Source organism: Silene latifolia, chromosome 6 (assembly GCF_048544455.1).
Source record: "Silene latifolia isolate original U9 population chromosome 6, ASM4854445v1, whole genome shotgun sequence".
NCBI classification, from domain to species: domain Eukaryota; kingdom Viridiplantae; phylum Streptophyta; class Magnoliopsida; order Caryophyllales; family Caryophyllaceae; genus Silene; species Silene latifolia.
Window position 1 is genome coordinate 75,142,927 of NC_133531.1, and position 144,179 is coordinate 75,287,105.

Below are 144,179 nucleotides of genomic sequence, written 5' to 3' on the forward strand. Positions count from 1 at the left end.
AATAGCAAATTCAACTTCCCTTTCAGGAGGAATTCCCGGTAGCTCATCAGGAAAAACATCGGGAAATTCACATACTACTGGAATGTTCTCTTTAAGAGGTAGAGAAGAAGAATCAGAAGTAGTCACCATACACAAAAAGGCTTGATGACCCTTTTTCATTGCATTGATAAACTTCATAGCAGAAATTAATTTAGTACCAGTTTGTCTTTTAACCATTTGATAAGACACACGGTGACCTGAAGGGCTTGTAAGAATTATTTTCTGGTCTCGACATTCAAATCGAGCATGATAAGTATGTAACCAATCCATGCCCAAAATGACATCAAATTCTTCCAGTGGAAATTGGAAAAGATTTGCTGGAAATATAGATCCCATAATAGAAATAGGGACTTCAGGGATAGACTTCTTTGAACAGGGAAAAGACATCACCCGAGGGTAAGGATATAGATGTGCTTTCTTCTTGTGATGATTCAAGTGATAATTTATTGGAAAGTTTTATTGAAATGAAAGATAAAGAGGCACCCGTATCAAATAGTACCAAACAAGGAGCATCAAAAATAGAAAATGTACCGGTAATGATATCAGGATGTGCCTCAGCTTCAGCTCGGCTCATAACAAAGATCCGACCCTTCGGCGTCACTGGCCTCACTGGCCTCACTGGGGTGATAGGAGCAGTAGGAGCTGTCACCTTCCTCTCCGGGCAAACATTGGCCTTGTGGCCCGGTTTGTTACAAGAAAAGCATATAATAGGATCAATGAAGCATTTACCAGGGTGTGCTGGTTTCTTGCAGTTATAGCACAGTCGGTCTCTAGTACCTTTATTATCATTAACAGCTGAAGATTGACCACCCCGGTTAGCTTGAACATTAGAAACAAATCTTCTCTTGTTTGGGTCAGAGGGAGATGAAATGAACCTGGGTGAAGGAGTAAAGGGCCTAGAAGAGGGATATAAAGGCCTCTTGCTAAGATTAGAACTAGTTGCACGAGCTTCATTTTCAATGTCTTTTAGGGAATTTTCAGCCCACAAAGCATCGTTGTAGTTTGAAACAAAGCTAGTGGAATCCCGACGGACCATGCTTTTGATCTTAGGGGAGAGCTTTTCAAGATAAAAGAAGGCTTTTTCGTTGTCATCCTTCACCAATCGAGCTGCATAATGAGCCAACTCGTTGAATTTATCGGTGAAGGCCTGAACTGGAAGGCTTCCTTGCTTCAACTCCATGAATCCCTTCAACTTTTGCTGTTTCAGCTCTTGAGGATAGAAACGGGCCTCCACTAACTCCTTGAAACGTACCTAGTCAAATCCCGGTTCAGCTGAAACGGTAGGCCCAGTCATGGACCACCACCGGTCTGCTTCTCGAACTAGAAAATGAGAAGCTAGCTTCACCTTATGTTCCTCCTTAACATCATACAACGTGAAGCTTTTCTCCAACTCCCGAAACCACCCTGTAAGAGCAGCTGGATCAATCTCTCCACCATAAGTGGGAGTGTTGATTCGGGTCAATTGGTTAGCCACCCAAGTATAGGTGCCAGGTGTACCCTCAGCAGGCGGAGGAGGAAGAGGAGCTTGTTGATTTTGTTGATTTTGGAGAATTTGAGTAAGAACTAGTAAGATAGCATCATCAATGTCTCTCCTTGGCGGAGCCATCTTACAAAAGGGAAAAATTTAATTAGTACCTAACAATTAGCAATCACAAACAGACTACCACATAAAATCCTAATTCTACCCATCCTACCCATCTCTCAAGTTTATTATTTAAAGGTCAAGTGATTCTAAATGGGGTGCACAAACGTGCATCGGGAGCAATAGGCTCTAATACCAACTGTGACACCCTTAAAATTTAGCGTTATCTAATAACTTAAAGGCGTAAATTCTACGGAAAAACTGGTAGGATATGTTTGTAAATGGTTCAACTAGATAAAACCTGCAATTTCAAAAAATTTTCTAACTAAACCATTCACAACCAATCCAACTCAAGAAATCCAATATTCCCAGAAGCGGGTGCCAAGACCCTGCAAAAGCTGATGAACTACTTTACATGCCATAGCTAAATAAGAAAGTAGAATGATACAAACCCAAAATAGAAAAAGGGAGACATATGTCCCTTCAAATAATATACAAACCAAAAGATAAAAGGGTTACTATAAGAATAGCCAAAAACTAGGTCCAAGGTTCCTTGCTCACTAGCTCGTCTGTGACCCCCAACAAAGCATCAACAACCTGTCAATCGCATTTTATACAAACACGAAAGCCACAATTCAGTGGGGAGTAACTTCGAGTCCTCCCAGCCACGAATCGTCAAAATTAATGTAACATGTAATGTAACATGTAAACAATTTGATAAACCATTTACTTATCATGTATTCTAACAAATGACCCCTAAACTGACCAAACTAAACTATCATGTGAATCATATAACAAATAGTAATCCAAACTTTATCAATCAGAACCGGCTTACATCTCACCTATTACAGTTCATAAAATCACCATACAAGAAAGGGCAATATATCAAAGACAGGCATAAGTTCTTAGCACGGTCAATAGTCACTTTGTAACTCGAGTCTATACCACGAGGTAGGGAAGGTAATCGAACCGGTATCTTGGCTCAGCGGTTAATATTAATAAAACATGGCCAAGAGACAACACAAACCTAGCCTAAAATCTGCGCAGACCTAGACATGCGGATACACACCACCGCACCCAAGACCCACAACTTTTTTTTAAAACAAAGTGAAGTGAGTACCCTAAAGAGTCCACCAAAGGGTTGGCTAGTACTTAAGCTGACCACTTACTATCAAAATAAGTAACTGAGGTCATGCCCCAACTTGGATATAAATCCACTAGTCAGGAACACAAAGGCTATCAAGCAGTGAACATATACTCGTCAAAGACTATAAAGACTAATCTATGATGAAGGCCGAAATACTCACCTAGGACCTAGTCCCAGCTAGTCCCAGCTTGAATACTTTAGCCCACACCACACAAGACTCACCACACCAGTCAAGTAAGACACCCACTTAACCATAAGAGGGCAATAAGTCCTACTTACCAACATAAATTCTAATATTCTATCATGTGAAAGGCTATATAAATGTCTAATCAGCAGATAAACCAACAGAATCCTCAATACAAATTTCCAATTCTAACAATATTAACCAAATTAAAGGTTTTGGGGAATCTAGGTCCGTTTTTACAATATAAAAAGCTACTTAAATCAACTAATTACACATGTGAGATAAAAATGTAATGAATGGCCTAAAATAAGAAAAAGGCCGACTATCTAATTCATTCAAAATTTCATCCAACCGAATTTTTACCCGCAACCCCAGCCCTGCGACAGGTACGGGTTAAATTGCGGCTGACCAATCACTCAATTGACTGACATCGAATCAGTCAAAGGGACTAAGGCTCAGTTTCCGGCACAATCAACAAAGCATTACAATTATCGCTATACAATTCATTCTGAGCCTATTATTTACAATTTCATTTTGTAAACTATCCTAACATGTGATAACTATTAATATAAGCATAGTTTTACCCTTAACATAATTTTTATTACTAATATGATTCAATTCCTAAAGTGTACTCATACTAACTATGTCATTAATAAACCCGAAATGACGAATTTTACATGGAAATCAAAACAAGCAACGGACCGACCCAAGCCGTGGCTAGCCGTGGGCTCGCCACGGGCTCGCTACCACGCCCCACCCTTACTCCTCTTATTTTTTTCCATTTTTGCTCAGTATAAGACCGTCTGAAACATAATTAACTGTCCCCAATACTAATTTGTTAACTAAAACTAATAAAAATACATGGATTAAACATGCATGCAATCAATTTAACATGTGAAATTACCTAACTAATTAAAAATCACAAAACATACAAAAACAACACAGCATGTGACGATCTTTCGTCGAGTAACTCGAAATATGTTACCTTAAGCTAGAAAAAAGAGCAATTAGCACCTCAAACCCAAATCCTAACTAGCAACTATCCGCTATCTTCGATAATATACGAGTCCCCAAACTCGTCTTCCAATTCTTCACCTAAATAAACCATAAAAACACAAAGATAAGTATATAAATACCGAAAATACCGAATTTTACCCAAAATTCGTCTTAAACAACTTCAAGAAAACTGAAATTAAATTATACCCAGCTGTAGATCGTGACGAGAGGATTCCGGAAAGGTAAATTTCGTGAAAAACCGATAAGAAATGAAGGAGTTGTGTCGATTTTAGCTTGGAATTTGTGAAAATGGTGATTTGTGTCTTATTTGATGAAGATAGAAGAAGAAGATAGAGGAAAATCAGAAAAAAAAAAAGAAAGGAAGGGGGCTGGTCCGCGGGAAAGGGAAGAGGAAAGGAGAAGAGAGGGATTTTTAGTCGGGATTTTTACGAGTCGGGTTTGACCCGTTTCGATAATAATTAAAACCGTAGGTCAAACGCAAATTCCGTCAAGACCAAAGTTCTTAAACACGAGATTACAATTAAATTGAGTATTCATACGACCCATTTCCAAATTCGTTTACCCAACGTTCAAAAGAATTGTCATTTTCCCCCGATACGCCCTTATTTCGAAATAAAAGATTTTACACGGTTTAAACTATTTTTAAACATCTCGAAACTATCAAAATAAATACTTTTCTTCAAAATATAATAAAATTATATTTCTTTGAATTATTTTTACTTTAAATACTTAAATATCACTTTTATTTGATTAATAAATTATTTCCGAAATATATTAACGGTCCAAAACTACGGGGCGTTACATTTTATGTTGCATAAATTATTTTAAAAAATGTCCTATCAGTTTAATTATAATGTGCATTATGTTTTGTCATAATGTGCATGTAATTATTACGTTATGCATATAATCTTAAATATGATGTCATTATAGATTTTTAACGGTTACTTTTACCTGTTTTTGTGTTGAAAAGATACAATTATTCACAATAACTAAAATATACATTGCATTATATATAAAAGAACATGTTTTACTAAGTTGCATAGGTAAAAAGAAATAATTCAAATAAATACGTAAATTAGATTCAAAATACAACTTATATTATTTCAAAATGTACATTGTATTATATATAAAAGAACATGTTCCATCAATTAAATTATAGTACCCGTAATAATTAATCTCAAAGGCAGTAATTTTAATTTAATTAAATAAAAAAGTGAAACATACTACTGTTCATTGAAGTGAAATGTCCTATCGGTTTAATTGTAATGCCCATTATGTATATTCATATGCATGTAATCTTGACCTTAGCATGTACTGATACCAATATACTCCCTCCTATTCACCATTTTCTTCCCTATTTCCTTAAACGGATTATTCACGTTTTCTTCCCTATTTCCTTTTTTGGTTTGATTTGTGTGGTCCAAATTCAATAACATGTGGGGTAGTGTGTTTTGTGTGGTCCAAATTCAATTTCTTATTTCTTGTGCAAAAAGGAAAGGGGAAGAAAATGGTGAATAGGAGGGAGTAGCATTAGTCAATAGGTTGAAATGATAGTTAAATAATGCACGTTTTCTTAAAAAAAATTAACTTACATAAGCCAAAAAAAATTCAATTAAATATATAAATGAGATTTAAAATGGACATTATATTATTTGAAAATGTACATTATATTATTTACTAAAAAAAGATGTAACATCAATTAAATTTTAGTACATCTAATTAATTCAGTAACATAGGGAACTAAAAACGTTGATTAATTACTTATTAAGATTATGATGTGACTGTTGATCTTTGATAGTTTTTAGAATTTCTTTTTGTGGTGAAACGACACAACTGTTCCAATAATTATTTAATTCTACACATCTAATCCATTGTATAGATACAGGAGTAGAACACCGATTTTACATACAATCCTTGTTTCTTACTCATTTTCAATAACCAACATCTTTAAACACTGCAATAAAATACTTTGATCTTCAATAATAAAAACACCTCTTTCTGTTTGCAAAACACCATACTACAAAAATGAAGATGACAAAAGTAAGTTCATCAATGAATATATTAGTTGGAAAAAAGGCCGGTTTACTTGTAACCGGATTAATAATTCTGGTCATCATCCCATTGAGATGAATGTACCGTCACCAACAGTCACTCCCATTTCTCCAAAATGTAAACTCGCTTTCTGTTATCTTTGATAAATTGGAGAAGCTGGAGAAAACAAATATGGCCGAGTTTGTAAAGCCTGGTCTTCTTGGTTCCTTATAGGAACCAACAAAACAAAAGTTGAAATAGATTATGAGCGACAATTGGTTGCAGAATATAATAACAGAGTACTTATGTTCACAAAAAATGGCGGATTGTTGGAAAAATACTGTCTTTGCAAACGTTATTCATCTAAAAAGGAAAAAATTGTGCATCATAAATGACAAGAAGAAGAAGAAGAAGAAGAAGAAGAAGAAGAAGAAGAAGAAGAAAAAGATTATAGTTTGTATGAGGATAAAAAAAGGGAAAAAGAAAAAAAGAACCTAGAGAGCGATAGTGTGACACCCCCATACTCCAAGTGCCTTGATACGTGCATTTTATATAGTCTTTTTAGCCTATTTCATGCACGTATTTCTATGCTTTTATCGTGGTTTTATGCTACGAAATGCCCCGTATATGCTACTTTGGTGTATTTTGTCCTAATTGCAGGAATGAACCCAAAAGGAGTGAAATCAAGCCATTTGCCGTCCGTTTTGCATGCATTTGGAGGAAGAGTAGATTTGGAGCGGGAATTATAGCTGTCTTGGGATGCGTGAAGCTATTTCGGGAGCTAAAAGGACAAGTCAAAGTCAAACTAACGTGAATTATGAGCTGCTGAAGTCAAGATCCACTCGATCGAGTGCTTTTCTAGTCGATCGAGTGGTTTAGGATTCAATAACCAGTCGATCGAGTAGTTTATTCATTCGATCGACCAGTTCTTTTTATGCCTACGGGCTGGGCTTTTTAGGTTTAATTCCGTCATTAGGTTTAGCTAATCCTATTTTCTTATAAATAGGAAGTCAGTATGTCATTATAAACTCTCTCTCTGATTCTCTTCTCTTCTCCCTTTACTCGGCTACTGTACACTGCTACTTTGTTCTTAATTTCCGGATCAATAATTCAGTATTAATTCTTTCTCTTTCTTTTCTTCTTAATTATTGTTTATGTTTATTGTTCTTCCTTTATTTCTCGTCTTCCCTTTATTTATGTCTAGCTAATCCCGTAGTATGTTAGGATTAGGGAAGCCGTGGTAGCATGTTTTAATTGACTTGAGTAGATTAGCCTTGCGATAAGAATTGTATTAGGCAATTTAATTGTTATCCGGTCGAATGAATGCATGCAGGAGACCAATAAATTTAGTTAACCCCGACCTGGATCGAAAGATTGGAAGGGAAGGCTTGCTTAATTACAATAGGGTATTGTAGTGAGGACGAAAGTTAAGCTATTTACGCTCTAGGGCGGTTTAAGGACCGAAAGGTGACGACCATAGCTCTTCTTATCAGTAGTCTAATCACCTCAGTATTCCCGATAATATAGTTGCCACGATGAACCGACTCCTAGCATACTCTCTTCTCCTCTGTTAACTTCTTGCGTTTATTCCTCTCTTACCTTTTTGTTAGTTTAGTTCAATTTAAAGAATCAAAACCCCATTTCTGTGACACCCTGACAGACCGAATTAACCAGATAGATAGCAACTTAGCCTCCCCGTGGAGATCGACCCTACTTACCGCTGACTTCTGTTAGTAGTAACTTAGGTATTTTATTTTTGGTACGAAACGACAGTATCATGCCTTACCAGGACCACTTAAGGTATAAGAACGTCACCATCTCGGCTACCCGAGGCAATGATAATCAAATGACAATGAAGAAACATAATTTAAATAACAATATCGTTTAAATTGATTACATGATTAAAACAAAAACTGTTAAACTGAAATACAAGATTCTCAGACGGTCTACTACTAAAACTATCAAAGCTATAAAACATCGTCTGACACAGCGGAAAACTTCTAACTGCCATGTGATGACTCATCCCAGCTATCCCATACGCGCGTCATATCATACCGCCAATAATCGCCACCACCCCGAATGGATCACCACCGTTTTTTTAAAACATTTAAACGGGTCGACTAATTACACGATACAAACCAACATGAAGCAAATACCAAGCACTCAATCAACACATCAATCACCGCCTCCATCATCAATCTCCACACAATCGACTACACACTAAAGTGTGTAGCCCCGCCAGTACCCATCGCAACAGTACTCCACACCGCCGATGGGGGACCGCAGCCGTTCCCACCTAAGCCCCGCTCATTTCATCGAGTGATAAACCCATGTTCCTTAATGTGCACATCCCTCCCGTGGCGGGTTCCACATGAGGCGAATCAAAGGCGTGAAGCCACTCCCGCAAGTGACTCCACTCAGCCAGGGACGCACCCCGAAGAACACAGACAGATAAACAGTAACCATAACACAAAATCAACAACCGTCTGAAACAATCAACAATGTGAAATCACAACCGTCTGAATCAATCAACGATATGAAATTACAACCGTCTGAATCAATCAACAATCACTAACTACAACACAATCACCACACACATCATCTAACTAATACTGAGTAGGGAAACCCTACCTGGAATGCAATCACTATTCAGACGATCTAGCAGCTGTCTCAAAATCTTTCTTCGATGAACCCTTCTCCTATACACATATTCATACAATCACTATCACAACAATATAATCATAAAACCCCCAATTCCCAAATTAGGGTTTAACCAAAACTACCAAATGCTGTAAAAACTGATACGTAAGACTTACCCCTGACGCAAGGATCACAATGATATCAAGAACGAATAAAACCGACTCCTCTAGCTCCGGGATTTGTCAATAAAGCGGAAGAACAAGGCAACGTAGGATGAATTCTCTCTTTATCAGAAGATTAGGTTTGCAAAAGTGTTTAGGAAGATGATGAAAAGTTATTAAATATTAATCCGCCTTATTAACAAAACCCGTCAAATATCACCCAAAGACCGACCAACTAGATCGAGTAAGTCTCGTACTCGATCGAGTGCCACTTACTCGATCGAGTGCCAAGGCTACTCGATCGATCACCCTACAGGCAGACTACTGTTTCGTTACTCAAACATACTTACTCGACAGAGGAAGCCCGCTCGATAGAGTACCCAAAGACTCGTAAAACCGTAGTATTACAGTCTTCCCTCCTTAAAAAAAAACTTCGCCCCCGAAGTTCAACCCATACATAAAAACAAACCTACAACTTGATTAAGACACAACAACGCAACTAAGAACTCAAAACAAAACCCCACCCTATAACACATGAACTCTTAACACTAACTCCACCAACTATACTTACCTCCACAACATGTCTCACGATATCGTATCAACTATATTATATCTCTCTCAACACTAACTCCATACACTACTGCTAGCTCCGTAACATATCATCCACTAGAAAATCCAATATCAAACTACTCATAACATCAAACAGAATGTTACATTCTACCACCCTTAAAAGGAACTTCGTCCTCGAAGTTTACTCACACTCATAACATCATCATCCAACTGTCAACACTATTGAAATATTCTCTCATTCCTAAACATCGAACTACTACAAGCACGGTCATGACCTTTAATAAAATCAAAACAAATATCCGTCCTTTATGCTACACCAACACTCTACTTCCAATTATACTACCATATGCACAACCATCAAAATCTCTTTTATCGCATCCTACTCCTCTTAAGATAAATGTTACGTCCTCGTAACTCACTAATACCAAATCCTAGCTATATCTTCTCATTATCCCCATCACCACCGCATGTCAAAGATAACCACCTATAATCTAAACACTCGCCATGCATAAATCTAAGGCTCTCTTACTTAAACAATTCTCATACTTCAATTCACTCGTCACACCACCTAACCTATACCTCAAAATCTTTAGCTTAACCAAAACTTCAATTGTTCCCTATTACCGCCAAAACGACATAATCCTCTATACATGCACCTATTTCCATACTCATAACTCACGATCCACAATTACTACATACACTCACACTAGATCCTCAAGTTCTTTTCTTTCATTACCGCAAAACTCATACATAACTTAACTTGACACTAATTCCCAACACCCTACACTCACTGTCTCAACGAAAGATTATGAACCACATGCAGCTTTCAGATCATTACCACACTTGCCATGACTATGTGCACCTATGCCTCATCTACAACAAGATCAAATGTACTGTAACAACTTCTGACAACTGTGTCCCATCAACAGAATATCACTATACCATGACAACAACGGAAACATATACAACTCTCTTTCATATCATACGCTACCCTCATTCCCAAACTGGTAAGAAACATCAACAAACAAAACAACAGTGTACATGTTCAACCAAAACTCACAAGGAACAGCATCAAACAAAACAACAATCTATGTTTAACTGGTATGTACTTTCGAAAACTCGTATCATAATCATCTCGCCTTCTCCACCACAACCGGTGACGGCATCGCAACACCGCCACCAACAAAATGAGCACCGCAATGAGAAAACACCCGTATCACAACACGAAGTACCGTGCCCGGATTACCACCCGAGGCACAATAACCACATCGATAGCCATCACAACTTACACAATCCCATAAACACTGACTCGGAAATAACTTTTCGGACAAGAAAACTTACTCAAATCCACTTTACTAAATCACAACGCAACAAATTATATGAATAAATGGATAAGCACCTCATGAACATCATCCCTACCATTTCACGGAATACACATGTATTATAAATACACATACAATTATAACTAACCATGCCAGATCAATCGAACTATTACCTTTTTTTAAACATTATTCCATTAGGTTACCGTATCCAACATATATTACAGAACATTCAGATAACAACTTTATGTCTATCACACCATACCACTTATCGTGAGGTCGGAACCTCACACAAACGTTTAGACACATCATAGACCCATAATCACATCCAACTAGTCAATCCTGATCACGTAAGTTACCATCTGATAAAGGTTACCTCTCGCCTGAGCTTAACTCGTATGCCCCTCATAACACATCTTTTCATTCGCATAACCAGCACCTTCTGCCATACATAACTATACAGCTAACACTCATTACGAGAAACCGCCTCCTAAGACTACGTCTTATACTTCCTCACAACCATACATAACAATTCGGTCTCTATAAAATTAACCTCTTTAGAATTGCCATCTTTCCTATTTATCATCACCCTTAACCACTAGTGACAACACCTCCACACTACCACCGTTCGTACATCAAACTTCTTACACTCATCTCTAAACATCACAGTTTCTTTCCTATCTTTGGTTATCATCCCAAATAACGAACATCAAATACATCAACAAAAACATCTCAACACTATTTCCAATTCCATCCTTAATTGTATCGTCACCCGACTCACTACCAAGATCTCATATCGTGCAAATTCTTTACCCAACTTTTACTTTACTTAATTCCTCGAAACTCATGATTATCATGTCGTCCTGGAACTCCTATATAACTGTTAACTCAAATCCTTATGATAGTATCATACATCTCGACGATTCCTTACTTTTATATCACATAACTCCGGTGAACATTTCTTAGTTTTACTCCCCTCATTCTTTTCTTTTTAAACTCGACAAAAGCAATTAACCATTCAACTCCTTATTACCTCTTACCTAACTCCTCAATGCTCCGGTTACCTTCTCATTACTCCAAAACTCATATCTCATTATTTAATATCGATATCATCTAACTCTTTCTTACCATAAATATTCTCTTATTATGCTATCACTCACCCTTGCCACCAATCCATCCATAGAATCAACGTTTACTTGTTCAAACAATTGCATCTCCCTTTTTACATCTCTAGAAATCAAAATTCATTTTATACCGTTAATTGCCCAAGGAAATCACACATTGGTTTCACCTCTTGATAACACAGATTCCCAAACTCACTCACTATCTGCAAATCCACGTCGCGACATGTCTCCATTAAGTTCACTATATACCACTCTTCTCGATTCCTCTAAAACGACCTTTCACTACATATATTCTTAACCCACACGATTCCTAACCATCTCCCTCCATAATTTCTTACACATCTCAAGTTGCCACCATCCACATCCTTCATTTCAATCTTTTCATTCTCACGTTCCATAAACTTACATTATCCCTTGCCCACATTCAGTTACTTTTACATTACTCAACACACAATCATATCACTCATCTCATTTCAAAAAACATGCTTCATGCCTTAATAAACCTTACCAATCTTTCTCTTCTTTTTCCACTACCTACTACAATTACATATAACTCATGTCCTCCCACCGAACTCATACTCACCATAGATGTCACTCCTTACGTCATAAGATTGTGTAACTTACGCATCAGGACCAATACATACGTAAAACAATGCATAACGAAGTAAAATAACACATTTGAATCAAACATAATTTGCAACGAAGTGAAAAGATAGGCATATGACCCAAAACAGGGGTCACTAGATCGAGTACAGGCCACTCGATCGAGTAAGTGACTTACTCGATCGAGTAAGTGAAAGTCAGAAGCACGTAAAACAAATTACCAGGGCTACTCGATCGAGTAAGGGATACTCGATCGAGTACCAAGGTGCACTCGATCGAGTGAGGGCCACTCGCTCGAGTACCCTACGCATTTCTCAGCACTGTCCAGTTTTCGTAAAACGGTCATAACTCACTCGTTTCTTGGTCGTTTTGGGCGTGTGACTTATCGTTAGAATCGTAAAAGAATAAGCTATAACCTGCAATTGGAATCACATTAAAATAATTTATGCATCTCAAGTTATAACAGTTTAAAGCAACCTCTCTATAATCGAAAACACAACTACTTGATTTTACTTCCAAACAACTTAAACGACAACAAGGTAAACAAAAACAACTCGATGCTCATAAAACCAGTATCCCTAACCACATGTTACTATCTTCAAAAACCAAGCAACAACATCCATTATGCACATGCATCATTCAATTTACCAAGCATGTATTACCTACATGTTTTTATTCTATAACTTTACGTAAACAAAGTCACAAATATATAACATCAAGTCTCCTATTCACATGTTACTAGCATAACAACATTATAAAATCTCTTTCATCATACAACATGCTTTATCAAAAATCATATTATCATGCAACAATTATCATCTTTTTCCACCAATTATTCATGCTCTTACTCAAACTTTCAGCTATATAAACTCGTACAACACTACTAACAACATATATGTATACATAACTCTATGTAAAACTCAAATCAAACAAATTTTGTTTCTGTATTTCTATAATTCCATATCGTAAAACAACTATCATACTTTCAATCAACAATATATAACATCACCTCATTATCATCTTTCTCTACACATTCTCCATTCTCCACATACATACATCAACCAATTTATACCACACTTTGCTACAAAGATACACAATTCACAAGATAAACACATAGTGATCCCGACTCATATCCCATGGTGACCGGTTCAAAATTGTAGGGCGAGTTCGCGACTTTAGGACGTCTCCCAAGTCTTTGCATTAGCTCCTACAACTTTTACCCCGGGTTCATTTTAATTAGACTCCCTAGGTTCATTAAATTCATTGGTTACAGGTTTCAGGATCGTCGCTCTGATACCACTTTGTGACACCCCCATACTCCAAGTGCCTTACCAGGACCACTTAATGTATCAGAATGTCACCATCTCGGTTACCCGAGGCAATGATAATCAAATGACAATGAAGAAACATAATTTAAACAATAATATAGTTTAAAGTGATTACATGATCAAAACCAAAACTGTTAAACTGAAATACAAGATTCTCGGATTTGCCTCATCGCTAAAACTATCAAAGCTATAAAACATCGTCGACACAAATGGAAGACTTCTAATCGCCACGTGATGACTTATCCCAGCTATCCCATACACGCCATATCATACCTGCTCAATAACTGCTCACCACCCCCGAATGGATCACCACAATTTTTTTAAAACATTTAAACGGGGTCAGTACTAAGTACACGATACAAACCAACATGAAGCAAATACCAAGCAGCTCAATCAACACATCAATCCCCAGTCTTCATCATCAATCTCCACACAACTGACTACAAACTAAAGTGTGTAGCCCTGCCAGAGTACCCATCGCAACAAGTACTCCACACCGCCAGTGGAGGACCGCAGCCGTTCCCACCTAAGTCCCGCTCATCTCATCGAGCGATAAACCCATGTTCCTTAATGTGCACATCCCTCCTGTGGCGGGTTCCACAGGAGGCGAATCAAGGGCGTGAAGCCACTCCCGCAAGTGACTCCACTCAGCTAGGGACGCACCCCCGAAGAACACAGACAGATAAACAGTAACCACAACACAAAATCAATAACCGTATGAAACAATCAACAATGTGAAATCACAACCGTCTGAATCAATCAACAATATGAAATTACAACAGTATGAATCAATCAACAATCACTAACTACAACACAATCACCACACACATCATCTAACTAATACTGAGTAGGGAAACCCTACCTGGAATGCAATCATTATTCAGACGATCTAGCAGCTGTCTCAAAATCTTTCTTCTATGAACCCTCCGCCTATACACATATTCATACAATCACTATCACAATAATATAATCATAAAACCCCCAATTCCCAAATTAGGGTTTAACCAAAACTACTTAAATGCTGTAAAAAATGATACGTAAGACTTACCCCTGACGCAAGGATCACAATGATATCAAGAACGAATAAAACCGACTCCTCTTGCTCCGGGATTTTTCAATAAAGCCGAAGAACAAGGCAACGTAGGATGAATTCTCTCTTTATCAGAAGATTAGGTTTGCAAAAGTGTTTAGGAAGATGACGAAACGTTATTAAATATTAATCCGCCTTATTAACAAAACCCGTCAAATATCACCCAAAGACCGACCTACTCGATCGAGTAAGTCTCGTACTCGATCGAGTGCCACTTACTCGATCGAGTGCCAAGGCTACTCAATCGAGTACCCTACAGGCAGACTACTGTTTCGTTACTCAAACATACTTACTCGACAGAGTAAGCCCCACTCGATAGAGTACCCAAAGACTCGTAAAACCGTAGTATTACAGATAGCCATGCACGCATAGAATAGTACGTGCCGCCATTGATTTCTGTGTCTATGGCCAGAAAATCAATTCAGCAGAGACAACGTAAGATGACATTGAGAGGGAGGAGTATCCCTGCCACGACTAATGTGGAGAGTTTGGAAGAAAATGGTGAGGAAAGCTCGGGATCAATAAACCCTAGTAATGTAAGAACTGGTCCTGATGTTGAAGATGAAGGAAAGACAAGGAGTATTCATGATGTTATAGGTATACTAGAATTGGCAGTGGAGACGGATAATGAGTCAGAAGAAGAGGACATAAGTGAAAGTGAGAATGAGGATGAGACTGCAGAACAGGGCAATGCTAGCCAGGAGGAAGTTCCTGAAACAGAGTCTGTAGAGATGTTGCAAATTGAACAGGATGATGTTGAAGAGGAGATTGAATATTGGAAGCAGGCCGTAATATGCTTTATCTTAGGGGTCAATCCACCATGGGAGGTAGTTGAGGACTTCATAAGATGAATATGGACAAAGTTTAACATCGACAAAATCTCATCCATGCCTAATGGAGTGTTCCTGGTTCGGTTTAAGACGATGGAAATGAAGGAAAAGGTCCTTGCTTCTGGATATTATCTCTTTCATAATAAGCCTATGATTGTTAAGTCATGGGAAAGGGATTTGGAGATGAAAAATAAGGATGTGAAATGTGTGCCTGCGTGGATTAGACTGCACAATTTGCCTCTGAAGTTTTGGGGAAAGGGTTTACCAAAAATCACTGGCATTATGGGCAAGTATGTCAAGAGTGATACAACAACTGAGGAGAGAACAAGATTATGGTTTTGAAAAGTGATGGTGGAGTTGGCAGTGGATCAGGAGTTGCCCTCCAAAATTGCTTTTAAAGATGAAAGAAGGGTAGTGATACAAGTTGAGGTTGAATACGAATGGAAGCCAGTTAAATGCAAGAAGTGTCAAGGGATGGGGAATGAACAAGAGCAATGTAGGAGAGGCAAAATTATGATGGAGAAGGTTGCTGTCAAACAAGTTGGGAGGCCAGTTGTGCACCCTGATAAGACTAAGAACACAATTCCAGCAGAACAAATGGTCCAAATCAAATCTGTGCCTTCACCTACAAGGGTGTTACATACACCAGTCAAGAGGCTAGTCCTAATGAGTAGGGGTGGTAGGTCACAGGAAGCAGGAAAGGATGATGGATATATCAGGGAGTCATTCAGAGCACATTCTTATAAGGAGATTCTCAAGTCCTCTGGGAAGGCAGATGCTGTAGAAAATGGTATTGATAACCCTTCTAAATTATCTTATAGATTGTTTAGGATTTTGGAATATGAGAGGTATAAATAGAGTAGGAAAACAAAAAGCTATTAATTTTTTCTTACAAAATAAAGGTGTTGGGTTATTTGGTTTATTAGAAACAATACTATGGTAGCCTAAGTCTTTTAGGATTTATTTCATGGAATACAATGCTCAATTTATTCACATGAAGGTTGAATCTTTGGTGAGTAGGGATACCTTATTTCTGACTATGGTGTATGCTTTCAATGGTGTTACTGATATAGCTCCCCTATGGGGGCACTTGAGAAGAATAGCAGGGAATATTGCAAGACCATGAGCTATAACAGAAGATTTTAATTGTGTCTTGCCTGCTACTGAAAGAATTGGGGGAAATGTCCCATCCTCTGAGATGGAACCTTTTAGAAATTGTGTGGCAGATTGTGGTGTACTGGATATTGCCGCAACTGGCTCCTTGTTCACTTAGAACATAAAACAGAAGCCTGAGGAGAGGATATATAACAGGCTGGATAGAGTTCTGGTCAACAAAGACTGGTGTGATCATCTATCTGATTTGTATGCTCATTTCCTTCCTGAGGGGATGTATGACCATACTCCTTGCATAGCGAGCAGCACTAAGCAGATGCAGGGGAAACGCTGCTTCAAGTATTTTAACATGTGGGGTGGATCTAAAGATTTTGTTCCCATTGTGAGAAGTAACTGGCAAGTTAGTGTGATTGGGACCCCTATGTTCAAGCTAGTGAAAAAGTTAAAACTTCTGAAACCTGCCTTGAGATAATTGAATAGGGAGAAGTATAGTGACATTAAAAATACAACTAATGTCAAGCAGAAACAGATGGAAGAAATCGAAGCTTAGCTAGGGAGGAATCCTTATGATTTGCAGTTAAGAAATGCAGAGTATGAAGCAGCATTACAGTTGAAAGATCTTAGTACAGCTAGGGACAGCTTCCTTTCCTAGAAAGCTAAGCACAAATGGGTAAAGGATGGGGATTCCAACAGTGCTATCTTTCATGGCCTGCTTAAGCAAAGGAAACATGGGAATAAGATCCTTAGGGTGGAAGATATATATGGGAGAGTATGTGACATGTAACACCCTCTCATACCAAGGTACCTTACCAAGGACTACCCTAGCATGAAAGGCTGCTACCATCTCGGTTGCCCGAGGTTAGTATATCAAAAGCAATAATCCAAAACAACTTTATTAAAGTATAAAGAGTTTTAACGATTACATTATCTCAGACCAACTCAAAATAAAAGTGTTAGGACCCCAATACAACTGAAATCAAAGACAGCTATACTCGTAACAGCGGAAGCTAAACTCGGAGTGATGACTCCCCATGACTGTCCCATATCTAAACATCTGCATTACCTGTCATAATCTGCTCACCATCCCCGAATGGATCACCGCATACAAAACAACAACACGGGGTCAGTTAATGCATAATTAAAAAAAGACAAGTGCATAAAGCAACCAGCTGATCATCCTCCATCCCCTGTTTCCCGATCTCACACAGTAACCGACTACACACCAAAGTGTGTAGCCCTGCCAGATTACCCATCGCAACAGGTAACCATCGCCGCCAGTGGGGGACCGCAGCCAATCCCCACCTAAATCCCGCTCATCAATGAGCGATAACCCTGTCCCTTAATGTGCACATCCCCTCCCGTGACGGGTTCCACGTAGGGAGAACTAGGGCGTGAAGCCACTCCCGCAAGTGACTCCACCACAACCATCACAACATCATCACAACCACCACACCACCACCACACCAACACTTCGATGATTAGCAGACAACAATCATACACAGTACAATCACAACATCTCAAATTAATTAAACAAAACTGAGTAGGGAAACCCTACCTTTTCGCAATCTGCTATGCTGCAATTAATCATACAATATGCATAACAAATACCACATCGTCACCTAAAACAATGATAATCAACAATCAACACACATATGATGACCAAACCCTAAACCCCCAAATTAACCCAAACTAGGATTTGTTAACTTATAAGAACGACAATAGATCAATAAGGATAAGACACTTACTATGACGTTTGACACGGAATAAGATGCTAGAACCCACAATCGACGACCTTTGCCTTGGAATTGATGAAGATGATTAGAGGAGAATGAAACCTAGTTTATGTTTTGGAAGAAATGGCTTTAGAAACTGACGAATGATTATATATAATCTCTAATCATTTTAATCAAAACCGCGGAAATAATACCCGTCAGGCCGGATACTCGGTCGAGTATAGAGTATACTCGGTCGAGTACCCTCTACTCAGTCGAGTATTCAGCTTACTCGGCCGAGTGTTCCTGGGCAGTAGCCAAACAGGCTACACGACACACTCTACTCGACCGAGTAGGCCATACTCGGTCGAGTACCAGCCTATAAAATCCGTAGTATTACAGTCTTCCCTCCTTAAAAATAACTTTGTCCCCGAAATTCAACCCAACCTATAAAACCTGGACACCTAACACTAAGTCTACCAACCACACTTACTTCCACAACACGACTCACGATATCATCCCAACTACAGCATAGTCTCTCAATACTAACTCCATAATATAATCAAATAACCATATCATAAGTGGTGCCACCTCTGTCTTACTTTCATAACGCTCACAAGCAAACTCAATACCAAGACTATCCACCGGACAAGATCAACCATCAAGACGGAATGTTACATTCTACCACTCTTAAAACGAACTACATCCTCGAAGTTTACTCACACACATAAACATCCTCACACAATCCGTTAATACTATCGAATTTTACTCACACTTCTAAACATCATACTACTACGAGCATTGCCATTACCTGTAATAAAATCAACCACAACATGAATCCATCCTTTATTCTACACCAGCACTCAAACTTCCAAATGTTCTATAACATGTACAACAATCAAACTCTCTTTTCCCTTTCTACTCCTCTTAATATAAATGTTACGTCCTCGTAACTCACTAATACTAGGTCCTTTGCTATACCTCCCATAAACCTCATTACCACCACATGTCAACGATAACCCACTATAACCTTAAGACCTACAACCATTCCTATATCCAAGGCTCTCTTTCTCTAACAGTTCTCGTGCCTCCAATTATTCTGTACTCATATAACATATTTCATAAAATCCTCAGTATAATCACCACTCCATCTCTTCCACATTACCGCAAAACAACATACTTTTATATACTTATACACTCATCTCCACTATCTTAGCTCACAATCCACAATTATTACACATACTCACATTAACTTCTCAAGTTTATCTCTTTTATTACCACAAAGCTCACCCTTAACTGAACATGATACTAACTCCCAAAACTCCGTACTCACTGTCCCAAGAAAAGGAGTTAAACCACTTGTAGTTCCAGTTCCATACCACACATGCTCCACAATTCTCTTGCCACAACTACGTTCACCAATGCCTCATCTAAAACAAGATCAAAAATACTCCACAACCTCTCACAACTGTGTCCCATTAACAGATTATTACTATACCATGACAATAACAGAACCATACCCAACTCTCTTTCATATCATACTCTATAAAAACAAACAAAACCATACCCATACCGACACTGGTAAGAAACATCGGGAAACAAAACAATGGTTTATATGCCCCGACCGACACTGGCAGGAAATAGCAGTAAACAAACAACAATCTATGACACCACGAAAATACTCGTATCACCACACGGATTACCATGCCCAGATTGCCACTCGAGGCACAACAACCATATCGATAGCCATCACCACTTTTACAATCTCATAACACTGACTGAGCACAACTTCCTTGACCACATGACTTTCTTAAAACTGCTCTACTAGATCACGGCGCAGCATATTATACGGAATCACAGACACCAACCTTATGAATATTATCCATACTATGACTCGTGAGGTCAGAACCTCACACAAACATCTACACATATCAAGGACCCATAATCAAATGTAACTAGCCAATCCTGATTACGTAAGTTACCACTTGATAATAGGTATCTCCCATCCGGACTTAACTCAGGTGCCCTTCATAACATATCCTCCCATACACACAATTATCACCACCCAACGAACGTAACATGTCATCAGTACCCAACTACGAGCGAACACCTAATATATCCACATCTTATACTCCGTCACCCCCATACATACTAATCCGTCTCCACAAAAACAACCTTTTTGGAACGACTAACTTCCCTATTTAACCTCATTCTTAACCACTAGACAACATTATGACACCACCATCTCCCATGCAACTACTCTCTTACTCTCACTACTTAATATAACAATCTGTTTCCTCTCTTTGGTTATCGTCCCAAATAACGAACATCAAATCCATCAACAAAATTTTACCTCAACATTATTTCCTATTCTACCTTTTATTGCGTCATCACCTAACTCTCCAACAAAATCTCACATCGTGTAAGCACTCTGCCAGCTTCTTACTCCCTTAATACCTCGAAATTGACGGCTGACATGTCGTCCTGAACTCCTATATAACTATTAAATCACATCCTATAATAGTGCTATCTAGCATTTCCATGATTCCTTACTTTCATGTCCCATAAATTTGGTCAACGTTCTCTCACTTACTTCCGTCCAATAATACCGATTAATAATACCGATTAATATCTTCTCATTCTTTCTTATCACTTATCCCCTCTCATCTCGCTTCTCATACACCCTTGTCACCATCAAGTCCACACACTAACAGTTACTCTTCAATTAGTTGTATCTCCCTTTCGTATCTCTAGAAACCAAAATTCACCTCATACCGTTAATTGTCCAAAGAATTACACACTAGGCTCACCTCTAGATATTCCAAATTCCCAAACTCGACCACTATCTACCCATCGCGGCATAACTCGATCTCATTATGCACCATTCGTTTCCATCCCTCTATAACGACCTTTCATCACATATATCCCTAACCAACAAAATCCTAATCGTCTCCTTCCATAAATCCTTACACATCCCAATATGACACTATTCGTATGCCTCATCTCAATCTTTAATTCTCACATTTCTCTACACTTACATCACCCTGCCCATATACCCTTACTTTTATATTACTCAACACACGACTATAACACTCACCATATTTCACAAAACATGTTCCTAGCCTCATTTAGCTCATCAATCTACTAACTTCTTGTTCCACTATCCCTCACAACCGCATATAACTCATGTCCTTTATATCCAACACCTATCCCTCATAAGCCGACATTCTTCCTATCATAACATTTGGTAACTTACGTACGAAGAGCGTCACATATATAAAAGAATGCTTTAAGACCCAAAACATACATATGTACCAACCCTATGACTCAAAACAAATGCAAGAACATAGCCATCAACTCAAAATGACCGCCCAAAGTGGTACTCGGTCGAGTACATGGCGTACTCGGTCGATTATAGGATACTCGGTCAAGTAATGAGACTACTCGGTCGAGTCACGACTCCAGAAGCTAAACAGACTTATCACAGAGAGATTACTCGGCAAGCTAAACAGACTTTGTAACACCCCCTCATACCAAGGTAGCTTACCAAGGACTACCCTAGCATGAAAGGCTAATACCATCTTGGTTGCCCGAGGTTAGTATATCAAAAACAATAATCCAAAACAACTTTATTAAAGTATAAAGAGTTTAACGATTACATTGTCTTAGACCAACTCAAAATAAAAGTGTAAGGACCCCAATACAAGTGAAATCAAAGACAGCTAAGCTAGTAACAGTGGAAGCTAGACTCAGAGTGATGACTCCCCATGACCGTCCCATAGCTAAACATCTGCATTACCTGTTATAATCTGCTCACCATCCCCGAATGGATCACCGCAGGTTTTACAAAACAACAACAAGGGTTCGGTGGAGTCCCCATGGTCAAAGGTTGAAGCCATACTATGAAGGAGCGTTTGTTGGAGAGGTCGAGGTCACCTACCTCGGGCCTCCTCACCCTTGAAAGGACCATCTAAGGGAGAGTTTGGTGGAGTCCTCCCTAAACCACCACTTGTAAATATACTAACCCTCTAACTTGTATTTATTGTTTTATTGCATTTGTTTTAATAAATAGCATGAACTCTTTTCATGAGCGTAAGTGAGGGAGGGTTACTAATGAATTTTGAATGAAGGAAGGAACGAATTCTCGAGTGTGGGGACGCATCTAAGAGAGGAGAAAAAGTCAAGGGAAGAGTTTCACAGCCGAATCCGTCCGGATTCCCCGGAACCGCAGATTGCTGAAATCCGGGCGTTCGAGAGAAAAACCATCCGTCAGCTACGCCGAGAATTTGAAGATTTTTGGGTGAGGTCGAATCCGAGCGTCCTAGGAAGAAAAACGCCCGTCTTGCAGAATCCGGCCGGATTTGAAGAAAGACGCCCGTCTTTCTACCTGTGCATTTCAAGGAAAATCTCTGTAGAAGAATCCGTCCGTCTTCAAAAGGAGACGCCCGTCTCGGTGAGAAAGAATCCGAGCGTCTTAAGCTCGGGACGCCCGTCTTTGAGGCGTCAAAATTTTGGGAATTTTTCGCTGTAACAGAATCCGGGCGTATTGCCCAGAATCCGCCTGTCCCGAAGAGCACGAATCCGAGCGTTTTCAGCTCGAATCCGCTCGTCCTCCCAAGCTGTTTTGACCCGACTTTTCCATAATTAAATTGCACCTCACCACACATATAGTGACACATCACTACTCCTTCCACCTGCACTATAAAACCCACCTCCTTATGACTCCCATACATACCCAAATCATTCTCTTAACCCATAAGATCAAAAAGCCCCAATTTTCTAGGGTTTCCAAAAGAGCAACACTCAATCAACAAGGAACATCCTTACCCTTCCACAAATCAAAAGAATCCAACAAAAGAATCAAGAATGGCACCAAGGAGATCCTCTTTTAGGAGTGCAAGAAGACCAAGGATGATGGGAAGTTCTTCTACCTCCCATCTCAACACTTTAAGAAGGGAACATGAAGAGATTGTAGATCTTACAAGGCTTGATGACTTCTCAAATGTGGAATTCCTCAATGATGTGCAAAGATTAGTCTTCCACCGGCTTCTAAGTAAGAATATTCTTCCCACTAAGTTTTTATGTCATGCTACATTGAAGAAACTTGGGATTTATCACCAAGTGGAAGCTCTCTTTGAGGTTTTCGGTCTTTCAACCCTTTTTCGCATGTATGAACCAACCTATCGGTCTCTTGTGCTTGAATTTTTGAGCTTTTTGAAGATTACGACCTTGAACAAAGTAATATGCATAGAGTTTAGGTTGGAGAATGTTTCTAGGATGATGACCCTTGTAGAATTCGCAAATGTGTTTGGACTTGATGTTTCGCCTACCCGAACATCGAAACCCAAAAAGTATAGTGTTGCACCTTTGTGAAGGGCCATGACGGGTCGTGATTTCATTCACACCAAGGAATGTCTTGCTTTTCATATCCAAAACCCGATCTTGAGGCTTACATATCGAATTCTCTCGGGCACTCTACTTGCCCGCCGAGATCCGGCCATCGTGAACCAATTAGACCTTGTGTTTATGGAATACTACCTCAACATTCAAGGGAGAGATGGGTATCACTTCAATGCACCTCTAGTTTTGCTAGAGAAATGGGCAAAGTTTAGAAATGGGGATGATGATGGAATGAAGCACATAGTGAATAATGGAGGACTCATTACTAGACTTGCAAAGCACTTCAACCCAAGGTTCAATGAGAACAATGAGTACACTCCACTTACGGGAAACACGAGAATTAATGAAGATCTCCTTCTCGTCCATCACCATTGGATAACCCTTGAGGGGGTCGATAAGCGGATAAAGTGGTTGACAAAAGGAAGCGATCCGATTTATCTTCCAATGGCCGATCTACCACGGATCTCCCCAAGAAGAGGAAACTTGTCCCCAATGCCATCCTACCTTATCCCAAGTCAAACAAGGCAAGCACCACTACCACCAAAACAACAAGAACAACAAACTCAAAATGAGAAGATAAAAGTGCCTCCCTACTCTTTCCCCTACCAACCGTATAACCATCCAAACCCCTTCATCCTCCCCCGTGACGACTTTGTCACGGGAATCTTACAAGATCTACACTACCGTCAATACGAGACCTCCGTGGACACTTACTATGCCCTCTATCCTCAATATCACGAGATGGTTCGAAGAGGACGGATTAGTGAGGAAGGAGCTTTCCCTTCATGGGCTCAAATGGATTTGCTCTTCCCCAACTCGGAGAGAGGTAATGAAGGGGCGAACGGTAGACAAGAGGAGGAGAGTGGCAATTCTTGTGGAGGTGACACGGTGGAACTTGAGAGTGAGGAAGACGAATTCATGGACCCAAGTTTGAGTGATGCTTCAAAGGATATTTGGGATAGCAATATAGAGGGAGATGATGCCGATGTCTAGAAGACTACTTCATCACTAGGTGGAGCGGGCGAGAGGCACCCACCTAAGTTTAAGTGAAGTTTTCTCACCTCTTCTCTTTATCTTTCAAAGTTTCATGAAAAGAAATTTGTGTCTTGTTACCTTGTATTTTCATTAATTTTGATCATTGTTGGAGTAGTCCTAGCACCATAGAGGACTCACACCTCGGTACCATTGAGGTGTTCTCTTTTTATTGTTCCCATTTTCAAAATCCAAAATGACAAATTAGTTTCATGCATTGCATAGTGTGTGCATGAACTACACCCATCCTTGGACATTAGCAATAGTGTCTAATTCGGTTTGGGGAAGTTAATGCATACACAACGGGAGGTAATCTAAATTATCCTCTCCGTCATAACAAAAACCATGCAACATGTAGTGTAGCTTAGTATAGATTGCATTTAGTATAGAAATCATGCATCATCTTTGCATAATTTCCATCATTTTGGCCATTGAGGACAATGCCCATGTTAGTGTGGGGATGGGAATTCTAACATTTAACTCTTATTCAAAAAAATCCAAAAAAAAATTGAAAAGTTCAAAAATCATAAAAATTTGAAAATTGAAAAACCCAAAAACATGTTTATTTCCCTTTATAGTCTTGTGTATATATTGTTTTGTATATATTGTGTTTGTTCTATCCTTGTTCACATTGATTGACTACGCCACATCCGAGACATGAGGATAATGAAGACCGCATGGTATGATCTTTCCAATCTCCTTTTTCCTCTTTATGTTAATGACTATGTGGCTTTATTTTGATTGATGCGGTATAACGATGTGAATTTAGGACTTGCATTTAGTTTATATGTCATATTAGTTGATAGAATCACTTGCATTAGGATGTTTATATTAGTTGCATTATGGCATGTAGTTGCATGTTAGAAATGTTTTGAAAATGCCTAATTAGGAACTTTAACAAGAGCAACTAAGCCATTACAAATACTTGTTCAACTTAAGACTTTGCCTACTAGAATGGTTGTAAAACACCCTAGATAGTGTCATACTAGTGTCTTTTGACCCATGACCCAAGGCCTAGTCAAGGGTTTGCATGTGAGTTACCTATCCAACCCCGTGATGCGATGTGGACTTGGTTAACTTGTCTAGGTGACCTTGATTGACCTTGTGGTAAGGCAACCCAAAAATATTTTCTATCAATAAGCTTGAAGTGCTCATTTCAAAGAATTTTGTCATGTGGAAGTAATTTAATGCCAAGGAAACCTCAAATGTTATGAATTGTTGAATTTTGAGAAATTTAAGTTGTTTTGATGGAGGCGTACCACTTCGATGTGCTTTGGTGCGGGATCCATTGAATTGGGCCCCCACACGGTTGTGAATTCGGCCGCCCAGAGACAGAGTGACTATCACCCCGAAAAGCTATTGTCTAGAGGTTAACCGGTTGCCTAATAAGCGATTGGCGAAAGCAAAGGACACTAGCCCGGAAGGGACAAACCCCATCTTAATTTTTGAAATGTGAAAGTGAAATGAGGACAATTTTGAATACTAGTCATATCCACCCATTATGTATAAAGATTTGAGCATTTCATTCCCAAAAAGCCTTTTTGTCAAGCCACTTTGTCGAGCTTGGGACGATCCATGACTTTTACTTTTGTAGAGAATTCGAGACTTGTCATATCATATGCTACTAGCATCATAGGGATCATCATTCCACCACCATCCGATCGCTCTTGACGAAAGCATTTGGAAATTGAGGACGAAAGTAGTCTAGTTTAACACCATTTGGAGGTGATTTAGTGCCATCCTCTTAGCCTTAGTAATTTGTTGAACTAGTATTTGTGAAGGATTACATGCTCTTAAATTTGTTCCTGTTTAGTGCCTCCGCCACTTGATGAGGAAGTGGCTATTCCTTTTGTAGATGCATCCATTATGTGATTTTGTGTGCTTAATGTTTGGATGTGTCGCCATTTTGGCAAGACCCACCTTGCCTTGCAAGAAGGCATCCTACCTCATGGTTGCCTTGTTGTGAGTTGAAGGGGCGGAGTGAGACCCGCTAATTGTCTCATATCGGATATGCTATTAGGTTAGTTTAAATAATGGTCCTAGTCTTTGTCACCTCTTTACTCGGGACGAGCAAAGGTTCAGTTTGGGGATATTTGATGTGACCATAATTAGCGCATATTTAGCCCCCAAATTAGCCTTGTTCCCATGCTTTTTAGTGCATATTTGGGTCATTTATTATCTTTAGTTCTTTGTTTTGCATATTCTTTGAGATTTTTGATCCCTTGGTAGGAAAGGAGTAAGAATATTGCATTTTCATGGAAAAACAAGACTAAATTGATCGAATTCAATGACCAAGCATCAAGGAGAGACAAGATTAGAAGGCCTTTGTACATATGATAGTAGATGAGCAATGTTGAGAAAGGATCCTTGAGTCCCCAAGGAAATCCCCAAGGAATTGTTGGGGTTGGTGTCCTTAACAGTTAGTGCAAGGACTTATAAATCTCTAAAAGGATCAAAGGGCATACTTTTGGTATTATTATCAGTTGATCCACGTTTATCAGTAACGGTTGGCTTGCTAGATAAGTTTGACGTTATTGTCATACAGATGGCGGTGATCAACTGGTCCCTAAAAGTCACACCTATAGGATACGTTCGAGAGATGTGACGGTATGAAAATACAGTCATGTAGATGCCAAATTTTGACTAACCAGTTAGTCCGAGTTATTTGACTAGTAATTAGTCAAAATGTGATGTTGAGATATTATATTTAATACGGATTAAATATTATGGGCTAAGGCGAATTAACCAGTTAATTCGTAAAATTAAATATAAGCGTTTTATATTTGATTAATGTATATTGAATTTAATTATACAATATCGTCTTTGTCGGACATGTATTAATACTTCAACTAACCCGTGTTATTAGTTGATGTTTTAATAGCCGATAACCGATGACGATTTATAATAAACCGCGTCATATACATTTAGCAATTTTCGAGCCACCCACGAGGTAAAAATTAAGAGGAAGTGGAAGCCCACTTCCCCATGCATACCCTCGGTCCAGCCGAACCAAACAAAAGGAGAGACTCCCTCTCCTTTTGACACACACAATTTCATTTACACAGAAATTAGGGTTTTGGAGATCAAGCTTTCTCTGAAACCGAGATCTCACATCTCGAGAAAAACTCACATCAAGTTCTCCCAATATTGCAAGGCAATCGGAGAACACGTTCTAGCACGAGGGCATTTCTCGGACGGTCTTGGGTGCAACAATTAGGAGGGAATCTCTGTTGATTTCTGTTCTTTACGCCGTGCATCAAAGGACCCAAGGTTGATTCTCATTCCTTATCGTTTCTCTATTGTATTTATGTTTTATGACGATATTCGCATGTTAAATTTACGTTATAGTCCTAAATTTAAAGGGTATTATACGGATATTTACCCACAAATGGTATCAGAGCGAGGCCACGTAAATTTTTCCTATGTGTTTTTCATAAAACGATCTTGAAACGATTTTATTGTCTTGAAATTCGTGCGGCAGTAGCGTTTTTATTCCTCTCGGCAGGAATTTTTTTTTTTAAATCGGCTGTTGCATATTTTAAAACCGTGACATGTATTTACACGGTTGTTTCGATTTGATTTTATGCATATTGTTATTTTACACGATCATTATAACAATATGTTTATGTTTTGCAAATTTGTAGAATTGATTTTAATCAGTTTTGATCAAAATTGCGTTTGTTTTGTTTCGTCAAAACTGTTTCACGAGGGTTTGGAGTTTTCAGAAAGTTTTGTACTCGATCGAACAAGTTTTTTATCGATCGAGTGATTTTTCTGTCTTGATTTTACTCGATCGAGTCCTTGCTGTACTCGATCGACCACTTTTAAAACCCCACTGCTCGATCGAGAAGTAAGTCCTCGTACTCGATCGAGCAGTATTGCTGATATAAGTCCTCGATCGACCACCAGTTTTGTCGATCGAGTACTTCCTGATTAGCCCACCTCTCGATCGACTAGCAGCTCAGTCGATCGAGCCCTTTCGTTCCTCGATCGAGCACCTGTGTCCCTGGATCGAGGGATTTCTGTTTTGACAGCTTTGAAAATTTATTCCTTTTGCTTTAAATTTTCTTTTGGCTACAAAATGTACATTATACGGATATTGTACACTCGCTATGATTGTGAAACGGTTCACACACGTACCATTAAGTTATTTTAAAGCGTATTTAAAGTAACGGATTGTAATGGATTAAAATTAAATGATAGAAGCGGTTTTATCACATGAATTTTAATCATTAAAAGGTGGTTTGGATAAATTTAACATAATTACGGAATTATGTCACGAATGAATTTGTTTTTAGTTGATGCATTTTTATTTATCGTTAATTTTGAATCCTTGTGAATGCCTTTTATTACGTATTTAATTTTACAATCAGTTGTAACTTAGTGTGGCCTTAGTAGAACGTGTTACCGTAATGATGGAACACGGTCTTGGTTGTATTTTGAGATCTCGTATCTCCATTTTGGATTTTTCACTTGTAATTACAGTTTTAATTAGAATGTAAATAGGTTTATATTTTGTAATTTCAATTGTAATTTTTAGAAGACCAAAGATGGAGACCAGATGCTCACTCCCGCTACTTGGATCAAGATGGAACATCAAGACAAGCTTTTCGGGTCCAACGGTGGATTCCAAAGTTGTATTATGTTCTTATACTAGGATAGGCCACACTAGGACCTTTTTATTTACGTATTGCATTCTTTTATTTATTTTTCGCAACGATAATATGCATCATATTCCGCCTAAAAACCAAACCACCTAATTATTGCATGAAAACTGACACATATAGAGGTCACGAGTTAGTTTTCATTGACATTCTCATGTCACACGATCATGCTAAGCCATCACCTAAATTGATTCATTCACGCAGACGCTAGTTATTCATTCACTTAAAATGAATTATAATTAAGTTGATGGGATCTTCCTCGTATAAACAAAAATTGAGAACGGTCTTTATAGGTCAAACTCCAATGAGTCCCTTCTTCGTCGGTAGGCATAATATGACCCCTTCTACGTCGGGTAAGTTGGAACCGATTGACCTATTTTATCTCAACACTATGGTCACTCGTACGATCCTGTGATTATGGTGGACTATAGATAGGATTTACGGAAATCTATCGACCAAGAGTTCTTACGGAAGAATTAGCTAAACAGTTAGCTTATCAATTTACGGAAATTGAGTCTTGGGATCACTTGTATCATTCTTGAGGGAGATCAATTATGCAAGTGCGAGAGTCTACATGTTAAAAAAATATTTTTTTTAAATAGACTTAAATCACCTCGATGAGTTGCTTATTTCGTTTTGTTTTTTCTTTCTTTTTCAGTGTAGATCACGACTTTTAAACTGCTAAATAACAAATGGTCTGGTTCTACGATAACCCAATGCCAAGTGCCACATTGGACCGTGAGTCCCGGCTTCGATCTTCATGAATCGGATGAATCGCCTACTCGATCAAGAATGATGGATCAAACTTCGCGACCGGGAGGCGGCATTACGGAATGCGCCGCCGACGGAAGCTCAAATATCTATTAGAGCCCATCCCGGCAAAACCTGTGTCCCACGGCTAGAGTCTGCTAAATCACCAAGTTTAATGATTTCTGTATGGAAGCGGGTGCGATTAAAAACGTACTCATTTTTGCAATGGAACCCAATTTGCAGAAACGCTTCATAGCCCATGGTGCAAACAAGATTTTCACCACGCTCACCAAGGAATTCTCGAAAGCACCGAGAATCGTGACCTATGAGCATACCACTCGCTTCTTTGATGCGAGACTCGAAAGGGCCAACCGGTTAGCCCACACATTCTCGGATGATTGAGAATGTCGAGAAGTCGAGACCTTTAATTGTAACATCAGCGAGAACATTGTTATCGACCGCATGCTTCACTCACTCCACTATGGTTTTTCGCAATTTAGAGCGAATTACTATATGAATGATTTGAAGAAAACCCCACATGAATCGCACTCCCTTCTCGCATGCACCGAGAAGGACATGAAGTTCAGTGGGAGTTTGAAACAAGATGTTCTCGTTGTGTCAAACAAAGGGAAAGGTAAGGGCAAAGCTCGTGGCAAACCTAGCGATAGGTAAGGCGAAGTTTAAGAAGTCGGGTTCAGAAAGAGTGGTCCTGGTGAGTCGAGCACCTCATCCGGCGCGACAAAGAGCAAGAATGAAAACATGGAATGCCATCATTGCCACAAGACTGGGCATTGGAGACGCACATGTCCTGTTTATCATGAGGACTTAAAAGCAGGTCGTGTTAAACCTGTTGGTATGTCTTCTTCTTCTTCTTCTTCTTCTACTTTTATTCATATGATTGAGATTAACCACGCAAGTTACGGAACTTGGGTACTTGATACCGGTTGTGGTTCTCATCATCGTGTAATCATGTGCGGGGGCTCCGAAACATCGAACCCCTCGTAAAGGGTGAGGTGGAACTGCGTGTTGGGAATGGAGCAAGAGTGGCTGCCATCTCAAAGGGGACATATGTGATCCAGCTTCCTAGCGGATTTGAGTTGTCATTATATGACCGCTATTATGTACCTAGTCTTTCGAAAAACATTATTTCGGTTTACGCACTTGATAAACTTGGTTTTTCATTTGTAATAGAAAATAATACTTGCATTTTCTCATTACACGATATGATTTACTGACAAAGCGCTCCATGAACGGAATTTATGTTTTAGATCCGACCACGGAAATATTACACGTAATGAATAAAAAGTTAAAGGTTGGTGACAAAGATCAAACGTATCTATGGCACTGCCGTATGGGACACATTAATGAGAAACGCGTAAAACAGCTCATCAAAAATGGAGCTATCTCGGCCTTTGATTTTCAATCATTTGGCACGTGTGAATCATGTCTCATCGGTAAGATGACTCGGATTTCCTTCAAAGGTGTTGGAATGCGCGCTGTCGACCTATTAGGACTCATACACACGGATGTATGTGGTCCTATGTCAATCACCGCACGAGAAGGCTATAGGTATTTCATCACTTTCACGGACGATTTAAGTAGATATGGTTATGTCTACTTAATGAAACACAAAAGTGAATCCTTTGAGAAATTCAAAGAATACCGAGATAGGGTGCGAACCTATTGGGTAGAAAGATTAAAACACTGCGTTCGGATCGTGGTGGCGAGTATCTTTCTCACGAGTTTGATCAACACCTCAAAGACTCGTGGGATTGCCTTTACGCTTAACTCCACCTGAACACCTCAATTGAATGGTGTGTCCGAACGGAGAAATCGAACACTACTTGATATGGTTCGATCCATGATGAGTCACACGGTTTTACCTGACTCATTATGGGGTTATGCTCTTTTGTCAGCCGCTCTAATACTTAACCGAAGTCCGTCTAAAGCTGTTGACAAGACTCCATATGAACTATGGAAGGGAACCGTCCCTAACTTGTCCTTTATACGGGTTTGGGGCTGCGAGGCTTATGTCAAGTGGAGACACGAGGATAAGCTCGGCCCGCAATCGGTCAAGACATACTTTATAGGTTATCCTAAAGGAACGCTTGGTCATTACTTTTATTCGCCAACCGAACAACGTGTTTTTGTTGCGGCTAGTGCGACATTCTTAGAGAAGGAATTTCTCGAGAATGCAAAGAGTGATAGAACCTTCGAACTGTCGGAGATTCCAGAACCAAGTACCGAGCAATCATTGGAGGAATCTATTCCCTCAATCCCGGCTGCGGTAAACATTCCTGAGGAACCTCGGAGGTCGGGAAGAGTCTCTATTCCTCCGGACAGATACATTGGTATGGTCGAGGAACATGACATAGATGACATTCTACTCTTAACGAGTAGTGAACCCTCAACCTATAAAGGTGCCATGACTAGTTCTGACTCAAAGCTATGGCTTGAGGCCATGCAATCCGAGATGGACTCCATGTACGAGAACAACGTGTGGGATCTTGTTGACTTACCTGCTAAGGTTCGTCCCCTTCAATGCAAATGGCTTTACAAGATAAAGCATTCCATGGAAGGTCAGCAAGATATCTACAAAGCACGACTAGTTGCTAAAGGTTTCACCCAAGTGCCAGGCTTGCACTACGATGAGATTTTTGCACCTGTAGTCATGCTGCGTTCCATTCGGATTATCTTAGCGATTGCCGCTTTTCATGACTATGAAATTTGGCAAATGGACGTGAAAACCGCCTTCTTAAACGGCTTTTTGGAGGAAGAGTTGTATATGGTACAACCCGAAGGTTTCATCGATCCAGAACATCCTAAGAAAGTGTGCAAGCTTAAGCGTTCCATTTATGGACTTAAGCAAGCATCAAGGAGTTGGAATCATCGCTTCGACCAAGTGATAAAAGAAAATGGATTTACTCGATCGGTCGAGGAACCATGTCTATATATCAAGTCGAGTGGGAGCAAGATTGTCTTCCTAATATTGTATGTTGACGACATACTCCTGATTGGGAATGACATACCTCTCTTAACTTCGGTGAAAGTATGGTTGAAAAACCATTTCCAGATGAAAGATCTGGGAGAGGCACAAAGAATTCTAGGCATCCGTATCTATCGAGATAGATCACGACGGATGTTATCTCTCGATCAGAGTCTTACATAGACAAAGTCCTAGAGAGATTCAGGATGACTAACTCCAAGAAGGGGTTCCTTCCTATGGCTCCGGGGTGCATTTGAGCAAGTCTCGTGCACCGAGACACGGAAGAGAAAGAGCGCATGGCACGGATTCCTTATGCTTCGGCTATAGGATCAATCATGTATGCCATGATATGCACACGTCCGGACGTGGCATATGCATTGAGTATGACAAGTCGATTCCAACAAAGATCCGGTGAATCACATTGGTCGGGTCAAGAACATTCTTAAGTACCTCCGGAGGACTAAAGATTGGGCATTAACTTATGGAGGCTCTCAAAAGCTATGCGCAACCTTCTGCAGATGCTAGCTTCCAAACGGATCGAGATGACTCGAAATCTCGGTCGGATTCATTTTTACTCTTAATGGCGCTGCATCACCGGAAGAGTTCGAAACAAATCATTACAGCAGATTTCTACGACCGAGTCCGAGTACTATGCCGCGTCCGAAGCTACAAAGGAAGCGATATGGATGCGTCAATTCTTACATGGACTATCTCAGTAGTGCCTAGTTCGAATGACCCGATCACCATCTATTGCGACAATAGTGGTGCCATCTTCCAAGCTAAGGAGCCAAAGTCTAGCAACAAGTCTAGACATGTACAACGGAAAGCTCATCTAATGCGAGATTACGTGGAGCAAAAGGAAGTAGTGATAGAAAAGATTGCTACAGATGATAACATAGCAGATCCTCTCACTAAAGCATTACGACAAGATAAGCATGAAGGGCACGTTAATTCCATGGGAATCAAATGTGTTCCTGAGTTGTAGTACTTTTATGGATTAGATTCATTCTCGTTTGTACTCTATACGACATCATCGTTTTGATATTTATATATATATATATTTTGTTTTTCATGTGGAATTGTACGACAATTTTGAACACCACAAAGTGAACTGAACGAACATTATATTTTTAGTCCTTAATTGCCCACATGAGCTGATAACTCTGGCAATTATTTTGTGACGTTGGTTGATGGTGGGTTCAACGAGCCATAAGTCAACCGGTTGACTGACCAATCACAGAGGCGAGTTATACGGATATCTCGTAGGACACCATTGTGACATCGACGTGGAGTCCTAAATGTTTTATAACATTTGCTGCCCGGTCGTGGATAGGACTTCCATGGTGATCCTTAGAGTCGAATCTTTTGACTATCGACTGTCTCTTGAGACTACGGCAGATTTTGGGTGACTTTGGTTTCTTTCTCACGGTCATCCGTAATAAGGGGCCAAGTAGATTTTTTCTGGTCATTTCATGCGTGCTTAGATCGGAAGGAGTCGAGTTGAAGGAAATATTCAGCCTTTATCGTGTACTCGATATTTCTCGGGGCCACTCGAGGAGTCAGAATCGAAATGCATGGCCATGCTCGGATACGGATTCGTTTTATCGCTTAAGTTACTCTAGTCAGTCGGAAACCACTCTAGATACAGATCGATTGTAAAATACGACCTTTGTGGATCCAGATCCGCAAATTGTTTTACATTGAGTGGGAGAAATTTTAAATGAATATGAGAATCGGTTATCGCACATACACTTGTACGGACAAGTGAGAGTTTGTTGGAGCTTGTGTCCTCCAGTTAGTGCGGATAACGTCATTGCACATACACTTGTACGGACAAGTGGGAGCTTGTTGGGGTTGGTGTCCTTAACAGTTAGTGCAAGGACTTATAAATCTCTAAAAGGATCAAAGGGCATACTTTTGGTATTATTATCGCTTGATCCACGTTTATCGAAGAACGTTGGCTTGCTAGATAAGTTTGACGTTATTGTCATACGATGGCGGTGATCAATCGTCCCTAAAAGTCACACCTATAGGATACGTTCGAGAGATGTGACGGTATGAAAATACAGTCATGTAGATGCCAAATTTTGACTAACCAGTTAGTCCGAGTTATTTGACTAGTAATTAGTCAAAATGTGATGTTGAGATATTATATTTAATACGGATTAAATATTATGGGCTAAGGCGAATTAACCAGTTAATTCGTAAAATTAAATATAAGCGTTTTATATTTGATTAATGTATATTGAATTTAATTATACAATATCGTCTTTGTCGGACATGTATTAATACTTCAACTAACCCGTGTTATTAGTTGATGTTTTAATAGCCGATAACCGATGACGATTTATAATAAACCGCGTCATATACATTTAGCAATTTTCGAGCCAGTCCACGAGGTAAAAATTAAGAGGAAGTGGAAGCCCACTTCCCCATGCATACCCTCGGTCCAGCCGAACCAAACAAAAGGAGAGACTCCCTCTCCTTTTGACACACACAATTTCATTTACACAGAAATTAGGGTTTTGGAGATCAAGCTTTCTCTGAAACCGAGATCTCACATCTCGAGAAAAACTCACATCAAGTTCTCCCAATATTGCAAGGCAATCGGAGAACACGTTCTAGCACGAGGGCATTTCTCGGACGGTCTTGGGTGCAACAATTAGGAGGGAATCTCTGTTGATTTCTGTTCTTTACGCCGTGCATCAAAGGACCCAAGGTTGATTCTCATTTCTTATCGTTTCTCTATTGTATTTATGTTTTATGACGATATTCGCATGTTAAATTTACGTTATAGTCCTAAATTTAAAGGGTATTATACGGATATTTACCCACAGGAATTTATGAAGAAAAGGGAAGAAATGAAGAAGAAGCCTTGCTGAGGCACAATCTGTGCGGATTGTCTACAATCCGGCCGTCCTTCACCTGCACAATCCGTGCGGTTTTCCACCAAGACGCCCGGGTTCCATCACCACAATCCGCCCGGATTCTCCTGAATCCGCTCGGATTCCATCGCCAGAATCCGCCCGTCCCGACCCTAATCCGCCCGGATTCCTCTACAACGTGATTTCCTCTTCTCCAAGCTACGAAGAAAGAAGCCCTTCCTTCGGAAAATACCGGCTCCTCCCTGCTCAATCGAAAAAGTGTAATTACTAGTTTAGCTCTTAGTTAACCCTAATGCATCCCCCTAATTTCCACTATAAATACCCCATTAGTCTAATTAGAAGAGCATGTTCTTCTTATCAACAATTAGAGTAGTTAATATCAATCAAATATCTCTTTTGGTTTTGTAATCAACAATTAATAAAGTTCTAATACAAGTTTTATTTCCTTAATCTCTCTTTTGTTCATCCTTTATTTTGGGTAATTGAAGATTATTTGGGTTATTATTGGGAGATTGACAACCTCTCAATCAAGCATTCAAGTGCTTCTTTTATCTTTGCTTTATTATTGGAATCATTAGTAGGTATAATTCTCTTAATCCCTTTTTAATTATTGTTAATTACTTGCATTTGTTCATCATGTTTCATTTTGTTGGTATGATTGACAACCTTGCTAGCTTGATCAAAATGATAATGAGTGAGTAGTCTTTTAGCTAGGGTTAATGGGTGATTAGGGGAAACCAACATGGGGAATGATTCATGCTTAAATTAATATGCTTTCATGTTTTATTTGCTTGCTTGTTTTGATCTCAACTCATGCACATGTTATATTTGATGAAATGCTAAGCCTATGAATCCTTGCATTTACTACCATCTCCTATCTTTTCAATGAGACTTGTAAGACATAACCCAACTCGAGTCTCATTAGACCATGCATGTTGTTGAGTAGGGAAGACTAAGTCAACTTGTAGGTGTTGTACAATCTAATCGATTCGGCTCCGGGACCCAAACTTTCCTAGGATTGTAAGATATAACCCAACTCAATCCATCACAACAATAATTGCTTGCTTATAATTTGAGAACATGTTTGTATGATCAATTCCCATGATTCCCCTATGATCCCATGACACCCTAGTGCTTTTTAATCAATTGTTTACACTCCTTTTAATTCATCTTGCTAGTTTATTTTCATTGCTATTTTAGTTAGTGACCTTCTACATCAACCCAATTTGTGACACCCCCAAGACACCACTAGTTTCAATAGAAATCTCATTTCAATACCCGTCCCTTGGGATCCGACCTTTACTTGCCTCTTTACTAATTGTAGAGTTGTTTGTGAAGCTATAAATTGTGTTTTGATTCGGACGTGACCCAACGACCACACCTTTAATTGTGAACACGAAACGGACCGATCACCCTCTTTGAAGCCGAGATCAAAGAATGCTGCGGCCGCCTCATATTGGACGATCCGCGGAGTTTGTGAAAACATTGTCACAAGCTTGGAGTAAATCTCATTAGCATTGCCCATTTTAAAGGCTCTCCTTTGGAGGTCCGCCTCCATTGCAAATATCAAGACATTTTTCATTGCGGCGGACTCCTTTTGGTAAGCCTCATATGCTTCCCTAGTAGCGGCGGTCGACCTAGTAGTAGGTTCGGGTGGAGAGGCATCGGTAAGGTAACGAAGCTTGTCGTCACCTTGGGCGGCCAATTTGAGTTGGGCATCCCAATCGGAGAAATTTGACCCATTCTTTTCAAGTTTACATCGATCCATGAAGGATCGGAGCCAATAATTATTAGCGAGAGGCGTGGCGTTTGGTGTTGGTGTTGCCATTTGTTATGAGAAAAAGAAGTGGTCTACAAAACAAAATATAAGGAGTAAAACAAATGTCGTTTTAATAATAATACTCGTAAAATGTATGATTTAAACAAGTTTTATGCATTTTTCTAGTGACCTCTACCCAACTAGATAAATGATTCCAAGACCCGAATTCATATCAACTTAGGCACGGGGTAGCCGATGAAACCTTTATCAATATAACTCGGTGGATTAACCTTTTAATCGATTCTACTTTTAGAACTCTTGGTCGATAAAATTACTCTAATGTTTATCTATAGCCCAAAACACATCAACAAGGGCACGGGGTAGCCGATGAAACCCTTATCAATAACTTTTGTTGAGTTCAATCCAAATTTCGAATAAATGTGTCCATTATCCAAACCCACATTAACTTAGGCACGGGGTAGCCGATGAAACCTTCATCAACATGAATTCGGTGGATTAGACATTTATCACCCACTTCCCCTACGTAACAAGGTTTGTACCCCGGGGTAGCCGAGTGCACTCCCTCGCGAAATAGGTTTTCATGATTTCTACTATTTGGTAAGGCTATGTCTCAATTGATTGTTTTAGCGAGAGGTCATGTCAATTTATTTTCTATCACGTTTTAAGTGAACTAAAGCGGTGAACTACGATAATTTTAATTGACACGGTCGATTAACTCGATGAAAGATGATGCATGTTTTAGTTATGGCGATTTAGCGATGCATGTGACATAAAATAAAATGCAAGCATAAAAATAAATAAATCCTAGTATGGCCTTTCCTAAAATAGAAAAACTATTTAACTATTACATATTCGGAAACCAACTCCATTGGTCCCTTGAACTTCGGTTGTGGCACGCATCTCGAGGTAACACCGTCTTTATGTATCGCCATTCTTGAAGAAATCCGTCTTTAGGAACTCCGGAATGAATAAAATTACATAATAAATTACATAATTTCCTTTTATACATTTGTAACTAAAATAAAATAAATCTATTAAATTACAAAATGGTGATACGAGATCACAATAAAATTACAACCGAATCGATATTCCCATTCATTTCGGGAAATACCAATTAAAAACTAAGGCCATACTAAGTAAAATTACATAATTCAAAATTACATAAATTAAAATTATGACAATCATAAAGAAAAATGCAGCATTATAATATGTATGAACATGCCCAATTTTATGCTAAATCGCCTTTAATTAGCCAATATCGTATATTACTCGATTTTTACGGATTTGCGTGATTTCAACATTTTACAATCACAAAAAATTACATAAATTCATATTTATGCATAAGTTAATTACCCTAACCTCTTAGGACTCAAAATTTAGTCTTTACTAATAATTTGACCATAATTAACTCATATTTATAAAATTGTTCATTAATAGGCTAAAAATTACAAAAATAAGCTATAAGCTTCAAATAAATCACAAAATTTCAAATAAATTCAAAATTTGAAATTTAAACTCATGAACATTCTGGAAAAATACCATGACACTCATAATGTTCAAAAACTTAGGTTAAAAAAATTTCAAAATTTTTCCGGAAAAACAATGTTGCGGTTTATCGGTTTTAACTAAAATAATCATAAAAACATGGGAAAAATTATATTCATTAACTTTTCAATTTTAGATCTGAAAAAGATAATAAAATGCAACATTGGACATTTTTCCTTAGTCATAGATTATGTTTTATTAATTTTTCACTAATAATGTCACTATTTATGCTATTTTTCTTCAAAAATCCATAAATCATGCAAAAAAACTTCACTATAGCCCATTATTTTACACACACTTTGTAAAATTGCATGTGACAACATACTAAATTCCTATGACCAGATACGAAATTTATCTCATATTAACCTATTTTTCACCTAAATCCGAATTTAATAATGAAAAATCCATTTTTCGAGCATAACAAGTCCAAAAATTATGAAAATTTACAGGTTATCTCAAAATAATATATGTGATAACATATCCAAAAATCACTGCAAAATTCGAAGTATAGCTAATTTTAGACCGAAAATGACATTTTTACTCATAAAATCATATTTAAATGTCATTATTGTATAATATGAACAATAAAAATCCGTAAATTTAACCAAAATATCCTAAAACATTTTAGGACCAGAAATTTTAACATGCATGATTTAAATTCGTGATATATCACAATAACACAAATTTTACAAGTTTTATATGTTAATCTTTATAACTCGGAAAAACTTTTAACCGATTTGCATGCAAACAACCATGGCTCTTGATACCGATTGAAGGAAAAGTAGATCTATATACTTACATATTCATATATGTTTTAATTTAATTTGTCATAAAATTAATGATTGATCTTATGCATGCAAACTAATTAGCAAAATAAAGAAGAAATCATCCTTACATTGTAATTTCGGTTCTTATGGGCACAAAAGAGATCTCCTTCTCTTTTGTTCTTGAGCTTTCCTTTAATGGAAGAACTAAGATCCAAGTGTAGGATCTCTCCCAAAGCTTAATACCCAAGGCTTACTCTTAATTAAAATTAATATTATAAGAACTAGTACAATATTAATCTTGTATGAAATTGACCCAAAATAATTTGGTATTTGTCTCTCTAAAACCGGTTAGAGGAGAAGAGGAAGGAAGAATATTTTTATATCTCTAAAAATATAATTTTTGGTTGAATGAACAAGTGAAGTAAAAACACAATAACATTATTGTGTATAAGGCAAAAGGAGAGGAAAAACCATGTGGTTTTTCCTCTCTAAAACCGGGTGGAGTAGGAGGTGGAGGGAGCCAATACATGCACTTGTTTATCTTCACAAGGTAAACTAGGGTTGCATGGCTACTAAAGCAAGTAATCATTATGCTTACCACTAATTTAAACAAACACAATATTTGTTTAGACCTCTCTAAATTTCGGTCCATATGGATAATATGGAATCCATTTTATTTTTGTCAATTGTCAATATGTCACATGTCATATGTTGCATAAATTTGTTGTGCATTTTTAACATATTAAAAATCAACGTATTATTAAAAATACGTCACATATAAAAATCGACTTAGTAATTCATAATTACTTGTACCAAAATATTTCTCCAATTTATAAATCACAACAATTTGTATTTATAATAATTCATTCACATTTAATTGTTTCCTTAAACAATAATTTCATCTGAGTAATGATACAATTCAATTACTCAGACCGTATCTCATTTAATCAGATTTCAATGTGATACGTAAATTTTACTTCCAAAATCGTCCATCAATTTTCAAGTAATTTAATTAACTCGTAACATTATACGATTAATTAAATGATCAATTAAGCCCTATAGGTATGGCCTAGGGGATCAACTGATCACCACCGTCGCACGACAGTAATGTCAAACTCTAGTCAGCCAATCATTACCGATATATGTTGACCAGTTGACAGTAAAAATTACTTCCCAATTGTATTCTTTATAATGAGATTTAAACATGTGATCATCATGATCAACAGTCGTGATCGCATTATTGTCGGAGGACACATATTCCAACAATATTAGCTTAGCTATAACATTGACTTCATCAGCCCAATGTTACATTAGCATTAGCTATAACATCGACATGTGACATAAGTTATAGTAGCCCAGTTATAACATTGAGCTATAATCTCAAAGTTATACAGCTTCACCTATAACTTTATCACAAGCTCACAGTTGTACCAACCCAGCTATAACATTGAGCCATAATCTAAAGGTTATACTAGTTTAGCTATAACTCTAGACCTTCTCATAAGTCACCACCAAGCCGTCACTAGGGTTTCCATTGGGAACCCTAGCCGCACGCCCAAACACCCAAACGGAGCACATGCAAGATACGTTATGCAATTTAAACAATAGAACGCATACGTAAACACACAAACACAATTAAACATGATAATAAACAATCAAACACGTACCAATTACACAAATCAATTATTAAATCATGTAAATTACATCAATTGGCATAAAAACAATTAAAGGAAAACACCTAGTTACTTTAGCAATTAACGATGTGAATTAATGAAAACCTCCACGAAAAACACGATCAACAAGGCTCGTCTCCCACACGTGTCAACGTCCCCAAAAGCCACTCTAAACAATACCGAATCCAAAACCATGAAAGCCTCATAAAATACTCTTCTTCTTCTTTACCCATAAAGGTAGGTCCAAAGGTTCGTACGAATAATTCCCATTAAATTATTTGAAGAAAAATATGTTGTAAAGACAAGCGTAAGGATTGATAAAATATAATTTGTGTATGAGTTTGGAAGAAGAAAATATATTCAACAATAGAGTCAAAGGGAGAAAAGAGAACAAAAGTGAGGAAAAGAGAGAGAGAGAGGCGCGACAAATTTCACGGGAAAAGAAAAGAATGAGCAACTAGGTTGCTTGCTTAGGGTTTATTTATATAGGAGGTTAATAAGCGGGTTTTGGGTCCATTAGCTCATACAATGACTTATCTGATTACAAGATGGATTGGACCATATTAAAACGCAAAGAGAGCTTATTATAGAAAAATAGTTATTAAATTAAAGTAGTCAAATTGTGCCCGGACATTTTAACCCATCCAAAAGTAGATCAAAACGAGAAATAATAAAATAGAGAACGAAGACGATAAATATAAATATTTCCAAAATACATTCATACACTTCGAAATAAATCATTTAATAAAATACTGTTATAATAAATTATTATTATTATAAAATACGGGGTGTTACAACTCTTGCTAAAAGCTACTCCGCAATGAGACTTTTGCTTTGGGCTACTATGCCGAATGACTCCGTGGTTAAAGCTACTCCGTAATAAGACTTAGTTGCTTAAGATAACTTTATCCTAAGACGTTAGATTGGTTCTACTCGGTTTGTAACAAGACACACAAATCTCAATATGTTCACACCTTGAACGAAGGAGATAAAGTTTAAGTCCTTAAGACGAGATCATTGAACAACATAAATTACTTGGTTCAACGAACTAGCTCTTTTAAAATAATCGAAATGATTTTGCAAAACATAACTTAATGCTTTAAGAATGATAAACGATTTTGCAAGTTTACTCCATTAAAACTTCGATTTAAATCTTTGTTGTTGCACACTTCTCCAAATAAAATTAGTATGGTATTTATAATGTACAAGTAGTGTATACTTCACACATTAAAAAAAACACACAACATTATAGTCCAAGTGAAGAAATATTGTAAACAATTAAAGCTGCAACATTACCAAAGTGGCCGAATTATTGTCCAAGTAAATCAAGACCCTTATGCAAGAAACGAGTTACGTGCTTAAGTAATCTAGCTTACTTTTCCAAGTAATCTTGTTGCCCACACATACACAAATATGGGTTAGGTTTTTAATCAAGAAACAAGCTCATTTGATGGTTTTTATGGGAACCATAAACATTCCCAATTACGTAAAAGTAAACCACCCATTTTTGGTAAGTGTCTTTTTACGCAAGCAAATCTTTTGCAAGACATCAAAAACTTTCTTCTCAATTTGAATGATCAAACCAGATTATTCTGAAGTGTATAAGGTTTGTCGAAATTTTGGAAAACAATTTTCAAGAGTTTAAATATTTTCGAAATGTTTCTTTCAAAGACGAGCCAGAAACTACATTGGACTGCACTGTGTACTTTGAAGCACTTAGAATTTATTCGAGATTAATAATCTCTTACAACACCATGACTCTATCTATGACATTCTTCATCTTGGAATATCCTTGTGCAATCTTCATTGCCGATTAGAGATTCCGAACTACAGTTTAAAACTTAAGAGGTACACGATTAAATAAACAATAAGATTAATTTGTCTTAGGCATCATCAACATTAAAACTTATCAAATTAGGTTTCAACAGTATCCCTCACAAAAAAAGATGGTGATTATTATATTGATTTTATTTTGCCTTTTCATATTCTATTTGTAGTTTGTTTTTATTAAACATGCAATATAATTGTATTCTCCTATATGTCATTCAAGTAACTACTCAATCTAGACATTTTATGTTATTTTATAAATAGAAGTTGGGGAATAATGAGTTGGATGAATGAGAAGTGATGAGAGAAAGTGTAATGAGGAAGAGAATTGCGCATAGTTTGAAGATGCTCTTACAAATATGGTGAACTGCGAGTGAAACTCTAGTAGGCAAGTAGCTTTAAATTTAAAAAACGGAAAATTCACTTGGTACTCTTTAAATTTTCCACGTTAAACGAAATGCCCATTTTTTCGAACAGAAAATTTTTAAGTGACCATAACTCCTGTTTCTGAAATTAAAAGACGACGATTTTTTTTCCAGACTGCTTGTTTTTTCAAAGAGTTGCGATTTGAAAATAAAAATAAAAATTTGTTGCATTTGGAACCTGTAGCTTGGAGTCATTGTATGAAGAGTCTATCGATCCGAAATACTCAAGAGGAGGGGGGGGGGGGGGGGTGAATTGAGGATTTAAAACTTTGAAAACTTTTTCGATTGTATGAATGTAATTAATTATTTAAAGTTTATTGATTAAACTTTAACTAATTAACTAGTGATCAAGTATGAGCAAAGTAAACAAACAAACGAAAGAGAAGAGACACACGGTTTTTGAAGTGGTTCAGTTTCCCAAATCGAAACCTACATCCACTTGTAGATACCTCATTTCTGCACCTCCCGCAAACCACCTGGTGATGATTGGGCCGCATGTTTGGTACGCGGAACGATTTGTGACAATTCATAAGATTATCGTCAAGTGATTACTCAAATATTAATGTCTACCTCTTAGTTGTCATCTACGTCCCGATACGGTCGTTTTGACAGTAATTAGAGTACATTCGGAGTCCGGGCCTAAAATCGTCTCCATTTTCTGATAACCGTTAAATCCCGAGTCAGAATATTCTGGAATGTTCCGGTTATTTCTATTCCATATTTCATAAATTTTATCTTTTAGTAAACAATTTCCCGTAATATTCGCATAAGATATTAAGGAAAACCGAATTATTTCCGTCCTACCATAACTCAAACACGGAAATCTTTCTTCTGCAGGAGGAAACCCCTTGGGAATAGACGCAGCAGGTGCTGCGCCTCTTCCAAGAGACGCAGTCGCTGCTGCGCCTCTTCCCAAGTCCTTTTCTGCATGTTTCTCGTATCTTTTTCATATCTTTCCGAGATTCATTTCCAAAGAGTCTCCGAAACCCTAATTCCTCCACGTGATTAGTATAAATAGGAGCCTTCGCTCCTCATATTTCTCACGCGAGTGTCCTCCCTTCTCTTCTCCCTTTGCATTCTAGACTTTGTTCTTACTTTTTGGCGTCTACGTGCTTGAACTTTCGACCACGTAAGCTCGGATCCTTCTGAGTACCAGCCTCCCCGTTTGCATGACCGACCAATTTGACCAACTACACATCAATCAACTTAATTAACTTAATCGTTTTCCTCTTACGAGGGCACTTTCTTTGCATTCGCATCGAGCATCACTAATCGATATCTTAGTCCTCCTCGTTTCGTCAACATGTAAGTCTGAGGGTGTATAATCCTTATTTATTTATTGTATTTACCTTTTGTATCATCAATTGTAAGGTTTATGTCGAAAATACCATTAAAACCGATTTCTAAAACTATGCTTTAAAACCTCTTTTTACGGATTTCCAGTGGATTTCCAGTAGATAACCGTCGAGAAAGGACGCAAAGAATCGCCGCGCCTCTTGAAGGAGCGCGAGCCCTGCCGCGCCTCTTCGTGAGGCCGCCGCAGCTTCCTCGCTTCCTTTCTTCTTCGCTCGTCCTCTGTTATTCGTCAAATTCTTTTACTTGTTTTGTTTGTTTGTTAATTCTTCATCATCGTAGCATATGATTCACATGTATATTGTAACCATCATCGTTAATACGTTTTATCCATCATAAATCCGACTTAAATCCCTAATAATCCAATATTTACGGGTTTTCGTCATCGAATTCAATTCCTGGTTGTAGAGATTCAATTCATCAATATTAGGTTTCTGGAATTCGTCTTTGATATAGTTTTCACCTGTCTTTTGTCGTATTCATCGCATATTCGTCGTTAATCCACCGTATTTAACCTAATTAATTGATTTAATTTGTTTGACTCATTAATATTTTTCACTTCTATCATTAATCCATCTTATGATAATTCGTTTGCATCCGTCTCATTCATATTTTACTGTTTTCACGACCCATTCATATGTTAAATAGCATGCTAATCACTTTCATCCGAGTAAATATCATCAATCGATCATTAAATCACCAATTAACATTAACGGCTTGCAATTACGCTTAACAATCAGGCTGAGCCAAGAGGAATGAGACGCAGTGTGTCACGCGCTATTCTCGAGGGACGCAGCTTCTCTATTGCGCTTTCTGGCTGAGTTCTGTCCCTGAACTCCGTTTCTGCCTTGACCTAGTTTAATTAGTTTACATATTAACTAACTATTAATCGTAATATCACGCTAATTCCTGTTCGTTTATTTCTTTAATTTATTCCTTTATTCTCTTTTTCTCAAATTATCCGTTTTAAAGGTATTTTCGACATAAATCGCCTAATCCAATGTAATTAATGTAAATTTCATTATTGTAATTTATAATTATTGTATTTCTTTTATTGCTTGTATGTTTTCACATGTGAATGAGCATTAAATCCTACTTCGACCCAATTGTTTGCTAAATTACGTGTCAACCGACTTAGTATTAATTCTCACATGCTAGGATTAAAACTTGGATGTTGCATTGCATGCATATAGCCGACGATATATCGAGTATAGACAACTTCCCTAATCATTAGTAGAGGCCGCTATCGAGGCGGGCGGGATTAGGTGTTCGATCAAAAGAGCTTCCTAATACGTACCCTCACCCCTTACTCCAGATATCTGTGAACACCCGTGTTCATTGGCATCCACGAGAGTCATTCTAGACATAGAATGTTAAGGGTAACGATTGCTTAGTGTTCATGTCACTACTTTGTGTCTTGACATGACACGAGGTATTCGAACGGTTCCAATTTCCCATAAAAATTGGTGGCGACTCCATACAAAATACAAACGCTTGTTCCTCTTTTCCAACCCAAGCGCCCCCGTGGGCGGCCCATTGTCTACGCTTTGGCGACTCACTGGGATAATACACTTATGTGTAGCAAGGGTGAAACTTGAACAAGGTTAGGGAATAGTTTGTACAAGACAATTGTCGGTTTTCATAACTCGGTCTTCCTAGACCGTTTTATTCGGCCTTCCTAGGCCCAACCCAACCCATTCGACCAATCGTCCCGTCTAAACGGTCCTAATTCCTATTTGGGCCTAAGGATGGATAACGATTGACGTCATCCATACCATGATGCTTACTCTTGTTTGTATCAAGGGCCTTCACTACTTGAGGAAATGGACTAGGAATCGGCCTTACTCTTGTTTGGTACGAGCCTCTCCACAGACTTCGGGTTTGATGGTTCGGTATGGCAACCCACCCTTTAAACCAAAACCCTTTTAAATGCACTCAGCATCCCGTTATAATGCTTTTATAAATGTATATACCTTACGTGATCACCATTTCTAAACAAAACCAGACGATTTTTCAAAAAAAAAAAATCAAAACCCTTTTTTTTCAAACAAAAATTTCGAAATAGGCTTCTAATTAGCGCAAAATCCGGTCAAAACTCTGTCCGTTTGTCGTGTCAAAATTCGGGCCACAAGCCCATTTCAAAACCTCACTTTGAGTCCACTCCTACAACTGCACTATAGTTGACTAGGACACACATTTTCAAAAAACCTTGTCTTTCTTCAAAGCTCACTCAACACAAGTGGCACACACCCACTTTACGAGTCAAAACATTTCATTTCTTTTAGCAAGTGTGTTAGAATGGTCGATCGTGTTTTGATTCGTCGCCGATCTCTTATCCAGTTTTCAAGATACCCTGATCAAGTGATGAAACAAATCTCCACCAACTTCAAGATGGTAATGATCGAATCCTAGCCGCACTAGCCCAAATGCAAGCTACCCAAGAACAAACCTATGACCGCCTTGAGCTCATCGAGGGCCGTATCTATGCCGTAGAGGGAAGGTTGCCTCCTCATGAAAGTGAAGTACTACGTGACTCTGACAACGAATCCAAGGATGAAAATCCTCTCATGGGGATGATCAGAAATGAGAAAAGACTCCAATACTTAGAGGAGCAATTGATGTACCTTAAGGGTGATGACATTTATAGGGAGAACAATCGCAAGTATGAGGCCGTCAATTCCAAATTGCCAACTAACTTTAGTATGACGGATATCCCTAAGTTCAAGGGGCGTGAGAACCCTTTGAACCACATCCGTGCCTTCAAGGATTACATGTCTATCAAAGGCATCAAACCCGAGATGTTCTTAAGGATCTTTCCTTCATCTCTTGATACCATCCCGAGGCAATGGTTCTACTCTTTAGATCACAAGAAGGTCGCTACTTGGGAAGATGCCGCAATCGAGTTCTCTAAACAATATGCGGATAATGCCGAGATCCATGTTAACATGCGTACTCTAGAGGTTCTTACCCAAAATGACAAAGAAGGATTCACCGACTTCCTAAGTAGGTGGAGGAAGACTAGTACCCAACTAGTTGAACGCCCGGATGAGGCTACTCTTGTGGAGAAGTTTGTGGATAATCTCAAACCCATCTATGCCAATCATTTGAGATACCAAAACATCAAAACCTTCAAGGACTTAACCGTACTAGGGACAAGAATTGAAGATGACATCCGTAAAGGACTCTTGTCCAAAACGGTAGGTCGAGGATACCAAGGTTCCACAAGTCGTTCATACGGCTCCACTAGCAAGACCGATGAAGTTAACCTTCTCGAACCATCCAAGAAAACTACCCCACCAAGGAAATTCACAAACCTTGGGGACACTTACTCCAACGCCCTAAAAAGGCTAATAAAGCAAGGTAAACTCCAACCCATTGGACCTACTCCCGAACCCGAAATGAAGTCCAAATTCTGGGACGAGAACTCGTACTGTGAATACCATAGGGGCAAGAGACACGACACAGAAAAATGTTACAAGTTGAAAAACGTGCTTCAAGACATGATTGAAGATGGTCGACTACCAATACCACCGGGAGGTAAACCCAACAACACTCAAAATCCTCTTGGAGTTCTAGTGATCATAAGTGATGAATATACCTTAGATTGCTCACACCTCATTTCTCCAATCGAAAATGAAATTCATGCAATCGAGAATGAAGGGTTCTACTCCACTATCTCCCCTACCATTTCCGACTTCATCACATGGGCAAGGAGTGTAGATAGGCAAGTTTGGGAATTAGAAAAGGTGGTAACAACTTTACGCAATCCCAACGCAACACCCGAAGAACATGTGCCACTAATCTTCCCTCAAAATGCCACTATGCAAGAAATAATCACCGTAGTTGATAAACTAGTCGACCAAATCATACGACTAGAAGACGACATCATGAGAATGAGGGAACTAGCTGCAATCAATGGAGTTTGGGCCGACGATGACGAGGACGAGTATCTCATTGAAAACTCCTTAGTCAAAGAAATAGTCCAAAATGGTGAAGACCAAGATGTGGACCACCTAACTCGTTCGGGTCGTCCATATCAAAGCACTACTCAAAATGGTCCAACCAACGTCATCACACCAAATGACAACGAAGATGACTCCACTGATCATTTGCTCAAGCAATTACTGAAAACAAAGGCTGATCTTTCAGTCTGGCAATTAGTAGCAAGCTCATTCCCACATCGCCAAGCTTTACTGCAAGCTTTGGCCAAACTAAATGTAGCACATAACTCCACTCCTGAAGATGTAGTCAACTTGGTCTTCTAAGAATCACCAAAGCTGAGTAATCCTATTACTTTCTCGGACGAAGATTTGCCACCTTTTGGCGCTAGTCACAACCTTGCTCTATATATCACTGTCATTTGTCTAAAGAAGAATGTGCCAATGACCTTGGTGGATGATGGCTCCGCGGTCAACGTCATACCCCTCAAAACAACATACAAGCTAGGCATGAAAGAGTCGGATTAGACCCCTACCAATCAAGGTGTGCGTGCATATGACGGTACACGAAGAAAGGTAGTAGGACTTGCAAACTTAACCATAGCCACAGGACCAATCGAACGAAAGGTTAACTTCCAAATAGTGGACATTGAGGCTTCATTCAACATACTTCTGGGAAGGCCTTGGATTCACGCTTCCAAAGCGGTAACATCCACCCTTCATCAAAAGATCAAGATCCCACTAAATGGCAAAGTAGTGACGATCACTTCGTCACCCATCAAGGAAATAATCGAAAAACAGTCGAACAATCAAGTCCTTGCGGATCCCGTATACGAACTTGGGGGCTTCCAAAGTGTAAGCGTCATAGAAAGCGAATTGGCACCCTTATACTATAATCCCTACTCCAACTTGGTGGTCAACCACATACTCAAATCCCAGGGATACTTCCCTGGAATGCCTTTGAACCCTATTCGGAAGAATACCTTCGCACCATACAAGGAAGGCAACTCAACGAGGATACCACTTGGACTAGGGTACAAACCCACGAAAGAGGAGGTTCTCGAAATGCTTGCCCAAGTCCAAAACCGTAAGCACGTAGGAATCCAAATGCGACCCTATCTCCCTACTTTAAATGGGTACTTTGTTCAAGAAGGAAATCTAGAACTCTTTCACGGATTTCCCGAGCCTTGGCATTATCTCGAGAGGAAGCTAGCCGGAATCGAGATCTTTCACGATTGCTACTTTATCCCTCCAGAAACGGTTCCTACCGTCAAAACGCGTCAAGCACCTTGCTTAGACGAACAAGCTGTTAGCCTATTGTTTGGAGAAGATCGATTCTTTAGGGCCACGCAGGATGAGATCATTACCATGATACTTCAAGACGATCGCTTCAACCCCACCGCGTTAATCACAGAAACCAACACAAGACAGCAGAAAGGATGGAGAAAATCAATCAAGTGGACCAACAATCAAGGAAGACTCTTCAAGCTCACCACTGGAGAAGGAGAGATGTTCAAAGGAGAACCAGAAGACGATGAGTTCGAGTCGGAGTCGGAGTCAGAGTCGGAGTCTAGAGAAGTCATTAGAGAGTCTACTCCTGTCGTCATTCCCACTCCCTTTGTTTCTCCTAGCTTAGCCTCGAGTAGTCACAGTAGTTCGAGAAATGCCTCAACCACTGTCCCTTTGCCGCCACTGACCATGGATCAGTTGGCTTCTTTGTTTCAACTCTACTCAAATTTTAATATGAATAAATCGGTTCGCTTTACTCTTTGTGTTATCTTGAGTGCAATTGCTTTTACGATGATACGAGGATGACCAAGACCCAGACTCGATCGAAATACCTCCCTACATAGCCAAAGAAATACTACAGTAAGGGGAAGGGGGACCAGTAATAGAGGACACCGAACCCATCAATGTAGGAACCGAACTAGAACCCCAAGAACTTAGGATAGGGAATACCTTGAGCTCTACCGAAAGGGCCGATTTCATAGACCTCCTAAATGAATTCAAAGACGTTTTCGCTTGGTCCTACAAAGACATGCCAGGGATCGACAGGGATATCGCTGAACATAGAATTCCGATTAAGCCAGGTTTCAAGCCTGTGAAACAGAAGCTTCGACGAATGAGAACGGAATGAGCTCTAAAGATTAAGGAAGAGATTGACAAACAATTCAAAGCCGGGTTCATCAAAGTTTCCGAGTATTCTGACTGGGTAGCTAACATAGTACCCGTACCCAAAAAGGATGGGAGAATCCGTGTTTGTGTTGACTTTAGGGACTTAAACAAAGCAAGTCCAAATGATGATTTCCCTCTACCTCACATCGACATATTAGTGGACAATACTGCAAACCACACGTTACACTCCTACATGATATGATGGCCATGGAAGATATGCATAAGACCGCATTCGTCACCCAATGGGGAACCTATTGCTAAACGGTAATGCCGTTTGGATTAATCAACACCGGAGCTACATATCAACGCACCGCAACTACACTCCTACATGACATGATGCACAAAGAAGTTGAGGTATACGTAGATGACATGATTTTCAAGTCCAAAGAAAGAGAGGGACATATCGCGAACCTTCGCAAGTTCTTCGCAAGGCTACGAAAATACAACATGAGACTCAATCCTCAGAAATGCACATTTGGGGTAACATCTGGCAAACTCCTGGGATACGTCGTTAGCCAACGAGGTATAGAAATAGATCCTTCCAAAATCAAAGCTCTGATCGAAATGCCACAACCTCAAACAGAAAAAGAAGTCAGAGGGTTCCTGGGAAAGGTGCAGTATATAAGTTGATTCATATCGAAACTTACAATGATTTGTGAGCCTATCTTCAAGAAACTCAAGAAAACAGACCACACCATGTGGGATGATGATTGTCAAAAAGCATTCGACCGAATCAAAGCGATATTGGCTAAACCACCAGTGCTCATGCCACCACAACGAGATCAACCTCTTGGTTTATATCTCACAGTAACCGAAACCGCCATGGGTGCCATGATGGCTCAAACCGTAGGAAGTGAAGAAAGAGCTATCTACTATCTTAGTAAGAGGTTCTTGGAGTACGAGTGCAAATACTCACAACTCGAAAAGACATGCCTCGCTCTTGTGTGGGCAACGAAGAAGCTACGCCATTACATGCTTAGCTATTCTGTCAAAATATATTCCAAAATGGATCCGGTCAAATACCTCTTCGAGAAACCCGTCCTCAACGGACGCCTAGCAAGATGGACCCTGATGCTCTCAGAATTCGACCTTAAATACGTACCACTGAAAGTTATAAAAGGTCGCGCCGTCGCCGAGTTCTTCGCAGAAAATCCTATCAATGACGCACAAACAATAGATACTTGGTCATTTCCAAACGAGGATATACTCCAAACTGATGTAGACTCCCGGGACCTGTACTTTGATGGAGCATCGAACTTAAGAGGATTCGGAATAGGAGTGTTGCTCATTTCTCCTGAAGGCGAGCATACACCAATTGCTGTCAAACTCGACTTCGAGGTGACAAACAATGATGCAGAATACGAAGCTTGTCTCATTGGACTACAAGCGGCAGTAAGCTTAGGCATTAAAAACCTTCGAGTACATGGGGATTCATCACTAATCATCAACCAAGTTACATGATCTTGGAAAATCCGAAGCGAAAGCCTCGCACCTTATCAGGCTAGAATAGACCAAGTCGCTCAATTCTTTGATCACGTAACCTACCTACACCGACCTCGGGAAGAAAATCAATTTGCAGACGCTCTTGCGAAACTTGCATCTTTGATTAATATGCCAGATCACATGGTGGAAATGTCTTTGTGCATCGAACGACGGTCAGAGCCGGCTTATGTCCACCAAATCACCAATGAAGAGAAAATCGCGCAGGAACCCTGGTTCCAAGCAATCCTGAATTTTAAGCTTAATGGTACATATCCACCGGACATGGACAAGAGGGGACAACGTGCTATACGCCTACTAGCTTCCCAATACATTCTCATGCAAGGAGAATTATACAAAAGAACACCTCTTGGTGTAGTCCTACGTTGCCTTGATCATTCACAGGCACGAAAGGTGATGGAAGAAGTCCACGACGGAGAATGCGGTCCTCACATGAGTGGGCCTATGATGGCAAAGAAAATCACACGTTTGGGATATTATTGGACCACAATGGAGTCCGATTGCATCAAATACGTAAGACATTGCCACATTTACCAAATCTTCGAGAATGTGCAACATGTCCCTCCTTCATTGCTCTATACAATGACATCCCCTTGGCCATTTTCTGCATGGGGAGTTGACATAATCAGGAAGATAACCCCAGCCGGAACAGGAGGTCACTGTTTCATTTTAGTAGCAATCGATTATTTTACCAAATGGTTAGAAGCGGCTTCCTACACTAGTCTTACAGCTAAAAATGTGGCAAAGTTCATACAAAACAACATCATCTGTCGGTATGGTTGCCCACATGAAATCATTAGTGATAACGGATCACATTTCCAAGCTGAGACCTCGCAATTGCTAGCCAAATACAAGATTAAGCATCACCACTCTTCGCCCTATAGACCACAGACTAATGGCGCGGTAGAGGCGGCAAACAAGAATGTTGTCACAATTCTCAAGAAAATGATTGACAACTATAGAGATTGGCCAAGCAAGATACCCTTTGCTTTATGGGGGTATCGTACATCTGTTAGGACGCCCACTGGGGCTACTCCTTTCTATTTGACCTACGGCATGGAAGCTATACAACCAATCGAGCTAGAAATACCATCCTTGCGTATTTTACTAAAAAGTCAAATCCCGGAAGCCGATTGGAAGAGGGATAGATATGAAGAACTCATCCTCCTGGATGAACGTAGGCTACGCGCCTTGCATAATGTCCAAACATATCAAGCACGTATCAAACGAGCTTTCAACAAAAGGGTTAGGCCAAGAAAAATCAAAGAAGGAGACTTAGTACTCAAATCGGTTAGAGCTCTTTTACCTGTCGACCCACGGGGAAAATTCAAACCTAATTGGGCGGACCATTTCTAGTCAAATCCATACTCCCAGGGGGTGCGGTTAGGATCACAGACCTAGATGGGAATGAGTTTTCAAACCCAACCAACCTTGACCAACTGAAACGATACTATGCCTAGAATAGGAATGAAAACGCGCCTCGCGTAACCCCATGTGTCGCTCTTGTGGCACTAAATAAACGGCCCCTGGCCAAGCTGAAATAAACTAATGTCACTGTGCTCTTGCGTTTTGACAAATTCGTCATCCTCATATCATCAAATAAACTAAATTCGCACCTTCAGAGTAAGCAAAAGCTCATGCTTCTTTTCTAAAGTTCATTACAAGCTCTTGCTTAGAACAATTATTCTTTTACATTTACTCGAACTACGCGCAAGGGTTTGATTTCGCTTTTTTTAAAGTGAATACGTAGGCAATCCTTCACGGGATTCAACCCATTTTATCTAAAATGTAAATAGAAGGACATTTGCATTGCATTTGAAATTCGACAAGAATAATAAATGGAAAATCACAACGGTTTCATAACCATCTAACCTTTCTTATTTCATTAATTTTCTAATAATAAATAGTACGCTACATAATAAAAATAGAATAGGCTAGGATTCTAAATACCCCACCTTTTTATTACAACAATAATAATAATAATAACCAAATAATAAATAAAGAGACTCGGGCTATTCCTCCATCTTCCCCTTGCCCTTGTCATATTTCTTGTCACGACCTCGAGCCGGACGCTCTTGCGCCACTTCAGACCTAATCACCAACGGTCTTTCTCGAGGCCTAGCTTTTCCATTCTTGCCAATCACCATTTCTGCGGACAGAGTAGTCTTTGGTTTCTTCGAAGGATGAACAACTTGAAACCCGGCTTCTTCTTCTCCCTCTGTCAGATGCTTCTCCTTCTCTTTCTCTCCCTCGCGCACCTTGTAGTCGATGGGATCGCGCTTCCTCAATTTCTCGCGCTCTTCCGGAGTAGTAGCCTTTCTCCATCTCAGATAAGAATCCGACACCCATAAGGCATTGGCGGAGAAACTCAAGAACCACATGTTTCTTTGGGCCCATTTAATGGCCCACTCTCTTCGGCTCTCTGTAGTAAGCGCCATAGCAGTCTGCGGGACGGTATCAAGCCTCGGGATCGTCTATTTCAGCCCGACTTGCGTCATCAGCCTTTCCGGGAAGATGCACACCATGAACTCTAATCCAGGAATGCGCACGGACGTAGTGGGATCCAAAGAAGACACTCCAGTGATGGACTTGAGGCGCCACCACGGTACGACCCACCTGATCAACGGGCCATCATCGCTCTTCAGCTTGTTCTTCCAGTAATCACAAACCCGCGTGAAGTCCACCATATACAACCTTGTCCTCATCGCAATCGAGCGAGCATGATAGGAAAGCGCATGAACTGGGGGCTCGATCAATCGGAGCCGTTCCATAAGCCAAACCTGCCAAAAGCAGGTATTAGACATTAAAAATAAAAAAAAATAAAAAAAAAAAACGAAAAAAATAAAAACGAAAAAAAGAAAAAGGTGTCTTTTACCTGCAAAATGACGGGACTCCCCAAATACGGTAGATCACGGTTGGATTTCCTATTATCCAAGCCCAAAATAATCTCTCCTAAGCATAAGCAAGCTGGGCTCCTGCGCAGCTCCATCTGCTCAACAAGGCCCAGAAGACGGGGATCACCTCTCAAGTCTTCATCAACATGCCCTTGGAAGACATACACATGTAACAAGCAAAAGCCAAATGCCCTCCGCCTAGCAACATGAGAAACGGTGGGGTCGGCCCTGTTTATGAATCGATCTATGAAGTCCAACATTCTCACACCCTTTGAGGTAACTAGACGGTCCACCTCAAGTCTAGTCAATCCGAGCAAGTCTCTAAATTTGCTCTTGTACCCTTGAGAAGTAGAAGGAATGGCAGGCAAGTGTTCGGGATCCCACCCACCAATAGCTGCAATTTCTTCAGGAAAGGGGCAGATATCACCTCCAGGGAACGCAAAAACATGGTAGTTCGGGTCCCAATAGTCAAGGCAAGCATCCAAGAACGGTTTAACAACCTTGATGAGTTTCAAACTCAACAACGATCCAAAGTTATAAGAGCCCATATCATGCTTCTCCATATTTGAAAATTCGTTGGTCCATTCCTTCAAGCGGATCTCCAAAGCATTCATGATGAGAATATTTATTTGGAAGAATTTTGTGTAATTAGACGAAGAAGAGACGGAATATTTGTGTGAATAAAAGCTCCATCGACGCTTCTATTTATACTAATTGCTGTTTCCAAAAATCCGTCAGAACATACCACCTTGGGAACAGGCGCAGCACCTGCTGCGCCTCTTCAAAGGGACGCAGCTCATGCTGCGCCTCTTCCTCAGCTTCACTTCTGTGATTTTCCGCGTTGGATCTTTCCTAATTCCATAACGAATGATTTCCTATTCCTACGGGTTATTATTTTGGTAAATACGAGAAGATTACCATGTTTCAGGTCTCCTAATTTCGCGGGCACGCATTTCGAGGCGACATCGACATTTCTGCCATTTTATCACACTTGTATATTTTCATTCTTAGGAAATAATTTTCATTTTAATTCGTCATTTTAAGGAAGAATTTTCGTATTCATTCATTTTAATTTTACATTTCTCATTTATTTCATTTATTTTAGAAAGTAATTCGCAATTTACCGAATCTCAACATGTATATATTAATTTCAATTTCTTAATTTCATTGCTACATTTCTAACTTATAGATTTCTATTTTTTCTTTTTTTTTAGGGGGTAACCCTCCCTACCGTCCGGTCATTTCCGGCAGAATTTTTGCATTTTCGCGTTCTTTTGAGTCTCTCACTTTGCGCTAATTAAGGCCATATGTATATAAAAATGTGTGCTTTGCGTGTTTTCTATGTAAATTTCGGCGGCATGACGGCGCAAACCGTCATCTACCAAACCTGTTCAAAACTAACCTGCAGATACAAGCAACACAACCCAGCAACAAAGGCACTCAGGCCGTCATGTATATATACCAAACGGAAGAAATGTACAAACTGGGGGCTCGAGCCCCAAGCAAAGTCCAAAAAATGTTCAAAATCAATGTCCAAATGTACAAATGTGCAAAATACGACAAAAAGCTACACAAAACTACTGCTGGGCGCCCTCCAACTCTGCAACTCTCGCCACAAGAACGGCGATCTCGGCGTCCCGAACCTCGAGCTCCCCCAACAAGCGAGCCGTCTCCTCCGAGATCAGGTCAACTCTCGCTCCACCCATGCGGTCACCCCCGTAAACAATAAATTGGCTCATGTCAATCGTTTCAAGAAAAACTAGAAAAATCAAAAATCAAATAGGCGTAAGGTTCATACCGACGACCTCGACCACCAAACAAGTGCCTCGACGCAAAGTAGCTCGCGGCCGGTTGGCCACCCTCCACAACGCCACAAACCGAGACGGCGCAACCTGCATTTTCAAAAAGAAATTCTCAACAATTGAAGAAACTCAATCAAATGTGTTCTTACACAAAGGTTATACAAGTTAGAGGCTCACCCTCCGAATCGATGATCTTTTTGCCGGTCGTCCGGGCCGATCCGTCACAAACTACGTCAAAGTCACGCAGCTCGGAGATCGTCGTCCTCCCGGTCGCGTCAGTGTACTCGAGGGTCTCGGGGTACTCTGGGGGCTCGATGCCCGCCGCCTCGACCTCCTGCAAAGACAAATGGTTCTCATTAATCGATGATCTTTCATCATAAATCTCATAATCGAATCAAGAGGAAAAATAAAAGATACTCACCACTACCGGCCAGTACGCCAACTTCCCGTAAAGGAACGCCGAGTAGTCCTCGCCAGGAAGAAGAAGGGCGTCGCCACTGGTACCAGCCAAGTCCGCCTCCCTCTCAGCCTCGGAAGGCTCCCTAAACATCGTCCTGGGAGGATCGACGGGAACCGTCAACACGTCCCGCGAGCACTGACGAGCCAAGCGCTCGCCCAAGTGAAAGAAAAGTAGATCTATATACTTACATATTCATATATATGTTATAAATTAATTTGTCATAAAATTAATAAAGGTCTTATGCATGCAAACATTAAAGCAAAATAAGGAAGAAACATTATTCTTACATTGTATTTTCGGTTCAAATGGGCACAAAAGAAATCTCCTTTTCTTTTGTTCTTGAGCTGTCCTTTTGGATGAACAAAGATCCAAGTGTAGGATTTCTCCCAAGGAATAATATCCAAAGCTTACTCTTAATTAAAATTAATATTATAGGAACTAGTACAATATTAATCTTGTAGAAAAATGACCCAAAAATATTATAAACTCTTAATATTTTCGGTTATGGGAGAGAAGAAGAAGAAGAGAGATTTTTGTCTCTCTAGAAATCTTATTTTTGGATGAGTAAAAGAATGAATAATCACTAACTAACTCCTTAGTGAATATTAGGCAAAATAATAAGAAAAATCTGAAGGATTTCTCTTCCCAAAACCGGTGGGAGTGGAGGAACAAAAGAGCCAATACATGCCCTAGTTGTTCTTCACAATGAACCATAGGCATGCAAGGCTAGTTTTGTAGGTAATTATATTGTTTACAACTAATAAGAACAACTTAATATTTGCCTAATATTCCTCCAATTTTCGGCACATTGGATAATATGGGTTCCATATTATTTTTGTCAATTGTCAATATGTCACATGTCATATGTAACATAAATTTGTTATTTATTTTTAACATATTAAAAATCAACGTATTAATAAAAATACGTCATATACAATAATTGACTTAGTAATTCATAATTACTTGTACCAAAATATTTCACCAATTTATAAATCGTATTTATAATAATTCATTCAAATTTAATTGTTTCCTTAAACAATAATTTCATCTGAGCAATGATACAATTCGATTACTCAAACCGTATCTCATTTAATCACATTACAATGTGATACGCAAATTTTACTTCCAAAATCGTCCGTCAATTTTCAAGTAATTTAATTAACTCGTAACATTATACGATTAATTAAATGATCAATTAAGAGTGTTGCCCTATAGGTATGACCTAGGGGGTCAACTGATCACCACTGCAAATCACACGAGAATGTCAAACTCTAGTCACCAATCATTACCGATATATGTTGACCGATTGACAAGAAAAATACTTCCCAATTGTATTCTTTAAAATGAGATTTAATAATGATATTTAAATCATGTGATCGCACTATTGTTGAGGACACATTTCCCAACAATCTCCCACTTGTCCTCGACAAGTGTCCGTCACCAATTCTCTTGTCCTATTATTATCTCCCACTCAATGCAAGGTGTCTTTCAGGTCGTACTTGCAAGTGATCATATCGAGAGTGGTTTCCTCGATCCGGAGAATAACTGATTGACCGGACTTATCTATCATAGATACTTTCCGAGCGTGGCCACGCATTTCCGGTTCATTACTCCTCGAGTGGCCCTGAGATATTGTTATAACCCTGACTAGGGGTGGACAATTCCTATCGCACTCATTCCCTTCGACTAGCCACAGCCATCATAACCCAAAATATGCCCATTTGACCCCATTTACGAAGGTCGTAGTAACACAAATCAAAGTTAATCTGAAACTATGCTATCTTAGGTGAATAGTCTTTAGTCAAAAGAATCGACTCATTCGAATACTATAGTAGCTCTCGCCACGACCAGGCTATATAAATTTGCCAGAACTCTATAAGCGGTCATTAGGCCCGACAAAATGTTCCTAACAATCTGCCTATGTGATTGACTAGTCATCTCACATGACTCTATGGCACTTGAACTTGTCATCAATCGCATCACACTCTAGTCACTTCGAGATGTCACCTCATACAAGTGACTATGGGCAAATACTATGTTAATCCGTGTTCACTTTAACGGGGTTCAATTGTCACTACAACCCGTTTGGATGTAACAATGTATAAATTAAAGATAAAAGACAAATGTGATTATGAACATGAACAAAAACAACACTTTTATTTCATTTCAAAATCTAACAAAAACTTGGTACACGTTTAAGTCCCATGGACGTAACATGTCCATAATGCTTAGCCTGCGATAAAGGCTTAGTGAGCGGATCGGCTATGTTGTCATCCGTCCCAACCTTACAGATCGCAATTTCCTTTCTTTCAATGAAATCTCTTATTACATGATATTTTCTAAGTACATGTCTAGATCTATTACTAGACTTCGGCTCCTTAGCTTGGAAGATCGTCCCACTATTATCACAATAGAGAGTGATGGGATCATTGGCGGTAGGTACTACTTTTAGACCTTCCGTGAATTGCCTCGATCCAAACAACTTCCTTAGCGACTTCGATCTTTGCGATGTACTCAGCCTCCATTGTAGAATCCGCGGTTACAGCTTCCTTGAAGCTTCTCCAGCTTACGGCACCACCATTGAGCATAAAAACGAAACCATCTTGTGATTTCAAGTCATCTCTATCTGTTTGAAAATTTGAGTCCGTGTATCCATTAACACGCAACTCAGTATCTCCTCCAAACACTAGGATAGAGTCCTTAGTTCTTCTTAAGTACTTAAGGATGTTCTTGACGGCAATCTAGTGACTCTCTCCTGGGTTTCCTTGATATCTACTCGTCATACTCAAAGCATACGAGACATCAGGACGTGTGCATATCATGGCGTACATGATTGATCCGACAGCGGAAGCGTAAGGGATCAATTTCATGCGTTCAACATCATGGGGTTCGGAGGGAGATTGATTCTTGCTCAATATCATCCCGGTTACCATAGGTACCAAACCCCTTTTGGATTTGTCCATGCTGAACCGTCGAAAAATCTTATCAACATAAGACTCTTGACTTAGTGCCAATATCCTCTTGGATCTATCTCTATGGATCCGGATACCTAATATACGTTGTGCGTCTCCTAAATCCTTCATTTGGAAGTGGTTACCTAACCACTTCTTAACAGAAGACAACATTGGAATATCATTTTCAATGAGTAGTATGTCATCGACATACAAGATTAGGAACACAACATTGCTCCCACTAAATTTCATGTATAAACATGGTTCCTCAACACTTCGAGTGAAACCATTTTCCTTTATAACATGATTGAATCGATGATTCTAACTTCTAGATGCTTGCTTAAGACCATAAATGGATCTCTTAAGCTTGCATACTTTGTTAGGATTTTTAGAATCAACAAAACCTTCGGGTTGTATCATGTACACCTCCTCTTCTAAATGCCCATTTAGAAAAGCGGTTTTGACATCCATTTGCCATATTTCATAATCATGAAATGCGGCAATCGCTAACAAAATCCGTATGGATCTTAGCATGGCTACGGGGGCAAAGGTCTCATCATAATGGAGACCTTGGACTTGGGTACATCCTTTTGCCACTAGCCTAGCTTTGTAGACATCATCATGTCCTTCTATGCCATTTTTGACCTTGAATATCCATTTGCATTGAAGGGGTCTTGCCCCTTTAGGCAAATCTACCAAGTCCCAAACTTGGTTTTCATGCATAGAATCCATTTCGGACTTCATGGCTTCAAGCCATAAGGAGGAATTTGGACTAGAGATTGCGGCCTTGTAGGTGGCGGGCTCGTCACTTTCCATAAGCAACACATCGAGTGTTCCATCTTCCTCGATAAGTCCCACATATCGATCGGGATGGCGAATTACTCGACCCGTCCTTCTTAGTGGAGGAGGTACAACCGCGTTAGACGACGAAGGAACATCTTCTTGCGTCTCTATCTCGGTTTGTGGCTCTTGAACTTCGTCAAGTTCAAAATTTCTCCCACTCTGTCTCTTAGAAATAAAGTCTCTTTCTAAGAAGACAGCCTCGCAAGACACAAACACTTTGTTATCTTGAGGTTTGTAGAAGTAGTATCCTCGAGAATTCGAGGGGTAACCTTCAAAGGTGCATTTTTCGGATCTTGGGGCAAGCTTGTTGTCATTCTTGGTCTTGACGTAAGCATCACATCCCCAAATTTTCATGTAGGATAGATTAGGAACTCTTCCTTTCCACATTTCAAATGGAGTTTTTCCGGTGGCCTTGGTGGGACTATTATTCAAAGATATAATTGCGGTTTGAATCGCAAATCCCCAAAACGAGTTTGGTAAATCGGTTTGACTCATCATTGATCGAACCATATCAAGTAGGGTTCGATTTCTCCTTTCGGCAACACCATTGAGTTGTGGTGTTCCGGGTGGATAAAGTTGTGATATAATACCACAACCTTTCAAGTGTGAATCGAATTCAAGGCTAAGATATTCTCCACCACGATCGGAACGTAGTGCTTTTATCTTTTTGTCCAATTGGTTCTCTACGTTGTTTTGAAATTCCTTGAATTTCTCAAACGCTTCACTCTTATGTTTCATTAAATAGACATACCCATGTCTACTCAAGTCATCGGTGAAGGTTATAAAGTAGTCATAATTACCACGAGCGGTGATACTCATTGGTCCACATACATCGGTGTGTATGAGTCCCAATAGCTCACTAGCTCGTGTCCCTTTACCACTAAAAGGATTACGAGTCATTTTGCCAAGTAGGCAATATTCGCATGTACCATATGATTGACAATCAAATGGTGTAATCACATTAGTTGAAATTAATCTTTTGATGCGATTCTCGTTTATGTGACCTAATCGACAATGCCAAATGAACGCTTCACTTGGGTCACTTGATTTGAGTTTCTTTGATTGAATGTTATAGATATCATTAGTTGGATTTGAGGTCTCTAAAATGTAAATGCCATTGATAGAGGAAGCTTGGCCTATAACCAAGTCGTTCCTAGAAATAGTACAACGATTGTTCTTAATGACAAAACAAAAACCGTCCATGTCTAGCATGGCGATTGAAATAATGTTTTTAGAGTGTAGGCACATAAAAACAATTATGCAAATACAACTTAAATCCATTAGGCAAAGCTAAAACATAAGTTCCTTTGGATTCGGCCGCTACCCGAGCTCCATTTCCAAGGCGTAGATCCACATCTCCTTTGCTAAGCCTCTCCACATCTCTTAAACCCTGTAAATGATTACAAAGGTGAGAACCACAACCGGTATCTAGTACCCATGTCGTAGTGGAAGTATAATTTATATCAATAACATAAATTTCTTTAGGAATTGTACCTTTTGGAGTGATGAGTCCTTCCCTTATATTTCGCAAATATACGGGACAATTTCTAAGCCAATGTCCCATGCCATAGCAATAATGGCACTCATCATTAACTTGCTTGAAGTTTTTGATTTTCTTTCCCTTCTTCTTGAACCTTTTGCCCTTTGAAGCAAGAACTTGATTGCTTGAGCTCCCACTAGCTTTGGCATCTTTATCTTCCAGAGACAAAGACCCTATAGATTGTATGAGGTAGTCTTCCTGAGACGGACTCACATGAGGTCTAGTAGTAGTAGGTGGTTTAGAAGAAGTGATGAAGTTAAAGTTTCCATCCGAACCTATCCCAAAATGAAGTTCTCTAGTGGTGTCGAAATCATTGTTGGAGCAAACGTCGTCAAAAACATTGTGGTAAGACTCAATAGTTATTGGTGCGGTAGCATTTGTTGGATTCATTGTAAAGAACTACAAATATGGAGGAAAAGGAAATATTAACATTTGTCTTTTTAAATCATACTTGTAAAAATTTGACAAGATATGAACACTTAAATAGTGACCTCTACCCAACTATTATAAATGATTCCAAGACCCAAATTCATATTAACTTAGGCACGGGATAGCCGATGGAACCCTTATTAATATAACTCAGTGGATTAACGTTTAATCGATTCTACTTTTAGAACTCTTGGTCGATAAAATTACTCTAATAATTATCTATAGCTCGGAACACATGCGACTACGGTCACGATTACTTCCGTTGAGGTCAACCCAAATTTGGAATAAATGTGTCCATGATCCAAATTCACATTAATTTGGGCACGGGATGGCCGATGAAACCCTCATCAACACGAATTCGGTGGATAGACATTCATCACCCAGTTCCCCTACGTAACAAGGTTTGTACCCCGGGATGGCCGAGTGCACTCCCTCGCGAAATAGGTTTTCATGGTTTCTACTATTTGGTAAGGCTATGTCTCAATTAATTGTTTTAGCGAGAGGTCATGTCAATATATTATCTATCACGTTTTAATTGAACTAAAGCGGTGAACTACGATAATTCTAATTGACACGGTCGAAAAACTCGATAAAATGAGGATGCATGTTTTAGTTATGGCGATTTAGCGATGCATGCGACATAAAATAAAATGCAAGCATAAAAATAAATAAATCCTAGTATGGCCTTTCCTAAAATAGAAAAACTATTTAAGTATTACATATTCGGAAACCAACTCCATTGGTCCCTTGAACTTCGGTTGTGGCACGCATCTCAAGGTAACACCGTCTTTATGTATCGCCATTCTTGAAGAAATCCGTCTTTGGGAACTCCGGAATGAATAAAATTACATAATAAATTACATAATTTCCTATTATACATTTGTAACTAAAATAAAATAAATCTATTAAATTACAAAACGGTGATACGAGATCACAATAAAATTACAACCGAATCGATATTCCCATACATTTCGGGAAATACCAATTAAAATCTAAGGCCATACTAAGTAAAATTACATAATTCAAAAATTACATAAATTAAAATTATGACAATCATAAAGAAAATGCAGCATTATAATATGTAAGAACATGCTCAATTTTATGCTAAATCGGCTTTAATTAGCCAATATCGTATATTACTTGGTTTTTACGGATTTGCGTGATTTCAACATTTTACAATCACAAAAATACATAAATTCATATTTATGCATAAGTTAATTACCCTAACTTCTTAAGACTCAAAATTTAGTCTTCACTAATTATTTGACCATAATTAACTCATATTTATAAAATTGTTCATTAGAGGACTAAAAATTACAAAAATAGGCTATAAACTTCAAATAAATCACAAAATTTCAAATAAATTCAAAATTTGAAATTTAAACTCATGAACATTCTGGAAAAATACCATGACACTCATAATGTTCAAAATCTTAGGTCAAAAATTTCGAAATTTTTCCGGAAAAACAATGTTGCGGTTTATCGGTTTTCAATAAAATAATCATAAAAACATGAGAAAAATTTTATTCATCAACTTTTCAATTTTAGATCTGAAAAAGATAATAAAATGCAACATTAGACGTTTTTCCTTAGTCATAGATTATGTTTTATTAATTTTTCACTAATAATGTCACTATTTATGCTATTTTTCTTCAAAAATCCATAAATCATGCAAAAAGACTTCACTATAGCCCATTATTTTACACACATCTTGTAAAATTGCATGTGACAACATATTAAATTGCTATGACCAGATTCGAAATTTAACTCATATTAACCTAATTTTCACCTAAATCCGAATTTAATAATGAAAAATCCATTTTTCGAGCATAACAAGTCCAAAAATTTTGAAAATTTACAGGTTATCTAAAAATAATATATGTGACAACATATCCAAAAATCACTGGAAAATTCAAAGTATAGCTAATTTTAGACCGAAAATGACATTTTTACTCATAAAATAATATTTAAATGTCATTATTGTATAATATGAACAATAAAAATCCATAAATTTAACCAAAATATGCTAAAACATTTTAGGACCAGAAATTTTAACATGCATGAATTAATTTCGTGATATATCATAATAACACAAATTTTACAAGTTTTATATGTTAATCTTTATAACTCGGAAAAACTTTTAACCGATTTGCATGCAAACAACCATGGCTCATGATACCGATTGAAAGAAAAGTAGATCTATACACTTACATATTCATATATATGTTATAAATTAATTTGTCATAAAATTAATAAAGGTCTTATGCATGCAAACATTAAAGCAAAATAAGGAAGAAACATTATTCTTACATTGTATTTTCGGTTCAAATGGGCACAAAAGAAATCTCCTTTTCTTGTGTTCTTGAGCTTTCCTTTTGGATGAACAAAGATCCAAGTGTAGGATCTCTCCCAAGGAATAATACCCAAAGCTTACTCTTAATTAAAATTAATATTATAGGAACTAGTACAATATTAATCTTGTAGAAAAATGACCCAAAAATATTATAAACTCTTAATATTTTCGGTTATGGGAGAGAAGAAGAAGAGAGATTTTTGTCTCTCTAGAAATCTTATTTTTGGATGAGTAAAAGAATGAATAATCACTAACTAAGTCCTTAGTGAATATTAGGCAAAATAATAAGAAAAATCTCAAGGATTTCTCTTCCCAAAACCGGTGGGAGTGGAGGAACAAAAGAGCCAATACATGCCCTAGTTGTTCTTCACAATGAACCATAGGCATGCAAGGCTAGTTTTGTAGGTAATTATATTGTTTACCACTAATAAGAACAACTTAATATTTGCCTAATATTCCTCCAATTTTCGGCACATTGGATAATATGGGTTCCATATTATTTTTGTCAATTGTCAATATGTCACATGTCATATGTAACATAAATTTGTTATGTATTTTTAACATATTAAAAATCAACTTATTAATAAAAATACGTCATATACAATAATTGACTTAGTAATTCATAATTACTTGTACCTCAATATTTCACCAATTTATAAATCGTATTTATAATAATTCATTCAAATTTAATTGTTTCCTTAAACAATAATTTCATCTGAGCAATGATACAATTCGATTACTCATACCGTATCTCATTTAATCACATTACAATGTGATACGCAAATTTTACTTCCAAAATCGTCCGTCAATTTTCAAGTAATTTAATTAACTCGTAACATTATACGATTAATTAAATGATCAATTAAGAGTGTTACCCTATAGGTATGACCTAGGGGGTCAACTGATCACCACCGTCGCACGACAGTAATGTCAAACTCTAGTCAGCCAATCATTACCGATATATGTTGACCAGTTGACAGTAAAAATACTTCCAATTATATTCTTTAAAATGAGATTTAATAATGATATTTAAATCATGTGATCGCACTATTGTTGAGGACACATTTCCCAACACCAAGTACCACACAGGACCCATCGACGTCCTCAACAGCAGTCGGCTCGAGCTCCTAGGTCGAAGGACCTCAGCCACAAAAGGAGGCGCTCCAGCGTACTCCGCCCAAGGTCTGGGCACCCACTGTGACAAGATAAAGCAAGGATCATTCCTACGATCAATTAAAAGCAAATATAAGAAGCACGAGTGAATATAAGTAAGATACTCACGCTGCTCAGCTGAAGAGCGTTCACGTCCCGCCGGTAGACGTTGTGAGAAGAACGCTTGCTCTTCTTCCGGCACATCACCCAATCCCTCACCACGGGATATGCCCTCTCCAGCGGCTCCGTCCTCTTGGGCGCGAGGCCCGGGAAGTAGGAGTACACCCACGCCTGCAAAGCAAAATAATCAAATGACGATCTTTCGTGATTGGATAAGGAGAAGAATTTACTTTGGTCTAAAGGAAGGTTCATACCTCCGTGAGTCCAGTCCGACGGACCGGAGAAGTCCCCTTCTCCATCAACTTCGGACGAACCATGGCCCTCATGAAGCGGATGAGGACCGCAAAACCAGCGGTGACCCGGTCCCAACGTCCCGGGGAACTCGGGTCAGAAAGGAAGGGAAGAAGCTTCGTCGACAGCCTCTCGCCCTTGTCTCCGAGGTAAATCGAAGACAGAAACCACCAGAGCCACAGACGGGTCCTCTGCTCAGCTGTACAGGGAGGAGGAGCCGTCTCCCTCCCGTCAATCGTCACCAGCGCCGAGGTCTTCCCCGCAAAGTAGTCTCGAACGTAGGAACTGGGTATCAAACCCGGCACTGTAACAGCCTTCGGCGACAAGTTCCAGCCGATCAATCTCCTCGCCTCGGCCGAATCCGCCCTCATGGCAGTCTCCGGCCACTCCACCTCCTCGGTCCTACACGGCGGACCAGAAATCATGGCGTAATCCTCCAGAGTGACTCCCACCTCACCGAAAGGCATGTGGAACGTGGAAGTCGTATCCCAGAATCGGTCCAAGAAAGCGCGGACCAGGCTAAGGTTAGCCCGCAACTTCCTCTTCGCGATGTCCCTCCGGACTGCACCAAAGGGCCAACGCTCCACGCTCGATCATGGCCCTCTCCTCCGCCGACAGCCGCTCGTAGTGCTCCATCGCTGTCGTGTAACCCGAGAACGACCTGATGTTCCTGGCCTCCTATTGTGATTTGAAACAAAGCTATCTTTAGTTTTGAATGAAGTTTGAAAGAAATTTGAATAAAAGAATGAAAGAGGAGTGAATTCCTATTTACCAAACTCTTTACCGTCCTGTAGGACAGGTGACCCTCTGCAGCCCACACCAGGTGCCTGCTCTCCCAAGTCTCAGCCCACGCAGGAGCTCCTCTCAGCTGACGACCTCCTCGTCCGACGTTGGCCCGTCTCGGGGCCTCCTTCTCCTCGACGGCCTCCTCCTCGTTAAACTCGTCCCCAGCAGCCATCACCGCAGCGGTGAAGGCCTGCTCTAAAGCCTCCTCAACAGTAGCAGCGTCTATCTCCATGGGAGCTCTCCCAGAAGTAGAAGCCTCATCACCTGCAACATTAAAGCAAATTTAGGCCGCGTCACGTGACGACAAGCCTTGGTTAAGGGATTTTCAAGCCTTCAAAGCCCTGAAACCGCTTTTTTCTTGCCATCCTTGGCCATATTCCCACCAACCCGATCACTCATGTGATAATTTGGGTCAATTCAAGTCTAGTTTGAAGCCTAGTTCCGGGTTCGAGTCGAAATTTCGGCAGCATTTCGTTATAATGGCGATTATGCCTTAGAAAAGTGTCCTGAAAAAGCTGTCACAAACCAAAATTCCGAGATGGTAGAAAGTTTACCCATCATTCAAGGATCCCAAATATCAAGTTTCATCGCAAATGGGCAATCCTAAGGCTATTTTCGAAGCGATTTACGGTTTAGCTGTAAAACCGTCTCAAATTTCACTCAAAGGCTCAAAACTTGACAAAAATTCGAGACAAATACATGGTTGTGTTCCTAATATCAATTTCTAATGTCAATTTCACAAGGCAAATGCGTTTGGGGGAAAAAGCCCCAAATTTTCGATCAAATGGGTTGTAAACCCTAGATCTTTCGGCTCAAAATTGGACAAATATAGATGATTAATGCAAGATTGAGACACATACCTCGATTAGTCATGATTAATGCAAGCTTTTGGATCAAACCTTGGCGGAAATGGTGAAGATTTGAGAGAGAAATCGTATGATTTGTGTTTCGAACAAATGAAACAATCCCTCTGATTCATCGCGTTTTTACGCAGAAAAACCAATTTGGGGAATGGACGCAGCAGGCGCTGCGCCTCTTCGAAGAGACGCAGCTCTTGCTGCGCCTCTTCCCTGTGTTCCCTCCATACGGATTTTCAAAAATTCGTTATGAGTTCGTTATTTGTGGGCCCATCTTTGGTGCGCCTCTTCCCCGATGCTATTTTACTCTTTTTGTCCGTTTGACGATTTTCTTTTGTTCCGGCCCGCATTCCAAGCCCGCAGCAGATTATCGCACGTCATTTATTCCTTCACAGAATTCGACACACCTTCACTATGTCTCCAGCGAGAGTAAGCGGATATACTTTCCCTCTCATGACAAGAAGAATAAACTCCCAATCATGTCTCCAACGAGAGTAAGCGGACGTACTGTCCCTCTCAAGACGTGAGGATTAAAATCTACCTAAGCAGATTTCTCCTCAGCAGTTCCCGCCTATGTCCTGCTACTCGCAATTATTTCTTGAAGACTACCCAAGCAGTTTTCCCTCAGCAGCTCCCGCCTGTGTCCTGCTACCCACAATATTTCGTGTTTCCCCGCAGAGTTCGACAAGGTGTCGTTCTCCAGAAGTTCCCAAACCTATAGAGTTCCTATACCCAAGCTTTAGTTACCCTTAAGTTGAACTTACTTTTGGCCTCCTTCCCATCGATGCTTTCCTTTAGGGTCCCACACCCTAGTACCAATCCTTATATATCCTTTAGGTCTTACCCTTAGCTCCTATGCACTCCCGGAAGCATCTCGAGAAGAAGTCTCAGGTATGGTCTCTTCTTATGGCTGGCGAGCCTCCTTACGTAGTCTAATGGACTTTAAACGACCCTCCCCGATAGTCGATAGACTCTAAAATGTTCTCGACGACAGGTCCTTGGCTCAGACCCCTTGAGCCGCCTCGCGTCGTCATAGTCGTCAGGTTGTAATCTTCGATTGACCTGATGGCTATACTTTGACTCTCGCCTTGTCCAAGCCTCAGTCAAAGTGGGGGCTCTGTAGATACCTCATTTCTGCACCTCCCGCAAACCACCCGGTGATGATTGGGCCGCATGTTTGGTACGCGGAACGATTTGTGACAATTCGTAAGATTATCGTCAAGTGATTGCTCAAATATTAATGTCTACCTCTTAGTTGTCATCTACGTCCCGATACGGTTGTTTTGACAGTAATTATAGTACATTCGGAGTCCGGGCCTAAAACCGTCTCCATTTTCTGATAACCGTTAAATCCCGAGTCAGAATGTTCTGGAATGTTCCGGATATTTCTATTCCATATTTCATAAATTTTATCTTTTAGTAAACAATTTCCCGTAATATTCGCATAAGATATTAAGGAAAACCGAATTATTTCCGTCCTACCATAACTCAAACACGGAAATCTTTCTTCTGCAGGAGGAAACCCCTTCGGAATAGACGCAGCAGTCTTTGCGCCTCTTCCAAGAGACGCAGATGGTCTGCTGCGCCTCTTCCCGAGTCCTTTTCTCATGTTTCTCGTATATTTTTCATATCTTTCCGAGATTCACTTCCAAAGAGTCTTCGAAACCCTAATTCCTCCACGTGATTAGTATAAATAGGAGCCTTCGCTCCTCATATTTCTCACGCGAGTGTCCGCCCTTCTCTTCTCCCTTTGCATTCTAGACTTTGTTCTTACTTTTTGGCGTCTACGTGCTTGAACTTTCGACCACGTAAGCTCAGATCCTTCTGAGTACCAGCCTCCCCGTTTGCATGACCGACCAATTTGACCAACTACACATCAATCAACTTAATTAACTTAATCGTTTTCCTCTTACGAGGTCACTTTCTTTGCATTCGCGTCAAGCATCACTAATCGATATCTTAGTCCTCCTCGTTTCGTCAACATGTAAGTCTAAGGGTGTATAATCCTTATTTATTTATTATATTTACCTTTTGTATCATCAATTATAAGGTTTATGTCGAAAATACCATTAAAACCGATTTCTAAAACTATGCTTTAAAACCTCTTTTTACGGATTTCCAGTAGATAACCGTCGAGAAAGGACACAGCAACTGCTGCGCCTCTTCGAAGGAGCGCAGTTCCTACTGCGCCTCTTCGTGAGGCTGCCGCAGTTCCTGCTTCCTTTCTTCTTCGCTCGTCCTCTGTTATTCGTCAAATTCTTTTACTTGTTTTGTTTGTTTGTTAATTCTTCATCAACGTAGCATATGATTCACATGTATATTGTAACCATCATCGTTAATACATTTTATCCATCATAAATCCGACTTAAATCTCTAATAATCCAATATTTACGGGTTTTCGTCATCGAATTCAATTCCGGGTTGTAGAGATTCAATTCATCAATATTGGGTTTCTGGAATTCGTCTTTGATATAGTTTTCACCTGTCTTTTGTCGTATTCATCGCATATTCGTCGTTAATCCACCGTATTTACCCTAATTAATTGATTTAATTTGTTTGACTCATTAATATTTTTCACTTCTATCATTAATCCATCTTATGATAATTCGTTTGCATCCGTCTCATTCATATTTTACTGTTTTCACGACCCATTCATATGTTAAATAGCATGCTAATCACTTTCATCCGAGTAAATATCATCAATCGATCATTAAATCACCAATTAACATTAACGGCTTGCAATTACGGCTTCACAGCAAGAACTGAGCCAAGGAACAGACGCAAGCGTCGTCTGCTGCTTCTTTGTTCGCGTCTGTCTGGCCGAGTTAAATCCCCGAACTCCGTTTCTGCCTTGACCTAGTTTAATTAGTTTACATATTAACTAACTATTAATCGTAATATCACGCTAATTCCTGTTCGTTTATTTCTTTAATTTATTCCTTTATTCTCTTTTTCTCAAATTATCCGTTTTAAAGGTATTTTCGACATAAATCGCCTAATCCAATGTAATTAATGTAATTTTCATTATTGTAATTTATAATTATTGTATTTCTTTTATTGCTTGTATGTTTTCACATGTAAATGAGCATTAAATCCTACTTCGACCCAATTGTTTGCTAAATTACGTGTCAACCGACTTAGTATTAATTCTCACATGCTAGGATTAAAACTTGGATGTTGCATTGCATGCATATAGCCGACGATATATCGAGTATAGACAACTTCCCTAATCATTATTAGAGGCCGCTATCGAGGCGGGCGGGATTAGGTGTTCGATCAAAAGAGCTTCCTAATACGTACCCTCACCCCTTACTCCAGATATCTGTGAACACCCGTGTTCATTGGCATCCACGAGAGTCATTCTAGACATAGAATGCTAAGGGTAACGATTACTTAGTGTTCATGTCACTACTTTGTGTCTTGACATGACACGAGGTATTCGAACGGTTCCAATTTCCCATAAAAATTGGTGGCGACTCTATACAAAATGCAAACGCTTGTTCCTCTTTTCCAACCCAAGCGCCCCCGTGGGCGGCCCACTGTCCACACCACTATTCTCGATTAATAAATTTAGTACCTTTCTACGGATTAAAAATTTACTAACCCAACTCGTACAACTAACTCTAGCTGTAACTCAATGAGTACCCTTAAATACTCGAGTGACTAACTTACGCTAATAAGAAAGCACTAATGATTCTTGCAAAGGTTCACGTTAATGAACAAGTAAGAAATCTATTGAGCACTATTATCTTATAACGATAACTTAACTAATGAACATACGAGTTTAAAACACACGACCTTTTGAAAATAGCAAATCGGTTTTCTTTCTTGAAATACACGGTTTTGCTCTTTGAAAATGAAATCAATTTTATGCTTAAGGTCTCTCTTTTAAATGTTGCAAAAGAAAAGTATTTATAAGAAGGAAAGAGCAAGGCTACTCGGTTTTCACGAAACCCTACTGGCCGAAATAAGAGATATGTAAAGAAATCATATATTCTATTATTTCTTTACTTAAAGCCTAAAAGATAATAAAGAATATTCCAAAAGATAGAATACAATTTATTCTATTATTATCTTTTCCATAAATTCTAAGATATGATAAGATTTTTTATAACAAGAATATATTTTATCATAAACAACCATATCAAGTAAGATATAAAAGATATGTAGAGATATTCCTTACAAAATAAAATCTTTACAAAATATATCTTAGGTCACACGAGATATCACGGCTCATATGCCTCGTGACTCGTGTAAACCCTAGCTCAATATTAGGTTAGAATTTAGATTTTAGGAGTAGCTATATTAAAACCCTAATTAGTAGCATGGTCTAACTCATAAGTTGACCCAAAGCGACTACTAACCAACGTTCAACATAAATCCGAACTCCGCATTAAACCGGGCTTTATTTAATAAACACTTTTACTAAAACATTTAAAATAAACTTAAACAATTTTCAAAAATAATTTTGAAACAATATATGTCGTGTAAAATAAACTCAGCATCTCAATGTTATAGTAGAAGAGCTATAACATTGAGCTCTTTTACTAGTAATGTTATAGCTACAAAGCTATAACTTTACCAATACAAGTTGGATTGTTTGGCCTCCTTGAGACGAAGGTTAAGCCTTCTTCTCTAAATAAAATTAGTTCTAATATTTGTAATGGATGGTGTCTTTCTACTAATTCCTCTTATCATAAAGGTGGAAGGGTATGGTTATTATGGAAGCCTAATCTTTTTGGTATACAATTGATTGAATATAGTGCTCAGTTGATACATGTGCTTGTGCATGAACTGGCTACTGGTTCCTACTTCTATCTTACAATGGTGTATGCTTTTAATGGTGTGCATGAAAGGAAGGTTTTATGGAGTAGACTTCAGGACATGAGTGGTCAAATTCAGAGCCCCTGGCTCATCTTTGGGGACTTTAATACTGTGTTGGCTCCTTGTGAAAGATTAGGAGGGAGCACCATTGAGGAAGAAATGGAGGATTTTCAAAGATGTATTCATTTTTGTCATATGGTTGATATGCCAGCTACTGGATCCTTGTTTACTTGGAATAACAAACAAGATCTTTCTACAAGGGTATTCGATGAGACGGATAGAGCTCTTGTTAACCATGAGTGGCTTGATCAGAGGAAGGAGTTTATGCCCATTTTCATGTAGAAGGATGCTTTGATCACACTCCATGCCTCATTCAGAGAATGTGTGATATGGGGCAGAGAAAGGGAAGCTTTAAATACTTCAATATGTGGAGTCCTGCTGAGCAATTTCTTCCATGTGTCTCTCATGCCTGGGAGAGTAGCATTGCTGGCACTCCCATGTTTAGATTTGTGAGAAAACTTAAACTACTTAAGCATCCTCTTAAGCAGCTGAATAGAGAGCTCTTTGCTGATGTGGAGAACAATACTATGAGAGCGTGGAAGCATTTAGAATTTATCCAGTCTCAACTCAGGTCTGATCCTACTAATCCAGAATTGATTGGGATTGAGATCACAACTGCTAAGGATTATCAGGAGCTTCAGAAGGCCTGTGACAGTTTTTTGTTACAAAAATCTAAGGCAACTTGGATTAGTGCAGGGGACAATAACACTAATGTTTTTCATATTTACATGAAGAATAGACAGGCTAGAAACAAGGTTTTGAGGATTGCTACTGAGCAGGGGCTGTGGCTTACTGATCCAGGATAAATTCAACAAGCTTTCTTGTCTTTCTACCAAAATCTCTTGGAGGAGACACAGACTATGAAAGCTGTTAATGCAGCTGTTGTTCAAAGAGGGTCAGTATGCACTGAGGAACACTGGGCTTGGTTAAGTAAGCTTATAACTAATGGTGAGATTAAGGAGGCATTGTTCCGAATTCCTAGCCATAAAGCTCCTGGTCCTGATGGGTACTCCAGTGCCTTCTTTAAAGATGCCTGGAGTGTGGTGGGAGAGGAGCTCTGTGAGATGGTCAAGGATTTCTCCATTCATGGAAGATTACTTAAGCAGATCAATCATAATCTAGTCACTCTTGTCCCAAAAGTGGACTTGCCTCAGAATGTGTCTCAATTTAGACCAATATCTTGTTGTAATGTGATATACAAGATTATCTCTAAGTTACTGTTCTCCAGGTTGACTAAGGTTCTCCCTCATATTATAAGCTCTACTCAGGGGAGGTTTATTAAAGGTCGGAACATTATTGAAAACATTTTGGTATGTCAGGATGTAATAAGACTGTACAACAGAGCTGTTATATCACCGCGTTGTCTGATTAAGGTTGATCTTAAAAAAGCTTATGACTCAGTGAATTGGTTATTTCTGCAGCAAATGTTGGATGCACTTTGCTTTCCTAATCATTTCAAGCATCTTATTATGGAGTGTGTTGCCACTGCTTCTTATTCCTTGGTGTTAAATAGTGAGACATTTGGGCACTTCCATGGGAAGAAGGGTCTAAGGCAGGGGGACCCTTTATCTCCTCTCTTGTTCACTATTACTATGGAGTATCTTTCTAGGGTGCTTAACTTCACCACTGAAGTTATGGATTTCAGATACCATTTTCTCTGTGGGAAACTGAAGCTGCATCATGTAATGTTTGCAGATGATTTACTTCTGTTTTCCAGAGGAGATCACCAGTCTGTAATGCTACTATTAAGATCCTTTGCTTCTTTTTCTGATGCTTCTGGTCTGGAAATGAACAAGAGCAAATCAAATATTTACTTCAATGGGGTTCCTAAGATAATGAAGGATCAAATCATTGCTAAATCTGGCTGTGTTGAGAGCCAGCTCCCCTTCAAGTATCTTGGGGTTCCTATTACTGCAGACAAGTTGGGAAAGAAGGAGTGTCAGATTCTTGTGGAGAAAATTGTTGAGAGGATCAGAATGTTTGGGGCTAGGAAATTTTCTTATGCAGGGAGATTAATTTTAGTTCAGTCTGTCATATCTTCTCTTTACACCTACTGGGCTAACATTTTTCTGCTTCCTAAAGGGGTACAACAAAAAATTGATAGTATTTGTCGCAACTACTTGTGGGATGGGACGAGTACTTATGGTAGAGTGCCACTAGTTGGCTGGGAGCAAGTCTGTACTCCAAAAGCTGAAGGTGGCTTGGGTATTAGAGACAGTTTTCATTGGAATTTAGCCTCCATAGGTAAATTGGTTTGGTGGGTCTATAGCAAGCCTGGCAGTCTTTGGGTGAATTGGGTACACCAGTTGTACTTAAAAGGGAGCCCCTGGCCTACATATCTTCCTAAATCCCATTTGAGTGGTAATTGGAAGGCAATTTGTTGGACTAGGGATGCTCTTTCTACTGGTTACCTCAATGGAGTTTGGCTTGCAGACCCTCAAGGATATAGTGTGCATTCTGGTTATCAATGGATTCGTCACAAAGAACCTAAAGTTGGATGGGCTAAGCTAGTTTGGAGTAACTGGGCTATACCTAAGCACTGTTTCCTGAACTAGCTTCTTATGAGAAATGCTCTTATACTAAAGTTCGTCTATATAAGATTGGCATTTGTCCAGATGAACTCTGCTGTATCTGTGGTGCTGATAAAGAGATAATAATTCATCTGTTTCAGCATTGTAGGTATGTCACTGAAGTTATGAGCTTACTATGCTACTGGTTGAAGATCCCAATGCCTTGTGGGAATGGAATCATCTGGCTAGGAAGAAGGAAGTGGCCTGCTATTAAGAAGTTTGTATGCGTGGCTGTGTTCATGTGTGGCTACTATGCAGTTTGGTAACAACGAAATGCTGCAAGGATTGAAGGTGTTATTTTGAAACCTGCTGTTCTGCTCTCACAGTGTAAAGCTCTGATAAAAATCAGATTCTTAGGGCAGATGAGTAGAGTTAAACGGATTAGTGATAGAGAATAGCTTGATCACCTCTTGATGTAATATGGCTTAATTTATGATGTATCTTGTAACATTGGTTTGAGCTTAATGAGAATACTTACATTTCACCAAAAAAAAAAATACAAGAAATTCACTTTTAGTTATCATTACGAGATAATCACCTATACTGTTCTAATCTTCATAGGAGATCTTCGAGCATAGGCTAATTCTCATTCAAGCTTGATTAATCTTTAGATGGACTTCATCTTCTCATAATACTTTAATGAATCTTCAGATAACTTTGATCTTCAATTGAGACTGGACCACCATATACTTCCATCACAATTCTCTTTGTTGCTTGTAATAAATAAGTCTAATCTAAAAGACTTAAACAAACGATTACGCGCAACGAGTATATAAATTATAAGTCACCTTGACATCATCAAAACACAAATATATATACTATATGGTTCAACAAATTCCCCCTTTTTGATGATGGCAAGTCCCCTAAAATTGTGACTAAGTATAAAGTTCATCTTAATAATAAAGATCAACGCAAGATCAAGACAATTAACATAAAATCGAAACTTAAGGACCTTAAGAGACAATTGGTCTTGACAAGGAGCAAGCTTAGATAGATACTTAACATAGACGTTCTTTCCCCCTCTTGACATCATCGAAAAGTTAAGAACAAATATGAAATGACTAGAATAATATAAGACGAGACAAGAGATAAAAGCGATATAAAGAACAAATAACCATACATAAACAGAAGCATCTAGAAGATTAATTATCATACAAACTTCAGAAAACATGTTTAATGCCATGGGCCAAATAAACAACATGTTTAGAGAAATACTTGGGCCATAATCCACAAGTACATGCCAAAATGGGCCGAATAGGATAGTTTGCAAAATACACCACTAAACTGATAAAAGATACTAAAAAATAGAAAGAGCTAAATGAGGCAAGGCAAGATAAGTTAAGGTCATATGTTACGGGTTTTGTACGGGTTCACATAGTCGGGACGAGTGCGATGTTCCAAGGCATCAAGACGGTCAAACGAACTCCTCACGAGTTGAGCAAGACTTTGAAGACTACGTTCAAAGTTGAGGACCTTCAATGACAACGCTTTCGTGGCCTCCAAAGTGAGAGATTGATCGTTCGCCATAACCTTCCTCTTTATTACCAACGCACCTCCTTGACTAGTAAGGAAGGTAAGACGATCTCCATGTGGGAACACTTCCCCACGGATGGCCTTCAACTTCCTTTCAAAACCCGACAACCTCTTATCCACCTCATCCATCCAAGCATAAACCCGAGTAGAATCTAAACCCGACTCCAAAGACCGAGATGATCCAACTTGCGATAAAACCGTAGCCAAGGTAGTGGATTGTTCCTCGAATTTTTCCATCAAAGTGGTCATAAAACTTTCCATCTTAGCATCCATAGGTCCCAAACCCGTCTCAGTAGGAACCTTCTCAACATCTTTTACAAGAACTAATTCGGGTCCATCAACCACAAGACCCATGAGCTTAATCAACCGGTCACACATGCAATCTTTAGCACTAACACCGTAACTAGCCCATTCCACAACTTGTTTTACCTCTAACAACCGAGACACCCACATTCTATATGGAATATCGATTGTTGTGCAAAATTATTCTTTAGAACCGAGACTCGTTTGGACAATTCGGTTTAGCACAAGACTTGATAAATTGAATTTTTGACCTTCCAACCACGAGTAAACAATTATTGCCTCATAACTTGACACCTTGTCCCTTCCTCCCCTTCTCGGCACAATGGTATTCCAAAGAAAATTGAGAAGAAACTTAATTTTGGCCGAGAGAGGACGGACAACAATGTTACCACCATCCGACCCGACTTCCTCGAAATACTTTTTAATTGCTAATTCCTTTTCACCAACAACATTTGACCACTCAAGACTCGGATTTACATCAATTCCGTCATTAGGAACCGAAAAAGCAGAGCAAAAATCCGAAACAGAGACCGTCACATCTACACCATTGACAGCCGCATGCAACACCTCTTTCTTAATTTTCACAGCGAAAAACTGAACAACCTCCACAGGATAAATTGGACCCGAAAACTGACTAATATGACTCCATTCTTGAAAATCAATAAAATCAATGAAAAACTTAAGAGCCGGAATAGTAGTCAACCAAGACTTAGGATAATACTTTCCACCATGGATTGAGTAAGGCAAGACACAGGAAACAAGAATACTCTCATCATGTGTCAAACAAACTCGGTTTAGGCCTTCTCTTGTTGCATTTTTTGAGACATCTCGGAGTAGAGTCCTCGAAACACCATTCCTAATTATAACTTCACGTTCATCAACATCATTTCCCTCATCAACAACTACTTTGTTCTTTCCTTTAAAAAGACGGCGCCATTTTTCCTCGGACATCGTATCGTCTCGAACATGAAACATGGGAGAGGATGATTGTGGGCATGGTGAAGGGAAAATAGGAAAATTAGGATTAGTAGAGGATTGTGGTGATGGAGGATTGTTGATGTCGGGTTAAATAATGGGTTTTTGCATGGTGAGTATTCATGGTGATGGTGATGGTTGAGTGTGATAAAGATGGAGATGGTAAGATTTTGAAGAGATTTTTAGAAAAGAGTAAAAGTGAGCAAGTGGGGTGGAGAATATGGCATCAAGGAGTAATTATAGTCTAGGTCTAGGTCTTTGGCAAGTGGCATAGGTGTTTTGGTAAGTATAAAATTTATGGCAAGTGATAAGATATGGTAAAAGAGATAAATTGTATTAGGAATAGGAGGTGTGGGACGTGTGACATTGTGGAGCTATTTAGGAGAATTTTTGTACAATTTGATAAGTAAAAGATATGGTGTATCTTACATATTTTGTAAAAGGATAAAGTTTGTATGCTAACAAAATCCTAAAGTACAAATAGAATACATATGACAAAGATCTTCTTATAAACGAATTTATTCATGCAACGTAATATACGGACATAGTCATACAATCTTATCTCTAACTAGTCAGTCATTAGGAAATTAAACACATACGGAAGCTTAGGTACCACTGATTAAACCAATTTCCAACCGTAAAGTCTCAAATAGTTCTCTAGCTAATGATTTTGTCAAAATGTCTGCCCATTGTTTTTCAGTACTACAAAATTCAAGTTTTATATTCCCTTTTTCAACATGGTCTCGAATAAAATGGTGTCTTATTTCAATATGCTTTGTGCGAGAATGTTGTGCGGGATTTTTAGAAATAATTATCGCACTAGTATTATCATAAAATAGGAATGCATCCTACGTCAACACCATAATCACGTAATTGTTGATTAAGCCATAATAATTGAGTACATACTAGTCCTGCAGTGATATATTCGGCTTCTGCAGTTGAGGGGGCAACCAAATTTTTCTTTTTTGAACCCCACGTAATGATGCACGGTCCAACGAATGTGGCAACACCTGACGTGCTTTTTCTGTCTAGAGAACATCCTGCATAGTCAGTATCAGAATAACCAACTAGGTCAAAATTACACTCCATTGGATACCATAAATAGAGCTTAGCCGTGCTAGTAAGATATCGTAGAATTCTTTTTACGGCTGTCATATGCGACTCTTTGGGAGATGATTGATATCTCGCACATACGCATACGCTAAACATGATATCCGGTCGACTTGCAGTTAAATATAGCAATGACCCTATCATCCCACGGTAAGTTGTTTCATCAACTGGTTTATCGTCTTCATCTAATGTCAACTTTTTATCTGCAACCATCGGAGTAGGCATAGCATGAGAATTTTCCATTCCAGACTTGCGAATCAATTCCTTGATATATTTTTGTTGATGGATTTTAATGCCTTCATTAGTTTGTTGAATTTGCAGACCTGGGAAGAATTTCAATTCTCCCATCATACTCATCTCAAACTCGGAAGTCATCAACTCAGAAAAATACTTGCACAAGCCTTGGTTGGTCGATCCAAAGATAATATCATCAATGTAGATTTGGATAACCAAAAGGTCAGAACCCTCGGATTTTAGAAATAGGGTTTTATCAACAGATCCTCTACTGAATCCACTGTCAAGTAGAAACTTGGATAATCTATCATACCATGCCCTTGGTGCTTGCTTCAATCCATAGAGGGCTTTATCTAATTTGAAGACGTGATCTTCAAATTTGCTATTCTTAAATCCATAAGGTTGTTCTACGAAGACTTCTTCCTATAGATTGTGGATACCTCATTTCTGCACCTCCCGCAAACCACCCGGTGATGATTGGGCCGCATGTTTGGTACGCGGAATGATTTATGACATTTTGTAAGTTTATCATCAAGTGATAGCTCAAACACTTGTGTCTACCTCATGGTCATTATCTACGCGCCGATACGGTCGTTTTGACAGTAATTAGAGTACATTTGGAGTCCGGGTAAAAAACTGTCTTCATTTTCTAATAACAGTTAAAATGCCGAGTCAGAATGTTTTTGGAATGTTCCGGATATTTCTATTCCATAATTTCAATCTTTTATCTCTTTGGTAAATTATATCCCGGAAATATTATATAAAATATTAAGGAAATTGAGATCAAACCGCAATTCCATAATAGAAACGCGGAAATCTTTCTTCCGCAGGAGGAAACCACTTGGGAAAGGACGCAGCAGGTGCTGCGCCTCTTCCAAGAGACGCAGTGTCTGCTGCGCCTCTTCCCCAAGTCCTTTCTGCGTATTTTTTCGTATCTTTTCGAGATTCACTTCCAAAGTTTCTCCGAAACCCTAATTCCTCCGTGTGATTAGTATAAAAAGAGACCTTTGGTCTCACATATTTCTCACGCAAGTGTTCGCCCTTCTCTTCTCCGTTTGCATTCTAGACCACGTTCTTACTTTTTGGCGTCTACGTGCTTGAACTTTCGACCACGTAAGCTCGGATCTTTCTGAGTATCAGCCTCGTTTTGCATGACCGACCAATTTGACCAACTCCACATCAATCAACTTTAATAAATCTTGTTCGTTTTCCTCTAAGAGGGCACTTTCGTCGTACATTCGAGTCGAGCAATCACTAAACGTTAACTTAGTCAATCTCGTTTCGTCAAACATGTAAGTCTGAGGATGTAAATTCTTCTTTTTGTTATTGTTCTTTATTTTTTTAATCATTATTGTAAGGTTTACGTCGAAAACACACTTAAAACCGATTTGTAAATCCTTGTTTCAAACCCTTTCGATGGATTATCAGGAGACAAACGTCGAGAAAAGACGCAGCAACTGTTGCGCCTCTTCGAAGGGACGCAACACCTGCTGCGCCTCTTCCTGAGGCTGCCGCAGTTCCTGCTTCCTTTCTTCTTCCTTCGTCTTTGTTCGTCTGATTGATTTATTTCGTCTTTGTTTGTTCGTTGTTCATTAAACACGATAATTTTAGTATGATAATTTTGACATGTAAATCATCTTTAATTAATTCATCTTTTAAATTCCCGACTTAAATCCCAAGTAATTCATATTTGCGGGTTTTCGTCATTAAAATCAATTCGGGTTTCTAGAGGTTCGATTCATCAATATCGAGTCTCTAGAATTCGTCGTTGGTATATTTGCATCTGTTATTTATCGTCACCATTATTAATTCGTCATTTATAATCTGATTAATCTAATTAGTTTGTTCAATTCATTATTAACCTTTGTAACCTTGTAATTAATTCGTCTTAATTAATTTCATTCATGTTTTACTGTTTTTATGACTCAATCACATGTAAATAATATGCTAAATCACTTCTATCCGAGTCAAATATAATTAATCAAGCATTTAAATCACCCAAGAATATTAACAATTTGCAAATCCGGCTTCACGGCCTGGGATCAACTCAGAATGACGCAAAGAATCTGCTGCGCCTCTTCCAAAGGACGCAGCTCTGCTGCGCCTGTTCCGGGTTGAGTTCTGTCTCTGAACTCCCGTTTCTGCCTTGACCTAGTTATTATTTTACGTATTTAATTAACGATTAATTGTAATAACGTTGCTAATCTGTTCGTTAATTTATTTGTTCTTTCTTTTCTTAAATTATCCGTTTTAAATGTATTTTCGACGTAAATCAATTAACCCGTTGTAATTATTGTAATTTCAATTATTGTATTTTCTTGTATTCTTTGTTATTGGTTGTATGTCTTTGTGGACACGGGCCCACCTGCGTATGCCCACTTCGGTCTGTGGACAATGGCAGCGGTCTTTTTGAAAGCCACGCTCGGCGGCGTAAATATGCTTTCGACCGGATCGTTTTAGATCGGTCGGTTTCATCTCGGTTAGGGTCTCGAAACGATTATAGATGTTCGGAGTCGCCACCAAGCATTTGTGGGATGCCTGGAACCCGTTCAAATTCCACTTTATACCTCGGTCAAATCGAAGCAGAAAGCAGCGTTTGACATAGGTACTAAAGATAAGGAAATCGTCCCTCTTTAGCATCCTATCTCTAGAATGACTCTCGTACGCCCTGGATAAGGTCGTCCACTAGCCAAAGTTTCTGAGTAAGAGGTGAAGGTACGTATTGGGAAGCCCTTTAATCAGACACCCAATCCCGCCCGCATTTAGCGGCCTCTACTGATCGATCTTGGTTGGTTGAATGCAAAAGTTGATAAAACGGTTTAAATGCATGAATGCGCATCCAATAATTTAAACCTAACATGTGAAAGCTTTCTAAGTCGGTTGATTTAATCCAAGTTTCAAGTATAAGATTTCGAGTTGGATTAATGGTTGATTTGCATGCAAGACGGAAATTAAACATCCATTTACCGTATTAGGTTTAGGGTGCATAACGTGATCCATTTTTCTTAGCAAGGCATTTTGCAAATATGGTTTTGAATAATTAAATAGTCATCTTATCCGTCCTATATCCGGGCTAACTGGAGTCAGGATCGTCCTAGACTAATGCTGGAAGGGAACAGGCCCTGTACCAGACGACTATATGAGGCGCGAGCCAGCCGGCGGTGTAAGGGGCCTCCCTCTGGTTTTGAAAATGAGAAATGCAGAGCCTGTTTAGGCGCGGGTTAGCCCACGGTTTATGTGCCGTGTTCTGACCTTTTAGAAAACGTTATAAAACGTGTTGAAAATGGGTATTTGAACCCGGTTTAATTTGAAGGGGTTGTTTAGACTGCATTTGTTGATTTGAAGAACTAGACTCGAATAATCATCATCATTTAGATAATATTCGGTGTCGGGTTCGATTTGACAGACTTGACATGAATAGTTTTGAAAAAGATTATGGACTAATTGTTTTAAGTCCATTTGAATGTTATTAGTCGATACTCATCATCGTACCCGGGTTAAAATCCGGCATGGTATGTAGAACCAAGGATGACTTTGTGTTGGTGACTAATGTATTTGTTTGAAAGTGTAAAGAAATGAAATAAAAGGCTTTAAAATACCTTTTAAATGTCATTAACCAAATATTATCACCGAAACACAGATTTAACCGTCATGGTATGAGGAACCAAGGGTGAAAAATGCTTTATGGTTAAAACATGTGAAATAAAATAACAAATTCGAAAATACTTGAAATGGTGAAAACCGATTACAAATATGAAAAATGGATTAAGGGAAATGACGAGAACAAACACGGTTGATCTCTGGTCTTAATACCCCATTTAGGCGCGGGGTAGTTGGCGACCTAAGGGGCTTCTACCTCAGACCAAAAATCAGTTTGTGCTCGTTTATTCCATGTTTTGGTTCATGTTATGCATGTTTTAGCATGTTATAGTCATGAAACGAATGAAAACATAATAAAAGAGGATTTTTACACCCTCATACTTACATGTTTGGTTATGGCGAGTGACCGACGTAAGTGTAACAACTCGTTTGATCGGAAAAAACTCGGTTTAAAACCGTTTTGGTAAGTAAAAAAGAGTGTTTTAAAAGTTTAGTGAAGGTGTAGTGGTCGAAGTGGTCGGTCAAGTGATTTAATGCACGATGACGGTACCAAACAATGTGTAAGGCTCGTGTTTACGATCGGTAGGTCGTAAATACGCGTCGGATTGTGACTTAAGAAGTCGAGTCGAGAATTTTAAGGGAGAAAAGAGGGGCGGACACTCGCGTAACTCTCAAATGGGTGGCATTTGATGGGTATTCATAGGAGAATGAGTGGTTGTGTGAGGTTTGAGCGACGTGGCCACTTGGGCTGCTAAAAGAGGCGCGAGCCACGTCGCGGTTCTTCGAGTTGTGTTGTCACTTTCACAACAAACGCTGATGCGTGTCCTAAATATGATGTTTTACACCCTATTTCACACGCATTTCAGAGCTCATTTGTGTAGCTTATGCTACTATTTGACCCATTTCGTCTACTTTCGTGTTTTTGTACATTATTGCAGAAATGTGAAGAATCCGGCGGAAATCAAGCTAAATCCGTCCCCGAGAACATTGCATTACATTTGACATGAAGTATTTACTGAAGGAACGAGCTTGGTGTGCATTTCGAGGCCCGAAGGACAAATCCACGAGAATTTAGAAGTCAAGTATCAACTAGTTCAGTCGATCGACCGCTGCCCTTAGTCGATCGACCAGACCACGAGTTCCAGTAGCTACTGTTTAGCGAATTGCAGTCGATCGACTGCCTTGTGTGGTCGATCGACCAAGCCGCTAATTCTGACGTGAATTAGAAGATCGAGAATTTAGAAGCTCATTGTGTTTTAGGTTTTGGAATAAAGTTACGCATATTCCTATATAACGTAACTTAAGTTTTGATACAATCATCTAGTTTTTATCAAGTTTTTATCATTCAGTTCGAAGATACAATTCAACATCCATAGTTTAGTTCGTTCTTTAATAAATTTTCTGTTTTGCATTCGGTTCTGATCTTCCCTTTACAATTCCTTTACACGGTATTCTTCTGTTCTTATTCAGTTCTATTGCTTCCATTCGTAGTATAGAATTGCTAGGTTAGATCTCCCGAAACCAATTTATCGCTTTATGTTAATCGCTTGTTTAGATATTTTAAGCATGATTTTGAATGTTTTAATTGTTAAGTTTATTGCTGTTTTTATCATGAGTATGAGTAGCTAAATCCCCTGTGCTAGGATGTAGGGAATCTGTAGCGTAGGCGGCATTAGAATATGACGACCTAGAGCGCGCCATGGTCGATCGACTGGTCTTCCTGGTCGATCGACCGGCCACGTGAGATATGCTTCGTTTTAATTAATTTAATTGCCATATTTGACGAATCGAGTGCACGCGATTAGTTGAATGTTTAGGATTTGACCGACCCAATAAAGATCGAAAGATAGGGAAGGGAGATAGCCTACCTAATTAAGACGACTAGATTAATGAGATCGAGAGATAAGTTAATTTAGCCTTTTTAGTCACTTTTCAGGACGAAAGTTAGCATTAGTGATATTAGGGACCTGTAGCAAGATCGAGAGATGCTACCTGTGAGAGTGGACCGAGAGGACCTCTTATTTTCCCGTCTCACGTGTTTGTTTTAGACCTACCTAGTATACTGCCGCCTAAACTACAGTGAACCGACCGTCTTAGCATCCTTTTAATATCAGTTTTCATCAATTAGCTTAGTTTACTGTTCTTTTATTGCCATTAGTATAGAACAAATCAAATCAAACCCCCACTTTTGTTACCTTGGACTTAAAATTAGACAACTAATAATTACATCGCCTCCCTGTGGTTCGACCCTGTTACCACTAGCTTCTGTTAGTTTTAATAGGTATTATAAATTTTATTTTTGGTGCACACAACGACGAGCATCAAATTTTGGCGCCGTTGCCGGGGAGGCAATTGTTAAAATTTTTAGTTGTTTTATTTCTAGTCTTTTTCTTAGTTTAAGGGACATCTGTTCCTTAAACTATTCTCATATTCTATTTGTAGTTTCTTCTTATGCGCAGGTCACAGGGTGGTGAATTACTACCGTTCAATCCCGAGATTGAGAAGACTTTGCGTGAGTTGAGACGATCATCTAGAGTATTGCCGACGAGGGAAGAGCCGAGTACTCTGTCTAGTTACTACGAGAACGAGCTATTTGAGGAGGATCCACATTCATCTCCTGTTTCCACTTCTTCACCGAGACCGTCACATCTCCGTTTTTCCAGGTCATGGTCAAGAAGCGAGTATAGCCAGATTACTGAAAGCCGACAAACCAGCGAATCTTTACAAAGGATTCGCATTACCAGGGGAAGACAGAAAATTCGAGCCGAAGCCTTCTTATATTAACTTGTTTGAGAGAAACCAATTCGGGGGAGCTGCAAATGAAGATGCAGCTAAGCACATGGAGACATTAATTGATTATTGCTGCTCCATACCCCCACCAACCAGTGTGACCCAGGACCAGGTAAAGGAGACTATGTTCATATTCTCCCTTCGTGATGCTACAAGGGAGTGGTACAGAGACCTGGATCGAGCTGCTAATGGGATCACTGACTGGAATTCCTTGGCCCTAGCATTCTACAAGAAATACTTTTCTGCCTCAAAGACGAATGCCATTAGAGCTCAGATCACGATCTTTAAACAGGGTCCTGATGAGAACTTTCATGAGGCGTGGGTCCATTTCAAGAAGTTGGTGCGAACCATTCCACACCATGGGTTTGAGAAATGGAGCCTATGCAATCAGTTTTATAATGGGCTTTATGACGATCAAAGGGCTATCCTGGATGCGGCAGCTAGTGGCAGATTCCAGGAGAATGTTGGAGTGACTAAGGGGTGGAAAATTATTGATGATTTGGCCACCCATAAAGCTGAGTATGGGAATTCCAGGGGAAATCAAAGGAGGGGTGCTAAATCCCCCTCTGTAGCTGCACTAGAGGCTCTCACGGTGAGGTTTGATAAGTACGAGTTGGGAGGAGCTTCAATAGGAGGGATCTATCATGTGAATGCTGTTTCAGACGGTCCTTTCGCCTGCAAAAGATGTGGAGCTGAGGGACATGTTTCAGACAATTGTCCTAATCCCTTTGAGTCTTCTGCTGCCTTTCAACATTATAGGCAGACAAACACTTATTATGAGCCAAATGTCCATCCGAACTTGAGGTGGAGTAGCCAAAATGTCTTGAATCTGACTCAACCTCCACAGCAGCAGCAGCAGCAGAATTATGTGCCTCCTCATAAGCAGCAACAGCCGTACCAAAAGCCTCCGTATGTTCCTCAGCAGCAGCAGCAATCCCAAAGTTCTGATTTCAATGAGTTGAAAAATTTGTTGCTGAAAGAGTCTCAAGCTAGAGAGGCCGGGATGAAGATGTTAGAGAGCCAAATTGCTCAATTGGCTAGCAAGAGTGAAACTCGATCTCCGGGGCATTTACCGTCGCAAACGGATCAAAAGGAGACCCTTAATGCCATTAATTTGAGGAGTGGGTCTACCCTTGATGGGCCCGCTATGGTCGAGGAAGCTACTGGAAAAGATGAGGCGGAACCAAGTAAGAAAAAGGCAGTGACGAACAATAGCGAGAAAAAGACGATCGGCGGTATGTCGATCGATCGGCCGACATACCCGATCGATCGACCAGTCCGAAAAGTTACAATGACTACTATTCTGTAGAAGTCGGGCGATCGATGACATTCCCGATCGATCGATCGACAAAGTCTTTGCTTTGAGAGTGAGTCTTTTCGTCCTCCAATGCCAAACAACTTTAGGGACCACTTGTTTCGGGGTACGATAACTCCGAAAATATTGAGGCAAGACCCAAATGCTGATGGGCCAGTCCCGATTCCGAAATATGACCCGATGACGATTAATGGATCATTTTTGAGACGGTCTGAAGAGGGGTCAAGCTACAACATTGAGAAGGTAGTGGATTTTCAGCCTAAATCCACCGATGCCGGCATGAGAGATTTAGAGGAGAGGGCTAAGTTGCTTCTTTCAGCCCCCTATCCGGAGAGATTGGTGCCGACGAAGGAACATGTATCGTTTAATAAATTTGAAAATGTTGTTCGTAGCTTAAACGTTCTGCTTACATGAATTTATGAAGCAACTTTTATCTAAAAAGAAGTCACTTGAAACTGTGCATACCGTCGCACTAACTGAGGAGTCATGTTCTTATTTGACCCATACTGCACCTCATAAGCTAGAAGACCCAGGTAGTTTTTCAGTCCCATGTAATATTGGCACCTTTCCTATTGAGAAAGCCTTGTGTGACCTAGGAGCCAGTATTAGTGTGATGCCTTTGAGTCTTGCTAGGAAGCTGAAGTTGAATAGGTTTGCAGTCACCAACATGACAGTACAGATGGCTGACCGATCTGCGGTCCAGCCTATAGGAGTCTTAGAGGATATTCCCGTGCAAATAGGAAAGTTCTTTTTCCCTGTTGACTTCGTTGTACTAGATATGCCCGAGGATGCTCACATTCCTATCATATTGGGTAGACCATTTCTGCACACTGCTGGTGCAGTTATTGATGTTGGTTCAGGAACTTTGACCTTCAAAGTAGGGAAGCATTCCATTGTCTTTGCCCAGACGGCTAAGAAGAAAGACCCCATGTGGCCAGTCACTTGTAATACGGTTTCCGAAAAGAAATCCTATTTTATACTTCCTGACATGACTACTGCTATGCCTGTTTCTGCTATAACACCTCCGCCCCAGATTGGGAGCAAATTGGAGGAAGATTCTTCCGTTTTAGATATTGCAGGAGCTGGTTTGGGGAAGGAAGAGCTACATGTTGCTCCAACTGTGAAGGAGCCAATAGTTCAAAGAGGTGGTCTAGGATGCCTTAGTTATGGCACTGATGAGGAGCCAGTCAAAGTGACGGTGTCCGATTTGGATTCCGACGAGTCAGATGAGGTCATTGATTGGGGAGATGCTAAAGCCGTTGATCCGTTGAGTTTAGCGGATGTTGGAGTTGAGAAGAGTGCAGCTGAGGAGATGAGCACTGTAGAGGCTACCTCTTGTAGCCAGAAGCCGACCAAGTGGGCCATTCCGTGGCCATTCTTGATCAACTATTAGTTGAGCAAAGACTTTACAAACATTTTATTGCTTTCGTTAAACTCTTTTTATTGCTTTTGTGTGCGCGAGACTTCGCATTTTAATAGGTTTGCTTAGGATTTTATACACTTTAGACTATTGCTTTGGGTTGTGCGCAATTGTGGACGCGTAATTGTGTGTAATTGCAGGTTTATAGACCTTGATAGCTCAATTTATTGAGTTAATTAGAAGAATTCAGAACTTACAGCGGGTATTGCAGTCGATCGACTGGCCAGTATGGTCGATCGACCGAGCTGCGACTTCCAGGATCTTATGTTCCTGTTCATTCCGATCGACCGAGCTGCGACTTCCAGGAGCTTCTGTTCCTGTTCATTCCGGTCGATCGACTGCCTGCAATGGTCGATCGACCATTGTCGCTGCTGTACCTGTTCTCGACCTTTCCCCTGCTGTGTTTGGTCATTTTGCGGAATTGAGGGAGTCTTCCCTCCTCTTTATTTTCCGACATATTTCTATTTTCTTCCGTTTTTAATTTTTGCACATAATTACCGCTTCCACATTGCTTTCTCGGATTTACGCGTGGTATTGTTTGTCTTTTAAGGTACTTATTGGTAGCACTGCTGGCTACTGAAACCTCCTAGCTCACGCTGGTTTGGGGAGGTTTCCTTTTGCTGCGCTTAAAGTCTTGTGAGTTTCCGAGTTCTTACTTCATGTCTTATGTAGTTAATTTCACGCAAATTCCCGTTTTCCGTTTTTTCATTACATAATTTTGCGCAATGGGGACATTGTGCGATTTGGTTTGGGGAAGGGTTTTGCGTTGCATTTCATTTGCTTGCATTCACGTTTACATTTTGTCTTGCATTGTTGTTTATTTTCCCTTATATATACAAAACTTTCAAAAAAAAAAAAATTGAAAATTTCAAAAATTCAAAAAATTGCATGTTTATTTTAGCATATAGGTCGAGTCGGAATGGTAGTATTTCAATGATGACATTGCATTTGCAGCTATTTATGCCTAAGCCTTGCTAATTGACATGTTATTAGTAGAATCATATATGCATATCTACGATTTTTCGTTAATTTATCTCGCTGAGCTTGAGACTTGACTTTAATTTTTGGCAAACTACTTATATATTCTGAGGTTTAGAGCCTATAACTGGTGACATCTATGACCAGTTTATCTAAGAATGTGAGTAGTTACTCCTTATGAGACATGTTACATCAATTTGCATAAATATGAACTTAATCTGCTTTATACCTGTATGCATTTGGTTTGTGGTTTGTTGACACATGTGGTAGAGGTTTTCCTTTTTTCATTTTTGCCCATAAGCTCCACACTGCCAAAAACATCCTTTTGTCCCGTTAACTACATCCTACATTTAGCCTGCCCTTGTCAAGCTAGTAGTTTAGTTTTTGGGATTGTTACTTCATTTTTGGTAGTGAATGCTCTTTTGAGATGATGTTGGGAAAAAGAAAGAAGGAAGGAAAGAAAACAGAATAGAAAAATATAGAATTGAAAAGAAAGAAAAAAAAGAGAAAAAGGAACGCATGTGTACTGTAGAGGACGGTCGATCGACTGCCCCTTATGGTTGATCGACTGATGCCCGAGAAGAAAAAAGAAAATTAATTCGCATAATTCAAAGTCTTTATTATATGGCGATTTTTGCTCCCATGTTTCGTTCATATCTTATGGGGAGTTGATTAATTACGGAGATTGTGAGTTTTGTGCTTACTTTTAGCACCGTGTCGGTTGAAGATCTTGAGCAAGAAGTTGGATATTTTCATATGGTTTTGTTTAGGTACTAGCTTGATTATCTATACCTCCACACTTCCATAAATGTTTTGCCTCTTCTTACCCATTACCTCACATATCCAAATTTACCTCGGCATGTGTCATGGTCATTTGTTTGGTTGGAATGCATATGTACGGTTGTAGAGATTACTTTCATATTAGATTGCAGGCATGTTCTTATAGGCCGTAGTTAGGTGAGAGTCATTACAAAATGAATTCTTTCTATCTTCACCTATACTCACCTATATTTATTGAGTGATCTGAGCGACCCGTGAGAGTCCAATTTGATAAGTCTCTACAGTTGACGGTTCAGCAGTTTTTAATGACTTCATAACTCGTTTGCATGATTCACATTGCTAATTGATTGTTGGTTGTTGCATTAAATTGGTTTAGGCTTTACAGTTTGCATTTCGCTCTGAGATTGAACTCGTTCCATTAGGTTTTAGGATCGAGTCTAGTTCTTGCTTGGGGACAAGCAAGGGTTTGGTTTGGGGAAGTTTGATGCGTGTCCTAAATATGATGTTTTACACCCTATTTCACACGCATTTCAGAGCTCATTTGTGTAGTTTATGCTACTATTTGCCCCATTTTGTCTACTTTCGTGTTTTTCTACATTATTGCAGAAATGTGAAGAATCCGGCGGAAATCAAGCTAAATCCGTCCCCGAGAACATTGCATTGCATTTGACATGAAGTATTTACTCAAGGAACAAGCTTGGTGCGCATTTTGAGGCTCGAAGGACAAATCCACGAGAATTTAGAAGTCAAGTATCAACTACTTCAGTCGATCGACCGCTGCCCTTAGTCGAACGACCAGACCACGAGTACCAGTAGCTACTGTTTAGCGAATTGCAGTCGATCAACTGCCTTGTGTGGTTGATCGACCAAGCCGCTAATTCTGACGTGAATTAGAAGATCGAGAATTTAGAAGCCCATTGTGTTTTAGGGTTAAGAATAAAGTTACGTATATTCCTATATAACGTAACTTAAGTTTTGATACAATCATCTAGTTTTTATCAAGTTTTTATCATTCAGTTCGAAGATACAATTCAACATCCATAGTTTAGTTCGTTCTTTAATAAAGTTTGTGTTTTGTATTCGGTTCTGATCTTCCCTTTACAATTCCTTTACACGGTATTCTTCTGTTCTTATTCAGTTCTATTGCTTCCATTCGTAGTATAGAATTGCTAGGTTAGATCTCCCGAAACCAATTTATCGCTTTATGTTAATCGCTTGTTTAGATAATTTAAGCATGATTTCAAATGTTTTAATTGTTAAGTTTATTGCTGTTTTTACCATGAGTATGAGTAGCTAAATCCCCTGTGCTAGGATGTAGGGAATCTGTAGCGTAGGCGGCATTAGAATAGGACGACCTAGAGCGCGCCATGGTCGATCGACTGGTCTTCCTGGTCGATCGGCCGGCCACGTGAGATATGCTTCGTTTTAATTAATTTAATTGCCATATTTGACGAATCGAGTGCACGCGACTAGTTGAATGTTTAGGATTTGACCGACCCAATAAAGATCGAAAGATAGGGAAGGGAGATAGCCTACCTAATTAAGACGACTAGATTAATGAGATCGAGAGATAAGTTAATTTAGCCTTTTTAGTCACTTTTCAGGACGAAAGTTAGCATTAGTGATATTAGGGACCTGTAGCGAGATCGAGAGATGCTACCTGTGAGAGTGGACCGAGAGGACCTCTTATTTTCCCGTCTCACGTGTTTGTTTTAGACCTACCTAGTATACTGCCGCCGAAACTACAGTGAACCGACCGTCTTAGCACCCTTTTAATATCTGTTTTCATCAATTAGCTTAGTTTACTGTTCTTTTATTGCCATTAGTATAGAACAAATCAAATCAAACCCCCACTTTTGTTACCTTGGACTTAAAATTAGACAACTAATAATTGCATCGCCTCCCTGTGGTTCGACCCTGTTACCACTAGCTTCTGTTAGTTTTAATAGGTATTATAAATTTTATTTTTGGTGCACACAACGACGGGCATCAAACGCAATCATGATTTGTTCTATTCTAGGTTTTGTAGTCACATGTTTGGTACTTGACCAACATAAATCCGGGAAAACTTAAGGTAGAAGGTTTGAAATGTTTTTTTTTTGGTGGTTGACTCGGTTTGACTCGTTGTTGGAGTCGGGATTTGAATTTTTGAGTCGATTTTTGGTCCGGTGTCGGTTTTGACTCTAGTTAGTGTCATTGCGACCCCGTCATCGTGCATTAAACACTCCAGGTATTTTTGAAATGTTTTGAGATGTTTTATTTTCGAAATCGTTTTAAGTTTTTCGACGTAAAGTTGTACACAAACTGTCGATCAAACACCGCGATTCCAAAACATGTTGTAGTCCGATAATCATCGGGTGTTTGTTGGAGTCTCAGCAGATACTGGGTATCTATAGAGCCTTCACTTTGACTGAGGCTTGGACAAGGCGAAAGTCAAAGTAGAGCCCCCAGGTCAATCGAAGATTACAACCTGGAGACCCAAGTAACGTCGAGGCGGCTCGAAAGGATTCGGGCCAAGGACCTGCTGTCGGGAAGGGCGACGCCAAGGCGACTCGAGGGTACGAGCCAAGGACCTGTCGTCGGGAACAGTTTAGAGTCTGTCGACTGTCCGTGCGGGTCGTTTAGAGTCCGTTAGACTACGTACAAAGGCTCGCCAGCCATAGGAAGGAGTCATACCTGAGGTATCTTCGGATATGTTATTGCACGTTTGCGGATAAAGGCTCGCCAGCTGTGGTAAGGAAATGTACCCGAGACATCTTCGGGATCTGTCCTTGAATGTTTGCGGATAAAGGCTCGCCAGCTGTGGTAAAATATACCCGAGGTATCTTCGGGATCTGTCCTTGAAAGGTTGCGGACAAAGGCTCGCCAGCCAATGGTAAGGAAATGTACCCGAGGCATCTTCAGGATCTGTCCTTGAAAGGTTGCGGACAAAGGCTCGCCAGCCAATGGTAAGGAAATGTACCCGAGGCATCTTCGGGATCTGTACTTGAAAGGTTGCGGACAAAGGCTCGCCAGCCAATGGTATGGAAATGTACCCGAGGCATCTTCAGGATCTGTCTTTGAAAGGTTGCGGACAAAGGCTCGCCAGCCAATGGTAAGGAAATGCACCCGAGGCATCTTCGGGATCTTTCCTTGAATGCTTACGGACAAAGGCTCGCCAGCTATGGTATGGTCGGTTAATGGACCATGGGAATAGCCGTGTCAAATGGGCTGGTTTTGAAAGTAGCGAACTCGTGATGCCGCTGTGGGAATAATGAGTATGGATTTTCACTATCACTGTTTTTTTGGAATGAGCGGGTTCCGCGAGGAAGCCCCCTGCTGGTATTCGAAAGAATAGTGAATTTGGCATCTTCACCATTCGTCGTTCCTCTTTGAACTTGAAGTGGCGGTTTTGATCGCCGTTTGTTTTAATTTTGAAGGAAAATAGCAAATTTGAGTTTGCTATTGCGTTTTGAAGTGACGGTTTATATGCCGCCGTTGACATTTGTAAGAAATAGTGAATTTGAAATCTTCACTATTAATTGAAGTGACGGTTTATGTGCCGCCGTTGACACTTGATGGAAATAGTGAATTTGGAATCTTCACTATTAATTGAAGTGACGGTTTATGTGCCGCCGTTGACATTTGATGGAAATAGTGAATTTGGAATCTTCACTATTAATTGAGGTGACGGTTTATGTGCCGCCGTTGACATTTGATGAGAATAGTGGAATTCAATTCCCAACTATTATCTTAAAAATGACAGTTTTGATTGTCGTCGCTTAAAATTTGGAGAAATAGCGGTTTTTGAATTTTCGCTATTATTTTTTTGAAATTTTGAAGGGAAGTGGTGAATTTTGATTTCACCATTATTTTTGAAATTGGCGGTTTTGATCGCCGTTTGCTTGGAAATTTTCGAAAATAGTGAATTTAAGTTTTCACTATTTGTTTTTGAGAAAAATGACGACCTTATATATCGTCGAATGAAAACTTGAAGTTTATCACGGGAAATTGGACTAAAGCCCAAAATCCGCTGAAAGAGCAAAGGGGAGGCCGAGTTTAGGCACGAGCCACCTGGCGAACCAAAGGGGCTTCCCTATTTTTCTGTAAAAGACGCGAGGTTGGTCTGCATATCAACCTCACTTCATCTTCTTCCTTTCGACTCAAAAACCTGCAAAAATCGCCATTTAAAGGACCTTTGCTAGCTTCTACTCGTGCCATCATCAACAATGTCATCTCAATGTAAGTATTTCCTCTTGAATCCATTCAAATTTGTTGATCTTCAGCTTGATTGAATTAGGGCGAATTTTACCCTAAAAATCGAATTGGGCGTTTTTGATTGAGCCTATTTCGAGTGAAATTGATGCTTGCATTAGGTTAGAAACCTGTTTAGGACTATAGGGGTGCTTTTAGTTTGCATTTTGGTCCCCGTTCCCGCTCCCTATGCTCGAAAAACGCGAGTGAGGCGAGAAACCGTCTCAATTTGCAATGCCAAGTTTATTTGCTTGGGTAGTGGGTCCCACTAGGTTGCATTGTAGTTGGGAAAACCCGTATTCGCCATTTATGGACCTTCGTTGGATATTTGTGGGCAAAATTGGATTTTTGCCTTTTGCGGCGGTCTTACGTCTGACAAAATAAGCGCCTGATTGGGCTTGAATTGAGTCAGTTTGCCTTGAAATGGACCTTATTGGTAATTTAGGTCGTTTGGAGGCGTGATAAAATCACGTTTGCCTTTTTGCGGTCGTTTTGAATTTTGACCGGTTTGGGCTCAAATTAGCGTATGAATTGCCTTTTTGAGCTGTAGAAAAATACCCCATTGTGTCAGGAATGTATTTTGGTTTGTAGGCGGACCTTTTATGGGTCTTGAAATGCCGTTTTTGTGATTTAGACTCGTCTTTTGCTTGAAAAGAGGGGCGAGTCGTTTTTGTGTTTGTTTTTTGTGAACTTTTGTTTGGTTGGATTTTGGGCGGGATTGCCCTTGTTTTGCATTGCAGATTGTTCTTGTTTTTTGGATTTATCCGTTTCATGCCATCGTAATGCCGAATTTCTGGCTGACGTTTTTTGTTTGTTGTTATTTTTTTGGATCGCAGGGTATCGTCTAGGACCTATGGGGTCCGTCATTGAGGCTTTGGAGGAGGAAGTCGATCCTGGAGAGGCTGTAGCGCCCGAGGAGGCTGCCGTATTCGAGGCGGTGGTGGAGGATGCTTCCGTAGAGGAGGATAGGCGGCTAATATGGCCGGCTTGTCCTTTTCGTTGTGGCTCATAGACAGGGTGGCTGATGAGTGGGGTTCAGTACCGGGGTGGTGCATCGCATCATGGTTCTTGGCCTCCTCATCATCCAAAGTCTGCAAGGCACTGTCTTCTTTTTGGTCGTGGAGCAGGAACGAGGTATTACCGTAATGGTAATCACATCTGCTTCCGTTGTTGCTCCTTTGTTCCCTATGTTGCTCCCTTTCTTTTCTGATCGGAAGGGTAGGGAGTGCTTAGTTCGGTAGGTGGCGGATAGACCCAGTTCGTTGTCTTAGGCCAGTGTCTGTATGATAGACGTTTGTTTTAGGCCAGTGTCTGTATGATAGACGTTTGTTTTAGGCCAGTGTATGTATAATAGACGGTTGTCAATGTATTTTGCGTAAGGCGGTTTGTATATATGTGTTTTTGGATTGTGGTTTATTTAGTGATTTTTGGCTTTTTTGTGTTGTGTTTCGGAGGAGCGTTGTCGGCTGCTGATTCTCCTTTTGCTTTACACCAGTTCCTGCATCGTTAATGTAGAAAACAGGCATCAGATAGCACATATACATAAACGCAAACACGTAGAAGCATTTTGATTGAAAACACGTAAAGCATTAGTTTGAAAATCAAAATTAACCAAGATGACTTGAAGTTAAAATTGAAATTTTGAAATGAATTTTGAAAATTTCGTGACAAGCCGTCACGTTTGGAATTCAAAGGAAATGATTTGAAAATTTGAGCAATTAACTCGTGTCGTGAATTAAATTGCGTCGAAATTATTGAAATTGACTCAAAAAATTCAAACTCAAACCGTCAGGAAAGAATTTTTTAAAAGGATTTTTGCGAGTATATTTTATTTTTGATTTCTAAGGTCAAGACTCGAATTTGTGAGTGCTTGAATTTTTGAGGAAAATTGACGTCGTGTTATCAATCTTCGATCTTGATTTTTGATGGAAAATTGCGAAAAAGCGAAAAAGTTTCGGAATTTCGGCTGACATGGAAATGATCCATCGCGGATTGGGGCGACTAGCTCTTCCCCCCTTAAAAAAAGAAAGAAAAATTCGTATGTTTAAAGCTGCGTCATAGAAACCGTGTCGGATTTCGTAAAACGCGAAAACAAGGGAATGTGAGTGTGAGGAAACACAAAATGTCCCGGATAATCCCGAAGAGCGCGAGCTTCCTGGCGGGAGGTTTGAGGTGTCAGGAGAAAGCACATGTTGAAAGAGACAAGTCAACAACGAGAATCGTAGAGAAGCCTCAAAGAGGCGCGAGCAGCCTGGCGATGGAAGCCGGCTCTCCCCTTTTTCTGAAAAATGCGCTGATCATTTTGTATAAATTGGGACGTTCGTGCTTCATTGTTTCATCATCCGAAACACAAAATCATCTCTACAAAACCTCTTCTTCTTCCACAAAACTATTCCATGGATGCTTTTGAGAACGCATTGCGACAATGGTGCCGGGATTTGTCGCCTCCCGAAAAGTATCAACTCGCTTGCATGGGAGTTGGTCAATTGTTGGTTCTCCGCCAAGTCGAGGTGCAACCTTCATTTCTTGAAGCATGTTCTCGGTTTTGGGATTCGAAACATCATGTTTTCGTTTTCCCGATAGGTGAGCTTTGTCCTCTTGCCGAAGAAGTTAGAGCCATTGGTGGGTGGCCGGGTTGTGCTCCGGTGCTTCCTCCAACTCGGTTGTGCTACAAGGAGAAATTCCGTTCCATGTTGGGCTTATCAACAAGCCAAGTCAACTTTCTTCTTGCTCCACATGGTGTGGATATGTTGGCTCTTATAAACATATTTTCAAACCGATTAGATGTTAATGTCTCGGAGGTGGCTAGGAGAAGGGCTCTTGCATTTTGCCTTGTCCATGTGTACCTCTTTGTTGATGTCTTGAAGAAGGAGGGGCCAAGATGCCATGGTAGCATGACCCTTATCCATGTGATTGAGAAAATGGAGCATGGTAGAGATCCATCATGGTTGGTACTTGGGGAGATTATCCAAGCTTTGGACAAGGAAGGCTCTTGTGGAGAAGCTCCCTCTTTTGGATCCCCGAGGATCCTTCAAGTGTGGCTATTGGAGAGGCTAAGGTATGTAGAGCCTCCGGTTAATCCTTCTTTTTATTCCTTCCGTCACCTTACTATGAGGAAGAAGTTGTACCCGGATAGTTTTGCTTCCACCGAGGCCTATTGGGCCGCGAGATTGGCGGAGGAGGGTGGTCCTCATATCCGTTGGGTGGTGCCGTGGTGGCACTTGAGGTCCTTCACGGGGTTGCCCGCTTCGGGTGCTAGTCCTCGTTCTTTGATGGTGGTGGGTTTGAAGGTTGTTTCCTTCATATATCCCGAAAGGCTCATGAGGCAAATGGAGCGTCATCAAAAGGTGCCCGCTCAAGATACTCTTGTCCAAGAGAATGTTTTCCGGAACTCTGGGCTTGTGGAGTTCTTCGAAAGATGGTGGGCCACTCGGCCGCTTTGGGAGGTACCAAACCCCGTTGCCACGACATGGGTGACTCCCGCTTATGTCAAATGGTCACAAGCTCCGTCCTTGGAAGAGAGATCCAAATTTCATAAGGACGAGGTTGTTGACTTGAAGTACCGAGAGGTTGGCAAGGCCAACCGCGCCTTCTTTGAGGAGTATGTTGATAGAGCTACTCCCGATGTGATGAGACCACCGAAGAGGAGGAGTTCCGGTCCCAAGAATATGGTGGGCCGTGCATTGGCTCGTCTTGGGTCGAACATGGGGTCTTGTGCTAGACCGGAGGCCGTCGCCGTCTTAGATCCGTTGAGGATCCGTTCTGAGGAGGAAATCCATGCTAGGCGGGCCAACAAGAAGAACAAGGGGAAGATGTACCCCGAGGGAAAAGGCAAGGGTAGAATGGAAGAGTGAAGACCTCCATTACCCACTTTATTATTTTGTTGTATTATTGTTGTGAGTTTTTATTATGTTGTACTAGCTAGTTATTGTATGTGTTGTGCTAGTTTTACTATGTGAGGTGTGTTAGTTGACACCTTAGCTTTGACAAGTTGTAGACTCGTCGAGCTTTATTTGTTGTTGAAATTGTAATCCCTCCCATTATTAATTAAATAAGAGGATTGCTTGTGTCGAAAATTATGAACGCTTGTTTCTTCCATCCATTTTGGTGAAGGCAATTCGATTTGAATCGTCCTAAACAATTGCACTTGGGAAAGTGGTATTTTGTGGAAAGGGAGAAAGGCTCATTTTTGTATGTTGGTGGGAAAGGGAATGGTTTTCCCTTTCTTCCTTTTTTTTGGGATGATTTTTGTATGTGGGTAATGTTTTTTTTTATTGTGGGAATGGTTGTATCCTTCTTGTGAAAGAAAGGACTGCCTACGTATTCACCCGAAGAAGTGAAATCAAACCATGATCGTAGTTCAAAATGATTTGTAAATTTGATTGGGTTTTGTGGTTGTATCCCTCATGTATAAGAGGGACTGCCTACGTATTCACCTGAAGAGGTGAAATCAAACCATGCTCGTAGTTCAGGGGTTCGAAATGTTTTAGTGCAAATGGACGTTGCCTTTAACAGATCAAAGGACATTCGAAACGGGCAAAGTGCCGCAGCTTAGACTCGATAAAAGATGCAATTTCAAATCAGAACACGTTGAGGAACTTGACTTGAAAAGGGTTGAGGACGTTGCTAGTTGTAAAACTAGGCTAGGTCGTTGGTTGCTAGGGTTCAAGGGTAGTATTTCTTGAGTTGGTCTAGGTTGGTCGGGTTTGTAAAGTCCTCCCCATCTAGGTCACTAAGTCTCACTGCGCCCCTCGAAAGTATTTTCTTGACCAGGTATGGCCCGGCCCAGTTGGGTTTGAATTTTCCCCTCGGATCGACGGGTAATGGTGCTCGAACTGACTTGAGGACCAAGTCGTTTTCCTGGATGTTTCTGGGTTTAACCTTCTTGTTGAATGCCCGTTGTATACGTCGTTGGTATAGCTGGACGTTGTGCAAGGCGTTGAGTCACCGTTCGTCTAGAAGAGTGAGTTGTTCGTACCTTCGACGGGTCCATTCTGCCTCAGGGACTTGACTCTCCAGTAGGATGCGTAGAGATGGGACCTCTAACTCCACCGGTTGAACCGCCTCCATACCATATGCTAGGTAGAAGGGTGTGGCGCCTGTCGGTGTTCGAATGGAGGTTCGGTATCCCCAGAGTGCGAATGTGAGTTTGCTCGGCCAAACGTGGTAGTTGTCTTGCATTTTCTTGATAATGGTGACAAGAGTTTTGTTCGCTGCCTCCACCGCTCCATTAGTTTGGGGACGGTATGGGGATGATCGATGTCGTTTGATCTTGTATTTGTCCAGCAAAGCTTGAGTTTCAGCCCGGAAGTGAGAGCCTTGATCGCTGATGATTTCATGGGGTACCCCATATCGGCAGATGATGTTGTTTTGAATGAACTTGGCCACTTGTTTGGCGATCAAGACTGCATATGACTGTGCTTCTACCCATTTGGTAAAGTAGTCGATAGCGACGAGGACGAAGCAATGCCCCTTGGTGCCTATCAGGTTGACTTTCCCGATGATGTCGATGCCCCAGGTTGAGAAAGGCCAGGGTGACATCATGGTGTACAAAAGGGATGGTGGTATGTGTTGTACGTTGGCGAAGAATTGGCAATTGTGGCAAAGTTTGACGTAGTTACGGCAATCGGCTTCCATGGGAATCCAGTAGTAATCTAGCCGCATGATTTTCCGTGTAAGCATCATTGCACTCATGTGAGGGCCACATTCTCCGTCGTGAACCTCTCCCATGACTTTCTTGGCTTTGTGATGGTCAATGCAAAGGAGGAGAATTCCTTGGGGTATTCTTTTGTAGAGTTGATTTTGGTTTATCACGAATTGTGACGCAAGTAAACAGATGGCTCTTTGTTCTCTTTGATCAGAGTTGGGAGGGAATTCGTTTTCGGTTTTGTAATTGAGGATGGCTTGGTACCAAGGTTCATCATGGCTTTCCTCGTCGTCGATAATGGCACAAATGTGAGCTGGCTCACTCCGTCTTTCGACACATAGAGGCATTGATGTCCTGTCGTCAGGTATGTTGACGAGCGCGGCAAGTTATGCCAGGGCATCAGCAAATTGATTTTCCTCTCGTGGCAACTGGAAGTAGTCGACTTGGTCGAAGAACTCGGCCTCTTGATTGATCCTTGTTCGGTAGGGAGCTAAGCTGTCAGATCGGATTTTCCATGATACGGACACCTGATAGATGATGAGCGAAGAATCACCGTGGACCCTCAATCTCTTGATGCCAAGTGTGATGGCTGCTTGTAGGCCGATGAGACATGCTTCATATTCAGCGGCATTGTTGGTGACGGCGAAGTCTAGCTTGACCGAGATCGGAACATGTTCTTCCTCTGGTGATATTAGAAGGATTCCTACACCGAAGCCTCTCAGATTAGATGCACCATCAAAGTATAGGTCGCATGCGTCGGAGTCAGCACAAAGGATGTCTTCGTCAGGAAGTGACCATGTGTCAGTCGTAGGATCCTCGTTGACGGGATTCTCTTCCAGGAAATCAACGACTGCTCTTCCCTTGATAACCTTGAGGGGTACGAACTTGAGATCAAACTCGGACAGCATCAGTGTCCACCTAGACAGCCTTCCGTTTAGTACGGGTTTCTCGAAGATGTATTTAACCGGGTCTATCTAGGAGTAGATGTGGACCGTGTAGCTGAGCATATAATGCCGCAGCTTCATTGTTGACCATACTAGGGCAAGGCATGTCTTTTCCAGTTGGGTATACCTCGTCTCGTACTCAATGAACTTTTTGCTGATGTAATAGATGGCCCGCTCTTCGCTATCAACTGTTTGTGCTAGCATCGCTCCCATGGCTGTGTTGGTAACAGTCAGGTATAGGGATAGAGGAATCCCCGGTTGAGGTGGCATGAGGACAGAAGGTTTGGATAGGATTTCCTTTATCCTGTCGAAGGCTTTCTGACAGTCGTCATCCCATTTGGTGTGATCAGAGGCACGAAGCTTCTTGAATACTGGTTCACAAATCATAGTGACCTTGGCAATGAACCGGCTGATGTATTGGACCTGACCAAGAAATCCCCGAATCTCCTTCTCGTTCCTAGGCCGAGGCATTTGTTGAAGGGCTTTGATTTTGGTTGGATCAATCTCAATGCCTCTCTTGCGGACGACATGTCCCAAGAGTTTTCCGGAGGTGACCCCGAATGCACACTTCTGAGCATTTAGTCTCATGTTATATTTCCGTAGACGAGCGAAGAACTTTCGGAGGGCGCTGATGTGGCCGTCCCGTTCTTTTGATTTGACAATCATGTCATCGACATACACCTCTACCTCCTTGTGCATCATATCATGTAGGAAAGTGGTAGCGGTTCTCTGATAGGTTGCTCCGGCGTTGATGAGGCCGAAAGGCATGACTGTGTAGCAATATGTACCCCACTGTGTAGTGATCGCAGTCTTGTGCATGTCTTCTTCAACCATTTTAATCTGGTTGTACCCAGCATACCCGTCCATGAAGGATAGAAGAGCATGCTCGGCAGTGTTGTCCACCAGAATGTCAACATGTGGCAAGGGGAAGTCGTCCTTTGGACTCGCCTTGTTCAGATCCCTGAAGTCGACGCAAACCCGAATTCTTCCGTCTTTCTTTGGTACCGGCACAATGTTGGCCACCCAATCCGAGTATTCAGACACTTTGATGACCCTAGCCTTGAACTGTTTGTCCACTTCTTCCTCGATTTTTAGGGCCCACTCAGGACGCATCGGGCGTAGCTTCTGTTTCACAGGTTTAGCCCCCGGTTTAATGGGTATCCGGTGCTCTGCAATTTCCCTGTCAATCCCAGGTATGTCTCTGTAAGACCAGGCGAACACGTCCTTGTATTCGTGGAGGAGGTCAATGAACTGTTGTCTTTCCGAGGGGTCCAGGGTTATCCCTATCCTAAGTTCTTGAGGTCTGTTGTCGGTTCCTATGTTAATAGGCTCGGTTTCCTCAATGATGGGGGTTCTGGTTTCCCGTTTGTCAAGTTCTTTGGCTAAGTGAGGAGGGTAGTCACTCAAGTCAAATTCCTCATAGTCATTCAGAATCACATTGCAGTTAAATTGAGATGAGTCATAAGCAAACTTAGCGTTCATTAAGTTGACACGAGCGAAAAGCTCGGAAAGGACAGACATCTCGTGATCAGTCAGAGGCGACACAACAGAGGAAGTGGCCCCTGGAAGAGGCTCCAGGTTGTCGCCTTTCATGGGAGTGGGGGTGACCCTAGTAGACTCAACCTTTGAATCAGCCACGACTTTGTGATAAAATAGTGGGAAGTGGACCTTGACTGGGACATCATGAGCGTTAGGAGCTACGACAGACTCTGACTCCGACTCAGACTCAGACTCAGACTCAGATCCTTCTTCACTTCCCTCCTTGAACATAGGGCCTTCTCCAGTTGTTATCTAGAGAATGCGGCCTTGGCGATAGGTCCACTTGATGGTTTTCCTCCAGCCCTGGGTGGCTTTCTCCGGGTCAGTGTCAGAGATAAAGGCGGTCGGATCAAATTCATTGTCTTTCAGGGCGATGTTGATGATGTCCTCATAGTCGAGGTGTTTGACATTATCTTCCCCAAACAGGAGTGTGACAGCTTGTCCGTCAAGGCATGGTGACGGCTTGGACTCAGTTGATGCAGCTTCGATGTTGTCGGGGATAAAGTAGAAGTCCTGGAAGACTTCCACTCCCGGGTACCTAGCCTTCGCCACAGAGTCATAGATGGGTTCCGGAAAGCCGTGGTAGAGCTCGGACTCACCCTCGGGGACAAAGTATCCGTTGAGAGTCAGGTGGTAGGGACGGAGGATAACTCCGTGCTTCTTGCGTTTCCGGACTAGGAGGTTCATCTCCCGGATATCTTCGTCAGTAGTTTTGTATCCCAGTCCAAAAGGAATGTTGGGGACCTTATCCTGCTTCAAGGGAGGCAACGGGTCCTTTAGTGGATTGAGCGGCAAACCCGGGAAGTAACCCTGACGCATTATAATACGGTTGACCGTGAGGTTGGTGAACGGGTCGCAATCAGAGGGCGCCGATTCATCAGTTATGGCGTTTACGGCTCGGAAACCCGACATTTCATTGTCGTCCTCCTCAATGGCTTGGGAGGCTATCCCCCTTCTCATAACTGCTTTGATTGGGGAAGCGGGAATCGTGATCGTTTTCCCGTTGAAGGGGACCCTGATCTTCTGGTGGAGAGTTGATGTGACCGCCTTGACAGCGTGAATCAAGGGACGCCCCAGGAGCATGTTGAAGGACGCGTCGATGTTGACTACTTGAAAACTGGTTTGTCTTTCTAGTGGTCCGGTTGCGACGGTCAAAGTGACTAGCCCAGCGACCTTGCGACGAGTGCCGTCGTAGGCGCGTACTCCTTGATTCGTTGGGATCAAATCAGATTCCTTGATACTCAGCCTGTGGGCAGTTTTGAGAGGAATGACATTCACGGTGGAACCGTCATCCACGAGGACCATGGGTATATTTTTCTGGAGGCATTGTACGGTGATGTACAGGGCCAGGTTATGATTGGCTCCAAACGGAGGGATGTCCTCGTCGGAGAAGACGACCGGGTTATTCAGATCAGGGCCGTCCCTCGTCATGTGCACCACTATTTCTTCTGGGAAGAGGTGGAGGGTACGATTAATTTTCCCAAGGCCTGCAGCAAGGCCTGTCGATGCTCAAAAGACATTGCGATCAGTTGCCAAATTGGGATTTCGGCTTTTGCTTTCTGGAGCTGTTTCAGGATTGAGTTCTCGGGGGCTTTTGGTTGAGTGTCCGCCTCTGGGACGATCTGGTCATTCGTTGTTGGAACGACCGTTGGATTGTTCGGATTTTGATAGGGATGTCCGGACCGGGTGAGATGTCCGATTTCTTTCGCCCGCTTCTCCTTCCCTGAGAGGATATAGACATCCTCAACATCATCTCTCCATATGCCGTTAATTTCGGAGTCTCGAGGATACCTTGGAGGGGTATTCCTCGGTGGGTAGTTCTTGTGGGGAATATTTTTGTGAGAGCGATTTTTATGGGGGTAGTTATTTTGGGGGTAGTTATTTTGAGGGCAGTTATTTTGAGGGTGATTTTCGTGAGGTCTATGCCAGAATGGTCGCGGGAGCAATCCATCTTGGGGTGGGTAGTTTTGAATGCTTGGGGAATTCTCCCTTGGGCGCGGTGGCGGTGGATTGAAGATGAGTCGACGGTAGGCGTCGTCGAGTCGGGTGATTCTTTCAGAGAGGCTGGCTATGGCCTCTTCGACTTGCTAAAACATAGTGAGCATAGTGGCAGCACTAAACACAAACACTCCGTCTGAAGGATCTTTTTCTAAAGCATTCACCTCGTCGTAAATTGGCAGGATGAGGTGAGAGGAGTCTAGGGTCGGCTCATCATCAGAAATGGCGTGAATCCCCAAAGGATTCGTCTTGTTATTCGGCTTAGTTGGTGGGGGTAAAGGCAAATCTCCCTTCTTAATCATGTCTCTAATGAGGTGCTTGAGTTTGAAGCAATTTTCGGTATCATGCCCTTTCCCTCGATGATATTGACAGTAGGCATTGGGGTTCCAGAATCGGGACTTCTTGGCGTCGGTCGGATCCGGGGTGGGTTAGATCGGTTGTAGCTTCCCTTGGTCCATGAGCCTTTTCAGGGCACTTGCATAAGGGCGAGATCTGGTTGAGGTGGATCCCTGGTAACCTCTGCCAGTGGTCTTGGCTAAGACACCCTTTCGGAGGTCGTCCTCAATGCGCGTCCCCAGAATCTGCAGATGGTGAAAAGTTTTGATATTCTGATACCTCAGTAGGTTGGCATAAACCGGGCGGAGATTGTTGACAAACCTTTCCACCAGAGTTGATTCACTCGGCTTACTGACCAATTGAGTTCTCACCCTCCTCTAACGGGTTAGGAACTCAGTGAACCCTTCCTTATCGTTTTGGGTTAGCACTTCGAGAGATTGGGTGTTGGCCTGGATCTCAACATTGTCGGCATACTGTTTGGCAAACTCAACTGCGATCTCATCCCAAGTAGTAAGATTTTTCGGATCAAGGGAGTAGTACCATTGGCGAGGAATCGGCTCCAAAGAGGATGGGAAGATCCGGGTAAAAAGCTCCTGTTTGACCCCCTTAATGGCCATGTAGTCCTTAAAAGCACGGATATGGTTGAGTGGGTCCTCCACTCCCTTGAACTTGGGCACATCAGTCAAGGTGAAGTTGTCAGGTAACTGGTCCCCAACGGGTTCGAACCTTCGGTTGTTCTCAAGATGGATATTGTTACCCCGGGCTAGGAGTTGTTCTTCCAAGAGCTTGACCTCTTCTCGATTTCGATCGGGTGGGGTATTATGTTCCCCAGTTTCTTTGTTCTCCAGGGCGTCGATACGGGTCTCGACGCGATCCAGGGTGACCTTAAGAGCGGTAAGCAGGCTGGCTAGCTGATCAGTTGTGACATCTCTGTTATTATCATTGGTGTTGTTGGACGAAGTTGAAGACGGGGCCATGGCTCTGAGGCAGAAAAACGGCTCACATTACAACTCAATCCGACACGGTTCCAAGGCTGAACGCAGACAACACAAAGGACGAGACAAAGATCAGACCCAATAAGACGGGGTGACCGTGTGTGGTCCCTCGATGCTGACTCGATTTATGACGTGACGGTGTTGTCCGAACCTTTGACACGAGTCCAACATGACGGCGTGACGCCATTGGACGGGTCTCGTGGTGAGATGACTCATAAGTAAAGACCCATAAGTACGTTTGCTTTGACTCAATAGACACGAGGCGGAATTGGAATGGTGGACTGAAGTTTTTGAAAATAGAAATTTTCAAAAAGATTCGTTTGTCGTTTTAATGGACGGCTTCCGAAGATAGACATCTCCGCAAGTCGATCAGTTAAAAGGGGTGTTGGGAAATGTGTCCTCAACAATAGTGCGATCACATGATTTAAATATCATTATTAAATCTCATTTTAAGAATACATGTGGGATGTAATATTTTACAGTCAACTGGTCCACACATATCGGTAATGATTGGCTGACTAGAGTTTGACATTACTGTCGTGCGACGGTGGTGATCAGTTGATCCCCTTAGGTCATACCTATAGGGAAATACTCTTAATTGATTATTTAATTAATCGTATACCGATACGAGTTAATTAAATTGCTTAAAATTGACGGATGATTTTGTGAGTATAATTTACGTATCTTATTGTAAATATGATTAAATGAGACACGGTCTAAGTAATCGAATTATTATATTATTTAGATGAAATTATTGTTTACAGAAACAATTGAAATGGAATGAATAAATTATAATAAATACAGAATGTTGTAGTTTATAATTCGGGAACACTTTTGGCACAAGTAATTATGAATTACTAGTCGATTTTGTAAATGACATATTTTATGAGTATGTTGATTTTTAATATGATAAAAATACATTGCATTGTTACATGTCATGTAGAATGTAACACATAACAAAATTGACAAATGACAAAGTTAATATGGACTACCATTTTATATGGTAACCGAAAATTAGAAGGGCATTAAGGGTTTGTATTATTTAAATTTATTTTATTCAAAACACAATGATAACCCTAGAGTTGCATGCCTAGCCTCTTGTGAAGAGCAAAAATGAAATGCATTGGGCATACTACCCAATGCATTTTTTCGGCCATCCCACAAGAAAAGAGAGAAGTGCTTTTCTCTTACATAACATTATTCATTCTTTTCACCATATAATTTTCTAGTGTAAGAAAATGTATAATCTCTACAATATGTGATTTTTCTAGAGAAATAAAATCTCATATATACTCCCTCTTGACCGATTTATTCAAAAGCCAAAAATACAATTTGTTTTGTGTCAATTTTATAGTAAAACTAATATTATTACTAGATCTAAATAATATTGGTTATTATGAGTTTCCTTGGGTATATGCTTTTGGGAGAGGTTCTAATTTGAACCTTGTTCATCCAATATTTGGAAGCTCAAGAACAAGTGAGTAGGTGAACTCACTTGTGCCCATAAATCCGAAAATCACAATGTAAGATGATGGTTTCTTCTTTATATTGTTTATTAGTTTGCATGCATAAGTTCCACCATTTAATTTTATGACAAATTAAAATAAAACATATATGAATATGTTGAGTATATATATCTTCTTTTCCTTCAATCGGTATCAAGAGCCTTGGTTGTTTGCATGCAAATCGGTTAAAAGTTTTTCCGAGTTATAAGAATAACATATAAAACTTATTTAATTTGTGTTATTATGATATATCACGAAAATTATCATGCATGTTAAAATTTCTGGTCCTAAAATGTTTTTAGGATATTTTGGTTAATTTATGGATTTTTATTGTTCATATTATACAATATTGGCATTAAAATGTGATTTTTATGATAAAAATGTCATTTTTGGACGAAAATTAGCTAAACTTTGAATTTTCTAGTGGTTTTTGGATATGTTTTCATATATATTATTTTTAGATGATCTGGAAATTTTCATAATTTTATGAGTTCTTATGCTCGAAATATGGATTTTTCATTGTTAAAATCGGATTTAAGTGAAAAATAGGTTAATATGAGATAAATTTCGAATCTGGTCATAGAAATTTAGTATGTTGTCACATGCAATTTTACAAGAGGTGTGTAAAATAATAGAATATAGTGAAGTCTTTTTGCATGATTTATGGATTTTTGAAGAAAAATAGCATGAATAGTGACTTTATTAGTGAAATATTAATAAAACATACTCTATGACTAAGGAAAAACATTATATGTTGCATTTTATTATCTTTTTTCAGATATAAAATTGAAAAGTTAATGAATATAATTTTTCTCATGTTTTTATGATTATTTTGGTAAAACCGATAAACCGCAACATTGTTTTTCCGTATAAATTTCGAAATTTTTAACCTAAGTTTTTTGAACATTATGAGTGTCATGGTATTTTTCTAGAATGTTCATGAGTTTAAATTTCAAATTTCAAATTTATTTGAAATTTTGTGATTTATTTGAAGTTTATAGCATTTTATTATAATTTTAAGTCCATTATGAACAAATGTTAGTAATATGAGTTAATTATGGTCAAATAATTAGTGAAGACTAAATATTGAGTCCTAAGATGTTAGGGTAATTAACTTATGCATAAATATGAATTTATGTAATTTTTTTGATTATAAAATGTTGAAATCACACAAATCCGTAAAAATCGAGTAATATACGATATTGGCTAATTAAAGGCGATTTAGCATAAAATTGGGCATGTTCATACATATTATAATGCTGCATTTTCTTTATGATTGTCATAATTTTATTGATGTAATTTTGAATTATGTAATTTTTACTTAGTATGGCCTTAGTTTTTAATTGGTATTACCCGAAATCTATGGGAATATCGATTCGGTTGTAATTTTATTGTGATCTCGTATCACCGTTTTGTAATTTAATAGATTTATTTTATTATAATTACAAATGTATAATAGGAAATTATGTAATTTATTATGTAATTTTATTCATTTCGGAGTTCCCAAAGACGGATTTCTTCAAGATGGCGATACATAAAGACGGTGTTACCTCGAGATGCGTGCCACAACCGAAGTTCAAGGGACCAATGGAGTTGGTTTCCGAATATGTAATAGTTAATTAGATTTTCTATTTTAGGAAGGCCATACTAGGATTTATTTTTATGCTTTGCATTTTATTTATATGTCACATGCATCGCTAAATCGCCATAACTAAAACATGCATCATCATCTAATCGAGTTTATCGACCGTGTCAATTAGAATTATCGTAGTTCACCGCTTTAGTTCACTTAAAACGTGATAGATAATAAATTGACATGACCTCTCGCTAAAACAATTAATTGAGACATAGCCTTACCAAATAGTAGAAACCTTGAAAACCTATTTCGCGAGGGAGTGCACTCGGCCCTACCGGGGTACAAACCTTGTTACGTAGGGGAAGTGGGTGATGAATGTTAATCCACCGAGTTCATGTTAATGAGGGTTTCATCGGCCATACCGTGCCCAAGTTGATGTGGATTTGGATCATGGACACATTTATTCGAAATTTGGATTGAACTCAACAAAAGTTTTTCGATAAGGGTTTCATCGGCCATACCGTGCCCTTGTCGGATGTGTTTTGGGCTATAGATAATTATTAGAGTAATTTTATCGACCAAGAGTTCTAAAAGTAGAATCGATTAAAACGTTAATCCACCGAGTTATATTGATAAGGTTTTCATCGGCCATACCGTGCCTAAGTCGATATGAATTTGGGTCTTGGAATCATTTATCATAGTTGGGTAGAGGTCACTATGTAAATGCTTTACTTGTTGTTTACAAGTATTAATAAAACGATAAATGTTAAATTTTCCACTATTCCGTTGTTATATTGTTCTATTTCTTTACCACAATTCATATACGATATCATTTCGATTCAAAACTCCATTAAAACATCGTATCTAAAGACAAAATTTGAATTTTCTTCTAAAGACCTCGAATGAACCATTGCTAAGGATCTCTTGTAAAGAGTATAGATTAAAGTTATTCATTATCAAACAGGTTTTTGATTCTTGACTAACACTTCTACTTACAATGGATTATGTTTCATATACTTAATTGAATTAAGTACCTTGAAGCGATAAATTGTGTTGGTAATTAGTTTTGTCAGAATTCGTAATTGACCAAAATAACGCAACCACTTCAATGAAAGTTTTAAGACTAAAACGATTGAATTGAAGAGTAATCTTTATAAGATTCACCTTTGCTTCTCTAAGTAAAGACTCATTGAAATGAGTGGGAGCATTCTCTTAAACCGTTAAGATGAGGACGAGGTTAAAGAAGTAAAATTAGAATGGAATTGATACAAGGTTATGTTAAAGGTAAAATTGTTGAGAATGACGATACTAAACCTATCAATCCCGACCGATAAAGTTTATATTGTCTTAAATGTTGGACACGAGAAAGGAAACTACCCCAAATTATTGAAGAATCAACAACTTAGTTGTGGGACATCTAATGGAACCTTCTTCGTTAAATGTTTATTTGATTAAACATAAATTTTGCTAGTATTACTTCGTCAATATTAGAAACTGGTGGTGGTTTTCATCATTATGTTTGATACATCGGGTGATTAGAATATGACGACTAGCAACAATGAAATCAAGAGATAGAGTCATTGTGTACTAAATCTAGTTTTCGGGTTTGGAGTTGTACTTAATTGTGACTATTAAGTACATAAACTCTAAATAAGAATACAATTTGTTAAAGATACAAAAGAGGTTTCCCTTTTGTGACCCTATACACCATGATTTGATGTATGGCTAGCCTATCATCAAGGTGATTATATTCTAAACCAAACTAGAATGATATATCATGAAGTTGATGCAAGACTCAAATTGGTAACCCAAGATTAAACCTTAAATTCTGGAATGATTAACGCAAAGAGTTATCGAGTACTCTTGAAACCATTAGATTGTTAATGGTATATGTGTATCTTGTATTCAAAGTAAGATATCTCGTGCCTTTTAGTTGAAAAGGAGATCGAGGTTGTAAATCATCGATCCAAAATAGGTTGATCATTATCTTTTACCAACGATTTAAGTTTACACTAATATGTTCACTTAATAAGGTAAATAGAGAAATCTTTGAAGAATTTCAAAGAGTTCAAGGAATCACGATTTAGTCGTGATGGGATTATCAAAGTGAAGACTTTGATATAAGCCAAATAAATTGTGATATTGTGACACCCTTAAAAAAATTAGCGTTATCTAATTACTTAAATGCGTAAATTCTACAGAAAAACTGGTAGGATATGTTTGTAAATGGTTCAACTAGTCCAAAAACCTGCAATTTCAAAAAATTTTCTTCCTAAACCATTCACAACTAATCCAACTCAAGAAGAGTGTCAAAACCCTGCAACAACTGATAAACTAATTTACATACATAACTTAAGACGCGGAAATATAGTGATACAAACCAAAATAGAAAAGGGAGACATATGTCCCTTCAAATTATATACAAACCAAAAGTGTAAAAGGTTTCTACAAAAGAAAGCCAACTAGGTCCAAGGTTCCTTGCTCACTAGCTCGTCTGTGACCCCAACAAAGAATCAACAACCTGTCAATCGCATTTTATACAAACACGAAAGCCACAATTCAGTGGGGAGTAACTTCGAGTCCTCCCAGCCACGAATCGTCAAAATTAATGTACATGTAGTAAAACATGTAAACAAGATGATAAAGAATTCAATTATCAATTATTCTAACATATGAGCCCTAAACTGACCAAACTAAACTAACATGTGAAACATTTAACAAATTGTAATCCAAACTCTATCAACCATAGCCGGCTTGCATCTCACCCTCTATGATTCATAGAATCATCAAACAAGAAAGGGCAATATATCAAAGACAGGCATAAGTTCTTAGCACCGTCAACAGTCACTTTGTAACTCGAGTCTATACCACGAGGTAGGGAAGGTAATCGAACCGGTATCTTGGCTCAGCGGTTACTATTAAGAAAACATGGCCAAGAGACAACACAACCCTAGCCTAAAATCTGCGCAGACCTAGACATGCGGATACACACCACCGCACCCAAGACCCACAACTTTTTTTAAAACAAAGTGATGTGAGTACCCTAAGGACACCACCGAAGGGTTGGCTAGTACTTAAGCCGACCACTTACTATCAAAATAAGTACCGAGGTCATGCCCCAACTTGGATATAAATCCACTAGTCAGGAACACAAAGGCTATCAAGCAGTGAACATATACTCGTCAGAGACTATAAAGACCTATCTATGATGAAGGCCGAAATACTCACCTAGGACCTAGTCCCAGCTAGTCCCAGCTTGAATACTTTAGCCCACACCACACAAGACTCACCACACAAGTCAATTAAGACACCCACTTAACCTTAAGAAAGCAAAAAGTCCTACTTACCAACATAAAATCTAATATTCTATCATGTGAAAGGCTATATACAACATACAATCCAACAGTTCCTCAATAAGTACTCAATACTAATTTCCAATCCTAGCAATTCTAACAATATTTAAGGCTTTAGGGGAAACTAGGGCCATTACTACAAAATAAGAAGCTATTTAAATTCAACTAACTAAATAAGAAGCTATTTAAATTCAACTAACTACACATGTGAAATAGAGATATAATAAATGGCCTAAAACAAGAAAAAGGCCGATTATCTAATTCATTCAACCGAATTTTTACCCGCAACCCCACCTGCGATGTACGGGTCAAATTGCGGCCGACCAATCACTCAATTAATCGACATCGCATCGATCAAAGGGACTAAGGCTCGGTTTTTCTGACAATCAACAAACCATTACAATTATCGCTATAAAATTCATTTTGAGCCTATTATTTACAAATTCATTTTGTAAACTATCCTAACATGTGATAACTATTAACATAAGCATAGTTTTATCATTAACATACTTTTTATTACTAGTATGAATCAATTCAAAATACTACCCCTTTGTTACTTATATTAGTTATAACATTACTCAACTTAAAATGACCAATATTGTACGAAAACCGCAAAACAAGCACGGACCAACCCGGGCAGCCGTAGGTTAGCCGTGGGCCTGCCACGGGCCTGCCACGGGCCTGCCACGGCCTGCTGCCCGTCCCCCTGCACCACCTTATTTTTCCATTTTTGTTTAGTAAGAGACCGTCTGAAAATTAATTAATCGTCCCCAATTCAACTTTAATAATTTAAACTAACAAAAGGTACAAATTAAACATGCATAAAACAAATTTATCATGTGAAAACTACTACTCAAGTAAAAATCACCAAACATACAAAAATCAAAAACATGTGACGATCTTTCGTCGAGTAACTCGAAATATGTTACCTTAAGCTAGAAAATGAGCAATTAGCACCTCAAAACCGAAACCCTAACCACAACTAGCCGCTATCCTCTACAATATACGAGTCCCCGAACTCGTCTTCCAATCCTTCACCTAAATAAACAATTAAAACACAATAATAAGCATATAAAACCGAAAATACCGAAATTTGGTCTTAAAACAACTTCAAGAAAACTGAAATTAAATTGTACCAAGTTGTAGATCGCGACGAGAGGATTCCGGAAAGGTAAATTATGCGAAAAACGGACTAGAAACGAGTAAGATATGGTGAATTTGAGCTTGATTTTGGTAAAAATGGTGTTTTGGTGTGTCAAGGATGAAGAAAGATAGAAAAACCAGAAAATGGAAGGGGATGAGGGCTGTGGTCCGCGTAAGGGAGGAAGGAAAGGAGGAAAAAGGAAGTGCGGGATTTTTAGTCGGGATTTTTACGAGTCGGGTTTGACTTGTTTCAATAATAATTAAATCCGTAAGTCAAACGCAAATTCCGTCAATACCAAAGTTCTTAAACACGAGATTACAATAAAATTGAGTATTCATACGACCCATTTCCAAATTCGTTTACCCAACGTTCAAAAGAATTGTCATTTCCCCCCGATACGCCCTTAATTCGAAATAAAAGATTTTACACGGTTTAAACTATTTTTAAACATTTCAAAACTATCAAAATAAATACTTTTCTTCAAAATATAATAAAATTATATTTCTTTGAATTATTTTTACTTTAAATACTTAAATATCAGCTTTTATTTGATTAATAAATTATTTTCGAAATATATTAACGGTCCAAATTTACGGGCGTTAAATCACCCTCCTTTTAAAAAGTTTCGTCCTCGAAACTTAGAAGGAGAAATTATAGTTATAAGAAAATATAGGTATCTTTTCAATGAAACGGTGATACTCTTGTTGATCAGACAAGAACATCCATATTCATATCAAGATATAAAAATATTTCTACACCAATAAATGAGAAAACCCATTATTGGGACGTCACCAACAACGAGATTCAACATTCACTAATGTTAAAACCATTGAAAATCATACAAGCATTTTCAAACTTTTAGTTTAAAGTTCTATAATAAGAATAATAATCAAAGGAGCTGTATGAATTTCATGAGGTAAGAATTGAAGTCGAGCCTAAATGGGTGTCAAAGACGGAGTTTCATAGGTTACCAACATCAAACTTATGAGAGGAGTATGATGAAGTAAGGAAAAGAGGTATGAGCAGTAACGCTCATGATCAAGGAAGAAGGAAAATCAGACAACAAGGAAATGCCAAACACTTTTATCACAAACTACAGCAACACCCAAAACGGTTCCAAAAACTTCCTAACAACAAAACTCATAATCACATCACTCCCAAGGGTTTCCTCAATTGCTTATGTTACCTCATCCTAATCTATTCCCTGAAACAAGGTATTCTACTATAAGCGTAATCTCATCGTTCCAAATCCTCAAACATTCAGAAACAACTTCCACAAGCCTAAGGTCATAGCTTCCAACAAAGCTATAATCATATCCAACTAGTGTCAACTATGGTTTCCTCAAAAAGTAAACCTTCATTCAAGAATCCCAATACCAAGCTATAAACTCCAAGAGAAAGTTCCTCAAATATTCCACAAAATTCTCATTTCCAAAACAAGGTAGTAACATAACAACCCCAAACTCTGAAAAATCAATAGGATCTCAAGTTTTCTATCCTTTTTCTTACTAAGGATTGCCGAAAGCGGATCTACACTCAGCTACAACATCATCCCATCATCTCAAGTACTCAATGCGACATCAAGGTCTATAAATCTATAGGGCTAACAAATTCTTCTCAACACTGAGTCTTTCTCAACTCAAGAACTCTCAAGAGCCAACTAATACCAAATCACATCACCAATCCATTTTGGTCATCAACATCCCCAAGAAGTATTCTTTCCAATTTGATATCCTAAACTTACTTACCATCAAATTTTCAAGGAACAAGGTCATAATTGTAACAACACTTTATCACTTCAGAGTTCCTAAAACCATACATTGGAATTATGTTCCTTAGCCTAACAATTGGTGTCAACCATACCATTACCCTTTCTAGTTTCCAAAACAAGCGCTAAAAACCTCCCAATAAAGTAGCTTACTCTCTCTTTCATACCATACCTCAAGTAGTAATCAATATCACTCACTAAAACCAACTAATAAACTCACATTTAACATTTCTCACATGATAACATATACATTATCAAACCCTCATCTCCAAAGTGATTATGGAAGCCAATCACAATCTCGACTACTTAGTCAATCCTATATCCTCAAGTCACCTCTCACTAACTCCGTAAACATGGTCAATAAGGTACCAACTATACTAAGGAGATAAGGAGTGATAAAGGAATAGAGAAATGGTAAAATATTTTCAAAGGGTGCATGAACCAGACAAGTTAGGAAACTAAGGAGTCAGACCGTAAAGATAACGGTTGACAAAAACAAGAGGTATTCGAGTTAACAAAATATCTAGAGCAAGAAGAAGATACGTAAGAATTGGCATAAAAACAAGGTTCAGCGAACGTTAAAGAGAAGGAAAAGAGAATAGAAGCGGCACAAAGAAAGGGCTACCGCTTACTAAACACTCATCAAAGCTTATGATTGATATGATAAGGTTACACCACTAAGGTGCTCAACAAAGCCCCCAAAAGTCTACCAAATTATATGACTAACAAGGACTCCACAATGGTAGGTATTCCTCAACTCAATTGGTTCTAAGAGCCAAAATCAATTCACCACACCAATTCATTTGTTACCATCTATGTCCCAAAGTATCTCCTTTACCATTCTCATCATCGAACTTCACTTACTATGTCATCCCCAAGTACCATGGCTTGTTTACTCCCTCATCTCACGACTTAGTACTTCTAGTCTCCAATACCATAAATTAGAATCACATCTTTGAACTCACGAACTACATTAAACAACATTCCACCAAAATTCCCAAATTCAGATATGATTAAAAAGGTCAACCACGTGTTCTCAAATTTCGAAAGGTCAACAAGGCTACTCTATACTAGGTTTGGTCAACTCAAAAGGTTTAACAAACTAACTAATTCCAAAGTACGATACCAATCCATTAAGCAACGTCAATGTCCTATTGTATTCCTTTCAAGGCCTACAAGGATTAGGGCTAACTATCATTCCTTAAATTTTCCACAAGAAACATTAAGACTCTCAAATGAAGTAGCTCAGGTTCATTCCATCTTATGTGCTAAGGTAGTACCCATGCTCAAACATCTATAACAAACAAGCTCTCAATAGAACTAAATCCCAAGGTGTTTCTCAACTCACTAGGCTCTCATGTTAAGTATAGCTAACAAGACTAACCAAAGGATCCCAAGTTATATTTTCCTATACAACTCAAACCTTAAACAATCAATTTCCTAACTCGTTCACGCCCTCTAATGATATATTCTCCAAAACCGGGTTCTCTTGAACAAGGAAACTATCCTGCGGAATAAAAGGAAGGTGTCCACATGGACTTTATTATAAGAAGAAAATGAACCAAAGATGAATCGGGAGAAAGAATAGAAGAGTAGTTACCAAGGCGAAAGAAGAGGAATTAAAAAGACGAATAAACAACGAGATTGGAAGATTAAGGTAAGATAGCATTATCTACATTTATTGGAGAGCCAACTTGTAAAAGAGAAAATCAATTAGTACCTAACAATTAGCAATCACAAACAGACTACCACATAAAATCCTAAATCTACCCATCCTACCCTTCTCTCAAGTTTATTATTCAAAGGTCAAGTGATTCTAAGTGGGGTGCACAAACGTGCGTCGGGAGCAATAGGCTCTGATACCAACTGTGACACCCTTAAAAAAATTAGCGTTATCTAATTACTTAAATGCGTAAATTCTACAGAAAAACTGGTAGGATATGTTTGTAAATGGTTCAACTAGTCCAAAAACCTGCAATTTCAAAAATTTTTCTTCCTAAACCATTCACAACTAATCCAACTCAAGAAGAGTGTCAAAACCCTGCAACAACTGATAAACTAATTTACATACATAACTTAAGACGCGGAAATATAGTGATACAAACCAAAATAGAAAAGGGAGACATATGTCCCTTCAAATTATATACAAACCAAAAGTGTAAAAGGTTTCTACAAAAGAAAGCCAACTAGGTCAAAGGTTCCTTGCTCACTAGCTCGTCTGTGACCCCAACAAAGAATCAACAACCCACAATCGCATTTTATACAAACACGAAAGCCACAATTCAGTGGGGAGTAACTTCGAGTCCTCCCAGCCACGAATCGTCAAAATTAATGTACATGTAGTAAAACATGTAAACAAGATGATAAAGAATTCAATTATCAATTATTCTAACATATGAGCCCTAAACTGACCAAACTAAACTAACATGTGAAACATTTAACAAATTGTAATCCAAACTCTATCAACCATAGCCGGCTTGCATCTCACCCTCTATGATTCATAGAATCATCAAACAAGAAAGGGCAATATATCAAAGCCAGGCATAAGTTCTTAGCACCGTCAACAGTCACTTTGTAACTCGAGTCTATACCACGAGGTAGGGAAGGTAATCGAACCGGTATCTTGGCTCAGCGGTTACTATTAAGAAAACATGGCCAAGAGACAACACAACCCTAGCCTAAAATCTGCGCAGACCTAGACATGCGGATACACACCACCGCACCCAAGACCCACAACTTTTTTTAAAACAAAGTGATGTGAGTACCCTAAGGACACCACCGAAGGGTTGGCTAGTACTTAAGCTTACCCCATACTATCAAAATAAGTACCTGAGGTCATGCCCCAACTTGGATATAAATCCACTAGTCAGGAACACAAAGGCTATCAAGCAGTGAACATATACTCGTCAGAGACTATAAAGACCTATCTATGATGAAGGCCGAAATACTCACCTAGGACCTAGTCCCAGCTAGTCCCAGCTTGAATACTTTAGCCCACACCACACAAGACTCACCACACAAGTCAATTAAGACACCCACTTAACCTTAAGAGGGCAAAAAGTCCTACTTACCAACATAAAATCTAATATTCTATCATGTGAAAGGCTATATACAACATACAATCCAACAGTTCCTCAATAAGTACTCAATACTAATTTCCAATCCTAGCAATTCTAACAATATTTAAGGCTTTAGGGGAAACTAGGGCCATTACTACAAAATAAGAAGCTATTTAAATTCAACTAACTAAATAAGAAGCTATTTAAATTCAACTAACTACACATGTGAAATAGAGATATAATAAATGGCCTAAAACAAGAAAAAGGCCGATTATCTAATTCATTCAACCGAATTTTTACCCGCAACCCCACCTGCGACAGTACGGTCAAATTGCGGTGACCAATCACTCAATTAATCGACATCGCATCGGTCAAAGGGACTAAGGCTCGGTTTTTCGACAATCAACAAAACATTACAATTATCGCTATAAAATTCATTTTGAGCCTATTATTTACAAATTCATTTTGTAAACTATCCTAACATGTGATAACTATTAACATAAGCATAGTTTTATCATTAACATACTTTTTATTACTAGTATGAATCAATTCAAAATACTACCCCTTTGTTACTTATATTAGTTATAACATTACTCAACTTAAAATGACCAATATTGTACGAAAACCGCAAAACAAGCACGGACCAACCCGGGCAGCCGTGGGCCTGCCACGGGCCTGCCACGGGCCTGCCACGGCCTGCTGCCCGTCCCCCTACACCACCTTATTTTTCCATTTTTGTTTAGTAAGAGACCGTCTGAAAATTAATTAATCGTCCCCAATTCAACTTTAAAAATTTAAACTAACAAAAGGTACAAATTAAACATGCATACAACAAATTTATCATGTGAAAACTACTACTCAAGTAAAAATCACCAAACATACAAAAATCAAAAACATGTGACGATCTTTCGTCGAGTAACTCGAAATATGTTACCTTAAGCTAGAAAATGAGCAATTAGCACCTCAAAACCGAAACCCTAACCACAACTAGCCGCTATCCTCTACAATATACGAGTCCCCGAACTCGTCTTCCAATCCTTCACCTAAATAAACAATTAAAACACAATAATAAGCATATAAAACCGAAAATACCGAAATTTGGTCTTAAAACAACTTCAAGAAAACTGAAATTAAATTGTACCAAGTTGTAGATCGCGACGAGAGAATTCCGGAAAGGTAAATTATGCGAAAAACGGACTAGAAACGAGTAAGATATGGTGAATTTGAGCTTGATTTTGGTAAAAATGGTGTTTTGGTGTGTCAAGGATGAAGAAAGATAGAAAAAACAGAAAATGGAAGGGGATGAGGGCTGTGGTCCGCGTAAGGGAGGAAGGAAAGGAGGAAAAAGGAAGTGCGGGATTTTTAGTCGGGATTTTTACGAGTCGGGTTTGACTTGTTTCAATAATAATTAAATCCGTAAGTCAAACGCAAATTCCGTCAAGACCAAAGTTCTTAAACACGAGATTACAATAAAATTGAGTATTCATACGACCCATTTCCAAATTCGTTTACCCAACGTTCAAAAGAATTGTCATTTCCCCCCGATACGCCCTTAATTCGAAATAAAAGATTTTACACGGTTTAAACTATTTTTAAACATTTCAAAACTATCAAAATAAATAATTTTCTTCAAAATATAATATAATTATATTTCTTTGAATTATTTTTACTTTAAATACTTAAATATCAGCTTTTATTTGATTAATAAATTATTTTCGAAATATATTAACGGTCCGAAATTTACGGGGCGTTACAGATATAGTATCACAAATTAATCTCTCTTAACACGCATTATGTGATAATGTATTATTGGATAAAAATTCAAACGCTATTCGATAAGGTTTGGACTTCGATCAAGTTACTTTGAGTTACTTGATCCTTTTGGGGATTTTATCATTTTGTCTAGATTATTTTTCCACTAAATCGAATCATATGAGATACGAAATGGTAAGGGTACCATGCTTGTAAGTTTTCACAAGAAACAAATGCTCATTTTTCCCTTTTCAATCATCACGAGTACGACGGGTTTGCGGCTCGTGAAACTGTCTTTCTAAAATACAAGTTTATTTCTAGAAGACAGAGTGGGAGAAATTATTCAAGAGCCACAAAGAATGCCACAGAGAATGTTATGTCACAAGAAACTGGTCTTTCTTGGCTACATGAGACGTTTCGTGTAAAACATTGTTTCTTCAAAACCTAGGAGGTTAAAATTCATCACTTGTTGAAAATGATGAATTCATGCTACTTTTAAGAAAGTAAAGAGCTTATAACTTACAAAAGAAATCGTTTGATTCAAAGTTGATTACTTCTAGAAAGTAATGAACATATGACTTACATAAGAGTGTTTAAGTCACAACTCAATACAAGGCTTAGAGCCATGAAAATCCGAAATATAAGGCTTAATTAGTGACAAAGGGTTTTGCACTAATAAAGAGAGATTTCAGAGCAAGATTGGTTGCAAAGGATTTTGCACTGGTTGAAATGCTTAAGTCTATTTGGATCTTCTTAGGGATTGTGTTTCATTATTATGAAATACATAGCGAGTGAATCTAAAACCCACTTCTTCAATTAGAAGGAATGTATTCAATACATGTCATGAGTTTTATAGATTCTTACAATCCTAAGATAATCTGAAACTTAAGAGAGAGTCTTAAGTAGGACATCAATGAGTTGGAATCAACATTTTGATCATGTGATAAAATATTTCTCGATAAGTCGAGAAGTTGTTTTTATACAGGAAGTTTAGTGGGAGTTACGCAAATTTTAATTAGTCTTATATGTGGATGACATATTGATCATTGAGAATGATTTAAAATTTTTGGAGTATTATAATACATCTTTAATATCCGGATTTATGAAGATAAATCCACATGATATTAACGTCAATAAGAAATCTTACGTTGATAAGATTCATGACTAGTTCAATTAAATTGAACATCTTTGATTGATTACATTTGCTTCCGCTGCCGGATCAATTAAATAAGTAATGATGTGTAACACTTCATATACTTTGAGTATGATGAATTGTTTTCAAAATCGAATTTAAGTAATCTTTACCAAGTAATCCATAAAGATTACCCTTAAGTGCTTGCAGAAGCATTAAGGCTATGATGCAAAGTGTTTATGATGCAATTTTGTGTAAGGGTGTTACACAATTGACAATTGACAATTGAGGTTGCGCATGGTTTCCGACAAAACCATAATCAAAACACATTAGGATGGTTAAGATACCATTGTGGCAATGTTAATTAAGAAGTAGATTTTCTAGAATCGTTCTAGGCAATAAAGAACAATGAGAGATATTTATAACGGAAATTGAGTACACTTGCAATCATGAGATGTGCAAGAAGGATGAGTCCCGCACACTGTGAAAACAGTGGGAGCTATTCTTAGGCTAGAGGGCCTATGTCTTGATTGGATCTCGACACGTACTCAGAAAGTTTTGTAATGCAAATGTATACATTACAAAGGAAAACGAGTATGTAGTAAGGTTGAGTAAGGTACAAGAAATTGATAAAACCTACTAACCAAAGCCTTCTCAAAGGCTAAACATGACGAGTCATGTCATTTCAATTGAATTGAAATGAACAACTACGTACAAGATCAAATTAGATTATAAAACATGAAATAGTAATTAGGCATTGACTATTCATATGTGATAATCGCATTTGTCATTCAAGTTTTACTTTAAAACTCTTTTATTATACTTTGTTACATCCAAACGGGTTGTAGAGACAACGTTGAACCCCGTTAAAGTGAACCCGGATTAACATAGTATTAGCCCATAGTCGGTTGTATGAGGTGACGTCTCGAAGTGACTAGAGTGTGATGCGATTGATGGCAAGTTCAAGTGGCATAGAGTCATGTGGGATGACTAGTCGATCACATAGGCAGACTGTTAGGAACATTTTGTCGGGCCTTATGATCGCTTACAGAGTTCTGGCAATTTATATAGCCTGGTCGTGGCGAGAGCTGCTATAGTATTCTAATGAGTCGATTCTTTTGACTAAAGATTGTTCGCCTAAGATGGCATAGTTTCAGATTAACTTTGATTTGTGTTACTACGACCTTCGTAAATGGGGTCAAATGGGCATATTTTAGGTTACGATGGCTGTGGCTAGTCGAAGGGAATAAGTGCGATAGGAATTGTCCACCCCCTTGTCAGGGTTAAAACAATATCTCAGGGCCACTCGAGGAGTAATGAGATGGAAATGCGTGGCCACGCTCGGAAGGTATCTATGATAGATAAATCCGGTCAAATCAGTTATTCTCCAGATCGAGGAAACCACTCTCAATATGATCACTTGCAAGTACGACCCGAAAGACACCTTGCATTGAGTGGGAGATAGTAATAGGACAAGAGAATTGGTGACGCACACTTGTCGAGGACAAGTGGGAGATTGTTGGGAAATGTGTCCTCAACAATAGTGCGATCACATGATTTAAATATCATAATTAAATCTCATTTTAAGAATACAAGTGGGATGTAATATTTTACAGTCAACTGGTCCACACATATCGGTAATGATTGGCTGACTAGAGTTTGACATTACTGTCGTGCGACGGTGGTGATCAGTTGATCCCCTTAGGTCATACCTATAGGGAAATACTCTTAATTGATTATTTAATTAATCGTATACCGATACGAGTTAATTAAATTTCTTAAAATTGACGGATGATTTTGTGAGTATAATTTACGTATCTTATTGTAAATATGATTAAATGAGACACGGTCTAAGTAATCGAATTATTTTATTACTTAGATGAAATTATTGTTTACAGAAACAATTGAAACGGAATGAATAAATTATAATAAATACAGAATGTTGTAGTTTATAATTCGGGAACACTTTTGGCACAAGTAATTATGAATTACTAGTCGATTTTGTAAATGACATATTTTATGAGTATGTTGATTTTTAATATGATAAAAATACATTGCATTGTTACATGTCATGTAACATGTAACACATAACAAAATTGACAAATGACAAAGTTAATATGGACTACCATTTTATATGGTAACCGAAAATTAGAAGGGCATTAAGGGTTTGTATTGTTTAAATTTATTTTATTCAAAACACAATGATAACCCTAGAGTTGCATGCCTAGCCTCTTGTGAAGAGCAAAAATGAAATGCATTGGGCATACTACCCAATGCATTTTTTCGGCCATCCCACAAGAAAAGAGAGAAGTGCTTTTCTCTTACATAACATTATTCATTCTTTTCACCATATAAAATCTCACATATACTCCCTCTTGACCGATTTATTCAAGAGCCAAAAATACAATTTGTTTTGTGTCAATTTTATAGTAAAACTAATATTACTACTAGTTCTAAATAATATTGGTTATTATGAGTTTCCTTGGGTATATGCTTTTGGGAGAGGTGTTCTAATTTGAACCTTGTTCATCCAATATTTGGAAGCTCAAGAACAAGTGAGTAGGTGAACTCACTTGTGCCCATAAATCCGAAAATCACAATGTAAGATGATGGTTTCTTCTTTATATTGTTTATTAGTTTGCATGCATAAGTTCCACCATTTAATTTTATGACAAATTAAAATAAAACATATATGAATATGTTGAGTATATAGATCTTCTTTTCCTTCAAGGGGTCGTCTTAAGTTTATTTGCAAAAGACGGTTTGAGTTTGAGTCGGCTCGAAAAACAGTGTATCGTTCTCCAAGACGGTTTTGAAATTCAAAATCGTATGTTTTGAAAATCGAGTTTGAAAGGTTTGAAGAGGTCTCGGGGACGGTGCATGGTCCTCGGGATCCCGAAAGTGTCTCAAGAAAAGGGCGTATGCTTTTCTCGGGTTTTGAAAGAGCCATTGTCGACGCGAAATGGGTTAAAATTCGTGTCTAGACGCGGCGATTATAACGGCGTAAAAAGGTGATTTGAAATGGTTATACAAAACCGGGTTTGAAAATCGTCATTACGACGGCCTTGAAAGGCGTGTTGAAATGGTTATACAAAACCGGGTTTGTAAATCGTCATTACGACGGCCTAGAAAGGCGTGTTGAAATGGTTATACAAAACTGGGTTTGAAAATCGTCATTACGACGGCCTAGAAAGACGTGCAACGGTCGGCGAAAGACCGAGGTTTGAAATGGCCATTATAACGGCGCGAAAAGGGTGTTTTTGAAAGTTTGAAAATGACACGGAAGGACTTATGATCAAGTAGCACATAAGCACTCACAGTTTCATTATATTATGCATTATGCTGACATGGGTTTTGGCTTAAAAGGGTGGGTTACACACCAAGCAATCAAACCCCGATTTGTGAGAGGGATATCAATCCAAACAAAATGTGTAAGGAGGGTGCCCTAGCCTCGTGCTCGAAAGTGATGAAAGCTCTTTGACGAAACAAAAATGTGTAACGTCAACGGTATGTTTGACTCAATCGGGATTCGAAACGCGGGGATGAGAAAACTCACGCCGACGAAACGATCCAATTGGTCGAAAAGGGTTAGGTGGTGGGTCCGGACAAGGAACCCGACAGTGACCGTAATATCAATTAATGCATTGCAACCAAGACCTCGTTCGAGTCTCACCATCTAGGGATCACAAAGACGTAAGTGTCCTAGTACTCCCCAGCGGAGTCGCCAATCTGTGGACACGGGCCCACCTGCGTATGCCCACTTCGGTCAGTGGACAATGGCAGTGGTCTTTTTGAAAGCCACGCACGGCGGCGTAAAGATGCTTTCGACCGGATCATTTTAGATCGGTCGGTTTCGTCTCGGTTAGGATCTCAAAATGATTAGAGATGTTCGGAGTTGCCACCAAGCATTTATGGGATGCCTGGAACCCGTTCGATATCCACTTTATACCTCGATCAAATCGAAGCACAAAGCAGCGTTTGACATAGGTACTAAAGATAAGGAAATCGTCCCTCTTTAGCATCCTATCTCTAGAATGACTCTCGTACGCCCTGGATAAGGTCGTCCACTATCCAAAGTTTCTGAGTAGGAGGTGAAGGTATGTATTGGGAAGCCCTTTAATCAGACACCCAATCCCGCCCGCGTTTAGCGGCCTCTACTGATCGATCTTGGTTGGTTGAATGCAAAAGTTGATAAAACGGTTTAAATGCATGAACGTGCATCCAATAATTTAAACCTAACATGTGAGAGCTTTCTAAGTCGGTTGATTTAATCCAAGTATCAAGTATAAGATGTCGAGTTGGATTAATGGTTGATTTGCATGCAAGACGGAAATTAAACATCCATTTACCGTATTAGGTTTAGGGTGCATAACGTGATCAATTTGTCTTAGTAAGGCATTTTGCAAATATGGTTTTGAATAATCAAATAGTCATCTGATCCGTCCTATATTCGGGCTAACCGGAGTCGGGATCGTCCTAGACTAATGCTGGAAGGGAACATGCCCTGTACCAGAAGGCTATATAAGGCGCGAGCCAGCCGGCGGTGTAAGAGGCCTCCCTCTGGTTTTGAAAATGATAAATGGAGAGCCTGTTTAGGCGCGGGTTAGCCCACGGTTTATATGCCGTGTTCTGACCTTTTAGAAAACGTTATAAAACGTGTTGAAAATGAGTATTTGAACCCGATTTGATTTGAAGGGGCCGTTTAGACCGCATTTGTTGATTTGAAGAACTAGACTCGAATAATCATCATCATTTTGATAATATTCGGTGTCGGGTTCGATTTGACAGACTTGACATGAATAGTTTTGAAAATGATTATGGACTAATTCTTTTAAGTCCATTTGAATGTTATTAGTCGATACTCATCATCGTACCCGGGTTAAAATCCGGCATGGTATGTAGAACCAAGGATGACTTTGTGATGGTGACTAATGTATTTGTTTGAAAGTGTAAAGAAATGAAATAAAAGGCTTTAAAATACCTTTTAAATGTCGTTAACCAAATATTATCACCGAAACACGGATTTAACCGTCATGGTATGAGGAACCAAGGGTGAAAAATGCTTTATGGTTAAAACATGTGAAATAAAATAACAAATTCGAAAATACTTGAAATGGTGAAAACCGATTACAAATTTGAAAAATGGATTAAGGGAAATGACGAGAAGAAACACGGTTGATCTCTGGTCTGAATACCCCATTTAGGCGCGGGCTAGTTGGCGACCTAAGGGGCTTCTGTCTCAGACCAAAAATCAGTTTTGGCTCGTTTATTCCATGTTTTGGTTCATGTTATGCATGTTTTAGCATGTTATAGTCATGAAACGAATGAAAACATAATAAAAGAGGATTTTTACACCCTCATACTTACATGTTTGGTTATGGCGAGTGACCGACGTAAGTGTAACAACTCGTTTGATCGGAAAAAACACGGTTTAAAACCGTTTTGGTAAATAAAAAAGAGTGTTTTAAAAGTTTAGTGAAGGTGTAGTGGTCGAAGTGGTCGGTCAAGTGATTTAATGCACGATGACGGTACCAAACAATGGGTAAGGCTCGTGTTTACGATCGCTAGGTCGTAAATACGCGTCGGATTGTGACTTAAGAAGTCGAGTCGAGAATTTTAAGGGAGAAAAGAGGGGGCGGACACTCCCGTAACTCTCAAATGGGTGGCATTTGAGGGGTATTTATAGGAGAATGAGTGGTTGTGTGAGTTTTGAGCGACGTGGCCACTTGGGCTGCTCAAAGAGGCGCGAGCCACGTCGCGGTTCTTCGAGTTGTGTTGTCACTTTCAGAACAAACACAATCATGATTTGTTCTATCCTAGGTTTTGTAGTCACATGTTTGGTACTTGACCAACATGAATCCGGGAAAACTTAAGGTAGAAGGTTTGAAATGTTTTGTTTTTGGTGGTTGACTCGGTTTGACTCGTTGTTGGAGTCGAGATTTGAATTTTTTAGTCGATTTTTGGTCCGGTGTCGGTTTTGACTCTAGTTAGTGTCATTTCGACCCCGTCGTCGTGCATTAAACACTCCAGGTATTTTTGAAATGTTTTGAGATGTTTTATTTTCGAAATCGTAGTTTTCCGACGTAAAGTTGTACACAAACTGTCGATCAAACGCCGCGATTCCAAAACACGTTGTAGTCCGATAATCATCGGGTGTTTGTTGGAGTCTCAGCAGATACTGGGTATCTACAGTCTTCACATGTAATCAACATTAAATCCCCATTTCGACCCAGTTGTATGCTAAAACTACGTGTTTACCGACTTAGTTAATTCTTCACATGTTAGGATTAATCTAATGGATGTTGCATTGCATGCATATAACCTTCAACATATCGAGTATGAATAACTTCCCTAATCATTAGTAGAGGCCGCTATCGAGGCGGGCGGGATTAGGTGTTTGATCAAAAGACCTTCCTAATACGTACCCTCACCCCTTACTCCAGATCTCTGTGAACATCCGTGTTCATTGTCATCCACGGGAGTCATTCTAGACATAGAATACTAAAGGTAACGAGTTCTTGGTGTTCATGTCACTACTTTGTGTCTTGACATGGCACGAGGTATTCGAACGGTTCCAATTTCCCACAAAAATTGGTGGCGACTCCACAAATGCAAAAGCTTGCTCGCCTTTCCTCCCGAGCGACCCCCGTGGGCCCACGTCCAGTTTGGCGACTCCGCTGGGGATCAATACACTTACGTGTAGCTAGGGTGAAACTTTAACAAGGTTAGGGAATAGTTTGTACAAGACAGTTGTTGGTTTTCATAACTCGGTCTTCCTAGACCGTTTATTCGGACTTCCTAAGGCCCAACCCAATCCATTCGACCAATCGTCCCGTCTAAACGGTCCAAATTCTTATTTGGGCCTAAGGATGGATAGCGATTGACGTCAACCATACCATGGTACTTACTCTTGTTTGTGTCAAGGACTTTCACTACTCGAGGAAATGGACTAGGAATCGGCCTTACTCTTGTTTGGTATAAGCCTCTCCACAGACCACGGGTTTGATTGTTCGGTATGGCAACCCACCCTTTAAACCAAAACCATTTTAAATGCACTCAGCATCCCGTTATAATGCCTGTATAAATGCTTGTATTATATTTGATCACCATTTTCTAAACAAAACTATGACAATTTTTGTAAAGATCGAAACTTCTTTCTAATGTGAAAATTTCAAAAATAAGGCCTAATATTAGCGCAAAATCATTCAAAATTCTGTTTAATTGTCAAGTCAAAATTCGGGCCTCAAAGCCCATTTCAAAACCTCACTTCGAGTCGACTCCTACAAATACACTATAGTTGACTAGGACCAACATTTTCAAACCTTGTCATTTCTTCAAACGTCACTTGACACAAGTGGCACACTCCCACTTCACAAGTCAAACATTTTTTTGAGTAAGTGTGTTAGAATGGTCGATCGTGTTTTGATTCGTCGTCGATCTCTTATGCAGTTCTCAAGATGCCTGGAACTAGTCACGCAAGTGTCAATGGACAACCACCAAATGGTAATGATCTAATCCTAGCCGCGCTCGCTCGTCTCCAAACTAGCCAAGACCTAGTGAATGATCGCCTCAACACGATCGAGGGCCGAATTGTTGTTGTAGAAACTAGGTTGCCTCCTGCAGAAAACGAAGTGCCTAATGAATTTGTGAATGACTTCGTGAATGATAATCCTCCACCTTTTGTGGGAGCACAAGAGGTCAACCCTCCCGTAGATCCGACTGCAACTGAGAAACGACTCCATTACTTGGAGGAACATCTGATGTATCTCAAAGGGGATGATATCTATAGGGAAAACAATCGCAAGTATGAGGCTGTAAGTTCCAAATTGCCAACCAACTTCAACATGACGGATATCCTGAAATTCAAGGGGCATGAAAACCCTTTGAAGCATATATGTGCTTTCAAGGATTACATGTCTATCAAAGGCATTAAACCCGAGATGTTCTTAAGGATCTTTCTTTCATCTGTTGACACCATCCTGAAACAATGGTTTTATTCTCTAGAGCACAAGAAGATTGCCACTTAGGATGATGCCGCGATCGAGTTTTCTATGCAATATGCGGATAATGCCGAGATCCAAGTCAATATGCGCACCTTAGAGGTTCTTACCCAAAATGATAAAGAAGGCTTCACCGACTTCTTAAGTAGGTGGAGAAAGACTAGTACCCAACTTGTCGAACGTCCAGATGAAGCTACCCTCGTGGAGAAATTCGTGGACAATTTAAAACCCATTTATGCAAGTCATTTGAGGTACCAAAACATTAAGACCTTCAAAGACTTAACCGTACTAGGACCAAGGATCGAATATGACATCCGTAAAGGACTCTTGTCCAAGACGGTAGGTCGTGGATATCAAGGTTCAACAAGTCATTCTTACGGCTCTGCTAGCAAAACTGATGAAGTTAACCTTCTCGAACCGTCAAAGAAGAGTATCCCACAAAGAAAGTTCACAAACATTGGGGATACATACTCCAATGCTCTAAAGAGATTGATGAAACAAGGAAAGCTTCAACCCATAGGCCCTACATCCGAACCAGAAAAGAAATCAAAGTCCTGGGACGAGAATTCGTACTGCGAATATCATAGAGGTAAGGGACATGACACAGAAAAATGCTACAAGCTAAAACACGTACTTCAAGACATGATTGAAGACGGTCGCCTACCAATACCGCCTGGAGGCAAGCCCAACAATACTCAGAATCCTCTTGGAATTCTGATGATTACAAGTGAAGAATCTACCTTAGATTATGATAGAAGATGAAGGGAACTACACTACCATTTCCCCTACCATCACCGACTTTATAGCATGGGCAAAGAGTGTGAATAGGCAAGTCTCGGAATTAGAAAGTGTAGTGGCAACCTACGTGATACAAATACAACACCTAAAGGACGTGCGCCACTAAGCCTATCTCAAAACGCTACAATGCAAGAAGTAGTAGCCGTGGTTGATGAATTAATCGACCAAATCATCCAATTGGAGACCGAAATCCTGAGGTTGAGAGAACTTGCTACTGTCAATTGAGTATGGGCCGACGATGATGAAGATGAGTACCTCACCGAACACTACCTACTCAAAATCAGTGAGGAAATAGTCAACTATAGTGAGGACCAAGATATAGACCACCTTAATCGTTCGGGACACCCATATCAAAATGTTTCTCCAAATGGTCCCATAGCAAATGGTCCAATCACCAATACCAAGGTTGTCACGCCAAATGATAACGAAGATACCTCTACTGACCATTTGCTAAAGTAACTACAAAAAACAAAGGCTAGTCTTTCATTCTGGCAACTAGTTGCGAGCTCGTTCTCACATCGCCAAGCTTTACTACAAGCTTTGGCCAAATTAAACGTGGCGCATAACTCCACACCCGATGACGTAGTCAACTTGGTCTTCCAAGAATCACCTAAGCTAATTAACCTTATTACTTTCTCGGATGAAGATTTGCCACCTTTTGGCGCTAATCACAACTTGTCTCTTTATATCACTGTCATTTGCTTGAAGAAGAATGTGCCAATGACTTTGGTAGATGACGGCTCGACAGTCAACGTCATACCCTTGAAAGCGGCATACAAATGTGGCATGAAAGAGTCGGATTGGACCCCTACCAACCAAGGTGTTCGCGCATATGATGGTACTCGACAAAAAGTGGTAGGACTAGTTAACCTTACCATAGCCACAGGGCCGATCGAACGAAAGGTTAACTTCCAAATAGTGGACATCGAAGCATCCTTTAACATACTTCTGGGAAGACCTTAGATTCACGCTTCCAAAGCGGTAACATCCACCCTCCACCAGAAGATCAAAATCCCACTCAATGGTAAAGTGGTGACGATCACTTCGTCACCCATTAAGGCGGTAATAGAAAAGAGGTCAAGTAACCAAGTACTCGCAGCTCCAGTGTATGAACTTGGGGGCTTCCATAGCATAAACGTCATAGAAAGCGAGTTAGAACCCTTATACTTCAATCCTTACTCCAATTTAGTGGTAAAAAACATGCTCAAATCTCAGGGATACTTCCTGGGAATGCCTTTGAATCCAATCCGAAAAAACACCTTTGCACCTTAAAAAGAAGGCAACTCACAAAGGATACCACTCGGTTTAGGGTAGAAACCCACTAAAGAAGAAGTCCTCGCGATGCTCGCCCAAGTTCAAAACCGCAAGAACGTAGGAATCCAAATGCGACCCTACCTCCCTACCCTAAATGGATACTTCGTTAGGGAGGGGAGTCAAGAAATTTTTCACGGGTTCCCCGAACCTTGGCACTATCTCGAAAAGAAGTTAGCTGGAATCGAGATCTTTCACGATTGCTACTTCATTCCTCCAAAAACGGTTCCTATCGTCAAGACTCGTCAAGCACCTTGCTTTGACGAACAAGCTGTTAGTCTACTATTTGAGGAAGATTGATTTGTTAGAGCCGCGCAGGATGAGATCATTGCCATGATACTTCAAGACGATCACTTCAACCCTACCGCATTGATCACAGAAACCAGTTCGAATCAACAGAAAGGATGTAGAAAGTCGATCAAGTGGACAAACAACCAAGGAAGACTCTTCAAGCTCATCACTGGAGAAGGAGAGATGTTCAAAGGAGAACCAGAAGATGATGAATTCGAGTCAGAGTCAGAGTCGGAGTCAAAGTCGGAGTCTATAGAAGTCCCCAGAGAGTCTCCTCCTGTCGTCACTCCCACTCCCCTTATTTCTCCTAGCTTAGCATCAAGTAGTAACCGTAGTTCGGGAAATGTCCCAACGGCTGTCCCTTTACTGCCACTAACTAGTGAACAGATGGCTTCCTTGTTTCAACTCTTTTCAAATTTTAATATGAATAAATCAAGTTCTGCTTACTCTTTGTGTTATTCTGAATGCAATTCTGTTTATGATGATAATGAGGATGACCCAGACCCAGACTCAATCGAAATACCTCCCTACATAGCCAGAGAAATACTACAAGAGGGGGAAAGGGGACCAGTAATAGAGAGCACTGAACCCATCAATGTAGGAACTGAACTAGAACCCCAAGATCATAGGATAGGGACAACCTTGAGCCCCGCCGAAAGGCCCAGTTTTGTAGATCTCCTACACGAGTTCGAAGACGTATTTGCCTGGTCCTATAAAGACATGCCAGGTGATGCCTACCGTTGTATGCACCAAAAATAATATTTATAGTCCAAACTACTACTATAGATAATGGCAGTCAGGGTCGAACCACAGAGAGGCAAATGTAATTTATAGTTGTCTAATTCTAGTCTACGGTAACAAGTGAGTGGGGGTTTGTGTTTGAGTTGGTCTATACTAATGCCAACAAAACTAAAATAAACGAGCTAATAAAAGAAGTGGGTGAAAACAAATATTAAAAGGGTGCTAAGATGGTCGGTTCACTATAGTTTCGGCGGCAGTATACTAGGTAGGTCTAAAACAAACACGTGAGACGGGCGAATAAGAAGTCCTCTCGGTCCTTTATTAACAGGTACCATCTTTCAATCTCGCTACGGGTCCCTAATATCACTAATGCTAACTTTCGTCCTGAAAAGTGATTTAAAAGCCTAAATTAACTTATTTCTCGATCTCATTAATTCAGTCGTCTTAATTAGGCAGTCTATTTCTCTCCCCTATCTTTCGATCTTATTGGGTCGGTCAATTCCTAAGCATTCAACTAGTCGCGTGCACTCGATTCGTCAAATATAGAAATTAAATTAATTAAAACGAAGGTAATCTTACGTGGCCGGTCGATCGACCAGGTAGGCCAGTCGGTCGACCATGGCGTGATTTCAGGTCTACTATTCTAATGCCGCCTACTTCTACAGATTCCCTACATCCTAGCACAGGGTAGTTAGCTACTCATACTAGAAATAATGACGACAATGAAATCAACAATTAAAGCATTCGAATTCATACTTAAATCAATTAAATGAACAATTAACATAAAACAATAATTGGCTTTGGGAATTCTAACCTAGAAATTCTATACTATGAAAGAAAGCAAATAACCTGAATATTAGAACAGGAAAATACCGTATAGAGGAATTGTAGAGGAAAGATCAAAACCGAATGCAAAAAGAAACTTTATTGATGAAAGAACAAAACTAAACTATTGATTAACGAATTGTATCTTAAGAACTTGATGATTATTCTTAAAACTAAGGTTACGTTATATAGAAATATTACGCAACTTTTATTCCTAAACCTAATTACAATGGGCTTTGGAAATCTCGTTCTATTAATTCACGTAAGAATTAACGGCCTGGTCGATCGACCACTGTGACCGGTCGATCGACTGGGCTACGCTGACCTAAAACCTAATGGAATGAGTTCAATCTCAGAGCAAAATGCTAACCGAATAGCCTAAACAAATTTAATGCGATAACTAACAATCAATTAGCAATATGAATCATGCAAACGAGTTATGTAGTCATTAAAAACTGCTGAACCGTCAACTATAGAGACTTATCATGATGGACTCTCACGGGTCGCTCCTATCACTCAATAAACACAGGTGAGTAATGTATAAGATAGAGAGAAGTAGTATTGTAAAGACTCTCACCTAACTACGACCTATAAGAACATGCCTGCAATATAATATGAAAATAATCTCTACAACCGTACATATGCATTCCAACCAAACAAATGACCATGACACATGCCGAGGTAAAAATGGATATGTGAGGTATGGGTAAGAAGAGGCTAAAATAAATTTGGATAAAAACGGTGTTAAAAGCCAAGCTAGTAACTAAGGGAACCAAATTATAACAACATCCAACTTCTTGCTCAAAATTTTAATCGAAACGGTGCTAATAGCAAGCACAAATCTCACAACCTTCGATATAATTGTAATTCCCCAAATGATGATAATAAAGCATGGGAATAAAATCACCAACTAATCAAAACTCCAACCATGTGATTTTATTTTTTCTTTTCTCGGGCTTCAGTCGATCGACCAGGGTGGCAAGTCGATCGACCGCCCTCTACAGTACATCACTCATTTTCTCTTTTCTCATTTTCGAATCATTTTTCTTCTGTTTTTTTTCGTTTCAATTCTATTTTTTCTTCTTTCTTTCCTTCCTTTTTTCATTTTCTCAACAACATCTCAAAATGAGAATTAACTACCAAAAACAAAGTAACAATCCCAAGAACATAAACTACTAGCTTGACAAGGGCAGGCTAAGTGTAGGATGTAGTTATTGGGACAAAAGGCTATTTCTGGCAGTGTGGAGCTTATGGGCAAAATGAATAAAGGGGTGACCTCTTCCACATGTGTCAACTAACCACGAACCGAATGCATACAGGTATTAAACAGATTAAGTTCATATTTATGCAAATTGATGTAACATGTCTAATAAGGAGTAACTACTCACAATCCTAGATAAACCGGTCACAGATGACACCAGTTATAGGCTCTAAATCTCAGAAAATGATGTAGTTTACCAAAAATCTAAGTCAAGTCTCAAGTCCAGCAAGAAATTTAACGAAAACTCGTAGACTATGCATATGATTCTACTAATAACATTTCAATTAGCAAGGCTTAGGCATAAAAGAGCTGATAATGCAATGTCATCATTAAAATACTACCGTTCCGACTCGACCTAAATGCTAAAATAAACGTGCATTTTTTTGAATTTTTGAAATTTTTCAATTAATTTTTTTTTTATTTTTGTGTATATATAGAGGAATTAAATAACAATGCTAACAGAATAATTAAACGTGAATGCAAGAACATATGAATGCAATGCAAAACCCTTCCCCAAACCAAATCACACAATGTCCTCATTGTGCAAAATCATGTATAAAGAAGCAAAAGGAAAAGGGATTTTGCGATAAATAACTAAAGAAGACATGAAATTAAGCTCGGAAACTCACAAGACTTTAAGCGCAGCAAAAGGAAACCTCCCCAAACCAGCGTGAGCTAGGAGGTTTCAGTAGCCAGCAGTGCTACTAATAAGTACCTGAAAAGAAGCAAAAGTACCGCGCGTAAATCCGAGAAAACAATTTATGAAACGCAACATTATGTGTAAAATAAAGAAACGGAAGAAAACAGAAATGAGTCGAAGAATAAAGTGGAGAAAAGACTCCCTCAACTTCCGCAAATCGACCAAACACAGCAGGGGAATGATCGAAAAACAGTAAAAGAATGAACATGGTCGATCGACCACATCACCCAGTCGATCGACCAGAGTGAACATGAACAGAAGCTCCTGGAAGTCGCAGCTCAGTCGGTCGACCATAGGAGGCAGTCGATCGACTGGAAAACCTGCTGTATGTTCTGATTTTCTTCGAATTAGCTCAATAAATTGAGCCAACCTGGTCTATAAACCTGCAAATACACATAATAACGCGCCCAAAATTGCGCAAAACCCAAAGTAACAGTCTAAAGTATTTAAAATTCTAAGCAAACTTATTAAAATGCGAAGTCTCGCGCACACAAAAACAATAAATAAAAGGTTTAACGAAAGCAATAAAGTGAATGTTTTTGTAAAGTCTTAATCAACTAATAGTTGATCAAGAATGGCCATGGAATGGCCTACTTGCTCGGCTTCTGGCTACAAGAAGTAGCCTCTACAGTGCTCATCTTCTCAGCTGCACTCTTCTCAACTCCAACATCCACAGAACTCAACGGATCAATAGCTTCAACATCTCCCCAATCAATAACTTCATCTAACTCGTCAAAATCCAAATCGGACTCCGCCACCTTGACTGGCTCCTCATCAGGCTCCACATCTGCGCCATAGCTAAGACATCCTAAACCGCCTCTTTGAACGATTGGCTCCTTCACAGCTGGAGCAACATGCGGCTCTTCCTTCCCCAAACCAGCTCCTGCAATATCCAAAACAGAAGAATCTTCCTCCAATTTGCTCCCAATCTGGGGCGGGGGTGTTACAACAGGAATAGTCATAGGGGCAGGCATATCAGGAAGCACAAAATAGGATTTCTTTTCAGAAACCACATTACAAGTGACTGGCCACATAGGATCTTTCTTCTTAACTGTCTGGGCAAAGACAATGGAGTGTTTCCCTACCTTAAAAGTCAATGTCCCTGAGCCAACATCTATAATCGCACCAAAGCAAGTGTGCGAGAAATGGTCTACCCAATATGATAGGAATGTGAGCATCCTCGGGCATATCTAGTACAACGAAGTCAACTAGGAAAAAGAACTTTCCTATTTGCACGGGAATGTCCTCTAAGACTCCTATAGGCGGACCGAGATCGATCGCCATCCAGACTGTCATGTTGGTAACTGCAAATCTAGTCAATTTCAACTTCCTAGCAAGACTCAAAGGCATGACACTAATACTGGCTCCTAGGTCACACAATGCCTTCTCAATAGAAAAGGTGCCAATACTACATGGGACTGAAAAGCTACCTGGTTCTTCTAGCTTGTGAGGCGTAGTATGGGTCAAATAAGAACATGAATCCTCGGTTAGTGCGACAGATTGCACAGTTTCAAGTGACTTCTTTTTAGACAAAAGTTTCTTCATAAATTTCATGTAAGCAGCCACTTGATTAACTAATTCAAGAAAAGGAACTTGCACATTTAAGCTGCGAATAACATTTTCGAATTTGTTAAACGATACATGTTCCTTGGTTGGCACCAGCCTTTCCGGAGAAGGGGCTGTAAGAAGTAACTTAGCCCTCTCCTCTAAGTCTCTCATACCGGCATCGGTGGATTTAGGCTGAAAATCCACTACCTTCTCCTTGTTGTAGCTTGACCCTTCTTCAGACCGTCTCAAAAATGAACCATTAATCGTCATCGGGTCATACTTTGGAACCGGGACTGACCCATCAGCATTTGGGTCTTGCCTCAATATTTTCGGAGTCGTCGTACCCCGAAATAAGTGATCCCTCAAGTTATTTGGCATTGGAGGACGAAAAGACTCAGCATCAGCAGCTTTGTTAGTCGATCGACCATGTTGGTCAGTCGATCGACTGACTTCTACATGACCAGAAGCTGCTTTGTTTCGCGTTTCAGTCGATCGACCAGGTGTATCGGTCGATCGACTGATATACCTGGTAGACGGCTTTTTCTTGCCACTATTCGTCACCGCCTTCTTCGTGCTTGGTTCCGCCTCATCTTTTCCAGTGACATCCTCAACCATAGCGGGCCCATCAAGGGTGGATCCACTCCTCAAAGTGATAGCATTTAGGGTCTCCTTTTGATCCGGCTGCGACGGTAAATGCCCCGAAGCTCGAGTTGCACTCTTGCTAGCCAATAGAGCGATTTGGCTCTCCAACATTTTCATCCCGGCCTCTCTAGCTTGAGACTCTTTCAGCAACAAATTTTTCAACTCGGCAAAATCGGAGGCATGGGACTGCTGCTGCTGCTGAGGAACAAACGAAGGCTTTTGATATGGCTGCTGCTGCTTATGAGGGGGCACATAATTCTGTTGTTGCTGCTGCTGTGGAGGTGGAGTCGGATTTAGGACATTTTGGCTACTCCACCTCAAGTTCGGATGGACATTCGGCTCAAAATAAGTGTTTGTCTGCCTATAATTTTAAAAGCAGCACAAGACTCATAGGGACTGTTGCAGTTGTCTGAAACATGTCCTTCTCCACCACATCTCTTGCAGACGAAAGGACCGTCTGAAACAGCATTCACATGATAGATCCCTCCTTTTGAAGCTCCTCCCAACTCGTACTTATCAAATCTCGCCGTAAGAGCCTCTAATGCAGCTACAGAAGGGGATTCAGCAGCTCTCCTTTGATTTCCCCTGGAATTTCCATACTCAGCTTTATGGGTCGCCAAATCATCAATAATTTTCCACCCCTTAGTCTCTCCAACATTCTCCTTGAATCTGCCATTAGCTGCCGCATCCAGGATAGCTCTCTGATCGTCATAAAGCCCATTATAAAATTGATTGCATAGGCTCCATTTCTCAAACCCATGGTGCGGAATAGTTCGCACCAGCTTCTTGAAACGGACCCATGCCTCATAAAAATTCTCATCAGGACCCTGTTTAAAGCTCGTGATCTGAGCTCTAATGGCTTTTGTCTTCGAGGCAGAGAAATATTTCTTGTAAAATGCTAAGGCCAGGGAATTCCAATCAGTGATCCCGTTAGCAGCTCGATCCAGGTCTCGGTACCATTCCCTTGCAGCATCACGAAGAGAGAATATGAACATAGTCTCCTTCACCTGGTCTTGGGTCACACCGGTTGGTGGGGGTATGGAACAGCAGTAGTCAATGAACGTCTCCATATGTTTGGCTGCATCTTAATTTGCAGCTCCCCCAAATTGGTTCCTCTCAACAAAGTTGATATAAGACGGTTTTGGCTCGAATTTTCTATCCGTCCCTGGTAATGCGAATCCCTTATAGAGATTCTCAGCTGTCGGCTCAGAGTGACTGGCTATACTTGCTTATTCAGCCATGTCTGGAGATGTTACAGTCGCTGCTGATGAAGTAGAAATAGGTGACGAAGGTGGATCCTCCTCAAATAGCTCGTTCTCGTAGTAACTAGACAGAGTACTCAGCTCTTCCTCTGTCGGTAATAATCTAGATGATCCTCTCAACTCACGCAAAGTCTTCTCAATCTCGGGATTGAATGGTAGTAATTCACCACCCTATGACCTGCGCATAAGAAGAAACTACAAGTAGAATATGAGAATAGTTTAAGGAACAGATGTCCCTTAAACTGAGAAAAGACTAAAAATAGAAACAACTAAAAATTTTAAACAATTGCCTCCCCGACAACGGCGCCAAAATTTGATGCATGTCGATGTATGCTTCAAAAATAATATTTATAGTCCAAACTACTAATATAGATAGTGGCAGTCACGGTCGAACCACAGAGAGGCGAATGTAATTTATAGTTGTCTAATTCTCGTCTAAGGTAACAAGTGAGTGGGGGTTTGTGTTTGAGTTGGTCTATACAAATGGCAACAAAACTAAAATAAACGAGCTAATAAAAGAAGTGGGTGAAAACAAATATTAAAAGGGTACTAAGATGGTCGGTTCACTATAGTTTCGGCGGCAGTATACTAGGTAGGTCTAAAACAAACACGTGAGACGGGCGAATAAGAAGTCCTCTCGGTCCTTTCTTAACAGGTAACATCTTTCGATCTCGCTACGGGTCCCTAATATCACTAATGCTAACTTTCGTCCTGAAAAGTGATTTAAAAGCCTAAATTAACTTATCTCTTGATCTCATTAATTCAGTCGTCTTAATTAGGCAGTCTATTTCCCTCCCCTATCTTTCGATCTTATTGGGTCGGTCAATTCCTAAGCATTCAACTAGTTGCGTGCACTCGATTCGTCAAATATAGAAATTAAATTAATTAAAACGAAGGTAATCTCACGTGGCCGGTCGATCGACCAGGTAGGCCGGTCGGTCGACCATGGCGCGATTTCAGGTCTACTATTCTAATGCCGCCTACTTCTACAGATTCCCTACATCCTAGCACAGGGTATTTAGCTACTCATACTAGAAATAATGACGGCAATGAAATCAACAATTAAAGCATTCGAATTCATACTTAAATCAATTAAATGAACAATTAACATAAAACAATAATTGGCTTTGGGAATTCTAACCTAGCAATTCAATACTATGATTGAAAGCAAATAAACTGAATATTAGAACAGGAAAATACCGTATAGAGGAATTGCAGAGGAAAGTTCAAAACCGAATGCAAAAAGAAACTTTATTGATGAAAGAACAAAACTAAACTATTGATTATCGAATTGTATCTTAAGAACTTGATGATTTTTCTGAAAAATAAGGTTACGTTATATAGAAATATTACGCAACTCTTATTCCTAAACCTAATTACAATGGGCTTTGGAAATCTCGTTCTATTAATTCACGTCAGAATTAACGGCCTTGTCGATCGACCACTGTGACCGGTCGATCGACTGAGCTACGCTGACCAGTAGCTACTGGAAGTCGTGCTCTGGTCGGTCGACAAGAGGCATCGGTTGGTCGACCATTGTAGCTGGTACTTTGCTTCAAAAACTTCGTGAATTAGTCTTTCGGGCCTCGATATGCGCACCAAGTTTGTTTCTTGAGTAAATACTTCACGTCAAATGCAATGCAAGGTATTCGGGGACGGATTTAGCTTGATTTCCGCTGGATTCTTCACATTTCTGCAATAATGTACAAAAACACGAAAATAGACGAAAATAGGGAGAATAGTAGCATAAACTACATAAATGAGCTCTGAAATGCGTGTAAAATGGGGTGTAAAACATCATATTTAGGACACGCATCACCAGAGATCGACAGGGATATCGCAGAGCACAGAATCCCAATTAAACCAGGTTTCAAACTCGTAAAACAGAAGCTTCGTCGAATGAGGACAGAATGGGGACTTAAGATCAAAGAAGAAGTCGATAAGCAATTCAAAGCCGGGTTCATCAAAGTTTCCGAGTACTCAGACTGGGTAGCCAACAAAGTACCTGTACCCAAAAAGGATGGGATAATCCGTGTTTGTGTTGATTTCAGAGACTTGAACAAAGCAAGTCCCAAAGACGACTTCCCTCTACCACATATCGACATATTGGTAGACAACACATCAGATCACGCGTTATTATCCTTCATGGATGGATACGCGGGATATAACCAAATCAAGATGGCCATAGAAGATATGCACAAGACCGCTTTCGTCACTCAATGGGGCACCTATTTCTACCCGGTTATGCCGTTTGGCTTAATCAATGTCGGAGCTACATATCAACACAGCGCAACTACACTATTACATGACATGATGCATAAAGAAGTTGAGGTATACGTAGATGATATGATTGTCAAGTCCAAATATAGAGAGGGGCACATTGCGAACCTTCGCAAATTCTTCTCCAGACTACGAAAGTACAACCTGAGGCTCAATCCTCAGAAATGCGCATTTGGAGTAACATCTGGCAAACTCCTGGGGTATGTTGTTAGCCAACGAGGGATAGAAATAGACCCTTCCAAAATCAAAGCTCTAATCGAAATGCCGCAACCTCAAACAGAGAAAGAAGTTAGAGGATTCCTAGGTAAAGTGCAATATATAAGTCGATTCATATCGAAACTCACCATGATCTGTGAACCTATCTTCAAAAACATAAAGAAAACAGATCACATCATGTGGGATGATGATTGCCAAAAGGCGTTCGATCGAATCAAGGAGATACTAGCCACACCACCAGTGCTCATGCCACCCCAACGAGATCAACCTCTTGGTTTATATCTCACGGTAACTGAAACAGCCATGGGCGCCATGATAGCCCAAACCGTAGGAAAGGAAGAAAGATTTATCTACTACCTTAGTAAGAAGTTCTTGGAATACGAGTGCAAATATACACCACTCGAAAAGACATGCCTCGCTCTTGTGTGGGCAACAAAGAAGCTACGCCATTACATGCTTAGCTACTCCGTCAAAATATACTCCAAAATGGATCCTGTCAAATACCTTTTCGAGAAACCCGTTCTCAATGGACACCTAGCAAGATGGACTTTGATGCTCTCAGAGTTCGATCTCAAGTATGTACCTCTGAAAGTTATAAAAGTGCGCACCGTTGCCGAGTTCTTCGCATAAAATCCCATCAATGATGCACAAACAATAGACACCTGGTCGCTTCCGGATGAGGATATACTCCAAACCGATATAGACTCCTAGGACCTTTACTTTGATGGAGCATCGAACTTAAGAGGATTTGGAATAGTAGTGTTGCTCATTTATCTTGAAGGCGAGCATACACCACTCTCTGTCAAACTTGACTTCGAGGTGACAAATAACGCAGCAGAATACGAACCTTGCCTCATTGGACTACAGGCATCATTAGGTTTAGGCATCCAAAATATTCGAGTACATGGAGATTCGTCTTTGATCATTAACCAAATTACGGGATCTTAGAAAATTCGAAGTGAAAGCCTAGCACCGTATCAAGCCAGAATAGACCAAGTTGCCCAATTCTTTGATCAAGTAACCTACATACACCTACATCGAGAAGAGAATCAATTTGCAGATGCTCTTGCAAAACTTGCATCTTTGATTAATATGCCGGATAATATGGTAGAAATGCCTTTATGCATCGAACGACGATCAGAACCGGCTTATGTGCACCAAAT

General features: G+C 39.6%; 1 long non-coding RNA gene and 1 other non-coding gene across 3 annotated transcripts; one reads left to right on the forward strand and one right to left on the reverse strand.

Moving 5' to 3' along the window:
* Positions 1-2,018: 2,018 nt before the first annotated feature.
* On the reverse strand, positions 2,019-115,598 carry LOC141658798 (uncharacterized). Of its 2 annotated transcripts, XR_012549434.1 has the most exons (4): positions 115,423-115,598; positions 115,216-115,324; positions 3,938-4,047; positions 2,019-2,218 (listed from the first exon to the last, which is right to left on the reverse strand). It is a non-coding gene; the product is annotated as an uncharacterized LOC141658798 (long non-coding RNA). The 2 variants fall into 2 exon arrangements; XR_012549433.1 differs by lacking the exons at positions 2,019-2,218; positions 3,938-4,047 and adding an exon at positions 113,280-113,454.
* Positions 115,599-140,011: 24,413 nt separating this feature from the next.
* On the forward strand, positions 140,012-140,119 carry LOC141588875 (small nucleolar RNA R71). The gene has a single exon (XR_012519841.1). It is a non-coding gene; the product is annotated as a small nucleolar RNA R71 (small nucleolar RNA).
* Positions 140,120-144,179: the final 4,060 nt, after the last annotated feature.